This window comes from Caretta caretta, chromosome 1, assembly GCF_965140235.1.
Source record: "Caretta caretta isolate rCarCar2 chromosome 1, rCarCar1.hap1, whole genome shotgun sequence".
Taxonomy (NCBI): Eukaryota; Metazoa; Chordata; order Testudines; family Cheloniidae; genus Caretta; species Caretta caretta.
In genome coordinates this window covers 158,793,963-158,909,215 of record NC_134206.1, presented here as the reverse complement: position 1 = coordinate 158,909,215, position 115,253 = coordinate 158,793,963, and the positions used below count along the sequence as shown (strand labels likewise).

Here is a 115,253-nt window from a genome sequence, read left to right as displayed (position 1 = left end):
GAAGGGTTGCAGTGGTAAGGGAGGTGGGATGAGAGAAGGAGGACAAAAAACAGTGACAATACAACAAATGGGGTGGGAAGTTTGTTGTCATTCTGCAATATTGGAGGCTGCCAGCAGATGGCGCCATGGCTTGGGCACATTAAATTTAAGAAAGAACTTTCTATAGGAACACTCAAAAGAGAGTCAGAAGGAAAACTGCTCAGAGATGAGAAATAGCTAAAGCCAGTTTGTGCCAGGGCCCCTTAGTATAACCAGCGTAAGCAGGGTCTGAATGAGCTCTCTGCTGACATGTAGTGATGAGCTATGGAAGAAAACTTCAGGAGCTGATCTCGTTTGCATGGGCATGCCTACCCTGCCGAGGTGCTCAGCATGATGGGATTGCTTGCCCAAATGATGGCTTTTGCCTGGTGTTGGATCCCCAGTCTCCTTGTTATTGGGGCAGGAGTAATAAAGGGTTGTTGTTCTTGTTGTGTGAATTAAGGGCAGCAAAACTGTGCTTAACATAGCCTGAGTGAGGGACTCATCCTCAACAAAATGACACTTGCTAGGCAGGGGACATGGGTTCCAACTTCCAGTGAGTGGGGAGAGGGTGGGAACAGGTATTTGTACCTGGTGTTGTGGGCCCTAGACAGTATTTGACCCTTCCTTTCTTCCCTGTGTAATAACATAGCTGATTAAGACTCAATTGGGAATCTTGTTACACACCGCAGAGCTGAAATCACTGATATCTAGGTCTAAGCACTAGACCTGGGTCTCTGATACAAGATGCTGCCCAGTGTGCACCAGCAATGAGGCTCCCCCACTAACAGCCAGCTGAAATCAGCGAGAGCTGTGTTAAGCAGTGAGACCTGAAGACATCCTGGTGGATTGGTGATCGGGTGGCCAGCAGAGAAGACCAGAGTGGAGCCCTGCAGAGAGGTGTGGTAATGGATTGCAGGGTGGCCAGTGAACAGGAGGAGAGCACCGGTCGGCCAGCAGGGCAGCAGGCAAAGAGGAACAGCAAGCGAGTGCCTGGCAGCGGAGCGAGTAAGGTGCCTTCTTACTCCCCCGCCTCCCCGCACACCTCCACCCAGGTGGGAGGTGAACTGTGCAGAAGCACCTCTCAACTCTGGGTCTGCCCTGACCAAGGGCAACAACAGTGAGTGGGGTGCAGAGAAGGTACAGGACTTTTGGTTGCTGGACTGAAGAACCTGAGGGAGAAGGACACAGCCTAATTTACTTGTCAAGGGTGGTGGGTCTTTTGCTCATGGTTTAGGTTTATGAACCCTGTTTGCGGTGTTTTCCCAAATGAATGCTGGGTTACTTCCCTCCTTTTATTAAAAGTTTCTTTGCTACACTCAGACTCTGTGCTTGGGAGAGGGGAAATATTGCCTCTTAGAGGTGCTGGGGGGGGGGTATAATTGTCCCAGGTCACTGGGGTGGGGACTTGATCTGGTTTCATGTTGTACTGTTGAAAAGGAACTCCTAGATACTGAATCCAGCCCTTGTTGCTGCCAACTCTGACTAGCAGAATAGAGGCGTTAACCTCAGTGTCCTGGCCAACCCCAGCTTCGATTACACACTTTCCTCTTTAGTTTCAGTTGGGTACAATATTATTAACCTCCCCTCCTAAACTGTTCTCTAGAGCTTCGGTGTGCCATAAAACAGCTGCTGTTTTCCACTTCACTGGTCTTGGTGTGTATTTCAGCTTAAAATTATCAAGTGCTCTGGGGTCCTTTTGGGATGACAGATGGTATATTATAGCATGCATTTATATTAGTGATAATAAGCTCTAAATGCAATAGCATACACTCTGCTGAATAGTACAAGAGTAGACGTGCTCTACAATAAAATCTTCCACCCACACGCCATATCTGAAACCCTCAGCTTTGACCCCAATCTTGCAAACTCTTATTAGTGATCAGAGTGCTTACCCCAGTAAGTAGTCCCATTGTAGGCACTGTACTTGATGAGACTACTTGCAGCACTACTCCCTCTAGCAAGTGTTTGCAAAAGTGGGCCCCATAGACTTTGCTGGGACTTATCACATAAGAATGGCCCTACTGGGTCAGACCAAAAGGCAGTGCCAGGTGCCCCAGAGGGAATGAACAGAATAGATAATCATCCAATGATCCATCCCCTGTCACTCTCTCCCAGCTTCTGGCAAACAGAGGCTACGGACACCATCGCTGCCCATCCTGGCTAATAGCCATTGATGGACCTATCTTCCATGAACTTATCTAGTTCTTTTTTGAACCCTGTTATGGTCTTGGCCTTCACAACATCCTTTGGCAAGGAGTTCCACAGGTTGCGTGTGCGTTGTGTGAAGAAATATTTCCTTTTGTTTTAAACTTGCTGCCTATTAATTTCATTGGGTGACCCCTAGTCCTTGTGTTATGAGAAGTAGTAAACAACAATTCCTTATCTAATTTCTTGACACCAGTCATGATTTTATAGACCTCAATCATATCTCCCCTTAGCCATCTCTTTTCCAAGCTGAAAAGTCCCAGTTTTATTAATTTCTCCTAATATGGAAGCTGTTCTATACCCCTAATCATTTTTGTTGCCCTTTTCTGACCCTTTTCCAATTCCAATATATCTTTTTTGAGATGGGGTGACCACATCTGCACACAATATTCAAGATGTGGGAGTACCATGGATTTATATAGAGGCAACATGATATTTTCTGTCCTATTCTCTACCCCTTTCTTAATTATTCTTATCATTCTGTTCACTTTTTTGACTGCCACTGCACCTTGAGTGGATGTTTTCAGAGAACTATCCACAATGACTCCAAGATCTCTTTCTTGAGTGGTAACAGCTAATTTAGACCCCATCATTTTATATGTATAGTTGGGATTATGCTTTCCAATTTGCATTACTTTGCATTTATCAACATTAAATTTCATCTGCCATTTTGTTGCCCAGTCACCCAGTTTTGAGAGATCCCTTTGTAGCTCTTCGCAGTCTGCCTGGGTCTTAACTCTCTTTAGTAATTTTGTATCATCTGCAAATTTTGCCACCTCACTGTTTCCTCCTTTTTCCAGATCATTTATGAATATGTTGAATAGGACTGGTCCCAGAACGGACCCCTGGGGGACACCTCTATTTACGTCTCTTCATTCTGAAAACTGACCATTTATACCTACCCTTTGTTTCCTATCTTTTAACCAGTTACCAATCCATGAGCGCACCGTCCCTTTTATCCCGTGGCTGCTTACTTTCCATAAGAGCCTTTGGTGAGGGACCTTGTCAAAGGTTTTCTGAAAATCTAAGTACACTATATCCACTGGATCCCCTTGGTCTACATCCACATGACCCCCTCAAACAATTCTAGTAGATTCTTGAGGCATGATTTCCCATTACTAAAACCATGTTGACTGTTCCTCAACAAATTATGTTCATCTTTATGTCTCTGACAATATGGTTCATTATTATAGTTTCAATCAGTACTGAAGTCAGGCTTACAGGCCTGTAATTGCCAGTATCACCTCTGGAGCCCTTTTTAAAAATTGGCGTCACATTAGCTATCCTCCAGTCATCTGGTACAGAAGCTGATGTAAATGATAGGTTACAGACTACAGTTAGTAGTTCTGAAGAAACTCAAATGTGAAATTTCAGAACTCTTGGGTGAATACCATCTGGTCCTGATGACTTATTGCTGTTTAATTTATCAATTTGTTCCAAAACGTCCAATGACACCTCAATCTGGGACAGTTCCTCAGATCTGTCACCTAAAAAGAATGGCTCAGGTTTGGGAATCTCCCTCACTTCCTCAGCCGTGAACACTGATGAAAAGAATTCATTTAGTTTCTCCGTAATTACCTTATAGTCCTTGAGTGCTCCTTTAGCACCTCGATCATCCAGTGGCCCCGCTGTTTGTTTAGCAGGCGTCCTGCTTCTGATGTACTTAAAAAAAATTGCTATTACTTTTTGAGTCTTTGGCTAACTGTTCCTCAAGTTCTTTTGTGGCCTTCCGAATTGTATTTTTACACTTCATTTGCCCGTGTTTATGCTCCTTTCTATTTTCTTCATTAGGATTTAACTTCCACTTTTTAAAGGATGCCTTTTTGCCTCTCACTGCTTCTTTTACTTTGTTGTTTAGCCACAGTGGCTCCTTTTTGGTTCTCTTACTGTGTTTTTTAATTTGGGGGTATACATTTAAGTTGAGCCTCTATTATGGTGTCTTTAAAAAGTTTTCACACAGCTTGCGGAGATTTCACTTTTGGCACCGAACCTTTTAATTTCGGTTTAGCTAACCTCCTCATTTTTGTGTAGTTCCACTTTCTGAAATTAAATGCTACAGTGTTGGGCCACTATAGTGTTTTTCCTGCCACAGGGATATTAAATTTAATTCTATTATGGTCACTATTACCAAGCGGTCCAGCTACATTCACCTCTTGGACCAGATCCTGTGCTCCACTTAGGACTAAATCCTCTGGTGGGTTCCAGGACTAGCTGCTCCAAGAAGCAGTCATTTAAGGTGTCAAGAAACTTTATCTCTGCATCCCATCCTGAGATGACATGTACCCAGTCAATATGGGGATAATTGAGTTTTTTATGTTAATAGCTTCTCTAATCTGCCTAAGCATTTCACAGTCACAATCACCATCCTGGTCAGGTGGTCGGTAATATATCCCTACCACTGTATTCTTATTATTAGAGCATGGTATTTCTATCCATAGAGAGTCTATGGTACAGTTTGATTCATTTACGATTATTACTTCATTTGATTCTACACTTTCTTTCACATACAGTGCCACTCTCCCACCAGCACGACCTGTTCTGTCCTTCCGATATATTTTGTACCCTGGTATTACTGTATCCCATCGATTATCCTCATTCCACCAAGTTTCTGTGATGCCTATTATATCAATATCCTCATTTAATACAAGGCACTCTACTTCACCCATCTTATTATTTAGACTTCTAGCATTGGTATATAAGCACTTTAAAAACTTGTCTCCTTTTAGCTGTCTGCCATTACACGATGTAATTGAATGGGATTCTTTTTTATTTGACTGTTTCTCATCAGACCCTGCCTGTATTTTATCATCTTCCACCCTCTCCTCCTTACTAGGACAGAGAGATTCTCTATTAATAGATCCTCCCTTAAGGGATGTCCAAACCATGTGCTCCTCCGCAGCTGTCAGCTTTCCCCCAGCCCTTAACATTAAAAAGGTCGTAGAGTAGTTTTTAAATTAAGTGCCAGCAATCTGGTTCCATTTTGGTTTAGGTGGAGACCATCCTTCCTATATAGGCTCCCCCTTTCCCAAAAGTTTCCCCAGTTCCTAATAAATCTAAACCCCTCCTCCGTGTACCATCGTCTCAGCCACGCATTGAGACTCTGCAGTTCTGCCTGTCTGTGGAACTAGGAGCATCTCCGAGAATGCTACCATGGAGGACCTGGACTTCAATTTCTTACGTAGCAGCCTAAATTTGGCCTCCAGGACCTCTCTGCTATCCGTCCCTATGTCATTGGTACCTACATGTACCACTACCACCGGCTCCTCCCCAGCACTACACATAAGTCTATCTAGATGTCCTGAGAGATCCGCAACTTTGCACCAAAACAACAAGGAGTCCAGTGGCACCTTAAAGACTTAACAGATTTATTTGAGCATAAGCTTTCATAGGTAAAAACCCCACTTCTTCAGATGCATGGAGTAAAAGTTACAGATGCAGGCATTATTATATTGACACGTGAAGAGAAGGGAGTTACCTCACAAGTGGAGAACTAGTGCTGACAGGGCCAATTTGATCAGGGTGGATGTAATCTACTCCCAACAGTAGATAAGGAGGTGTCAATTCCAGGAGAGGCAAAGCTGCTTCTGTAACTTTGCACCAGGCAGGCAAGTCACCATGTGGTTCTCCCGGTCATTGCAAACCCAGCTATCTATGTTTCTAATGTTCGAATCGCCCATTACTAATACCTGTCTCTTCCTAATAACTGGAGTTCCCTCCCCCAGAGAAGTATCCTCAGTGTGAGAGGATACCACAACATCATCTGGAAGGAGGGTCCCAACTATGGGATTGTTTCCCTCTGCTCCAGTTAGATTCTCTCATGTGCAAGAACCCATTAATTGGCACCTGCCAGTCTTTGGTATGCTAGTGAAGTAGTAGTTCTAAAGGACAATGAAATGGTATTCAGGCATTACAGCTTTTAAATGATCATTATGTATTTATTTATGTTACAGTAGCATCTAGGAGCCCTGATCAAGAATCGGGGCCCCATTGTGCTAGGCTTTGAAAAGGGCAAGTATCAATACAGATAGTCAAAGCTCCAGAGAGCTAGCAAACTACAAGGTAGACAGCATACAACATGGAGTGGAGGTGGGGGATTTGGTAACAATACCACAGTTTACTATGAAAGGAGAACTCTCAGAATTTCACTTGCCAAACTAATGCCAGATGGTAGCAATTTGTAAGCATCACAACAGAGGCAGGTTTTAAAGAAGGATTTAAAGGAGCGCTGCACATTTTAACGGGTATTTTTCCCCCACACAGGGAGGGCTGGCTGGGGGGAACACACAAAGTTGCATAAGGGGGAAGCAGATGGAGGTGGTTATCACTGGTGGGGCAAAGGAGAGGGTTGATGTCTCAGGAAGTGGGTAGATCTCATCAACGGTGGGGGATTAAGTGATGAAGCACCTTCAAGGCCAAGATGAGGGGTTTGTGATGGAACAGGGAGAGCTAGTGGAGAGGGGCACAAAGAGGAGGGTGAGGAGGCCTAAGCAGGGAGCCGGGAAGATGATCCTGGCAGCAGCACTTTGAATGGATTTTGGGCAGGGAGGAGGAAATGTGGCTGGTGCCAATAGTAGAGGTGCCAAAGGATGAGGGCTTGAACAAGCACCTTGGCAACCTGCACAGACAGGTGCAATGATATCTTAGAAATGTTCTGTGATCATTGATTAAGCAGGATGTAATCAGCATCAAATGTGATTGTTTCCAGTGCTGGCTAGGGGGGAAATGGCAAAGGAATAAAAGAAATGGGAGGAGAGAAAGTATTAAGGGCTAGTCTACATGGGAAAGTTGTACTGGTATAAGCTAAGGTGTGAATTTAAAGGGGTTTAAGATAAACCAAAAAAACCCCCTCTTATTCCAGAATAAGAGTATCTACACGGGTGTGTGTTTGTGTGTGTGTGTGTGATACCCAATATAACCATCCCAGTATAATATGTAAAACTTTCCTGTGAAAACAAGCCCTAAAACAGATTTTTGGGGGGTGGAAATCTAGGAGTGAGGGTGAGAAACTGAGCGGGGAAAAACCCTAAAAAAGAGGTGAGTGAGAAAAACAGATTCAGAGAGAGATAACTGGGGGGGGGGGGCGGAGGGGAAGGACAGTCAGGGGAAAATTTTTGAGCTTCAGTGGCAGAGGAAATGAAGCATTAGAATAAATGAAAGAGTTAAAAACTGTGGAAGAGTAAAGCAGTAAGACAAGGCCCTGAGGGGAGCCGGTGAAAGTCAGACCTGAGAGAGGCGTATAGCAGAAGCTCGGAAATTGGGGAAAAGGATGCAGGTGAGGCAGAGGAAGCAAAATGGGAGGCAGAGATACAAAATAGACTAGAAAAATGTGTTTGATTTCTTTTTAATAACCTCCCTGTACTTTAGCCAGAGGGATGGCTACATGACCTAATCCCAAGAAATATTTCAGCTTCCTGAAACGGTTGGTTCAAATCATGCTAAGACCAGTGTCTGGCCCTTCATGCTTCTGAGGCAGATAATTACATTTCCATTTCCACTGGTCTGTGTATCTCTTTCAGATGAAGCTTTAAAAACTGCCATCCTGTCTTTCCCGTATAAACACTAGAGAACCCACAGTGCTTTCCGTAAGTACAGGGGTTTCCCCTTGGTGGCTTTGACGAAAGCCTCCTTTGCATCCCCTGCCAGGATTGCTGGCACAGTTCTAGTGCACTGGATGGTTGAACTCAGTGTCACACAGGTTTGAGGTCTGCACTAGAAAATTAAGTTGGCTTAACTATGTTGCTCAGGGATGTGAAAAATCCACACCCCTGAGCAGCATAGTTAAGCTGACCTAACACCCAGTGCAGACTGTTCTAAATTGATGAAGAATCCTTCCATCAACTGAGCTACTGCCTCTGACCTATGCCGATGGGAGAACCCCTCCTGTCGGCATGTGGAGTGTCTACACTCAAGCACTGCAGTGGTGCTACTGTAGCATTTTAAACGTAGACCAGCCCAAAGTCTTATTCTCAAAATTACTTCTAATTGTCTGGGTTAGGAATGCAGTCACAGGGATTTAAAACTGGCTGGAGGACAAAACACTGGTAAATGTAGAGTAGGGAATAAGATGCATGAGCAGGGAGCTGGATTAGATGGCTTTAGCGGTTCTTTAATTCTAGATCCACAAGAAAAGGGCAAGGGTACATGGCAATCCATCAAGTTGGAAGAGAGATCTATAGAGGTACAAAAGGGATTGGTGTTGGGTCCAGTCACACTTATCATAGATTCCAAGGCCAATATGGACCATGGTCGTCCTCTAGTCTGATCTACTCACATCTTCATTAATGTTCATGAAGAGAGAGTAAACAGCATGTTAAGGAAATTCACTAATGATGCCATGTCTGTGTGAAGACTGAGAGAGACAAAATATGGGCAGGAAATAACGAAACAAGGTTCAGCACTGAAAAATGCAAACTCCCTTACTTTTGTAGTGATAATCAAGATGGGCCATTTCCAGCAGTTGACAAGAACCTGTGAGAAACAGTGTGCGTGTGGGGGGGGAATAAACATGGGGAAATAGTTTTGCTTTGTGTGATGACACATCCACTCCCAGTCTTTATTCAAGCCTAATTTAATGGTGTCCAGTTATCCCTACAAAAGGTTTTTTTTTCTCTCCTGCTGGTAATAGCTCACCTTAACTGATCACTCTCGTTATAGTGTGCATGGTAACATCCATTGTTTCATGTTCTCTGTGTATATAAAATCGTCCTACTGTATTTTCCACTGCATGCATCCGATGAAGTGGGCTGTAGCCCACGAAAGCTTATGCTCAAATAAATTGGTTCGTCTCTAAGGTGCCACAAGTACTCCTGTTCTTCTTGCGGATACAGACTAACATGGCTGCTACTCTGAAACAATGCAAAACAAGACAGACATTGAGCAGATGGCATTTGGAGTTCACTTAGAATCAAAGAGCAAATGTATTGCTCCCTCCAGTTTTTAGACTGTTTTCAAATATGGTACACATTTCTCAGAGTACTTAACATTTCCCTACATTTCTTTTAAATGGAGGAATTGCATTTAGGACATTAGTCAATAGCAACAGGCAGGCTTTGTTTTCTTCAAACTTTATTACTGTAACTCTTTCTTGCCTGTCTTGTGTTCTATGCATTGATAACAAAGGTGGTATATAAATGAAACTGCTTCATTTTAGCTGGGTCAGTCCCAGCTCTGGCTACATGGTGTTTTTAAAATGGGTTGTGTCCGTGTTCAGTGTAGCTGGGAGTCTGTCACACTTCTTAAGATGTATAGAAAGGTAACTAAAAGGATAGATGTTAATGGATTATTCTGTTTCCATTTCACCATAAAAAAGAGTGACACTGACTGCAATCCAATCTAATGCAGAGGATTCTCCCAGTGATAAGTGGTACTTTGTCTTGTGTGTTGAAAGCAACTAATCAAGCCCTGCTCTCCAGTACAGCATTACGGATTGATTGCCCACAGGCTCCCAGCTCTGAAGTCAAAGGGGGTTGCTATGGGAATCGGGAGGGCACTTGAAGACAGGATCTGAAGCTTGTGTTTCCCTGTCCAAGGCAGCTGAAGTCAGAGAAAAGGGAAACTAAGAGGAGGTGGCACACACACTGCCACAGCAAAATGCATGCATGTTAGAGGAAGGATCTTCATAGCATGAGGCTGTGGCTTATAGAAAAGCAAAGACACTAAAGGATCTGGCAGTGGTGGCTCAGCATTGTTTGGCTAATCCCTTTTTCCTGCTATATAGCTGACAGTAAGAAAGTACAGTAAAAGTCCAACTGTAGCAAGATGGGATCCGGCTCCTCAACTTACCGGCCCAAGTGTATTTATTTGGATATTGATGGAAGAATTCAAAAGGTACTTTTCTTATGTTTCACAAACGGGTGTCTCTTTCAGTAAGCAGCAGCAATAATGATGGCAGGCTGTATTTATTTTGTGACCTATAAAATATAAAAGGTTGTTTATATTCAGCTCTGGTATGGATCTTGACTCTTTGTAAAATGCTCTTGAGTTACTTCTGTTTTGCGAATGAATATAGGGTTTTTTTTAAGTGCAGTTAGGACTCTCTGTGCTGCAGGGTGTGTGTGTGTGTGTGTTCCTGATTTAATAGTCTTCCAGGGTTGCTCTACAAGAGCAGCCCTTTACGTGTTTGCAAAGTTTTGCATGTGGAAAGGGGCTTTCCTGGTTTTCACCTGATCAATAGTAACTGGAAAAGAAGCTATGTTGCATTATTTTGAGATTGTTTAGCACGTGGATATTAACGGTAGGAAGACATTTTAAAATATACTCTAAATGGTGTATAGGAAGCTATTTCATTCGTTGTTATAATCTATTGTGTATTTGTATCAGCAGGTAGGGATCCCCAATAACATTGGCAAAGTTCTTCTTCCGTATCATTAAACTTTTATCAAAACTTCAGATATTGTGTGCTCCGTGCTATACAGAACATAGAGGAAGATGCAGTCCCTGCTCTGAGGAATGTTTAGTAACTAAAAAACAGACAGCTCAGAATATGTGAAGTATATTAGACATGCATTTTACACATAAACACCCTACGGTTTCTATTACTAATTTATCCTAGATCATCTTTCAGCTACAAATCAAGTGCCTTATCTTATACAGCAAATAGAAGACACTAAGCTATTAAAGAGTGATCTCAGTGTGGCTTGCAAAATTCAAAATAGCCATCTTTTAGGGTTCAAGCCTAAATTATTATTTTACCTAGCTTCAGCTTTTCCTTTGGAAAGAAATAGCATTATGCATTTCCCACATGTTTTAAATGACCTTATGAACACGTAATTTAGGATTAGCTGCCTAAAGTCATTAGCCTTTGCCTACGGTCTCTGCCTCCCCCCCCCCCCCCCCCCCACTGCTCTGGTCACCTAGAAGACTTAACCAATTCTCCTGCATAAGGCACGCTCACAGAAACATGCAAATAGAGAATCAGAAATGCAGTCAAAATAAGACCTTGAATAATGAAGAGCTGCACAAGTTTCCCCAGAGCAGAATATTATCACCTCATCATCAGTCTGGGGTCTTTGAGTTGAAGGTGAAATCTCTGTTGCTGTCAGCTCTTCGTCACTAGCAGAAAGGAGCATCCAAACTCTCTTAAACAGGAGGGAGGATTTATGTTTTGCCACGGTTTAGCAGAGCTAGTTGCCTAATAATCCAAGGAAACGACACTTGCAGTGTGAAGTTCCCCAGCACCTTCAAAAATAGAAAAACAAAGGTTTTAATTTTTATTTTAAAAAGATAGAGATCATTTACATCATATTTACTAAATAATACTTTTCACTTCCTCCTGCTAAAACTTGAGCATTTCCCAAGATTAGTCTCTGGAGAGTAATTGTATTGTAGAAGAACACACCAGAGGCATGACTGCATGAAATAGCAACGCAAACTCCAGCAATATAAATTTTGCTCAATAAACATTATCTGTTTCTTTTGTCAGATGTGAAATTCCATCTGTGCAATGTTTGGAAGGATTCCTGCAGTAAAAATACAGAGTAAACGCGGGTTCATTCAGGGGTAAGCAGAGCATATCGCAAAGCTTCATGCCTCCTAATTAGACAAAAGGAATCCATAATCTTCCAAGGAATGCAGTATTTGTGATTTCTAGAGGCAGCTCTTTAAACTAATGCTGAACTACTCCTTACTTGACCCAGTACTGAAATACGATCATTATAAAATTGTTTAGGCTAAATCCTTTCAGACTCAAAGTCTGGCTGAACTGATGAACATTTCAGAGTATTGTAATGGAGGTGGGCATCTCATGATAATTATAATAATAAATACTTTTGCTTTTACATGGCCTGATTCTGACCTCACACCGTTTTTGCACTGGCGTACACCATTGACTTCTGTGGAGTTACTCCTCATTTACATGAGTTTAAGTCAGAGGACAATCAGACTTATTGAGTATTATGCCTGAGGATCTGGTATGTAGCACATTGCAGTTGAGGATCTGTTAATGAAAACATTCAGATTTAATTAAGTATCACGTCCTAGCAGGTAAGGGTACTGTTAGGTAAACTGAGGCACAAAGCAGTTACATAGCCTGCCCAAAGAGACCTGACTCAGTCTAACTGCTAGACCAGGGGTCACAGTATGTTGAATTCCTGGTGATCTGCAGAATGAAAGTGTTTGAGACCCCAGCAGTAGAATCATAGTCCAGGAAGGAACCTCGCGAAATCATCTAGTCCAGTCCCCGTCAGGGTAATCCGTTGGCGGGCTGCGAAACAGTTTGTTTACATTGACCATCCGCAGGCACGACCACCCGCAGCTCCCAGTGGCCGCAGGTTGCCCACCACTGATCTAGATCATCCCTGACAGGTGTTTGTCTAACCTGCTCTTAAAAATCTCCAGTGATAGAGAGTCCACAACCTCCCTTGGCAATTTATTTCAGTGCTTAACCACCCTGACCCTTAGGAAGCTTTTTCTAATGTCCAACCTAAACCGCCCTTGCTGCAAGTTAAGCCCATTGCTTCTTGTTCTATCCTCAGCGGTTAAAGAAAACAATTTTTCTCCCTCCACCTTGTAACAACCTTTTATGTACTTGAAAACTGTTATCATGTCCTCTGTCTTCCTTTCCCCAGACTGAACACACCCAATTTTTTCAATTTTCCCTCATAGGTCATGTGTTCTAGACCTTTAGTCATCTTTGTTGCTCTTCTCTGGATTGTCTCCAATTTGTCCACATCTTTCCTGAAATGTGGCGCCCAGAACTGGACACAATACTCCAGTTGAGGCCTAATCAGCATGGAGTAGAGTGGAAGAATCACTTCTCATTTCTTGCTTACAATACTCCTGCTAATACATCCCAGAATGATGTTTGCTTTTTTTGCAACAGTATTACACTGTTGACTCATATTTAGCTGGGTTTGCAAAGGATTGCAAAGGATTCACTCTGACCCCCAGATCCCTTTCTGCAGTACTCCGGCCAACTTTCACATGCTCTTTATTCATATGAGTAGTCGTATATGAGTACCCATAGGATTACAGTTATGCAGTGGCTCCCAACCTTTCCAGACTACTGTATCCCTCTCAGAAATCTGATTTGTGTACCCCAGCTTTCACCTCAGTTAAAAATGACTTGCTTACAAAATCGGACAATAAAATACAGAAGTGTCACAGCACACTATTACTGACAAATTGCTTACTTTCTCCTTTTTACCATATAATTATAAAATAAATTATTTGGAATATAAATATTGTATTTACATTTCAGTGTATAGTGTTTATAGAGCAATATAAACAAGTCATTGGCTATGAAATTTTAGTTTGTACTGACTTCGCTAGTGCTTTTTATGTAGCCTGTTGTAAACCTAGGCAAATCTCTAGAAGAATTGATGTACCCCCTAGAAGACCTCTGTGTACCCACAGTGATACATGTACCCCTGGTTGAGAACCACTGCAGTTATGCATGGTAATAACTGTCTGCAGGATCAGGGTCATAGTTCTTGATGATAGACCGCTAAAGACAACAGCCTATGAAAAATAGTGCAGATCATGATTCATGTAATTTGTTTCAACTTACCCTGTGACTCATCACATTTCAGTGAATTCAAGGGAGCTGATAAAATAGTTTCTTGTTAGTTAGTAATGCAGCAAATTAAGCAATGGGCACTCTAAAACACCCTGTCATGTTAAACTATTTGTACAGTACAGTTTAGTGAATATTTTTAGAGTAAAAAATGGTTTAAAACAGACTGTTCGGAAATTTGGAAGAGGGGATCAATATCCATAGTTAATGCTCCTTTCTGCATTCCCTTTAAAAGGTGGTATCTCTATTTAGCTGGTTGGGTATCTTTGGCATACTTCTTAGAGCCCCAAGCATTCCTCCAAACGCTTCAAAGGCATAAGTTTATGGCCACCATCCTTCTGGCCAGAAGGACTGCACTGGATCCACGCTGAGCTCTCATCACTTCCTGTACCAGTCACTACATCACTAAAAAGCGCACAGCTTCTGCTGCACTCCTCCTTCCCAAGGCATTCCTGACCAGGAATCTAGCCTGGAGCTCTCATGTGCCAGTGCTTAATTTATTCCAGGGCTGAGCCCCGGCGCCTCTCGGCTTGGCAGTTCAGAGCCCCAGCACTGTTGGACTTGCCGTGTCAGTTATGAAAGTAAAAAAAAAAAAAAATGCTTGAACCCCAGCACCTAATTGCTTGAGCCCCGGCACCTCTTTAGTTACAAATTAAGCACTGACCAGTGCATATCACTGACCAGTATCGCACCATGTGCCCACCAGATAATTTCTCTTTACTGAGGGTTCCACCTGGAGATGTTTCTTCCAAAGCTCTCAGTTTGTGGATATTAAAAAATAGCAGAGGATAAAAAGTATGTTTGATCATACAGTCGTGTGTCTTGAAATCTCAATATGCAGGATCTTTCTGGTTTCTGAGCTTCATTTCAGAATCACATGCTGTCAGAAAAGTAATCACTTACTCTTCATCTGTGTACTGTGTTGAAGTGAATATCCTCAAAATATGCCAGTATTCTTGAGACAAGACTGGCCCATATAGATGTTAGATCTCTGGCCCCAACTGATCTAACATCCACCTCTCTGATACACAGGCAATGTGAAAAGCTAGTGGAGGGTTTAAGTTCTTGTATTGATGTTTCTCTCTCTTCCCCTGCCCCCAACTAGACTGCATAAACCAAGAATCAGGCATAACATTTTGCATAGACATTTAAAACTTTAGTAGGATAGTAGCAAACACAAAATGAGCATCCTATGTGTTGTATCCTAACCACGCTCCACAGAAAGTGAAATCATTTAGACAAGACTACCAATTATAATTATACCCAGCTCTTATTGTTTTTTAATCAGTAGGTCACAAAGCACTTTAGAAAAGAGGCAAGTATCATTACCCCACTTTATAGATGGACATCTTTATAGATGTCACTTCAGAGAGGTGAAGTTACTCAGCCAACTATTAATTAGGTTGGGAAATAAAGGAGAAACAACCTGATATTTTGGATAGGGATGGGCTCAAGTTATACTACTTGTATCTGAATTTCAAACACTCATAAACTCAGATGGTATTTAGAAGTGAGGTTTTAGATGGGGCTTATCTCTATGTTTGGGAAATATAACTGATAAGACAGGTAGTCTTATCAGTACTTTCTCAGCTTCTCAAGAACATTTGATTACAAAAATAGAAAAGAAAGTTTCTTCTTTCCCAGTGATTTCAACACAGTAGTATTTAAGTGCTCCTGTTTCACATTGATATAGCCATTTAAGATTGTTGGAGAGGAAAGGATAATCATGATGATAGAAACATCACATCAGACTTCTTATTCAGCAGTTCAAAATTCTTCTGAGAAAACTGTTGTTAAAGCAATTCAGTAACACTTTTCACAGCCTGGACAAGATACATTACACAATAAAGCATAATCGTATTGTGCCAGCTCCCTACCCTTTCTCTGAGCCGGACACAGGTGTTGGTAGATGTCCTAAGGTAGCATGACCTGAACATATTTCTCTTTGGTTTGGGCATAGACCCCCTTTGCTTACATGGATCCAGAGGCCCCGAACACAAAGACCCAATTTCACAGACGGGAATTCTGAGACCATTTGTATAAAGGAATATAAGCAAGGGAATGGGTACAGACCGATGGGCTGAAAAGGGATGGGTGACTGAAGGGAATTCAACAGCAACAGTGAAACAATAGGTACCATCCCTCCCCTTTCCGGCCCGCCCCCCACCCCCCCCAAGATACCCAAAACTATCTCACACACACACACACACACACATGGCCTCAGATCACACCAGTGGTGCACATAAAGCAGAAATGCGCTAGCTTGGTGGAGCGCGCTGCTTGGTGGCTGCTCAGTCTGGACCGCTGACCTGTTGGGGTACCTTGCTCCCTGGCTACTCAGCCTTCACCTGCCCTTGGGACACATGTGAGTCTGAATCCAAAGTGTCCACCACTAGTTGCAGTCTAGCAGTGTTCATCACAGGCTTGTTCCCTGGGCTCACAGACACCCACACTCAGCGCAACACAGTCCTCCTCCTTCTCCACCGAGGCGCTTCTCCCCTCTGTCTCTCCACCTACTCCTCCCAACTGTTCTGGAATCCTCCGGCTTCTTGCCCCTATTGGCGATTGATCCACCAAAACTTGGCTGCTTGCACTTAGGCACCATCTGCTGCCTTATTATGGTATGTTCTACGACACCAGCTATGCTGCAGTGTTATTCTACAGACACTAGTGTTTTACATACTTTTAAAAGGTCGCAAACCCCGTACAGTTTGACAGTGATCCTGCCTATTTTACTGACTGAAAAAATACATCACCTAAGGGCTACCGATGTCAGATCCAAGGGGTTGATACTACCATACAAAGGGCTGGAAGCCAAGCACAGGCTTACTTCGAAAGTATTTTTTGCACTACTCAATTAGGAATTTTACCAGGGAAAAAAAATTCAAATGTTTGTTGAAAAATTGGAACGAAATCCAATGATCAACAAAAATTGATAAGGGATAGAATTCTGGACATGTGGACGATGAGATACTCTGAAGCTAAATATAGACAGAATTTGGGTTAATACACTGTTTCCTACTCATGGTATCCATTTCCCAAAGTGAAATACAAAGTAATTAGTCTCAGCCCTACCAGTTTACAACTATGTGTAATCAGAGCGGTTATTGTATCTTTAATAATCGCTCCTGCTCAGCCTTGAGTATTAAAATATATTTTATTGAGTGGGAATATTGGGCAAGACACGGGTTATTAATCTCTAACCTCTCTGCAAAGTAACATGAGATCTTTGACGCACACCAGAGCTGTACAGAAGGGACTAAGATAGAAAGGACATTTGTCTAAAAAAGTTACAGAAATATTAACATTGTGGATATGACCCAAAGCCCAGTCAATAAGCATTAGCGCTGACTCAGTGGCCTATTTCACACTCTTTGCACACTTAATCTAACTATTATTTCCACTCCAGAAAGTCTCAGTCATCTCATTAGTCACTCTGCTTTCTTTCCTTGCTTCATGTTACCCTCAGAAGCAATCCGAGCATATCCTGTGCTTAAATCAAATGGCTACATGTTGGCTTTGTTGGAGGCTTATTAAAATGATTGTGCAAAATATTAAATGATGACCAGTTTCACTGACAGTTTCACTGTCCTTTTTTCTAAGCCTATTGGAAATTCCTCTAAAGACAAGGGGGCAACAGGGACTGAAATGTAGCAAATGTTAACCCTAAAACAGGGGAAGCAAACTATGTGCAGTTGCTATAATGTTTTTGAGGATTATATTCCTTCCATTGCTGTCTGGCACATGCATGAGGGAGAGGCAGTTAACTGGATTTATATATGGTTGGGGATCTTGAAGTTCGCAATCTGCAAATTCAGACTGAACCCTCTAGCACCCTCTCCCCCACCTTTAGAGTGTTGTTAAAAGAGAACCAGAATAAAAATGACTAAACTGAACTGGCTCTGATAGTTCAATAAAGAGAACTTTGAGACAGCATTTCTGCAGGGAACTGGACAGGGAAGGAAATAGCTGGTGAAATATAGAGCCTTCTCTCTCAAGGTGGCGAGTTCAAATCCAGTCCAAAATTGTAGTTACCAAAAGTTCCTACAACATGAGGTCTATTTGAAATTAACCTAGTGGCACCAGTCCAGTTCCCAGCAGATAAGAATCCACACAATCATGTCACCCTTGCCAGTGAAGTTAACAAAGAATGGCTATATTTCCTCAATCCACCATTAAACCCTAGATGTCAGTTCTCCAGGGCAAGCTGAAGTGTGTTGCTGGGGCAGTGTAGGGCAACCTGAATTTCCCCTGCCTGTGCTATATCTCTTCTATGGGTATGTAGAAGAATTCAGTCAGAGTGCCAGCACCCTTCACTACAGTCACATGATTTTGGTCATTCAAGTGATTGGCACCCAGGTTGGCCTAGCTGCAGTGTAAGTGCCCTCACTGCAAAGCCACAGTGGAATTGCTGCACCCACACTGATACTGTACTCGTGCCTGTAAGGCCGTAGAACTTCTGGGAGCACGTCCCATAGTTCTTAGTCCTACTCTAAGCTGCGCTGCTCTATGAATTATTATTTTGTGGAAGCGTATATTGGGACAACCTGGGCACCTGTGTGGACGTGGTCTTAGCCCACCAACTCAGTGAAGTACTTCTTGTTTGGCACTCTCTAGATTTCTGTCCAGGATGGACCTCCATCCCAATCTGTTGGTAACCATGTCTCCTACTCTGAGATGCTGGCATTAATGCAACTTAAGACGGATACAGGACATCAGACACAACAGAGGGCATTTCAGCAGCTGCTTGTCATCCTGAGAAAACGATGGCAGCAGGGCTTGCTAAGGAGATCATGCAGGCTGCATGGAGATATGGAGCAGTGGAGACAGCTGATGCAGCTTTTAATAGCTGTGGAATCCCAGTAAGCTGATTGGCAATTCTGGAGCAGGACCACAAGCACGGAGCGATGGGACTGCATTATCATGCAGACCTAGGATGACCGTCAGTGGTTCTAGAACTTCTGTATGAGGAAAGATGCCTTTCTGGAGTGTGTGATGAGCTTCCCTTGGCCCTCAAGTACTGGGACATGCAGTTGAGAGAGGCCAGAAGTGAGCTGCAGTTGCCATCTGGAAGCAGGTTACCACAGACTGTGACAGGTCAGTGGCTAATCATTTTCCCATTGGCAACTAGGGTGACCAGATGTCCCAATTGTATAAGGAAAGTCCCAATATTTGGGGCTTTGTCTTATATAGACGCCAATTATCCCCCACCCCCTGTCCTGATTTTTTCACACTTGCTATCTGGTCACCCTAGGTGGCAATGAATGTTTGCAAGCTAATATTGCTGTGGTTCACCCATAGATGGTGAAAATTGCTAATGTCTCTGGAATAAAAGCCAGCTCTGAGTGAATTGGCTTTTCAGACTTTGCTAGGGCTATAAATGGCACACACACATGCCCAAAGTCCACCCTCCCCCCCACAAGTTACACATAATGTAAAATAGAAAGGATACTATTAGCTCATTAATCGAGCCCTAAGGCAAAATAACTCACCGCCACAGTCTCAGAACAAAGGGCCCAACTCCTTTTCCCACTGAGAAATCACCAGGAAAACTCCCATTTACTTCATTGGGAGTAAGAATGTGCAGACAATCACAGAAACAATTGTATATTTGCTGGGAAATGATTGCTTGCTGGCTGACTGCTTTGTTTGAAAAGAGAAGGAAGCCAATCAGAAGAGCGCAGCAACTGACAAAGGAAAAGACCTTTTACAGCATAAAATCATTGGTTTAAAAGAAAACCTAAAGACAATCATTCAAATCTTGCTCTCCTTAGCAAAATGCAGCAAGTGATTTATGAATCAGTTTCTATCAAACTTTTAAAAGACCAAGAAAATTAGGAATCTAGCCCATAGTCCACTTAAATATAACCACAAAGGAATATCTTTATTGCCTAACTTTTCACTCTTTCATTATTATCTGGAACTTTTAAAAATTCATCCTGGCTTCATTGAAAGCCTTGTGTTTTCCTTCATGAAACGGGCTGGTTTTCTGATCTTTAGTGCTTCCTGAATATTTTTTTATCTTATCCCACTCTTATCCCAGTTTCTGGTCACTAATAATTGATTTCCAGAATCAGAACCCTGGACACCTGAAATAGCGCTCCCAGCATGTCACAAAAGTTCGTTCTAAGTTCAGCTACAATTGCCATCATCTCCTAAATTATTGCATTTGTCAGTTGTTTGTACAATAATGGGCTTGTGATATTGTGTCGGACAGTTTTAGTAGCTAGAACCTCTGAAAGATGCTGTGTTTTGCTAAGAGCAGGATTTCAGTCATATCTAAATCTGATTAAAATATATTTAAAACCTTGATTTACTGCTTTGATTGCAGCTGGACTGTAATAAACTAAGGTCCATCACTGTGGTGATTATCAAAATAGCCATATAGGGTAAATTGATGCCAGTTACTTTCCAAATAACATGTAATAACTGGTAATGATCTGTCTCAGGTTTTTAATGATCTAATTGTTCAATCCTGTACATTTAATCTAGATACCTGAATGAGTGGGGTCCAGGCAGTGAGGAGGAGGGTGCTGCAAAGACAAGAGCCAGACCTGAGGAAGAATAGATTAGAACAAGGAGCCTGAGTGGGGCTGCAGGCTGATGGTGGGTGGGGGGAGAGGGAGACTTGGGCAGGCTGGTCAAGGAGACTGCGACTGGATGAATAAAGAGACTGGGTTTATGAGCTAGGGAAGGCCATGGGGAGGGAGACATGGATCAGATCAGCAGTTAGGGCAGGAGGGAGACTAAGACTGGGAGCCAGGGAAGGTAATGGGGAGCAAGCCAGTAGGTGGGAGGATACTGGAACTGAGTGGGGGAAGAGTGAAGGAAGTGGCCGGGGAAGGGAGAGAGATCTGATGAGGAGCTGGGTGCAGAGGAGAAGTGGGACTGACTGGACAAAGAGAGTGGTTCAAAGAGCTGGGACGCAAGAGAGAACAGTGAAGTTGGATGAGGAGACTGGGAATGTGGGTGGAGGGGGCAACTGGAGGCCAGGGTTGGGGAGAGAGGCAGACTGGATGAGAAGCCAGGAGGGGAGAACTGGGACTGGCTGAGTAAGGAGGTTGGGACTGGGGTGAGAAGCCTGAGGCATGGAGACTAGGAGCTGCCAAGTGAAGAGAATGAGATTGGAAGAAGGAGCTAGGAGTAAGGAAGCAACAGAATTGGAACAGGCTAGAGAAGGGGTCATGCTTGGGGGGGGAATAAACAGAAGAATCCATGCCCAGTAGAGCACACTCCCCATTAGAGCCTGGAATGGAAAGCAAGATCCTTGAGTCTCACCATTCCTCTGCTGTAGGCAAATATGTGTGACACCCACTGGCAAAGCGTCCTGTCCCCCCTCTAGTGCTGGTCCACATACAGGAAGACAACCTACTACTGCTATCAGTTACTCGAACGGCAGAGGTCTGTGTGGTGAAAGGAATGAGGCAGGGGATTGCAGGAGGACCACGAGTGTGTCCTTTCTCTTCCTGCAATCCCCTTCCCCACATCTTCTAACTTCTGCAACAAATGAAGCAGGGGTCTGACAGACAACAGTCTTCTTTACAACACAATCATGCTTCATCTCCAGAGCAGGTCTATCCTGTGCACTGAAAGAGGCAGGGGTCCAATGGAAAAAATAGTATGTGATCATGTAATTAAAGACTGTATCATAATGCAAATGCACAAAGGGATGGCATGGAACACCTAATGCCAGCATTTCCTGACTTTTGGAGATTTTTAAACTGACATCTTTTAGGGTTGTCTTTGCAACCTTAATAGTGTTTTTTAACATAATTTTTTGTGTGTAAAAGGATAAAGGGCATTCTTTGGGGGTCAACAGCAGTTGGAAAAATTAATCTCAAGTGGATTCAACTGCTAACTTAATAGTACTGCAATAGTGCCATACATTACAGTGGGAAGTTTGGCTTCCTTGGAAAATATTACATTCCATCTAAATTACAGGACCGGATCCTCAGCTGATATAAATCAGTGCAGCACCGTTGACTTGAATTAACCAATGCAAATTGACACTGAGGATCTGACCCATTCTATAGATCATGATCATTCTCTAGATTAATGATAAAGTTTCTTTTGCTGTCATTTCAGATACCATATGCTAGATTTGTAGATAGTTCGGTTAGGATTCCAAAATCCCCTTTCCTGCTCTGCTTTCTCATTGAAAATAAATGAATTAGAAAAGGGGGAAGATAAGAAAGGGAGGAAAGAATTTCGATGCCCAGGGCAAATCAGATATTTTAAAAGCAAGAATGGTCATTTATGTAAAGCCAGTACATGAGGTCCATGTCCAATGGAATTTAACCGTACCTTCTCTTCTTTTTCTTGTTTTTCTTCACTGCTGCTGTTTTGCTTGGAAGGTGGTCTTCAGTAAATACTGCAATTCCAGAGATATTGTTGACCTCTTCTGCATTGCAACTGGGTTACCAAGGTAGGCATCACTTGATACATTTGACAAGGGCTAACACACCTTTCACCTTGGTTCCTTCCCTCTTCAGAACAATTCAGAGGTGGGCCCAAAATGGAACCTCACACCCAACAATCCCTTAGTTTTGGGAAGAGGAGAATATATTTCAAAATCTAGATCTGAACCCAGATTTGAATTTTGCATCTCAGGCATATCTCAAGTTACAGAATGTGAGAATCAGAAATTGGGGTAACAGTAATTCATGCATAATGAATAACAGAAGAGGGCTTAATGCACTATTGGAAGGTGCTCGGATATCACAATATTAGTCTGGTATAAGGAATAGAATAGAAGAGAGGGATGTTTTGAGAAATTGTGCACAGACAAGCCCAGTCAAGGATGCCAGTTTTACATTTGGGGCACTGTCAAATAGAACTATACCACTCTTGTTCAAGGTTCCTGGTATCCAAACAGAGTACCCACTAGAATTTTGCACAAATGGGACAAACAAACAAAAAATGTCACCGAGTCCCTTGTTCCAGGCCATGTTCTCCTTTAACTGGGTTATTTTTGTGAGGTGGGGGGCGGTCTAAAAATTCCATTAGTTTCCACTCCTGGAGTTTCTTGTTAATTGTTTCATTTGGGATAGAGTTTGGTGTACCTATCCTCCACAAAGAGAATTGGTTGGAGGTTTCACCCATGAATCTGGGGGAATCGGCCAGCAGCCCTTTGCCTATGCGCTGGAGTCCAGTTCCCACTGCTCCCTAGACATCACAGAACCCTCTAAAAGGGGTATGCAGAGAGGAGTATGATGTCCCTTAGATGTACACACCCACAGTACAAAACCCAAGAAAAACATTAAATCACAGGGTTATTGAGTGTGGTTAACTCTGTGGGCATCTGGAGAATCCTACTGACTATTATTTACATAAAACTCTGGGATTGAATCCAATAAGCTTTGCTGTTTACCCTTGCTATTACCCCTCCTTTGATATTGGAGAGCTCAACAACTGTCATTTGCCTGTGATGTCAAGCACTTCCACTGTCCCTCAGAAAACCTTGTTTAACAATGTAAGCCATTCATGGACAATAACAGGAGGGTTTCAGTTAAACAGGTTAGGTTATGGTTTGTTTTAAATAGGGCCATACAAAGGGCTGCTGAAGTTTCACTAATTTCAAACAAGCTTCTGGTGAGCACAGTTCAGTCTGTGGTGCCCAAACTAGCAAACTAATATTCAGAAAACATTGCCCTCTTTTCAATTGCAGTTGGTGTTTTGTTTTTGTTTGTTGTGAAGGAGTTTCTTTAACAATTTCAGAATTCCCTTTTGTAAAAGAAGTGGATAACAACACTGATAATCACTTGTGTAGCTTGGAGGGGGTTGGATTTTGTGTGTATTATCTCAAGGTAAGTATTTTTATTGATTTTTAACTCCGTCAATATATATCTGCCAAGTCAATAAATCACGATACCTCCTCAGTAGAAGTCAGTATCTGATTATTCAACAGCACAGCATATGTGATTTTATAGGGAGCAAAGTTCCCTCTGGGGAAAGACAAGACCACAATTGCATTTTAATCACAAATGTCTCTTGTGGTTATACTGTACAGAACATAGCCATTAAGGACCTAATTCTCCACTGCCTTGCCCCTGGTGTAGTCATCTACATCAGTGCAAAGTGGGTGAGATACAGTAGCTACTCAAAATAGGAGTGTTTTAAGCCCACTTAGCCAGTTATACCTGTGCAATGCAAGGTCTGAGGCAGCACAGAATCAGGACCGTCACTTTTGAGGTTAAATAAACCTCTCTGATTTGTGTCTTTCAGGAACACAACTATCTCACTTTTGACAGTTGATAATTGCATGGTATCCATCGATCCAACAATGCCAGCAAACTCAGAGAGGTAAGCCTGAGGAGGACGCGATATTGTAAAATAGCGTCAAGCCCAGGGAAGAGGGTTTGTTTAGCCATAAACACCTTTCCTGTGCAATGTGGCAGGAGAGCCTGTGCAGTGGGAAATAGCTGTCAGCAGAAGTTGGGCACAAGATTATAACACTAATGCCTCTTTGGTTTGTAATTTTACCTGCTATTAAAGTAGGCGGAGTTATCTGAGGAAAAACTACTGCACATAAGTATTTCATGTAGAACATCCGTTTACAACCCACTATGTTTACTCCAAAGGCTCCCAGCTCCCTTAATTCACAGTCTTTTTTATTTCTCTGTTAGAACTTAGGCATGTCATTATTTGGAAACGGGGGGTCCCCGGCTTTTATGAGGTGCTGCTCCAAGCCCAACTGCTCTGAACCCCATTTATTTTTGTTCCCTGGCTTCTCAGAGCTTGCTCTGCCTTGCTATTTTTTTTACCGTGGCCACTCTCATTATTATTTATTTATTTGTATTACCGCAGTGCCTAGGCCCCCACCCCAGTCATGGGCCAGGACCTCAGTATGCTAGGCACTGTACAAACAGAACAAAAAGTCTGTCCCTGCCCCAAGGAACTTTCTTCTTCCCAGTGACTGTTTCCTTGACACCTCTATTTCCAAGCTAACCTGACTCTCCCCAAAGGGGAGAGATTTCTGCTGTGCTTGTAGTGTGACCATGGTGTGTTCTGGTGGCACTAAAGCAGCCTGAACAAGTCCTTGACTACCAGTGCAGTGGCAAATTTGAAGGCGATAAATTCATAGAAAGTGCATGTTCTTTATTTCCATGGGTAAATTTTCAACCCACAAATTTCAAGCTGGCTCAGAATGCATTCATATACTTCCTCCCACTCTTCATGGCATGTACACCAGTCCTATACAGAAAACACAAAGTGTTTTATCAGTGTCATTGTAACCAGCCCTCTTTGATATTTTGCAGTACTCCATATAAAGTGAGACCTGTGGCCACTGGACAGTTATCAGGTAAGACACCTTTATTTTAGTCATATTTACTAAAACGCCTTTGACTGAGCTGGTAGTTTGGGATTAAAATAATCTGGAAAATGTATTACTTGTATGTTCTCTAGCTATACTGCAAAAAAAAAAAAAATTGATCTGACATGGCTGTGGCTATGCCATAATCAAGAACTGTGTAAAATATTTAACTCCCAAGTAAAAAGTGGTTAAATTCAAGTTGGAGACACATCTGTGAACATGTAGCATGGAATTTTCAAAAGGACTCACCACTGGTCTAACTCCACTCCCACTGAGGTCAATGCTAAAAGTCTCAGGGTATGTCTACACAGCAACTAGACACCCATGGTTGGCCTGTGCCAGCCCCTCTGGCTGTTGTGTAGATCTGTTGTGTAGATGTCTGGGTTCAGGCTGGAGCCTGGGATCTAGGATCCTGCAAGGTTGAAAAATCAGAAGTGTACAGAGCAATGAAACAGCCCTGCAGCCCAAGCCCTGTGAGCCCTAGTCAGCTGGCACAGGCCAGCCACGGGTGTCTAGCTGCTGTGTAGACATACCGTTCCCACTGAGATCAGTAAGGGTAAGGCTGTTGCTGATCACTTTTGAAAGTGTTTTGTAGTGTTTTGTTTTGTTTTTTACCTCTGCAAACATCTCCTCAAAGTTGGGCACAACATTTGTACCCTAGGTAGCACTAACAGGCTGAGGAAAGGGTGTCGTTCCTTCAAACATTTACTGGGCGCAGGTTCAGTAGCTCTAAATAAATGCGACATGACTGAAGAAGCTCTGGGTGGACAACAACATTGCATATACCATGTGGGCTTTCAGGGGCCTGTTCTCCAAAGCAGCTAAGTTGTTCCTTCTCCAAAGGAACAGAAATGGCACTTTCACTTCAGTCCGATCTGCTTCACGTTTTCTCTCTGCTTTTGAGCAACGTGCTTAGGCCAGCAGCTCCCAGAGTTTGGTGTGGCGAGCACAGGAGGTTCACAAGCACATTTTTGTGTTCAGCAGGGAGCCAGCTAGTCATGTGGTAGTGGCTGCTTCTGTCTACCTGGTTCTAGAGCAGTGGTTCTCAAGCTGTGGGTCTCCAGGGATGACGTTAGACTTGCTGGCCAAAGCCTAAACCCCACTACCCAGGACCAAAGCCGAAGCCCAAGGGCTTCAGCCCCGGGTGGCGGGCCTTAGGTTACAGGCCCCCAGCCTGGGGCTGAAGCCCTGGGGCTTTGGCTTTGTTCCCCCCGCTCGAGGTGGTGGGAGTCAGGTGGGCTCAGGCTACAGTCCCCACTCCTGGGGTTATGTAGTAATTTTTGTTGTCAGAAGGGGGTCGTGGTGCAATTAAGTTTGAGAACCCCTGTTCTAGAGGGATGCTGGCTTTGCACAGCAAAGAAGTGTGCAGAGGCCTGTAAAGGCAGCTAGAAACAAGGAAGAATAGCCTGGCCCTAGCTGCATCTGCTAGCTTCCATTGGAAGAGGAATATCCAGATGTCAAGGTTCCTCCCCCACTCTGAACTCTAGGGTACAGATGTGGGGACCTGCATGAAAAACCTCCTAAGCTTATCTTTACCAGCTTAGGTCAAAACTTCCCCAAGGTACAAAATATTACACCCGTTATCCTTGGAATGGCCGCTACCACCACCAAACTAATACTGGTTACTGGGGAAGAGCTGTTTGGACGCGTCTTTCCCCCCAAAATACTTCCCAAAACCTTGCACCCCACTTCCTGGACAAGGTTTGGTAAAAAGCCTCACCAATTTGCCTAGGTGACTACAGACCCAGACCCTTGGATCTTAAGAACAATGAACAATCCTCCCAACACTTGCACCCCCCCTTTCCTGGGAAATGTTGGATAAAAAGCCTCACCAATTTGCATAGGTGACCACAGACCCAAACCCTTGGATCTGAGAACAATGAAAAAGCATTCAGTTTCTTACAAGAAGACTTTTAATAAAATAGAAGTAAATAGAAATGAAGAAATCCCCCCTGTAAAATCAGGATGGTAGATATCTTACAGGGTAATTAGATTCAAAAACATAGAGAACCCCTCTAGGCAAAACCTTAAGTTACAAAAAAGATACACAGACAGAAATAGTTATTCTATTCAGCACAATTCTTTTCTCAGCCATTTAAAGAAATCATAATCTAACACATACCTAGCTAGATTACTTACTAAAAGTTCTAAGACTCCATTCCTGTTCTGTCCCTGGCAAAGAGCAGCACACAGACAGACCCTTTGTTCCTCTCCCTCCTCCCAGCTTTCGAAAGTATCTTGTCTCCTCATTGGTCATTTTGGTCAGGTGCCAGCGAGGTTACCTTTAGCTTCTTAACCCTTTACAGGTGAGAGGAGCTTTCCCCTGGCCAGGAGGGATTTCAAAGGGGTTTACCCTTCCCTTTATATTTAGGACACGCCCCCCAAATCTCAGCTAGGGTGAAACACTGGCTGGGATTTCTTCCTGGAGCTCTAGGAAAACAGAGTTAATAAGACACATGCATCTCTAAATATACTACCAAGTACATAAAGACTAACAATATTTTCCACATCTCAAGGACGATTTTAACCAGTTGATTCTGGGAAACTTTCACGGGAGAGTGCATCAGCCACTTTGTTAGAAGCTCCTGAGATGTGTTGGATGTCGAAATCAAAATCTTGGAGAGCTAAACTCCACCGAAGAAGTTTTTTGTTAGTTTCTTTGACGGTGTGAAGCCACTTCAGTGCAACATGGTCGGCTTGCAGGTGGAAACGCCGTCCCCAAACATATGGGCGTAGCTTTTCCAGAGCGTAGACAATGGCGTAACATTCTTTTTCAGTGACTGACCAGTTGCTTTCCCTCTCAGACAGTTTTTTGCTGAGAAACACTACAGGGTGGAATTCTTGATCAGGTCCTTTCTGCATTAAAACTGCTCCCACACCACGCTCAGATGCATCTGTGGTTACTAGGAACGGTTTGTCAAAGTCTGGGGCCCTTAGTACAGGGTCAGACATGAGTGTCGCTTTAAGCTTGTTAAAGGCCTTCTGACACTTTCCGGTCCACTGAACAGCATTTGGCTGTTTCTTTTTGGTTAGGTCTGTCAGTGGGGCAGCGATTTGGCTGTAGTGCGGTACAAATCGTCTGTAATAACCGGCCAAGCCTAAGAAGGATTGAACCTGTTTCTTTGACTTTGGGACAGGCCACTTTTGGATAGCATCCACTTTGGCCTGTAGGGGGCTGATAGTTCCTTGACCCACCTGGTGTCCAAGGTAAGTCACTCTGTTTAGGCCTATTTGACACTTCTTAGCCTTAACAGTTAGTCCTGCCTCCCTTATGCGCTCAAGGACTTTTTGTAGATGTTCCAGGTGGTCTGCCCAGGAATCCGAAAATATGGCCACATCGTCAAGGTAGGCGACTGCATATTCTCCTAATCCCGCTAGGAGACCATCTACAAGTCTTTGGAAAGTGGCGGGTGCATTTCGCAGCCCGAAAGGGAGTACATTAAATTCATACAGCCCGAGATGTGTGATGAAGGCTGACCTTTCCTTGGCAGATTCATCTAGCGGTATCTGCCAGTACCCCTTGGTTAAGTCCAAGGTAGAGATGAACTGGGCCCGTCCCAGTTTCTCTAATAGTTCATCTGTGCGTGGCATTGGATAGTTGTCTGAGCGAGTTACAGCATTTAGCTTACGGTAGTCCACGCAAAAACGTATTTCCCCATCTGGTTTGGGAACTAGAACCACTGGAGATGCCCATGCACTTTCAGAGGGGCGGATTACCCCCATCTGTAACATATCCTGGATCTCCCGTTCTATAGCAGTTTTAGCTTGAGGAGACACCCGGTAAGGTTGGACCCTAATTGGGTGAGCATTACCTGTGTCAATGGAGTGGTATGCCCGTTCAGTCAGTCCTGGGGTGGCTGAGAACGTTGGCGCGTAGCTAGTGCACAGCTCCTGGATCTGCTGTCGCTGCATACGCCCAAGGGTCATGGAGAGGTTCACCTCTTCCACACCACCAGCACATTTCCCTTCGTAGTAAACACCTTCAGGCCACTCAGCGTCGTCTCCTCCCTGGGCTGTAAACTGACAAACCTTTAATTCTCTGGAATAAAAGGGCTTTAGAGAATTAATATGGTACACCTTAGGTTTCCGGTTGGAGGTGGGGAATGCTATGAGATAATTAACAGCTCCCAGGCGCTCCTGGACCATGAATGGCCCTTCCCACGATGCTTCCATTTTATGGGCCTGGAGCGCCTTTAAGACCATGACCTGGTCTCCTACTTTGAAGGAACGCTCTCTGGCATGTTTATCATACCAGGCTTTTTGCTCTTTTTGAGCATCCTGTAAGTTTTCTCTAGCAAGGGCTAAAGAGGTTCGGAGGGTGTTTTGTAGGTTGGTTACAAAGTCCAGAATGTTAGTTCCTGGAGAAGGTGTAAATCCCTCCCATTGCTGCTTCACCAACTGCAATGGCCCCTTAACCTCACGGCCATATACAAGTTCAAATGGGGAAAACCCTAAACTGGGATGTGGTACAGCTCTGTAGGCAAAGAGCAACTGCTGCAACACTAGGTCCCAATCATTGGAGTGCTCATTTACGAATTTACGTATCATGGCCCCCAAAGTTCCATTAAACTTCTCCACCATGCCATTTGTTTGATGATGGTAAGGAGTGGCAACCAAGTGATTTACCCCATGAGCTTCCCAAAGGTTTTTCATAGTTCCTGCCAGGAAATTAGTCCCTGCATCGGTGAGGATGTCGGAGGGCCAACCTACCCTGGCAAAAATGTCTGCTAGTGCCTGGCACACACTTTTAGCCCTGGTGTTGCTTAGAGCTACTGCTTCCGGCCATCGGGTGGCAAAATCCATGAAAGTCAGTATGTACTGCTTTCCTCTGGGTGTCTTTTTCGGAAAAGGACCCAGAATATCCACAGCTACTCGCTGAAATGGAACTTCAATGATGGGGAGTGGCTGGAGAGGGGCTTTGACCTGGTCTTGGGGTTTTCCCACTCTTTGGCACACCTCACAAGACTGGACATAGGTAGAAACATCCTTGCCCATTCCCTCCCAGTGGAATGACCCCCCCAAACGGTCTTTGGTCCTGTTCACCCCAGCATGGCCACTAGGGTGATCATGGGCTAAGCTCAAGAGCTTGGCCCGGTATTTAGTTGGAACTACCAACTGTCTCTGAGGATGCCAGTCTTCCTGGTGTCCACCAGAAAGAGTTTCCTTGTATAAAAGTCCTCTTTCTACAACAAACCTGGATCGATTAGAAGAGCTGAGAGGCGGTGGGTTGCTCCGTGCCGCCGTCCAAGCTCTCTGGAGGCTTTCATCTGCTTCCTGTTCGGTCTGGAACTGTTCCCTTGATGCTGGAGACATCAGTTCCTCATGGGATTGTGGACCTAGGCTTGGTCCCTCTGGAAGCGATATAGGGGATGGAGCTGTTTCTGTTGACTGTGAACCGCTCTCCGCTGGTGCACTATGTTGGGATTCAGGCTCCGGCTGAGCCTCTTGGGTCGGGTTATCGGCTGCTGCCAGTTCAGGTTCGGTGGGGCCCTCTGTTGTTGAGGTTGCAAGTACTGGATTCAGTGCTGACACGGGGTCTGGTGTTGGTTGTTCGGCTGGTTCCGGTTCTGGGACTGGTTCCGTCTGGGTCTCTGGGACTGGATCCACTACTGCTGTTGCAGACATTGGCCTGGGGTCCAGGTCCATCACCTCTGACTGGGTCCTGATAGAAGTTTCCGGAACAGAGCTAGGCCTCACGGCTTGTTTAGCCTGGCTGCGGGTGACCATTCCCACCCTCTTGGCCTGCTTCACATGATTGGCCAAGTCTTCCCCCAACAGCATGGGGATGGGATAATCATCATAGACTGCAAAAGTCCACATTCCTGACCAGCCCTTGTACTGGACAGGCAACTTGGCTGTAGGCAAATTGAAAGAGTTGGACTTGAAGGGTTGAATCGTCACTTGGATCTCTGGGTTGATTAAATTGGGGTCCACTAAGGAAGCATGGATAGCTGACACTTGTGCTCCGGTGTCCCTCCACGCGGTGACCTTCTTCCCGCCCACACTCACAGTTTCCCTCCGCTCCAAGGGTATCTGGGAGGTATCTGGGCCTGTGGACCTCTAGTGTGATTCCGGTGTAATGAACTGTAATCTGTTGGGGTTCTTGGGGCAGTTGGCCTTTACATGCCCCAGCTCGTTACATTTAAAACATCGTCCAGCTGACGGGTCACTGGGGCGAGGAGGGCTGCTGGAGAACGGGGTGGTGGGACGATAAGGGGTCTGGAGGGCTCTTTGGGAGGTAGGTGGGGCTTTGGGCGGCCCCCGGTAATAGGGTGTGGTCTGGGGTGGTCCCTTCTGGTCTCCGCTCCAACTGCGACCAGTTTTCTTCTTCTCTGCCACCTCCACCCATCTGGCTCCAATCTCTCCTGCCTCAATTACAGTTTTGGGTTTCCCATCTAGGATGTATCTTTCTATTTCCTCAGGAACACCCTCTAAGAATTGTTCCATTTGCATTAGGAAGGGCAAATTTACTGGAGATTCAACACTTGCTCCTGATATCCAGGCATCCCAATGGTTCACAAGGTGGTAGGCATGTCGGGTAAATGACATGTCTGGTTTCCACCTTAGGGCTCTGAACCTCCGACGAGACTGCTCGGGTGTTATCCCCATTCTGACTCTCGCCTTGGATTTAAACAGTTCATACTTGTTCATGTGTTCTTTAGGCATTTCAGCTGCCACCTCAGCTAAGGGTCCACTGAGCTGCGGCCTCAGCTCTACCATGTATTGGTCAGTAGAGATGTTGTACCCAAGGCAGGCCCTTTCGAAGTTTTCTAGGAAGGCCTCAGTATCATCGCCTGCCTTGTAGGTGGGGAACTTTCTGGGATGGGAAGTGGTACTTGGAGAAGGATTACTAGGGTTTGTTGGGATATTCTGCTGAGCCTTTATCTTCTCCATCTCCTCCACATACTTCCTCTCTTTTTCCTTCTCCTCCAGTTCTTTGTCCCTTGCTTCCATAGCTCTCCTGTGAGCAGCCGCTTGGTGTTGTTCTGCTTCTCTCGCTGCCTCCCTTTCTTGTTCCTTCTTCAGCCGCATGAGTTCTATCTGTCTTTCATGTTCCCTTTGTCTTTCCTCAGCCTGAAATTTGGCTAATTCCAGCTGTAGTCGAGCTGAGGATTTGGTCATTCTAACCTCTCTGTTTTTAACTAACTTTACACCCAAGGTTTAGAAATAAACAAACAAAACTTGGCTGTAAAATTTTGCTGTGCTGCAATAGAATACCTATTCTCTGATAGTGATTGTCAGCCTACAGAAAAAGACAATTCCCTTGTCTCTGCTCTGGGCCCAAATTAAAGCAAAAAACCTCCAACTACTTGGAAACCTGCTTACCCAGCCCAAAGAAAAAGCAAATGGGTAGAACACACACCCCCTATTTACTTTTAGGAAGAAAAGAAAAAAAAACCTCTGGATTGGAAGATTTCCCTGCAGGAGTTAAGTACCCTGCCTCCAGGCAAAGAAAACCTGCAATTCACAAGATAATCCCCTTTTGTCTCTGCTTGGCCACAAAGGAGAGAGAAACCAAGCTGCTTTCAGTTTCAAAGCTGCTTTCTGGACTTCCTAAAAATTCCTTTTTAAAATCTGTATTTCTAGTTCAAAAAATCTCAACTGGATCTCAAAATGATTTCAGGTTAATCCCACCACTGTGCCACCATGTCAAGGTTCCTCCCCCACTCTGAACTCTAGGGTACAGATGTGGGGACCTGCATGAAAAACCTCCTAAGCTTATCTTTACCAGCTTAGGTCAAAACTTCCCCAAGGTACAAAATATTACACCCGTTATCCTTGGAATGGCCGCTACCACCACCAAACTAATACTGGTTACTGGGGAAGAGCTGTTTGGACGCGTCTTTCCCCCCAAAATACTTCCCAAAACCTTGCACCCCACTTCCTGGACAAGGTTTGGTAAAAAGCCTCACCAATTTGCCTAGGTGACTACAGACCCAGACCCTTGGATCTTAAGAACAATGAACAATCCTCCCAACACTTGCACCCCCCCTTTCCTGGGAAATGTTGGATAAAAAGCCTCACCAATTTGCATAGGTGACCACAGACCCAAACCCTTGGATCTGAGAACAATGAAAAAGCATTCAGTTTCTTACAAGAAGACTTTTAATAAAAATAGAAGTAAATAGAAATGAAGAAATCCCCCCTGTAAAATCAGGATGGTAGATATCTTACAGGGTAATTAGATTCAAAAACATAGAGAACCCCTCTAGGCAAAACCTTAAGTTACAAAAAAGATACACAGACAGAAATAGTTATTCTATTCAGCACAATTCTTTTCTCAGCCATTTAAAGAAATCATAATCTAACACATACCTAGCTAGATTACTTACTAAAAGTTCTAAGACTCCATTCCTGTTCTGTCCCTGGCAAAGAGCAGCACACAGACAGACCCTTTGTTCCTCTCCCTCCTCCCAGCTTTCGAAAGTATCTTGTCTCCTCATTGGTCATTTTGGTCAGGTGCCAGCGAGGTTACCTTTAGCTTCTTAACCCTTTACAGGTGAGAGGAGCTTTCCCCTGGCCAGGAGGGATTTCAAAGGGGTTTACCCTTCCCTTTATATTTATGACACCAGAGGAAAAGGAAATGAGGCAGCCTGGCAATATGTCCAGGGGAGGGCCAAGCAATTGGGAAGCATGTCAGGAGAGAGGGAACAGGTGACAGAGAAGCATGTGCAGGGGAGCAGGACAAGGGAGAGGAATAGAATGGATTGAAAAGGGGAAAAGATTTTATGACAGTAAAGAGACTTCACATAGCAGTGACTGCTGAAGACTGAGGAAGGCTATCCAAATGAGAGGAGAGGGGTCCATGTGATAGCAAATGGGAAGGGAGCAAGCCTGAGAAATATTCTTCTTATTAAAATGTGCTCCACACTGTAAAAGTGTCAGAACTCTTGGCCTAGGAGCTAAATACCTGCATTATCAAATGAGAAGGAAAGGGGTTTTAGGAGGTGTGCCCTTCCTTAAATTCCGACTAGTGTCATTGTTTGCTTGCCTCATCTACAAAAAGGGACAGATCCTCATTTGGTATGCGTAAGTGTGGCTCTGCAGTCGAGCTACACTGATTTACACTGGCTGAGAATCTCACCCGATGGCTCCAGGTAGTTTGGCTTTATTTACACGAAGCCCACTTTGTATTTTCCAAGAGCACATTTGCCTTTTCACACTTTCTGATAGTCCTGGTTTTTTGGTCAGCTGAGGGTGGGGGGAGGGGAGAATGCTTTGTGCAGAGTACGGCTCATCATTTTCATACTGTCTGTGGCTTCTTGCTTCATTTTACGAAGTAGGGATTCCCAAAGATCTAAGCTGGAAAGGGCTGGAAATTCCTGGTGGTATAGTAGCCGAAGCAGGCAAACATTTTCTGTTTTGGAAAAAGAGAAGCAAGTTGGACTGTATGCAAGGGAATTAATGTTTCTTTTGTTTCTGTTTCTCATTTACATTGGTTGCCATTAATTTTAAACATTCCTGACCTTTTTCAGGGGATAAAAAGAATTGAGAGTGGGAAAGTGTTCTTTTCTGTAAAAATGCTCAGTTCTAGTTCTTTCTTTTTAAACAACCCTGACTTCATGAAAGGAGGGTGCAATCACATTCTGCTTTCAGAAGCAACTAGCTGTTAGTCAAATAGATGCCAAAAAAGGCTCACAGCAGTTTCCATACGGGGTGTAGCTAGCACTGCTCTTTTCACTGCTCTCTGACACAGCTGGAAAACAGTGAAGTATGGGTAAATGGAGCAAAGAGGAGCATGAAAGATGAGATTGGAAAGTTTGACCCTTGGAAAGGAATATAAGCAGCAGCTTCACCACAGTGAGGCCTGGTCTACGCTACAAAGTTAGGTCGACGTAAGCCATTTTGCATTGACCTAGTTGTGCATGTGTCTACCCTGAAATTTGTCTCCCACCAATGTAAGCGCCTCGTTACAGCAACGCAGTTACACGTGCCTCCCCAAGCAGCATTGAGTCATGGTTGATGTACAGAGGTCAATGCTGTGCAAGCAAAGACACTGAGTTACCTGTGTTGACCCTAGCAGTCCTCCAGCAGCTGTCCCACAATCCCTACATTGACCACTCTGCTCTCAGTTGTGAACTTCACTGCCCAGGAGCACAGAGACCAGAAGGCCCCTCCTTCCTTTTAATGCCCCATGAATTTTGAAAATGCCTGTTCCTGATTGCCCAGCCTGGTGAGCACACCTGGAAGCTCTCCACTGTTGTGAACAACTGCCCAACAGACCATGCTGGCTACATGCTCCAGATGAGCTCCAGCTTGGCATAGACAGGAGATACTGGATCTCCTAGGCCTGTGGCGAGAAGAGGCTCTGCAAGCACAGCTATGGACCCACCATAGAAATGTGGCCATCTATGAGCAGATTGCATGGGGGTTGCAGGAGAAGGTGTATGACAGGGACCAGCAGCAGGGCTGCATGAAAGCAAAGGGCATGTCAGGCATACCTGAAGGCCAGGGAGACCAATAGTGATCCACAGGCCTGCTGTTTTCACAAAGAACTGCATGCCATACTTAGAGGAGAACCCACCACCGTGGATGCCTCCAGGGAGCCTGAGCCACAGTTCCCTGACCTGAACAGCAAGGAGGAGGAGGAAGATGGGAGACAAGCAACCAGGGGAGGGGTCCAGCTATGCCATTAGCCAGGAGCTGTTTGAGACTCCAATGCATCTAGTCAGTCCTGGCAATCAAGAACGAGTGAGCCCAATGGAAGGGAAGGATCTTGGGGTAAGTGTGTAAATTTATTTCCCATTACAGTGGTGGCACTCCCAACTTAACAGGACACATTTATCGATTTTGCATTATTTTACTTCTACTAGAAGAGGCAGCAGTACAAAAAAGAGAAGTAGTGTTGTTATATGCTTTTCATTCCCCTGTAGAGTTAGGCAAGGTGTGTACCATGAGGAGAAATTTGTTTATGTCCACAGGGATGTCCCTTGAATCCTTCTGAGAGATCTCGATGATACTTTCATAGAGGTATTTTGCAGTCCTTTCCAGAAGGTTTCTAGGGATGGCAGCCTTATTTCTTCCTGTGAGGTAAGACACTTTCCCATGCCAGTCAGCGGTAACTTCAGCAGGCCATTGCAGTACACAGGCTAGCAGCATACAGGCCTAGGCAACTTTGGGTCACCAGCAGCAGCTGTGATCTCTGTGCCTTTGTCACCCTCAGGAATGAGATATCAGCTAAAATCACCACAGTCTGTGGAAAATGGTGCCAGTATTCAGTGCCACTGCCCTAGTTTCATGCAACTGAGCAATTCCTGCCTCATTTCCCTCACCCCTAGCAAGACTTATTCATCACGGCTGGTGCTGAGTGGTGCCGTATACAAGCACTCCAAAGCAGAAGTGTCAATAGGCATGGCCTGTTTAAAACTTCGGGGGAGCGAGGGAAGTGAGTTCTGAACTTTAACTTTTGCTTTCTGTTGTGATTATACTGACAAGGGTACCTCTGTGTTTTATCTGTAACTGCTGAAGTTGCAGCCTTGAAGGGGTTCCCCCTTCACACCAGCAGAATACCTGAGCCAGATAAGGAGGAGAAAGAAGAGGACTTGGGACAACATGTTCAGTGAGATCCTGCAAGATAGTGCTACATGAGAATGGGAGCAGAGGGCCTGGAAGGTGAACATTGCAGACAGCCTGGAGAAGGAGAGTGTGGAGAGGAGAAAGGCCCAGGGTTCCCAGCAGGAAAAGGAGAGAGAGATGCATCAGGACATAATGGGGCTTTTCTTGCAGCAAACACAGATGCTACAGGCTCTTGTGGATCTACGGGTTCAACAATCCTGGGGTCTCCTCCCTTTGCAGTCCATGGCGAACTCCATTACAGCACTTCCCTGCAGCCACCCATCAACATTCCACATGGCACCAGGGTCCACAGCCCTACCACACAAGGGGACATTAAGGACCAACAGTGCTTCACTGACCTTATGAAAGCCACGGTAGCTGTATGTGTAGCACAAATGGATATGAATATTCTTTCCCCTTGATACATTTTGTTCTATTAATTTATTAAAGTTTTGAGTGTATTTGCTTTTAAATTGCACAGATTTTTCTCTGCACTGGTTTTGTTACTGAATAAAATTCAATTATTTGGAACATCTTCATCAGTTCATAACATACCTTGCAGAGTGCGTAGCAGTTCTGAAAGCACCCACTTACTTGTTCCTGCATAGTGTGACACAACTCACAGGATCAGTGACAAACCCACACAGTATAATAATCAAAATGTACAGCAAGCAGCACAAAATTAATAGGTACATTGACTGTTACATGCATAGATGTACACCAAGCACCATAAAATTCCTAACAGGCCCCCTCACAGCAGGGCCAGGTAGAGCACACCACACCACACCATATTACTGTGGCTCACTGATAAAGTGCCCTTTCAAAGCCTCCCTGAGCCATATAGCTCCTTGAGATCTTCTAATAGCCCATGTGTCTGGCTGTTTAAACTCAGCAGACAGCTGCTTCACCCTCCACTCCAGCAGCAACTTTTCCCCCTTTGCTTCACAGCTATAATGCAGGGCACAGCAGGCAGCTATAACTATTGGGATGTTTTTCTCACTGAAATCCAATCTTGTGAATAAACAACACCAGCGACCCCTCAATCTACCAAAAGCACATTCAGTTGTCATTCTGCACCTGATGAGCCAGTGGTTGTGCATCAATACAAGCACTCCTGGTGACTATCGCAAAGCGCCGATGCCAGGAGACAAGTGTGCACGCACAAGCGTATACTAACTGCAGCAGCTTTACTCTGACATAACTTGCATCAACCAAAGTTTGTACTGTAGACATAGCGTAAAGGTGTGATGCACAGGTGTACTGGTAAGAGGCCAGTCTTTGTCCTGGCCATAGTCACATAGGTCAGGATTGTGGAAGATTACCACAGTCACATGATAGGGGCATCCTCCGTTAACTCCAGTGAGTACTGTTATATCACAAGTAGCTTAGATTTCTGCAATGTGAAGACAGCGGTCTCATTCCTGAAGTTAAAATGGTCTTAGGACTCACAGATTCATGACAGTAGTGTTTTGGAACAACTAAAGTTCAAGCACTTCTTAATACGATAGATGCGAGTTAAATTATGCTGAAGATCAAATCCTACAGAATTCCAACCCTTAAGGAAAACAATAAAACTAAATTCCTCTCTAGCATTTTCTTTCTGAGGCCTTTGTCATCACTTAGATGCACCCAATTCACCTCTGAGCTTTTCCTAGCACCACTGTCACTAGCTCAGTCAGACAAGTCCTTGGGAAAAGTATAACAAAGTAACCTCATGACCAAATTTGGACTGCATATTGAAATGCAAAGAGATCAGTAGCCTCTTTGTCTTATCAACTGAGATGATATCTAGACAAACGCACAGGGCAATTAATGCCTTTACCACTTCTTTCTACAGAGCCTCAGCATTAGGAACAGTTACCAGTGCATTTCATATTCTGTTGGCCAGACAAAGAGCGAAGAATGCATCTCTGCCTCCAACTTCAGTTGCCCTTTATTTTCCTTGTCAATTAGCTTGTTATCAACCACTCATATGGAAGAAAGCCCATGATTCTTCCTCAGAGATACCAGCATGAATTGGAAGAGTTGGATCTACACAAATTAATGTAGCTGCCTGGTACGAGACCTGTGCGCAAATCTGTTTATATACCCGCCTTGCTGATTGATGAGCCCATTGATGATATATAAGTGAGACCCACAGATTTTTTTGAATGGTTATATTGTACCTATATGGCCTATTGTACCTATTCGTTATTTGTGAAATGACAGAAACTTGTCACCAATGCCTGAATCTACATATATGATGATCTATTTTCATTTAGGAGACAAGATAACTCTTAAAACTTATGCAAGAGTGTGACATGCTCATTCTAAACAATGTCTTCAGGGAAAAGGTCCCCATCCTGCAAAGCTGTTCCCTACATAACTTATTCACACAAGTAGCTCGTGGGCTGGACTCTGATCTCGGGTACGCCAGTGTAAATCCAACAGTAGCTACTGTAACTTGCAAAGAGAGTACTCACCTGAGTAAGGGTTTGCAAGTTTCAGCCCTAATTAACTTGTGGAGCAATCTTAGATGATGAGCTGCAATGGATTTGGGGTCAGAATTAGAGCTGGCTACAAAACAAGAATTCCGTTTTGTGAAAAATTTCAAGGTTTCAGAATTTGTTTTTGTTCTGCAGTGGAACAAAACCATGACCTTTAAAAAATTTTCAGGGGGGCAGAGCAAGAGACCCTTAGCAAGAGCAAGAGACTAGCCTAGTGGTTAAGGCCCTCTCCTGGAATGTAGGAGATGCAGGTTTAAGCCTGTCCTCTGCCTGAGCTCTCTGGTCCTGTGATTATTAATTATTTCTGCAAAGTCCAACAGGAGAAATTGAGACTGACTCTATAGTCCAGTGGGTAGGGCACTTAGCTGGAATGTGGGAGGCATGTCTGCCTGCTTCAGAATGGGCACTTGAACCTGGGTCTACCACATCCCAGGTGAGGGCCCTAATCAAATGACTATTGTGCGGAGGGTCTCTTCTGTTCCCAGAAATTCCAGCTTAGACCTCAGCAACATTTCCATCCAAATTTCCATGGAAAGCTTTGGTTTTGATGAATCGGCATTTTCCAATAAAAACACATTTTGTCAAAAAATTCCTAACCAGCTCTCATTGTGCCCATTTCTAAGGCTTTTGTTCTTCTGATCTTTTACATTTGAAAGGGCTATCATCCTTATCAAAACAAAATGCTTAGAGATAAATCCTGACTGCGAGCTGGACAGAGGAACAAGCTCGGGTAGGTGTGTTGAGGATGGGACCATGGGGCAGAAATTATCCAGCCTGATTCTGGTCCTTAGGCTGAGATTATCACAGGCCTTGCTTGGCCACCTAGGGAAGTGTGAGGTAAGCCACAACCTCCCCCCGCCCCACCACCTGCTTTGACCTGCTCAAAATGTAATTCTGACTGTTTTTCAGGGGAACAGGACCAAATTGCCTGCTACTCCCTGTGCCCCGTGAGCAACTCAGTGGGAAGTGGTAAGATCCCTGCTTCTGCCTCCCCATACTTGTAGGCTGCAATAGCTGTCTGGGGCCAGAGGTGAAGCAGGGGAGGGATTGTAACTCTGGCCATTCTAAATAAGGCACCGAGGGGTTATGGGATATGAGGCCACCTGTTTTAGTGTGTGTGTAACCTACTCAGCCCAGCATATACCTGTCCTACTCTAAATTTCTCCTGATTCTGGCAGGAAAAATCTGTGCATGGCAGCAGTCTGGCACAGTACACTTGACAAAGAAAGTGCTTTTACAGCATTGGTATGCACCTGTTTTCTGGCCAAACCTGAAGGCTGCTGGAATTTGGCCTTTAAAGAAAAAGGGCAAACTCCTCCTCTCTGATCCTATATTGCAGAGCTCATATCCAGGCTGTGGAAGCACTGCTGAATATCATGCCCTCATTTGGGGATCAGAGTAACAGCCGGGTTAGTCTGTGTTCGCAAAAAGAAAAGGAGTACTTGTTGCACGTTAGAGACTAACCAATTTATTTGAGCATAAGCTTTCATGAGCTACAGCTCACTTCATCGGATGCCCGATGAAGTGAGCTGTAGCTCACGAAAGCTTATGCTCAAATAAATTGGTTAGTCTCTAAGGTGCCACAAGTACTCCCTTTCATTTGGGGATGAATTTCCATTGTCGTCATACAAGAAACCTTGCCGAGAGCTCCACACAGAGCAAGTGCAGAATAGGTAACAGATAGCTGCAGAAAGAGTTGAATTTGGCCTGTAAACTGTGCAGCATTATTTTACTGCAATATCATTGGGTGGGTGTAAACCTTCTGATTTTCACTTGAAAAATGTTGGGGAGCAAAACTGAAGTCCTTTGCAAATTATGCAAAAACTCTTGTCTTGTAAAACCATATCCACTTTTGTAAATGTGAATTTCAGAATGAAGGTGACAATTACGTTGCATGTTTGCATTCCAGTAGGAGCTAGAGGCCCTAATGAGGCATTGTGCTATGCACTGTGCATACATGTAAGGTCAGATTGTGATATCCTGATGCACATTAAGTTACACAAGGAGTTGCAGTGAAATCAATGAGATTACTGATGGCATAAGGCAGTATTCAGCATGAGAGGGAGATTGCAATCTGGCCCATAGTAAGAGCCATTCCCTGCCCAAAAGAGCTAAATAGATACAACAGACAGAAGATAGGAGAATGGGAAGATTATTATTATCCTCATTTTACAGATGGGAAATTGAGGCACAGAAGTGCAGATCCTCAAAGGTTTTTAGGCAACTAACTCCCATTGATTTCAATGGGAGCTAGATGCCTTTGAGGATCTGAGCCAGAGAGATTAAATGGTGTCTGCATAATTCTTTTTTTTTTTTTTGTATAAGCAATTATATCATTCTTGATTAAAATGGTGAAAAGAAATGGTGCTTTGTCTCTTTAAGATGAGAGGAACTACCATTGTTAGTCATATATATTTATTGCACTCTACGGTTGTAAAAACACATTTTTGTTTTGAAAGTCATTTATTACATCCATAAACATCACATTGCAGTTGATTGTTCCCTGGATTAGAATGTCCTGGTACTTAGTGAGTTTTGACAGGCGGAAGGAGTGAAAGTAGAACATCTAGTTTTGTTACTAGGTTGGTTTTTAAAAGCAGCTTGTCACTCTCTTGTATGCTACAGCCATTGAGACAGATCTGAGAGGCATTGAATTCAGGGTACACAGGTTTCTGTGTTTATTCTTACTGCTGGACTCGTAGCATTCCAGGCATTGTATACGGTAAGCAGAGATGAAGCTTTCCTGGTATTTTAAATAAGAAGTATTATTTGTTTTGTTTCAGCTCTTTGATTTTCAACAGCAGTTTTAAAACCCTTTCTGAGATAACTGAAAACTATTCCCTGTAATGGAACAAATCTTTTTATTTGCTCTTCGGGTCACTGAACCCGGGAATCGAATAAAATAAAAACACAACAGAGCATGAATTAGATCCTAGACTTTCAGATTACTGTGTGCTTGTCCCATTTTAGAGTCACATTCATGTAATAATCAAATCATTTGGAAAATAAAAGCAAATGTTCCTGAGAAGTATTACTGATATCTCTCATAATTAACTGTAATATTTTGAAGAGTAGCCTAGTGATAATGGATGCTCTCAAAGGAAACAGAAGCTGTTTTAAAGAAATATATTTTATATGTTGGGTATCTATTTCTTACATGTGTATACAACTGATTCTTTTCCAAAATGTATTTTGCATTATGTATGTTATATTCATGATACATTTTGGTATATCAGAAAAGTACAAGAGGCAGCTGTTAGAAATGACAATATGTTGTTTAGAAATGACAATAAATGTGTGTGTGCCAATATATTAAAAATATATTTAAAACATAGGCGAGAATATCAAATGTTTAGCTTGCATTTCCAGAAGAGAGTGAGAGAAATATAGTATATTGTTACTGGACTTCATTTGTGGAGGACAGGGGATTATATTAGCACCATTTTCTCATTTTACTTTTTTAAACCTAACTAAAAGAACCTACTTCTTAAAATCTAGTATCTTGTTTAAGAAGCAGTTGCTGTTTCAAACACTAATTGCATGGTCTTGTGGATAATCTCAGCAAAGAGACTGGGGATTTACTAGATAGAGGAAACCTGAACTACTCTGCTGAGCAAGTTTAATGGACACAGCTGCTGGAGACAGAGAGCTGTCTACACTAGGACCTCCAATGTTGCAAACAACAGTGCAGCTGAACCAGTGCTGGCAATGGTGGGATTTTTACATTTTAATTCCCTACTGTAGACAAGGCTGTAGAGATGGGTTAGGTTTGATTTTCAGGGGAAAGTGCGTGGGAAGTTTGTACTGCAAATGCCAATGCTCTCCCTCTCCTATGGATACTCAGAGGACTCTGTTCTCCAGCGCAGTCAACCTGGCACTTCATATTAGCATTTTATGCACTTACATTTTTTAAAGGTTAGCAACTTTTTAAAGTATACTAAGAATTTTTTAAAGAAAGTCTGTTTTTTTTAAAAAATAAATCAATTAATATATTACCATATAATATAAATTTAGTGGTCTGATCCTGCCATCCTTACGCAGGCAAGATTCCCATTACTCTATTAGGACCTTTTCCCTGGGTAGAGACTACTCCTGGGGGAATTCTGCACCACTGCGGACATGCAGAATTCGTGTGCAGTACAGAATATTTTTTTCTCAGCAGAAAATACATTCTGCCAAGAAGTGCTGCAGTTATGCCTTTCACCCTCTAGGAGCCACTGTGTGCCGGAACAGAGAGCAGCCACTCTGGGGTGGGAGCTGCCCCAGCTGCAGATAGGGAAGAGAAGAGGCTGCGTTCCTCAAAGTGCCCTGCCCATGGGGCAAGGTCAGGAGGCAAGGGATATGGAGGGATGGATAGGGTGTGGCACATGGACCTGCTGGGGGGTCACAGATTGGGGTTCAGAAGGGCCAGTGGGAGGCACAGACTAGGGTAGGGGCTGAATAAGGATGGGGGTACAGGGACACATGGGGCAGAGGGAAGGGGCTGCAGAGACATATGGGGGGGCTGGCTGAGTGGGGATGCAGGGACACATGCGGACAGGGGCAGATGTGCCTGACTGAATGAGAGAGACTAAGGGTCAGCCAGGGTCTGCATGGGGAAGGCTCCCTAACAATCCTTTCCTGCACAAAAAAAAACCCTGTTCCATACTTCTCCCACCCATACCCAACAACCCTCCAAGTTCACACCCAGGATCCTCCAAAGCAATTACTTCCATCTCCCTCAGCTCCTCTGTTACCCTTGGCTCCCCCAAGCTTTTGCACTACTTCTGAGGAGCATAGGAAATACATTTCTGTATCACAGTTCAAATGAATTATTACTCCGATGTCTGTATTAATATGCCTAGTAATTAATCTATTTGTCAAAAAACCTTTCCTGAATCATTTTTGTTGTCTGTATTGTTACAGACATACTTGCTGACAGGTATTCTGAAATAAATTACCAAAATAATTGAAACTGGTGTGATTATATTGTGTTATTTTGACAAATAAAATATGCAGAATTTAAAAATGTTGTGTTCAGAATTTTTTATTTTTTGGCAAAGAATTCCCCCAGGAGTAAGACCTCAGGATTATGCACTTTTCTGCTTTATCCTAAGGATGTTTGTGTAGTACAAAGCAACTTTGCTGTCCTGCTGCATTATCAGTGGTTTAGAACAGAGCTCTGTAACTGGGATTTTACTTGGAAATACTGATACTATGGTTGGTCCTTGACTGGGGCTGTTGGGCACTATGATAATACAAGGATATTATCTTGTAGCATATTGGTAAAGCAGAATGTAGCCTGTAGCATATTGGTAAAGCAGAATGTACGGACTAGTGAGGTGGTCTCTACTGCAGGTGGGATGCATAGATGTTAATTCTCATTTAAGTCCATGCTTGAATGGGGAAGAAGGCATAAGCCATGTGCACAGAGGTAAAAATTAAAGCGTGAGTAGCAAAATCTAATGTAGAAGTAGGTTATCTCCCAAGCAATGTCAACAACAGATACATCTTCCATGTTTACTTTCTAGATTTACCTCATTTAGTCCAAAACTTTGGACACATTTATGTTTAATGTTATTTCAAATGCTCCATCTTACTTTAATTTGCATTCGTGCCACAGACTCTTGTCCAGTCAAAGTTATTTCTTTTTCATATATATTTACAGTTTTACTGAATGTCAGTAAATACAGCCTAAAAAACAAACCAAATGCCAGCAAAGGATATCAAGGCCAGTGAGGATCATAACATTTCAGACAAAAGAGTTAAGGGGTACCATTTTTAATAGTACCTAAGTTACTTTTGAAAATAATGCTTAGGTGTGGAAGTTATTTAAATGCTTTAAAATTTTTTACCCAAGATTTCCTTTTAGAATTATAGGCCTGTTCCACTTTAAAATGTCTATTGCTGATTCCTTCTCTATTGGTTACATTACATTTGGATAAATAGCGCAAAACAAAGAGTTTGGGACAGATCCTCAATTGGTGTAAACTGTCATAGGTCCATTGATTTCTATGGAGCTATGACACTTTATATCAGCTGAGGATTGCCCTTAGACATTTATATATTGTGTGTGAGTGTACATATAGATGATAGAGATAAATGATAGCTCTGTGTGTGTAGATATAGGTGATGGATATAGCTTCTGCAGCTATACTGGGGAGGATATAATCTGGCTGTCGTGTTTCATGCTTCAGGGCATAAGCATAAATAAAAAATCATGTCCCTATAGTATGGCATTTCATAACTAGAGCAGTTACCCACTGTCAGGAATAGAAAGGATACTAGACAAGTTGGATCAAGGGTCTTCCCTAGTATGGTACATCTTAGTTTTTATTGCAAGAATTATTTACTGGAGATTGTCAAAGGCAAGTATATCCTGAATGCCTTTCATTTTGTCAAACATCAGCGTTCTGGAAAGTTGCTCCTTATTTATCTGTCTTAAGGTTTGCTAACATGCCAACTACTGCAGTACTAAGCATTGTAAAGCCAAGATATAGCATAAACCTTTCCTATGTGTCTAAAGTGTACTTGCTGTAGTTGTGTTGTCATAAAGAACAGTAAAGAGCTAGAATTCTCTCCTGCAGTAAGCATTGGTCTCAATGTTTGGTGTATTGCTTTTCCTCCCATTGAAGAATTAGCAATGTTTTACTTGTGAACATGGACACCACTTCTGTAGGTTTTAGGCTGTTTTTTAATATGTACAAAATCAAGAAATTTTACTTGCTGTTTTCTAGCTACCTGGTTAAATCACTCAGTGCTGTCTAGGGCAGTGGTTCTCAAAGCCGGTCTGCTGCTTGTTCAGGGAAAGCCCCTGGCGGGCCAGACCGGTTTGTTTACCTGCCATGTCCACAGGTTCAGCCAATCGCGGCTCCCACTGGCTGCGGTTCACCACTCCAGGCCAATGGGAGCTGCGGGAAGGGTGGCCAGCACGTCCCTTGGCCCGCGCCACTTCCCGCAGCCCCCATTGGCCTGGAGCGGCGAACCGCGGCCAGTGGGAGCCGCAATTGGCCGAACCTGCGGACGTAGCAGATAAACAAACTGGTCCGGCCTGCCAGGGGCTTTCCCTGAACAAGCGGCAGACCAGCTTTGAGAACCACTGGTCTAGGGTTGCCAACTTTCTAATGGCACAAAACCAAACACCCTAGCCCCAGTCCTTCCCTGAGGCCCCGCCACTGCTCATTACATTCCCCCTTCCTCAGTGGCTCACTCTCCTCCACCCTCACTCACTTTCACTGGGCTGGGGCAGGGGATTGGGGTGCGGGAGGTGGTGAGGGCTCTGGCTGGGAGTGCGGGCTGTGGGGTGGGGCCAGGGATGAGGGGTTTGGGATGAAGGAGAGGGCTCCAGTCTGGGGGGTAGGGTCAAGGGATTTGGAATGTGGGAGGGGGCTCCGGGTTGAGGCAATGGGTTGGGGTGCAGAAGGGGGTGCGGGCTCCAGCTGGGGGTGTGGGTTTTGGGGTGGGGCCATGGATGAGGGGTTCAGGGAGTGGGAGTGGGCTCTGGGCTGGAGAAGGGAGTTGGGGGGCAGGGGGGTGAGGGCTCTGGCAGGGGGTGCAGGCTCTGGGGTAGTGCTGAGGATGTGGGGTTTGGGGTGCAGGAGAAGGCTCTGGATTTGGGCGGGCTCAGGGCTGGGGCAGGAGGTTGGGGCTCGGAGTTGGGGTCACGGGCTTACCTCAGGGGTCTCCCAGTCAGCGGCATAGCAGGGCTAAGGTAGGCTTCCTGCCTGTCCTGGCTCCATGTTGCGCTGTGCCCCAGAAGTGGCCATCAGATCCGGCTCCTAAGCGGGGGGGCCAGGAGGCTCCACGCGCTGCTCTCACCCGCAGGCACCGCCCCTGCAGCTCCCATTGGCCATGGATCCCAGCCAATGGGATTGTGGAGCTGGTGCTCAGGGCGGGGGCAGCACACTGAGACCCCTGGCCCTCCCGCCTAGGAGCCGGACCTGCTGGCCGCCTCCAGGGCACAGCACGGAGCCAGGACAGGTAGGGACTAGACTGCCTTAGCCCTGCAGCACCACTGACAGGACTTTTAATGGCCCGGTTGGCAGTGCTGACTGGAGCCGCCAGGGTCCCTTTTCGACCAGGCTTTCCAGTCAAAAACGGGACGCCTGGCAACCCTAGTGCTGTCCTATCATTTATAGCTTGACTTCCTTTTCAATTTCATGTGTTGGGCCCTCTAGAAAATTAAAATGGGATTCATGCTAAAGCTAATAGAGCAAGTTAATACACAGACTGGCCTTTCTTGTTTGGGGACCTGAATTTTAATCCTAGTTTGGATTACAAAGGAAAATGAATATGGTGGTCTCCTCTCCTCCTGCAGACAAGTTTAAAAACAAAATCGCAGAACTGGCAGTCTCTGGGGAAGTAAGTAAAAGACATTTGCAGGTCAGGCATGAGGTACATTTACTGTGTTGTGTGGGAGAAACTTTCACAACATCTGCTTGCACACTACCTGATTTATGATCATGCTACTAGTCTCTAACTTTCATGAGCACTAAATTCACCTGAAATTTTTTAAGTTAAAAACAAACAAACTAGAGGATCTAGTGGTTTCCTAGGTCTCCAGAAAGGTCAAAATTTTATATTTCCTGTAATGCAGTTTATTTCCACATTGTAGTTACTCACAATGGAGGACAGGGAGTAGGCCAATATCTGGAGTGTGTTTTTGCAGGCAATGGCTGAAACGCACTACAGACTCCACAGTCAACCAGCCAGCTCCGACTCTGCAAAATCACCTTATTTAGCAATGGTGTGTTATGCCCTTGTAAAGAAGACACTTCTGATACTATTACCTACCCTAGAATACAACATGGTTATGGAATGACACTTCCTAGATTTAAGAAGTTACTGAACTTTTCTGCTTTTTACAGTCAGTGCCAAAGATAGGACTAAAGCGTGATCCCAAGCTGTGCTTTAGCTACGTTGAGGCATTAACATGTTGTTACTGGGTTCTTCAGACAGTGTGTTTATAGTGTAAATGCAACCTGTGTGAGCCAGAAAGAGGAAAGTGGGCCAAGATTTTCAAAAGCTATTAGTGATTTTGGGTGCCTCCAGTTTTGGGTGTCCACCCTGAGACACCTGAAAGGGGCCTAATTGTCAGAGGATAGGAGTAGAATTCTTTCTGGAAATCAGATATTTTTCAGATATCTCAAGTTGGGCGTCCAAAATGACCAGCCTCTTTTGAAAACCTTGGCTGTAATCTGTAGCCAGAGGATATGAGACTGTGGTAGAACCAAGGAAGTAGCAAGTCCAGTGGAAGGGGAAAGGTACCATCACTGGCATATCTACATTCCAAACGAATGGTTACATTCAAGGCACCAGAATAGCTGCTTTGCTTTATATGTTTCTTTGATGCGGACCCACTGCGAAAACAGGACAGACACGTGGATGGATTTTAAGCCAAAAGCTACAAATCTTATTAAACTTTAACACAGCGGAGGGACCCTACCTACAATCACCCCTGCTCATCTGTACCAGGTATTTAGTTGGTTCCAGTGCAAGACTTCCAGAGCTCCTACCACATCACTCATAACTCAGTGTAGGCACTCCTCAGCCTACCCCCTGGTACTCTGCTCATTCTGAGTGGCAGCACAATGTACCCTCTCAAGGGGAACAAAGGGTGCAGCAGAATGGGCACTCTGCCCGTGAGGGCCCTAACATCTCACTTTGTCCCAAAAACCCAAGGCCCATCACCAAAATCCTAGGTTGGAAACTGTTTGTTTTATCCCTTTAACTGTGCTGGAACCAGCTGCAAATTGTGACAAATCAACAACTCAATCAAAGTACCCCCGTTAGGTACCAAACGCATTCCTACTTAACCCACTGTGGCTTGAAGGTGCTGCGAAGAAGGCAAAAAACTCTCTGGTCCTCTGCTACTTGGCCCAGGGGGGAAAAAGAATCTTTCCTGACGCCCCTAATCAGACGATGAGCTAGGTCTGCAGCCTCTGTCAGGCCAGGTTCCCATTCCTAGTTCAGTGTGGGTAGGGTGGGGCTGCAGGAATAAAGTCCAAAGAGGCTCCACATGGCTCCCTATTCCAGGTTAAATCCTGGGAGCTGGATTGCTAGCCAATCAGCACCCTTTTCCCCTCCAGCTGGCCAATGAGTGCCAGAGACTCCAAGGGAGAGGTCCTTCAGTGAGTAGCTCCTTACCTCACTGCTGGGACTGTCCCCCTTCACTGATGGCTCCATCAAGTTCCCCGACCTGTTGCAGCAGGTGGGTGGCATTTGCCAGGCCCTAAAGTTGAAGTAATGCATACAGTGTCAGACTTCACTGTCTTCTCTTTCTGTGTCGTGTACTATGTTTTCCCATTGTTTTGTTTTTTAGAGAAAGAGGAATTGTTCCAGAGTGTACTGACCCAGGTTGCTGAACAATTCTCAAGGTAAAAACTTTACATCGTTGTTATGAATGCAAAGTTCTATTTCTTTTATTGACCCCGGCTGAGGCTTTCAAAGGGGGCTAAAGAAGTGAGGCACCCAACTTCCACTGGAATTCAAAGGGAGTTGGGCACCTCATGACCTTAGAACTCTTGACAATTCCAGCCTTACTGCCAGACTCAGCCCATACAACTCCCATTGACTGCAACGAGGAGATGCACAAGGCTTAGGCCAAGATGGAATTTGGACGGTATTTCCAGAAGAAAGGAAAGGTTAATTGATTTAATTGTGCTTCCATCATCTTATTGGCGGCAAAAAAAAGTGCTGCTTTGTTTAGTTTTGTAGGCTCAGCATCGGTTTATCAATTTTCATGTGCACATTTTTCTTCCCTCAGATAATAATTCTGAATGTTTTTCGAATGCTTGTTTTATCCTCACTGGCTTCAGTAGGAGGGATCAATTCTGCTACATCTCTGCAAGCCACCAATCTGATTGAAAGAAAAAAGAGCTTCAAAGTGTACAAATACCTGTATGCTGGTCTTGAAGCACTATCAATTTAGTTTTGCTTCCCTAAGGGGCATGATAACAAGTATCTGCTGGAAGATGGGGTGATGACTTCATTTTCTTAGAGCCATAACTATAACATTCTCTTTTAATTTTCATGGACTCTCCATCGCCTTTGAATGTGCACATATCTTTCTTCAAGGTTGTACATTCAGCACAGATTTTGCTGTTCTTTACTTGCCGTTAAATGTCATTCCTTAGTCCACCCTTTGAAACTGGTGTGTGGTTTCTAGCAGAAAATCTTTTCTTTCTTGTGTACATATAGATATAAATGTATATTTCAGATCTGAATTTGTTTCCCAGGGTGTTTAAAATCAATGAACTGAAAACTGAAGTAGCAAATCACTTGGCAATGCTGGAGAAAAAAGTTGAACGTAAGTGCCCTTTATTTTTTAACACAATTAGGAATTACTATACATAAAATCGATATCTGTTTAATTATAATACAAGGGACTGGTAGCATTGCCTATTATTAAAGTCTCCTGACACTTCTTATTATATCACTCTGTTTTCAGTTACTTATGACTTTTACCAGACTTTAGACATTTGGGCTGAAATTTTCCATGCTGGGTCTTTGCTTGAGGCTGAATTGTTCTGGAAATTTTCAGCCAAAAAAGTTAAGTCATTTCCAAGAAGCTAGGGGAAAATATGGTGTTTTGTCCATGTTAAAACAATTCTGGTGACCTTTTCATTGACAAGCTCTAGCGCCCCTATGCTTTGGAGAAGGGACTTGAAAGTTGGGAAGGGAGGTGGTCTTTATGTCAGGATGTGCCTTTTTCTGTCCCTATGAATATTTGCCCAAATTTGGACAAGTAATAAGCCTTTGAAAAATCACAGTTTACACATGCTCAGTAGAGACTGCTTCAATTTTAGCTGCTAAATTCCCCAAATATTCCATCTGTACTGAGCACACTCCAGTCCAGTGATTAGCAGGATTTTCTGCACAATTGTAGTTCTGAGCTGCCATGGGCCAGAGCAGGGCCAGACATTGAAACTGAGGGCAGACAGCCTGTCTCTCCACGCCCTTCTGCTGCTGATGACAAGGTAGCGTGTAGGAAGAAGCTGCCTAATTTGAATGCAGAGGGAACAAGAGCCTCACCTGCAGGGGAGGCAGAGGGAGCAGATGGTGACAAGGAGCCTGTGGGAAGACTGGGACTGGAGACTGGCAGGGGGAAGAGGGAAACGGAGACTGGAAGTTGAGGGCGGGGGGGACTGAAAGCTAGGGAGGGAAACAGGAGGGGACTGGGAGCCAATAGATTTAGGGGCTGCTGAGAATGGAAGAGAAGGTGGGGGGGACTGGGACTGGATGGACAAGGAGACTGGAACTGAGAACCAGGGTAAGGAGATGTGGGAGGAGGGGAGACAGATCTGACAAAGAGCTAGGGTATGGAGGAGAACTGGGAGGGGCCCTGGGATTGGGGGAGAGACTGGTACAGAGAGTCCAAAGAGTTGAGACTTGGAGTCGCTAGGTAAGGAGACTGGGCCTGGGAGGAGAAGCTGAAGGAGTGGAGGCTGGGATGGGAATGAGGAACAAGGGATGGGGAAGAGAGGGCTGGGACAGGGACATGTTGGAGGGGATGGGGTTGAAGGGGTCATGTTTATGGGGGACAGACACTACAATACACTCCCATCCAGAGCCTGACATGGAACGAAGGATTCCTGAGTCTCACCTTTCCTCTGCTGTCAGCAAATATCTGTGAAACCCATTGTCAAAGTGTCCTGTCCCGTCCCCCTCTTCTGCTGGTCCACATGGAAGATGACCACATGACAACCTACTACTGTCGGTTACTCTATCAACTCAAGTGGCAGAGTTCTGTGAGGTGGATCTAAAGGTTCCAATCCTGCTAATGACCCATGCTGGTGACAATAAGTTGCCACATGATGGAATTTCTGTTTTTTCGGTTGGCTTTTTAAAAAACCTAGGAAATTATACACATACAATACTGTGTTAACAGAACAATATAAGGTTGCAAAGTCAAGCACTCAAAAGTTAGGAAATGCCAGAATTAAGGTGGCTTGTGCTACCTTAATTCAGCCCCCTTGTGTGTATGCATGCATTATGATACAGTCCTTAATTACATGATCACATTTAATTTTTTTTCTTCAGGACCTCTGCCTCATTTAGTACACAGGATAGAGCTGCTCTGGAGAGGAATCAGGGCTGTGTAGTAAAAGAAAATGTTGTCCGAGGGACTTCTGCTTTATTTGCTATAGAAGTTGGAAGGTGTGCAGTGAATAAGGCACGGGACTGCAGGAAGAGGAAGGATAGTTTCATGGTTACAGTAGTTGAATGCTGGCTTGGAGAATTAGATTCTGTCCCTGCCTCTGCCACAGAGATCCTATGAGATGCTGAGCAAGTCACTTAAACCACACTTTTCAAAGGTGGTCACCAATAGTATGTCCGTCCTTTTCTGGATTCCTGATTTGAGACCTTGGCATCTGGTTTACAGAAATGCTGAGAATTCAGAGCTGCAACGGCAGTCAGTGGGAGGTGGAAGGTGAACATATAAAGTGGTATAGAATGCTAAGCACTCTGAAAAATGAGGTCCTAGGCATCTCAAATTGGGCACCGAAACTTAGTGGACCGTAATTAAAATTTTTACCCTAATCTTGCTGTGCTTCCATTCTCCATCTGTAAAATGGAGATAATAGGGATTGGGAAGATAAAGTAATGTTTGTTAAGCACTCAGATAACCTAGTGATTAGCGTGAAAACCAATGAGGAAATTAATAATTGTATATTCAGAGCAGGGTTTGAATAGTGTGCAGTAAATCAGGCCTGGGGCCACATATTGAACAATGAAAAGAAAACAAAATATCAAATAGCTGCTCATTAAATGAGCACTGCCCATCCTGTGCACTAAATGAGGAAGAGCGCCTGTGGAAAAAACAGTATGTGATCGTGTAATTGAAGACTGTATGATAACGCATGCACACAAGGGAGCAGAATTAATTCTGGAATTTCCGATCTTTTAATGCTTGACTGTTCAACCTTAATACTGTACTTTTAAAATACGTTGGGTGTGTGGATGTGATATATATATTTATAGTGCTGTTTTCACTTTTATGTGAAGTACAACTCCAAAGGATAAGTGCCTACACTCAATAAAGTGTAGTCCTGTAAAATATAGTCTCATTCCTTGAATTTTTTAGTGCTTTTTAAAAATTAATTAAACGATGATAATGTAGCTAGCTTCTTCCATTTTATGTGGTTATGCTGGATATCTGTACAAATCAGAACCCTTGTTAGTCATTTACACTCCCTTCCCTTACAGTCAACTTCTTTCATTAATACATTTACCATATATTAAAGAGAATACCATTGAATACCTTCTTCTCATTGAATACTTTAAACTTCCCATTATTAGCATTAGGTTTTTAAGGTATTTCCAATATATGTGAAAATATCTCACTTTCTTTTTCCCTTTCTGTACTCTCACACTGGATGAAATCTGGATCTCACTGAAGTCAAAGGGAAAAGCCCCATTCAGATCAATGCAGGTTTTCACCTGCTGTGGTTTCTATTCTAGCTGCAGCACACACACTGATTCTGAATATGTAATGTAAGTAAAATGTAAAATACTATACTGTCCACACCAATAAATATACTGCACATATAAAATAGACTACATCTATTTCGTGTGACTTCACATAGTTTAGGCAACAAAGGCTACCTGTGCTCTTTATTAAAGAGGCAGAGGCTTTAAATTACCTTGGCCGAAACTGGAATTGTAAACACAGAACACCCACGCCTTTCGTCCCCTGTTTCCTGGTTGCAGATTAAAACACTGCAAGGCTCTATTATTGTTTCTATTCTTCCTTATTGTTTTAACAGTAAAATGATTGTTCTTAGTTACTCTGCAGCACGAAAGTAAAGTTCAAAGCAGCATTTTTCTATATACAATCTGATTTTTATTTTTTCAGCCTGTGTAGTGCATAAAATAGACCTATGGAAGAGAGGGCAACAGGACACATAAAGCACTGTCATACAGCACAGTTTCGACATGGTCAAGTTCTCATTTATATGCTCCATGGGCATAGGCACATTTAAGACAGAAATTGAGAGAACCTTCTGCCGCACCGCAGCTGCAGCAATGCCTCTTCACTCTAGGCTAGTACGAGCAGCTTGCCAGAATCCATGGACCAGAGCAGGTGAGGCCAACACTTCTGTGGGGCTCCCCGTCAAACGGGTATACAGAGCAGGCACCAGAGAGAGTGCTCTGTCAAACTATGCCAGCCAGCCAAATGCTTCCTTCTTCCACTGGCTCTCTCCCTGGTGGCTTACTAAACCCTAGCTGCAGATCATAGAATCATAGAATCATAGAATATAAGGGTTGGAAGGGACCCCAGAAGGTCATCTAGTCCAACCCCCTGCTCAAAGCAGGTCCAATTCCCAGTTAAATCATCCCAGCCAGGGCTTTGTCAAGCCTGACCTTAAAAACCTCTAAGGAAGGAGATTCTACCACCTCCCTAGGTAACGCATTCCAGTGTTTCACCACCCTCATAGTGAAAAAGTTTTTCCTAATATCCAATCTAAACCTCCCCCACTGTAACTTGAGACCATTACTCCTCGTTCTGTCATCTGATACCATTGAGAACAGTCTAGAGCCATCCTCTTTGGAACCCCCTTTCAGGTAGTTGAAAACAGCTATCAAATCCCCCCTCATTCTTCTCTTCTGCAGGCTAAACAATCCCAGCTCCCTCAGCCTCTCCTCATAACTCATGTGTTCCAGTCCCCTAATCATTTTTGTTGCCCTTCGCTGGACTCTCTCCAATTTATCCACATCCTTCTTGAAGTGTGGGGCCCAAAACTGGACACAGTACTCCAGATGAGGCCTCACCAATGTCGAATAGAGGGGAACGATCACGTCCCTCGATCTGCTCGCTATGCCCCTACTTATACATCCCAAAATGCCATTGGCCTTCTTGGCAACAAGGGCACACTGCTGACTCATATCCAGCTTCTCGTCCACTGTCACCCCTAGGTCCTTTTCCGCAGAACTGCTGCCTAGCCATTCGGTCCCTAGTCTGTAGCTGTGCATTGGGTTCTTCCGTCCTAAGTGCAGGACCCTGCACTTATCCTTATTGAACCTCATCAGATTTCTTTTGGCCCAATCCTCCAATTTGTCTAGGTCCTTCTGTATCCTATCCCTCCCCTCCAGCGTATCTACCACTCCTCCCAGTTTAGTATCATCCGCAAATTTGCTGAGAGTGCAATCCACACCATCCTCCAGATCATTTATGAAGATATTGAACAAAACCGGCCCCAGGACCGACCCTTGGGGCACACCACTTGATACCGGCTGCCAACTAGACATGGAGCCATTGATCACTACCCGTTGAGCCCGACAATCTAGCCAGCTTTCTACCCACCTTGTAGTGCATTCATCCAGCCCATACTTCCTTAACTTGCTGACAAGAATACTGTGGGAGACCGTGTCAAAAGCTTTGCTAAAGTCAAGAAACAATACATCCACTGCTTTCCCTTCATCCACAGAACCAGTAATCTCATCATAGAAGGCGATTAGATTAGTCAGGCATGACCTTCCCTTGGTGAATCCATGCTGGCTGTTCCTGATCACTTTCCTCTCATGCAAGTGCTTCAGGATTGATTCTTTGAGGACCTGCTCCATGATTTTTCCAGGGACTGAAGTGAGGCTGACTGGCCTGTAGTTCCCAGGATCCTCCTTCTTCCCTTTTTTAAAGATTGGCACTACATTAGCCTTTTTCCAGTCATCCGGGACTTCCCCGGTTCGCCACGAGTTTTCAAAGATAATGGCCAATGGCTCTGCAATCACAGCCGCCAGTTCCTTCAGCACTCTCGGATGCAACTCGTCCGGCCCCATGGACTTGTGCACGTCCAGCTTTTCTAAAAAGTCCCTAACCACCTCTATCTCCACAGAGGGCTGGCCATCTCTTCCCCATTTTGTGATGCCCAGCGTAGCAGTCTGGGAGCTGACCTTGTTAGTGAAAACAGAGGCAAAAAAAGCATTGAGTACATTAGCTTTTTCCACATCCTCTGTCACTAGTTTGCCTCCCTCATTCAGTAAGGGGCCCACACATTCCTTGGCTTTCTTCTTGTTGCCAACATACCTGAAGAAACCCTTCTTGTTACTCTTGACATCTCTGGCTAGCTGCAGCTCCAGGTGCGATTTGGCCCTCCTGATAACATTCCTACATGCCCTAGCAATATTTTTATACTCTTCCCTGGTCATATGTCCAACCTTCCACTTCTTGTAAGCTTCTTTTTTATGTTTAAGATCCGCTAAGATTTCACCATTAAGCCAAGCTGGTCGCCTGCCATATTTACTATTCTTTCGACTCATCGGGATGGTTTGTCCCTGTAACCTCAACAGGGATTCCTTGAAATACAGCCAGCTCTCCTGGACTCCTTTCCCCTTCAAGTTAGTCCCCCAGGGGATCCTGGCCATCCGTTCCCTGAGGGAGTCGAAGTCTGCTTTCCTGAAGTCCAGGGTCCGTATCGTGCTGCTTACCTTTCTTCCCTGTGTCAGGATCCTGAACTCAACCAACTCATGGTCACTGCCCCCCAGATTCCCATCCACTTTTGCTTCCCCCACTAATTTTACCCGGTTTGTGAGCAGCAGGTCAAGAAAAGCGCCCCCCCTAGTTGGCTCCTCGAGCACTTGCGCCAGGAAATTGTCCCCTACGCTTTCCAAAAACTTCCTGGATTGTCTATGCACCGCTGTATTGCTCTCCCAGCAGATATCAGGAAAATTAAAGTCACCCATGAGAATCAGGGCATGCGATCCAGTAGCTTCCGTGAGCTGCCGGAAGAAAGCCTCATCTACCTCATCCCCCTGGTCTGGTGGTCTATAGCAGACTCCCACCACTACATCACTCTTGTTGCACACACTTCTAAACTTAATCCAGAGACACTCAGGTTTTTCTGCAGTTTCGTACCGGAGCTCTGAGCAGTCATACTGCTCCCTTACATACAGTGCTACTCCCCCACCTTTTCTGCCCTGCCTGTCCTTCCTGAACAGTTTATAACCATCCATGACAGTACTCCAGTCATGTGAGTTATCCCACCAAGTCTCTGTTATTCCAATCACGTCATAGTTCCTTGACATCACCAGGACCTCCAGTTCTCCCTGCTTGTTTCCAAGGCTTTGTGCATTTGTATATAAGCACTTGAGATAACCTGTTGATCGCCCCTCATTCACAGTATGAGGCAGGAGCCCTCCCCTCACAGACATTCCTGCCTGATGCACCTGCTAGATGCACCTGCTAAACCCCAGTTACAGATGCACTCTGCATGCACAGCCTTTTAGCACAGGCAGGCCAGCTGGAATGGGAGGAGATAAAGAAAGGTTGCTGTCCCATGGTTCAGGGTTCAATCCAGACCAGTGCGGGGTTATGTCACCACTGGCCCTGCCACACTGGGTTCCTTACAGTGCTTTGCTGCTGTAGCTTCTAGCCTGGAATGCTCAAAAGCAGCCTACAAGCATGCAGGTCACTCCCTGAAGTGTTTGTGTGCTAGACAGCCCTGGTTCAGCAGCTCTGACCCCAGCACCCTGTCTACAGCCCCACTCTAGCTTCCTCCAGCCTTGTTTCCACAAAACTGTGTGCTCTGCAATATCCATCCTTTCCTGGACAGTTCAGAGAAATGCTAAGGGTTCTGTGTTCTTCTAAAGACACAAAAGCACATCACAGCTTATTAATTTAACTAGGGTAAATGCACTCTTCCATTTAAACACAGCTTTGAGTTGGTTTATAGCTAAAAATAAATCAACTTTGTTAACAACAGGACATAGGTTGAGTGATGCCAAGTAAAAGGAATAAAGTTAGAAAGGGTTACAAGCAAATAAAAGTGAAAACTCATCTAGAAGTTCTAAAACTTAATCTAGCAACGTACAGGCTGTGTTCAAGATGGTTTCTCTCACCAGACATTTTTCTCCCAGCCATGGCTGATTTTCCCTCAGTCAGGACCTTCCACAAAAGTACAAGATGCTGGCTTCCCTTGTCTTCCTAGGTAAAACATCTTTGCCTAAGCAGGTTTCTAACCTATATTCAGTTTCCAGAGACTTCAAACCCGCCATCTTGGTTGAAGGACCCATCTTTCTCAGCTTGCAAGAGCTCTGGTTTCTTTTGTCTGTCTAGTGATGAGTGCCAAAGATGACTTCTGTCTTTGCTTATATCTTGCAAAGTTCAGTTATTTTGTTTCAAGAGGCAGGATGTCTTCATGCTGGTTCTTCCCTTCCCGTGGGCCTCCCATCCCTCTGTATGTATATGGGGCTTCAGTTGTTTTGATTCCACCTTGCTTAATTTACATAGGAGACAGGAAAATAGCTACCTTCTTTCCTGTCCGGAGGGGAGTACCTGTTTCTTCCTGTTTGGCCACAGATTTGTAAAGCATAATATCATAAAATATCCACATTTCCTCATATATTGTAAATATATACATTTCACAATATTAATCACCAGTGTCATTAGCTTTCAGAAAAGACCTTACTCTATAAACTTTTATAATAAAGTAATATTCTATATAATCAGTTGATTCAATTGCTTATCACTTGAGGTTCAGCCCTCCTGTCTTTATAGACAAGTAAACCTTTACAATGTGTTCTTTGAAAAGTAAAACCCAGACCCAGCTTCTCTCTCCTGGGGCATAGACACCATCCTATCTCCTCACCCATTTTTTGGCTCGATAGCCTTGTTTACCTAATATGTAACAACGGACTTTCACTGTCTGCTTGAAGACCTGTCTGGTCAGAGAATCAAATATGTATTCCTTTTTCGGAGGCAGACTGTGCTTATGCATTACTTACCAAACACCTGGTATTGACCAATGGGAAATCTTGGTAAGTGATCACAATAAGTGGCGCCATTGTCTCCATCAGGGTATCAAAGTCTATGACAGAAACTGGCTCCTACAGCTTGAAGAGAAAAGAGCCCATAGGAAGCAAGCAGCTCCCAACCAAGATACATACATTTTCAATAACTGCCAAAGATCATGCAAATCTCGGATTGGACTATTCAGACACATGAGACATTGCAAACCGTCTACAATGTAGGCTACAATTCCCACCATCTCTCGCAGACGAAAGGATGCCAACACACACCAAACACATGTCAAGAATATAATTCTAGCACATACTCATGAGTTTTTGTCCGCACCCTTTGCATACACCTTGACAGAATATTAACGATCAGTGAGTTATTAGTTTTCCAGTCACGTATTGCATGATACCTTTTAGATACAGATTATAACCATAGTGAGTTAGGGCACACTGAATTGGTTGGGTCAGCTGAAACTCATTACCTGATACCAGCAAGTCCCTTTCCCTCTGGCACTGGGATGCTTTTAGGGTCACAGTTGCAAACTGTCTTATTTCAGCTACATGGTGAAATAAATTATGTATCTGCAGTACATGGGACTTGGTAGTTGGATTTGGGAAGCCAGCATTCACAGAGCTGACAAATTTTCCCCAAACAAGGCTCCTCCTTAAACTGGGTTTCACTACTGATAGAAATAACAACAGATGTGGCTATCCAGGGCTATTTCTGCCTGAATGGATCAGATCGCATCTCCAATAGCCAGTGCTGGTGAAGAGGTGCTCCTTTTTTCCTGTCTACGAGTGCACACATCTGCTCAGAATTTGACCTCAAGATCTTGCAACTGTGCCAAGTATGCAACATTTTGAAATAATTCCAGGTCTTCGTGTTTTAAATGTATAAGTGCAATGAGCTGGATCCTGAACTCCTTACTTAGGCAAACTCCCACTGAGTTCAATAAGAGTTATGATCCAGTGCAGAATTCAGGATTTGCCTTTTTAAACTACAGGGTCTTTTAAAAATGTATTTGTTGCTGCAAATTAATGTAAAGGGCCTTGATCTGTGTGCATAAACAAGGCAGTTTATCATATATAAGTAGTGTAAAGCAAATAACGCTTTTTTCAGCTGCTTCCTTTGCTCTTGACTTCTGCAATGGAGACCAGGTGCTGGCATACATGGGATGTGAAAAGTATAAATGGGTGCCAAGTGGACACCTACAGGGTGTAACTGACTGAAGTATGTAAGGCCTTGTCTACACAGGAAAATTTTCTCAGTATAATCCAATGTATTTATACTTGGGCAACCCTCACTGGGACATTCTTATTCTGGTATAAGAGTGACTTTTCCTTTTCTTACATTGCTTGGGAAGGGTTTACAGCTAAACCCCCTCCCGCCCAAAAAAGCCATTTTTATGCTGAAATAAAAGTGGGGAGTAATATCTCTAAAACGATACCTGTAAAATTTCCCCATGTAGATAAACGCGTAGTTAAGACAGCAAAGCATCCTGCAGTAGAATAAATGGCCTTAAACGAGGGGTGTAACAAGGGTGCAACTGTGAATCCCAAAGGAGCATGACTCAGGTTGCACCTGAACAAAATACACAACCACATTGTGCCAGGAGGAAGAAAAATGACCCTTTTGTCAATGTCCTCCTCCCCGGCTCAAAGATCTATCACGTCACAGTAGTTATTAGATAGGTCAGCAACCATAGCTGAAATTCATTATCTGAAAAGGACACCTAAAGGAATGACATCTAAGGCCATGAGTGAGCTCAAACCACTTTATCTATCTATCTTTCATTGGTGCATCGTTGATGGCATTACATTTAATGACCACAAAATATTTCACAAATGTAAAGTGAGGGCAGAATCTGGCCCTGCCTCTCAATTTAAACTGCTGTTACATGTGATTGTACAATGCTAACAACATTAATTTCATGACCACAAATTAATTTCATGACCGTTTCCGGCCTGCCCAAAAGCTATGTAAGGAAGGAGAAGAACACTTAATTTTTTTTAATTTTAAAAACACCCTTTTAAAAAATAATTATATTAGTTTTCTTTTCCCGTGTTGATGGTGAGCAGGTTTGAGGAAAGCTGAAGCGCAATTGTGACCGGAGTCCCAGGGGAGCCACCTGAGGTCACTCAATTAGGGTGAACTGCAAAGAATGGGGCAGACAAACCCCAAAGCTGGTGAATATTCCAATACTTACTTTACCGAGCCAACACAAAACAGCTTCTATAGTACCTCACTGGTTGCCCAGAAGCCGACAACACAGTTCCCTTATAGTAACCCAGCCTCAGGCCTCCACCCAGATACCCAAGTCAAATATGATGAGGATTACTGAAAATCTTATTCATCATATAAAAACGTTCTACCAATCCCAAAGGATCGGACACATGACCTCCCAAATTAATGAATATTCCAGATCTTACCCAGATACACGCTTACAGCCAATTCTTATTAATTAAACTAAAATTTATTTAAAAAGAAAAGAGAGAGAGTATTGGTTAAAAGATCAGTATACATACAGACATGAGTACAATTCTTGAGATTCAGATTCATAGCAGAGATGGTGAGCTTTGTAGTTGCAAAGAGTTTCTTTCAGAAGTAGTTCACAGGTTATAATCCAGTTTATATTCAGGGCTGTCCAGTCAGAACTGGGATCTCAGTCCTTATGGGGTTAGGCTTCTCCTGCATGAAGCCTCAAGCAGATCTGAAATAAAACGGATTGGGACCCAAATATCTTCATATAGTTTCAGGACTTCTTTTAACAGCTCGGAATCCTTAGGCGAACAGTAGGCACTCATGTGGACTTTGAAGTGGACCCAGTTCCTAAGCATCCCCGGTAATTATCCACGCAGATTAACATAAGGCGATTTCCTGTTTTTCCGCCATTCGCAGATGGGTTGCTATACATTGCAAAGAAAGATGAATACAGCGATATCGTATGTTTACAGTTCATTTAAATGTTAAGATGTCCTTTTGATCTCTGAATTAAAAGAATACACATAGACAGGGACTGTTTGATTACATTGTTGACGTCTACCAATATATATGTAAAAACACAAAACCACAAACATTATCTCCCCTTATGTTGTTAAGGGTTGAATTTGAGTAATTTATCCTGCCGGATGCTTAACTCTTTCTGGTCATGCATCATAGAGGTCATCGTACCAGTGTATGAGACAGGAAGTGCAACTGACTACCAACAAAGCAGTAAAATTGAGCATACACCAAGTGCTGTCAAAAGCACACCAAACAAACACTGAATAAATAAACCTTTTTTCTCTCGTCCCTTTCAGCTCTAATCATCTTAAGGGTTACTCCTAAAAATATTAAGTACAAAATGTTCCGATGGAAATGTGCTTTCCAAGTCCCTTTCGTCAAACATGAATTATTTTCAGAACCCTCTCCTTTTCCTCTTCTCATATGTAATAATCTGGATTGAGCTTGTGTATCCCTTGTGTTTTTCCCCTTCCCATACCCAAAAGCAGTAACTGTTGATACTAGCAATTAGATGAAATCTGAGTTCTCCGCTATCTACAGAGTTATGTCCGTCCCAAGCAATTTTTCATCACTTGTATGTTATGCTATGGGTGGGTAGGATGATGACTATTTTAAGAGAGAGTGAATGAATACTGATCCAACAGTTAAAAGTTCCCTTGAGTTTCCTGCACATCAGCTTGTCTACGTAAGCAGTGAGTACAGTAAACAAATGAGCTGTGGCATGATCACACTGTGAATGATATGCGCTTAATAAATGGTTTGGTATTATGTCCTTGAGTATGTTGGTAGCCTGAGAGTGAGAAGGGAGGGAGATCCACGCATTGGACCTGTGTGAGGCTCTCAAGGCTGCAGGGAATGAAACGAGCTGCAACATAAACACAGACTCTCTGCCTTGTGGCACTTATAATACATAGAGATGAGAGGATAGTATTTCCTGTTCTGTATGCAACAATGACCCTGGATTGCACAACAATTTATCCGCAAGGAATCATGACATATTTTAGGTAATTAACTGAAATAAAATGATTTCTAAGCACCAAGACATTTTTAAAATGTCTATTTTTGGTTTCTCTGTATTCAGGCATGCCTCTCAAAGTCTCTTATTGCTCCTGGGGGAACTTTTTAAATTAAAACCTTTTATCTTAATGAAGAATTTGAATTCTAGCAGGACACTTTTGCCAGACTGTACAGTCACAATCTTATCACATTACTGGAGCAGTTCTTTGCCAACTAATTCCTTTGATTAGTGTTCTAAGGAAGAGGGGGTGAAAAAGGTAACAGAGCAGTAGACTGTTGCTAACTGCTCTGAAAAGATTAGATGCTATAGCCATTTTGTGAATTAAAACACGAGGTAATTTCAAAAATTGGCAACAGAAAATTCCTAAGGATTTTAAAGCTACATGGTGTCAGTAACTCCTGCAGGTATGGGAACTGGTGCAGCATGTAAGAACCTGTTGACTCACTGGATAACCCCACTGTTACAACCCTTTTGAAATTCTGCACAATTAATGAAATAAGATCCTTCATGTTTCTCCATGGTAACACCCCTGTTGTTTTGCTTTGTTGACAGTGGAAGGACTGAAAGTAGTAGAGATCGAGAAATGCAAGAGTGACATTAAAAAGATGAGGGAGGAAATGGCAGCAAGAAGCACCAGGTAAGTTCTGCTTTAGTTGCCACTGGGGAAAAGAAAAATCCAGCTGGATTTCTGTATTCAAACTCTGGTGAAGTAATTCCATTGAATTTAGTCATTCTGGTTTTTTAAACACAGAAGCAAATCAGCAGCTCAGTGCTGTGCAGGGCATTGGCTTCATTTGCAAAGACTGTGGTTTCATTTAAGAATTTATGGAAATTCAGTCGTTAAAAAAGCTTGTTCCAGATGACTGAAAGAAAAATCTTCTTGCAGACAGAGATTAATGTCTTGTTTTTTCTGTGTTCAGCCATCCAGTCATAGGAATTTTGCACCAAGTTTTATGCAGAGAGAGAAACTTCTGTCAAAGAAAACATTTATTTTGTAAGAGGCTAGTGTTCTAATTAGCTCCACTAAGATTTAAAATGGAAGTTGGGAAAATATCACATAAATACATAACAGTTCTTCTAATTATGATCTCACACTTCTGCAGAATTGACTTCCAGTTTCAACTAGCAATGAGGGATTTCATTCTAAATTCAAGGAGTCACCCTACCGATCAGCTATTACCAAGTTTAGACTTGCTGTAATTAAAAAAACAGCAGAGGGAATTGTATCTTGTTGTGATACACTGCATCAGCTGGAGTGTTGGACCTTTAGGTCTCCAAAATACATCATTAAGATAAACATATCGGTAACTAAGAGATTATTAACACTGCTGGTACGGTTATTAAGGAGAAATACACCAGGCAATTCAGACTCTTGCTAAAAAGGGCGTCTCCTAAGCGAAGTTAACTGTGTGTGTTGTCTTGAAAGCCTTTCACTTTTGTTCTATATTTTGGGTCACACTTTTTGGTCCTTAAGCAGACAAATCTTTCACTGAAGTAGATGGGAGATTTGTTCAAATATAATAATTTGGTTTTATAATTTTATGATTATCCAGATGAATGTGATGCAAGAGTTCAAAAAACACATTTGTATTAGATACCGTCTTAGAGCCAAATTCTGCTCTGTCATTCTGGTGTAAATCTGGAGTAACACATTAACCTCAATGGAACTGCTCCAGATTTACAGCAAGCAGCGTGACAGACACAAATTTGCCCTGCTGACTACATAGGCACTTGTTAAGGCATCTGAGGGAATTTCATTATCATGGCTAGGAATGAATTTGGCAGCAAAATCAATAGGATCAATAGGAAAATTGAAAGGTGGATAAGGAATTGGTTAAAGGGGAGACTACAATGGGTCCTACCGAAAGGTGAACTGTCAGGCTGGAGGGAGGTTACCAGTGGAGTTCCTCAAGGATCAGTTTTGGGACCAGTCTTATTTAATCTTTTTATTACTGACCTTGGCACAAAAAGTGGGAGTGTGCTAATAAAGTTTGCGGATGATACAAAGCTGGGAGGTATTGCCAATTTAGAGAAGGACAGGGATATCCTACAGGAGGATCTGGATGACCTTGTAAACTGGAGTAATAGTAATAGGATGAAATTTAATAGTGAGAAGTGTAAGGTCATGCATTTAGGGATTAATAACAATTTTAGTTATAAGCTAGGGACGCATCAATTAGAAGTAACGGAGAGGAAAAGGACCTTGGAGTATTGGCTGATCATATGATGACTATGAGCTGCCAATGTAATGTGACCGTGAAAAAAGCTAATGCGGTCTTGGGATGCATCAGGAGAGGTATTTCCAGTAGGGATAAGGAGGTTTTAGTACCGTTATACAAGGCACTGGTGAGACCTCATCTGGAATACTGTGTGCCTTTCTGGTGTCCCATGTTTAAGAAGGATGAATTCAAACTGGAACAGGTACAGAGAAGGGCTACTAGGATGATCCGAGGAATGGAAAACTTGTCTTATGAAAGGAGACTCAAGGAGCTTGGCTTGTTTAGCCTAACTAAAAGAAGGTTGAGGGGAGATATGATTGCTATCTATAAATGTATCAGAGGAATGAATACTGGAGAGGGAGAGGAATTATTTAAGCTCAGTACCAATGTGGACACAAGAACAAATGGATATAAACTGGCCACTAGGAAATTTAGACTAGAAATTAGACGAAGGTTTCTAACCATCAGAGGAGTGAAGTTTTGAAATAGCCTTCCAAGGGGGGCAGTGGGGGCAAAAGATCTATCTGGCTTTAAGATTAAACTCGATGAGTTTATGGAGGAGATGGTATGATGGGATAACATGCTTTTGGTAATTAAATATTCATGGTAAATAGGCCCAATGGCCTGTGATGGGATATTAGATGGGGTGGGATCCGAGTTACCCAGGAAAGAATTTTCTGTAGTATCTGGCTGATGAATCTTGCCTATATGCTCAGGGTTTAGGTGATCACCATATTTGGGGTCGGGAAGGAATTTTCCTCCAGGGCAGATTGGAAGAGGCCCTAGAGGTTTTTCGCCTTCCTCTATAGCATGGGGCACGGGTCACTTGCTGGAGGATTCTCTGTCCTTGAAGTCTTTAAACTATGATTTGAGGACTTCAGTAGCACAGATATAGGTGTGAGGTTTTTTGCAGGAGTGGTGGGTGAAATTCTGTGGCCTGCGTTGTGCAGGAGGTCAGACTAGATGATCATAATGGTCCCTTCTGACCTAAATATCTATGAATCTATGAAAAAAAAATTGTGTTCTAATATATGTTAGATTCAATTTGCATACGGGGGGGGGGAGCAGGAGAGGCGGTTTGATTCCTGACTTTTTGTGGAGTATGTGAGTGTGTGCATGCAGGCATGCAGAGAGAGACAGAACAAAAAATTACGTTAATGCTACATTAAGGTTGCACAGTGAATATCACACCAAAATTAGGAAATGCAAAACTTATTGTTCTAACCTCAGTCTTGACTCGTTTGTGCTGCACATCCTGTTGTTTTGTGGTCTGTATTTTGTAATATGAGCAGCAATAGAGTAAGCTGTCCATTTAACCAGAAAATCAGAAATAGAAAATACTACATACATTCAATGTAGTCAAGTTAACATTGCTGTGGGACCGAAATGTTGTATTTTTGTGGTTTTAACTGGGCAGTCATAATGCTGATTTAACACAGGTTTTTTGCATTTAAGTAAGTAGGCTTTAAAAGAAAGAATGAACTTGCCTGTTCTTAATAATGTGATGATTTAAATGCATGCAATTAGAATGTTGAGTTCACACCTCCTCTAAGTCAGTGGTGCACTGGAGAAGTGAGATCCCATCTTTGCTGTTGCGGTTGTTCTACAAGGCTGCAGATCTGTAACATCTGCATCTTTGCAGTAGAAAAAGATAGAAACTTGGGGCCTGCCTCACCATGGCAAAATTCTAGTTTTATGTTGATGTGATGCCATTGAAATCAATGTGTTAAAGAGTATGAAAGGTGAAAAAAATAAAATAAAATTGGTTTTTTTCATTTACTGTTGATTGATGGTGGTTGGTCAAGGCACCCTGGTTCCCCTAAGGTCAGAGGGACCTGTGCCAGCAGGGGCCACTGTTCAGAGGTAGTGGTAACTATAGTCAGCGACTGTTGCTCTTCTTGAGTTCTTTTTGGCCGATCTTGGGCTAACCCCAGTTGATTCTTTTCTCTCCCTTTATTCCCAGCGAGGTGTAGGGAGCAGCTTTAATTACCTAGTTACTGTCAAATCACAGTTACATTTAACCTTGAAGCCCTCTGCTTCAAAAGCATGGGCTCCTAGCCAATTCACTACACTGTTTCCCCATTTTACAGATGAGGAAGACGAGGTTGAGAGACAATCTGACGGGATCATGTAGTAAATCTGGGTATGTCTACACAGCAAAGAAAAAACCGTGGCTGGTCCATGCAGGGCTAGGGCTGCAGTGCTGGTTCATTGCTGTATTGACTGCCGGGCTCTGGCTGGAGCCCGGGATCTAGGACCCTCCCACCTCTCAGGGTTCTAGAGCCAGACCACAGCCCGAGCCTGGAAGCCTCTGCAGCAATGAAACAGCCCCACAGCCTGAGCCCTGAAAGCCGAAATTGGCTGGCACGGGACAGCCACGGGTTTTTCTTTGCAGTGTAGACATACCCCCAGTGGCAGGGCCAGGATTAGAATCCAGGTCTCCTGATTCTCCATCATATACTTTAATCACAAGATCATCCTTCCTACCATAATACTTACTTAACTTACATGAGTATTACGAGACTTGATGAGTGGAGTTGACCACTTTGACATCTTCAGGAGAAAAACACTGTAAAAGTGCAAAATTAATTATTTGTATTAATTAATTGCTTTTACTTTAATTGAGACCACTTACATCTCAGATTCTCCATTAAACGTATGGAAGGAAGCAAGGAATCCCACAAACACACATACTCCCTCTCCCACATCATCAAAATAAAAGAAAAGTATCAGCTTACTCATTCTTATTTTTAGAAGGAAGACTGAGGTCCAAGCCGAATGACCTAAAAGCGTGCATAATAAGCCACCCACTGTAGTCATCAGCCTAAACAGAAAAGGAGTACTTGTGGCACCTTAGAGACTAACCAATTTATTTGAGCATGAGCTTTCGTGAGCTACAGCTCACTTCATCGGATGCATACAGTTTCCACGGTATGCATCTGATGAAGTGAGCTGTAGCTCACGAAAGCTCATGCTCAAATAAATTGGTTAGTCTCTAAGGTGCCACAAGTACTCCTTTTCTTTTTGCGAATACAGACTAACACGGCTGTTACTCTGAAGCCTAAACAGATGGCTCTTGCATCAGCAGCTGGACCTGAGCTGGACCAGAATATAATCAAAGATCCCAGTGAATTGCTTTGGTTTTCTAAGGCAAGGAAAGTCTGCTCCTTGTGTGGCATTGTCCTGAAGAAGGACCCCCACTGAAGTTGTTGAGTAATTACAAGTAGCTACCAGTTTCCCTAGCAACCATGGCTCAGCTGGAGCAGTGACATGAAGAAGTGTTGACTCAGTGCAAGAGGAGCTTCATCCTTGAGTTGCTAAGCAAACAAGCACTCCCCACGGCATGAGGGGTCTAAAAAAGACATCCAAGAGCAACATAGTGGTTTTCTTTGCACTTCATCCAGCCTTCGTACCACAGTATTTCATTCACTACACAGTTTATTAAAATGTATATAGACAAAGTCATATTTTAATGGTATAGAATAGAATAGTAATGCTCAACGTACATGTTTTTAAAATGCCCCTCCTGGAGTGTCATCACATACAGATAGAAGCACATCAGCTTCTTCAAAAAAGAGGAGCAAAGCTCCCTTCCCCTTACCCACACATTAAGGGTCAGATTGTTAATGCAGGCCCCTATTTTTTGCACCTGCAGCTTGTAGAGGCTAATAACATGAGGGTTCTTGTGGGGTATAATTTAGGTAATGCATATACATAAGTGCTTGATTATGTCCTGGCACTGGTGCAAGTTACAGCAACATGAAGGCTGCTCCATGCTGCTCTGCCCTCCGCCCCCAGTAGCTACTTTCAGCCAGGTGCAGGGATGGCGGGACCACACCACCTTTTCTCCTATCATACCCCTAGCACAGGGGCTTGGAGGAGTGTGGCTTATGAGCCATTAATGTGCCTGTCCTCCACCTGGGGATCCCCCCTACACTAGACAGGAGAAACTGACTGGTTAATCTGAGTTTACAGAGTTTAGTACCCCCTCAAACTGCACAAATCAGCTGTGGGCTAATGATGAATCCGGCCCAGAGGTTCCCATTTCTATAGCAGGCTCTGATAATGAGGAAGGCCGTTCTTGTGGTTAATGCATTGGACTGCATCTCAAGAGATGTGGGTTCAGCTCCACGTTCTGCCACAGGCTTTCTCTGTGACCTTGGGCAAGTCACTTAAGGTTAGATCCACAAAGGGATTTATGTACCTAACTGCTACTTCAGGTGCTTAAGGCCAAAATTTAGATCCTCAAAACCCGCACTCAGCTACTGCTTAACCCTATAGGTACCTCAGTTTCTGAGGTGCCTAAAAATCTGGCAGCAGGCATGTGCACAGCTGCTGAAGTTCTGACACGTCACTCACACTTAAACTCTGATGGGATCTTCAAACCAGGTGTTTCCCACTATCTCGCCTGTGGAGCCCAACCCCGTAGGTGTGCTCAGATGGAGCCTTGGAGCAGGCCTACCATAGAATCATAAAATCATAGAAGATTAGGGTTGGAAGAGACCTCAGGAGGTCATCTAGTCTAATCCCCTGTTCAAAGCAGGACCAACCCCAACTAAATCATCCTAGCCAGGGTTTTGTCAAGCACTGAGCACCCCTGGGGCCTGGAGGAAGCCAGCACCTGTGGGAGCAGGATCACAGTTGTGAATTCCAAATGGATATAGGTACCAACCTCTGGGCCAGAGTTAGGCGCCTAAGTCCCTGAGAGGGGTAGGGCTGAGGCCAAATCCCTCTCCTTGGTATTTCCTATTGGCTAGTTTAGGCCGCTCCCTATTCAATGTGCTGGCTTTTGTAGATCCCATTTCTGGGCACCTAACTGTCCTCATGCATTGTATAGGGAGCCTGAGCATCTGACTCGGAGCTGTGGGCTCAAGTGGGAGGCAGAGCACCTGAAGTTAGGAGATGCAATGCTAAGCCTAAATCCCCTTTGTGGATCTAGCCATTGGTTTCTCTGCACCTCAGCACCCTGCCGGTAAAACTGGAATAATAGTTCCTTTCTTCTGTACTTTGTCCGTCTTGTGTATTTAGATTGTAAATTCTTTGGAGCAAGGACTGTCTTATTCAGTGTTCATACAATGCCATCACCATGGAGTCCCAATCTCAGCTGGGACCTCTAGGAGCTACTACAATACAAAGAGTAATACTATTAATGTTCATGAACTGATTGATTTCTTAGGACTGTTTTGGACAATCTCTGACCTCACCAGTGATACTGCTAATGCATAAAGCCCTTGTTAGATGGTATTCAGTACTGATCACCATCAACCAAAAGCCAAAATTGCTTTGCAAAGAATACAAAATACAGCAACAGAGATGATAGCAAACATCAAAGTTACAAGGAAGAAGTTAGAGGATTGGGATATTCACACTGGAATAGAGGAAACGTTGTGACATAATAGAAATTTCCAAAATTATGAAAAGAAGAAACAAAGTTGATAGGTTGTTTTGATTTTTTTGGCTTTTGGTTTTTTAGTTTTTTGGATTTGGGTTTTTTTTAGTTTTCTTTGTTTTTTGCTTTTTGTTTTACTATTGAGTGTTTTTAAAATAAAAAGGGATAATATAAACATTAGGAATCTAGGAGTGAAAGCTAAACTCAAGCAGAACTATTTTACACAAAAGATAATAAAGATATTGAATCGGTTGAATTGAAAGGTTTTTCGCCTTCCTCTGCAGCATGGGGCACGGGTCATTTGCTGGAGGATTCTCTGCACCTTGAAGTCTTTAAACCATGACTTGAGGACTTCAATAGCTCAGACATAGGTCAGGGGTTTGTTACAGGAGTGGGTGGATGAGATTCTGTGGCCTGCGTTGTGCAGGAGGTCAGACTAGACGATCATAATGGTCCCTTCTTAAAGATCTTAAAGTCTATGATTCTATTAAAGATGATTAAATTAAAGAGTATGAATGAATTTCATATACACCTACATTTGTTTCCAGAGAGTTTCTTGGTTATTATGGTGGCCTCAATTATATATTACCTCATACATAGGCAAGAATGACTTGGCCCTGATTCTTTCTTATGATTAGAGAAAATGAGATTGTTAGGTGAGATTGGGAAGCAGTGTAACTCTAAGGATATGTCCACACTGCATTGTAAAGCCAGGTCTGTGGGACCTTGGCTTGTGGGTTTGGTGTTTCCAAACCTACACTTCAGCTTCCGCACTGTGTTGTAAACCTGGGTTTACATCCATATGGCACCACACAGATCTTCTGACTTGTGTCTGCAGCTTGAGCTTCATCCACGTTGCAAAATCACAGGGCTTGGACCTCAGTCACAGCAGAACTTGGGCTCGGAGCCACCCTCTAGCTGGTCCTAAGATCCAGTCCCTGAGTGCTCGCTGACCTGAGTTAAACTGATTTGTGTGTGAATGGAAGTGGGGCTTGGGCTCAAACCTGAGTTAGTACCCAGGCTTAAGATGCAGTGTAGACATACCCTCTATGTGACCACATACCAAGATATTTTATTATATTCAGTGCTACTCAAGAGAATGCACCTGCTGTTGTCCCAATGTTGAGTGCTGAATTTTTCATTTGCAGGACCAGCTGTCCCTGTAAGCACAGCTTCTTAGATGAAAACAAGAAGTTGGCACCCCGAAGGGACGTACCATCCTATCCAAAGGTACCAAAAGATGTACTTTGTTATCAGGATGTTAATTAAAAGAGCATGCCTTCCTATGAGAAGCTGGAATACAATGCATGACTTCACATCACTCTATAGCTTAATTGTTTAGATCAGTGATTCTCAAACTTTTTCCCATCAAGGACCCTTTGGCATCTGACTAACTAACTGTCCGGGACCCCTTTCATATCCTGTACTATTGGAACACCCCCACCAGTGTGGGAACACCCCTGCCAGCGTGACCTGTCACGCACTGTGTGCGAAAGGTCACACTGTGCTGAGGATGTCATTTTGAGAACAAAATGGCATCCTCCATGCAGCAAAAATACCAGAATGCTGTTTCAGCATGTTCCGGCCCTGGCTTAAGGGTGGGACTCCCATGTGACCCACAGAAAATCCCCCAGAGTCCGGGAACACCACTTTGGGAACCACTGGTGTAGATCAAGGGCCTAATCCAAAGACCCTGGAAGCCAAGAGAAAGACTCCCATTGATTTCAATGGGTTTGAAATCCGACCCTCAATATTTGGAATCTCATTAAAGCTGAAAATGTTACTGAATTCCTGAAATTTGTCGAACATTTCGTGTTCTGTTTTATCTAATGATACTTAGTCTGCAGGCTCAGAACAAGATTTATTTTAGTCTATAACTTTATTCCCTATTCTGTAATGGCGCCTCTACCTTTTTCCCTCTCAGTGAATTATTTTTCAGTTAAAGTAATTTATGTAGTCCTGGCATCTGTCTCTTGAAAATGGATTTAATGAGCTGTAAAATGTCATTTCCATTTTGGCTTTGCTTAAATTTATGTGTGTTGTTGACACTACTAACACATGCTTTCTCAAACTGCTCTACATTCCTTTGTTCCATGATATGTAGACGGAAACTATACCTTAACCTTTTACCCACTGCTAGAATGCTTGGCTTCTGAGATTAACTATTACTGTAGAGAGTTGCACTAACTGAACACAGTGGTAAACTGTTGTTCCTTTCTGCCTCGAACCCAAGGCTTTTAATTGCTTGGTTTTAGGAGAAGTTTAGGTTTTGTTTGCTCTGTGTGTGACATTCGTTATGGCTTTAAATACTGGATTTGTGTGACCTCAGGCATGTTAGGAGGTGGCAGTTCACTTGAAAAAGATTTGGTAATTACAATGCAGTTATTAATGAATACATCAGTATTGCTAATTTACAGTTGTCTAGCAAAACTCTATACTACAAATAAAGTATAATGCAAATGCAAGATTACTTCCTTCCAGAGATGAAGAATTAATCCTCAAATGTAATTCTTGCTTGAATTAAATAACAATGGAGTGGTGCAGATCATTTCATTTATATTCTCAGTATAGTATACCAAAACTAATTATAGCCAACTATGGTAAGTGGACCAATTAAGATACTAGATTTACGTATTCCAAGAATATTTTGATCATGTTGTCTCAAAAACACAGTTCAATAGTGGTTAGATACCTTCAACATCTTCTGACACTCTAGAATTTTTTACAAATTGCCAGCCATTGTTACCAACACAGTAACAACCCAGAACACTGGGGGCCAATGCTTAAAGTGCTGTGAAAAAAGTGGCGGGGGGGGAGAGGTCTGTCATCCTCTCCACATCTGCCCATCTCCTGCCCACAAAGTCCAAATCAATCCTGTCTCCCCAGCCCGACCACCAGCTCGGAGCTGCTGGTCTCTTTCTACTCCCTCCTCCCTTTCCCCTTCTGTGAGAACGGTGTCAGCTCCTGAGGGGAGGGAGAAAGAGCCTTACCTGTTTCCTGCAGCAGCTCTGCTTGGCTGCACTTCCCCAGGATGTGGGCAAGCAGGAAAAGCAAGCAATCAGAGGGGCTTTTCCCCTGGGGGTACTAAAAATGTGTACCCTAGGTGACCCAGCTTGCCTTTTAGAAATGTTATTTCCAGGGTTTGTGTTCTGTGCCAGCCCAGCACACTTTAAGTCCTGCTGGAGGCTGACTTGGATTTTGTTTTGGAGCTCTGAGTACACAATAAACACATGCATAAACTTTGCTGCCTGGCACCTGATTGAAATGTGGGAACCCTTGAGAAAAACAACTGTTCAAAATAACAATATAAATCACCTGCAGTTAAATATTTCATTCCCCAAAATATGAAGAACTTAAGATTAAAACCAACAAGAGACAATGCATTTTACCCAGCCACGGCTGAGGCACTAAATTTTGGAAAATTAATTAATGGCATGCTGGAGAACTTCTGATGAGGGCAGAACGCAGCTCCCACAAAGACATGAGGGGAACTCAGTACTGTAGTAGTTAATAATAGACTCTGTCTTTTTGTCTACAGTACATACTGTCTCAAGAAACCATAGAAGCACTTCGGAAACCAACGTTTGATGTCTGGCTGTGGGAGCCCAATGAGGTAATGAGGCAAGGAGTAAACAAGTTGTTGGTACTTGTGGCTTATCCCATGACCGCACTGAGATGGTCAGGAAAGCCGTCTTTAGTATCTAACAATGGAAGCCTAACGAAGGCAATGCAGAACAAAGACCTGGCCTACACTCAGGAATACCCTTTGTTCATCGACTGGCCACCAGAAGTCAATGAGACCACATGGGCGCTGACCCCAAAGTGTAGAAATGAACATGCAAGGAGTTGCACTGCCTGAGCTCATCGTGCTTTACCCCACGTACAAGTAGGGGTGCGCCTCATTCCCTCCGTCGAACAAACCCCTGCATGCCCTTCTCTACACTGAGGCTACACCTTCACTGCTTAAAAGGGGGTTTTTTTACCTGGAGATAGCTAACTCGAGCTAGCTATAATCCTAGTGGAGACAAGGCACCATAGTTCTTACCTTGATGCAGTTAGTCAAGATAAACCCCTGGTGGAAGGCATAGGGATGACCTCATCTAGCTAGACAGAGGTAAACAGTGCCTGTGCCTTCACTCCACTCACATTTTACAGTGAGATAAACATACCTTTTTTGCAATGAAGACACTGCCTTTGAGCATGTCTACACTGCAATTAAAAACCCAGGGTTGGCCCATGCCAGCTGACTCAGGCTCACGGGGCTCAGGCTCAGGGACTGTTTAATTGTGGTGTAGACATTCAGTCTCGGGCATGAGCCCAGGCTTTAGGACCCTGCGAGGTGGGAGGGTCCCAGAGCTCAAGCTCCAGCCCTAGCCCAAATGTCTATACCGCAATTAAACAGCCCCTGAGCCTGAGCCCCGTGAACCCAAGTGAACTGGCACTGGGCAGCCATAAGCACCTAATTGCAGTGTAGACATTATCCTTAGAGATCAGCACCTGAGGGAGTACACCAATTGCTGGATCAGTGCTATTCCCAAAGGTACACGAGGCCAAAAATATCCACTCAAGAAAGTTTTGTTTTTTCCTTTTCAGATCCCCTTACCTAATATATATTTTCATGACTCCTCAGCTTTTAAGTTGAAATTTGCTGTTTTAAACACAGAATTGGTGGATCCAGGTAATATGCCTGAAATCTAATTCTTTACTGAGTGAATCATTCTGGAGTGCAATAATTTTTGTTCCCTAAAGGTGCCAAATAGATTGTCCTTATTATACAACTCCTTGTTTATTTCTTCATAGTCCAAATATTGGTAATGTCATTCAAGGACAAGTGCAACAAAGTTAATGCCAGCCTGTGTTCTTTCATGCCCTCTAGTATAAGTGAGTCTATCCCTGTTCAGCAAAGCACTTAAGCACATGCTTAACTTTAAGTAAGTGACCAATCCCACTGAAATCAATGGTTTCAGAGTAACAGCCGTGTTAGTCTGTATTCGCAAAAAGAAAAGGAGTATTTGTGGCACCTTAGAGACTAACCAATTAGTCTCTAAGGTGCCACAAGTACTCCTTTTCTTGTTACAGTGTGTATGGTTTCAGAGTAACAGCCTTGTTAGTCTGTATTCGCAAAAAGAAAAGGAGTACTTGTGGCACCTTAGAGACTAACCAATTAGTCTCTAAGGTGCCACAAGTACTCCTTTTCTTGTTACAGTGTGTATGGTTTCAGAGTAACAGCCTTGTTAGTCTGTATTCGCAAAAAGAAAAGGAGTACTTGTGGCACCTTAGAGACTAACCAATTTATTTGAGCATGAGCTTTCGTGAGCTACAGCTCACTTCATCAGATGTCTCTAAGGTGCCACAAGTACTCCTTTTCTTTTTACTGAAATCAATGACACTACTTTCCTGCACAATATTAAACAAGTATTTAGGTGCTTTGCTGAATCAGGGCCTGGGGGCAGACATTGATTTGTATGCTCCTGTACAGGGATGTTGGTGTGCAATACATTCAGAGGAGATGCAAATCTAAGTGCACAGCATATTATTATTATTTATTAATCATCATCATCTGTGTTATGGAAGCTCCCAGGGGGCCCATTGTGCCAGCTACTGTAGAAACACAAAGGAAGAGGATGCCCCTTTTGTGGAAAGTTATAATGTGAAACAAGATTCAACAAATGGATGTAACAAACGATAGCCCGGAAAGGGAGAAGAAGGACGTAACTAGATCAGTACAATAGCAACAACAAAAAAGGAGAGTGGAGTTGCAAACTAGCAGCACAAATCAATCCTCAAAGAAGTGTTATGCGAACAGGAGCCATTCTGCTTCAGAATCGCTAGATGAACATATTCTATGACGAAGCAAATTTCCAAAGATTAAAAAAATCCCAACATAAATAATGACAGGTTTCAGAGTAGCAGCCGTGTTAGTTTGTATACACAAAAAGAACAGGAGGACTTGTGGCACCTTAGAGACTAACCAATTTATTTGAGCATAAGCTTTCGTGAGCTACAGCATCCGATGAAGTGAGCTGTAGCTCACAAAAGCTTATGCTCAAATAAATTGGTTAGTCTCTAAGGTGCCACAAGTCCTCCTTTTCTTTTAACATGAATAATGTTCTTCATTCAGTTTCTTTGTTAACATACTTCCAGCTGGTAGGAGTAACAGGAGGACTTTTATGTGGGTTCAGAGTTCAGTCTCCTGTTGGTTGTTAGAATATATAGCCATGCACGTTCACATGGAAGGTAACCGCATTTTCACCGCACACTTCTTGCCAGTTTGAGGGAGATTCTTTATGGTTATTTTTTTTCCAGGCACCTGTAGTTAAGCATCAAAGTCATTTACTTGTCAGGCAAAACGATTTACCCACCATCTTAAAGATATCTAGCCTGTGGTGTTTTTACTGCCCTAAGAATTACAGCATGCCAGGTAGATCATAAAAATGTTGGCAGATTGTTTAGCAGATCATTAATAAAGAGTAGGACTAGGGAAAAAAGCATTATCCATGGATTTCTGTACACTGAGGCACAGTATTTTAACAGCGTAACTCATTCATTGTAATGGGAACCATTACATTGTGGCATGCACACTGATAGCATGAGGGTATGGAGATTAGGAACATACCATATGTGGGACTTAGGCTCAGAAACAATCACACAAACCACTGTGGGCACAATACCATATGGTAATGTCTGTTGACATTTTCACCCTTTTGACTCTGTTTTATGTTTACATGAATCATTTCAATTATGTTAACGCTTACTTAACAGTAAGTGGTGGTTTATGTGGCTGATTTTGAGCAAGTGGGTTGTAAATCACCATGCTAGAGTGTAACCAGTGTGTAAGGCAATAACGTAATAGTTTGCTCTATTTCATCAACCCACCTGGAGAATCTCTTGCTCCCTGAGGAATGTATGACAATATAATCATATTTTGCCCACTGGGGCTAAAACCTAACCTTCTCTTATGCAGTAGTAACTGGGGTGTTAGTCCCTTGTTCCCTTCTAAAGCAGCTTACCTGATCAGTCCTGAGGACTGTCGAGCTATATGCAGAAGGAGGACAAAGAAACGAGGTGACCGTTTTCTGTTTGGATTTATGGAGCTGCTCAGGAGATAAGGCACACTCATATATTGACGTCCTGCCCCACTTTATCCTCACACTGAGTATCTCTGTGAATTTGTTGTCCCACCTCTCCCCAGACAGGGCTAGCAGACTATCAGAAGTTATTGCAGCCATGGGGCTTCAAATACCTCACAAGGAGCTTCCCCATGGAGATTGAGAGGAATCAGAATGGCTCCTCGCTCCAAGCCTTTAATGGGTGCCCGTGTCTTTGTAGAGGGGTACCATGCTGCATATATATTTTTAACCCATGTTATTCCTTACATCCTTGAACTGGTCCATAAAGGTCAGTACCTTTTTCAAATCCCTCCTCAAAAGCCACCTCTTCCACAGTGCTTACAATGTATCTGCCAACAGATGATGCCTAAGCTCAGCCCTGAAGGGAAAGGAAGGAAAGAAGCTTACCATATACCTGTACATTAACAAATCATATGTGAAAATTGTATATATTTTCAGTGTTGCCAACCCCAAATGTTCAAAAATCATAAGGCCCTCCCAAATCATGAGATTTTTAAATTAATAAATGGGGGGTGGGGGGGTTCTTTTCCTTCTGGCTTAACTCCCCTCCCCAAGATTCTCATGTTTTCTCCTGATTCCAGGAGCTGGAGCTTTAAGAAAAACTCCAAATATTGTGAGACTCACAATAAATCACAAAGTGTAGTCAACACTGTATTTTAGTGTTTCCTTCTGCCCCACCTTTTGTCTGCCACTTGTCTTCTTTGATCCCAATCCTGCAAGATATTCCTTGCTGGCAAACCACTGTGCCCAATGACTTCAATGGGGCTCTGTGTCAGCATCAGTGTGTCCCTTCTGCTCCCACCTCCACCCCCATTTACCAGCTAGCAGAATCAGGGCTTTAGACTGTAAACTCTGCAGGACAAGGTGTGTGTCTACATCTGTGTTTGTACAGTGCCTTGTACAGTGGAGCTCTGATCCATATTTGGCCTATGGGTGCTATCATAATATGAGTAATTGAACATAAATAATGTGCCAGCTTTTCAAAAGTACTCAGCATCCAGCAGCTCCTCGAGGGAGCTTGTCATTAACCTTAATGGGAGCGACTGGGTGTACATTTGCAGAACTGGCCACTTCATTTAGGTGCCTTAATTGAAGCTGAGCACTTGAAAATCTGGCCCAATTATATAACCTGTAAATTGGCAAATTGGTTAGGCAGGGGTGTGGACAGGTTGTGTTGCATCTCCATAATGTCATCATCCAGGGCAAAAATGAGACAGACAGACATAAAATATAGAATAGATGTGCAGTATTTATAAATTAAAATTTTTCTGTCTGTACTAAAAGTTTGAATTTTCTGAATTTTGTGTCTGCAGAATGTTAACCCTATTGTCATTTTGCATTATATTTCCCTTATTTTAATATTATTCATACAAAATAGAAAAGGAAATATAAGAAAAAATTAAGGAGATCCTTTACTGAACCAAGACATTTAATTTGCCAAGATCCAAATATATGCCTGCTGGATAATTGCACTAGATGCAGTTCAATCATTAAGGAAAATGAAGCTCAGCAAATGTGAAGTCTGCTGCTTGTTTCATTAGCAAAGAGTGAAGTGGAATGCAGGTCAAGTTGAATAAATGGAACTTTATTAAACCTTGTGCCCTGCCCTGTCCATGTGGCTGATTAGCTTCCAACCAACCTCCCTGCATTGTCTGTTCTACTGGTGTCTCATCTAAAACAGGCCCTCCTGGGCACATGGGCCCTCTGACTCCAGTTCCACTCATAATGATGCCCTGCTTTCAATTTCTTAAGAACATAAGAACGGCCATACTGGGTCAGACCAAACGTCCATCTAACCCAGTATCCTGTCTTCCAACCGTGGCCAATGCCAGGTGCCCCAGAGGGAATTAACAGAACAGGTAATCGTCAAGTGATCCATCCCCTGTCGCCCGTTCCCAGCTTCTGGCAAACTATCCTGGCTAATGGCCATTGGTGGGCCTATCCTTCATTAACTTATCTAGTTCTTTTTTTAACCCTGTTATAGTCTTGACCTTCACAACATCCTCTCATCTTCACATAAAATGTTCTACCTTGTTAACTAAAATCCTAGCATGGATGCAGTCATATTGATGATTTATACTGGTATAGCTATACCAGTATGGGAAGGGAAATAAGCTGCACTGGCATTTTGTACCATTATAACTGCATGCACACGAGCAGCTGTACAGATAGAACTGTTTTGGTAATAAATCACAACCCTAACTGACAAAATTATACCAGTACAACTTTTCAGTGTAGACCAGGCCTAAATCTTTGTTTCAGTAACAGGGTTTGTTTTGTCTGTTTGTTTTTTAATGTATCAAACAATATGTTCTGGCCTTGGGTACCAGGGAACCAAGCATGATGCTGTAAAGCAAAATTGTGATGGTCTTATCTGAGTATCCATCAGTCTTCTGAGATTTTTCTTGCAGTTTTGTGAGAAAACCTTTTAAATTCACATTTGAATGACCCAAAGCCAGCCGTAATGGAATTCTACTAAACATGATATTAAATTAAATATGAGCTGACAAACATAGGAAATTTCACTAAGGGAAGAAATTTTTCTGGGACGCTATGAGTGCCCAAAAAATAGGGGTTTAAAATTCAAATATCTCCTAGGGCATATTTATAACACTATTCCAATGTTACTATAATTGAGATGCAAAAACTGGGTCAGCCACTCTTAAACCAAGACCTAAGTAGCATATAAATAAGTTATTTTCTATAATATTTCCAGACACAACAAAATCTAGACTTGGAATGGCATAGCTGAGCTAGTTGTGTTCTGTTCTGAAAACACGAATGAATGTCATATGCTGTTGTCTTAAACAATGTTTTGCCTTTGTGTTTTGGTATTCATAGATTCATAGATACACAGTTATGGGAGGGAATATGCACAAACCTGCTGTAATTTTACAGTCTGAGGGGTTTTTTTTGTCTGTTTAGTCTATTGAGGATACTTGATTTTTTAAAAATTCCAGGAAGTCACACATGAATTAGATGTGCCCAGTTATCTGGACTGCACTCTACCTCCAGCCACTCTTATCTTCTGCTGTCGTGTTTCTATGCACTTGAGTCCTAATACAATGTCCATTGAAGTCAATGAAAAGGCCACCATTGACTTCAACTGGGCTTTGAATCAGGCCCATAAACCGGTTCCATTAGCAAAATCAAATTACTTCTTCAAGAGGTGATATAGTGTTGATTTTCATGAGCAATGATCACTGTGACGCTCTGGGATGAATTAGGGCCCAATCCAAAACATATTGAAGTCAACAGAAGTTTTTATTTTGTCTTCAGTGGGCTTTGGATCAGGTCCTTAGTGAACTGGTTTTGATCTTGCAATCTTTGAACAGCTTTGTTTCATGATTAACAATAGGGCTCCATTAGACATCAGTGCTTGTAATGTGAAGATTTACATTACATTGTACTTTGTGCTTTATAAACAACAGTGATTAAAACAATATCCTGTCTATTCATCATTACAGATGCTGAGTTGTTTGGAACATATGTACCATGATCTCGGATTGGTTAAAGGCTTTAATATCAACCCCATCACGCTGAAGAGGTGGTTGGTAAGTATTTCTTTAAAATTCCCAGTATTTGTGATTTTTAAAATACAGCTCCAAATCCTGCAAACACTTCCTCATGACATTAACTTTATTCATATGAGTAATCCCACTAAAGGCGGTGAAACTACTCACATGTTTAAAGTTAAGCACCTGTGCCAATGTTTGCATGATCGGGGTCACAGATGACATGTTTTGGAATAGGTCTGTATTTGTTTACTTAAATCTTGATTCTGAGCTTTCTGTGGACTCACTATGGCCAAATTTATTCCTAGAGTAACTCAATTGTTAACATGGAAAAAACAGGTTAACACAGGGTGCTTTAAGGCTAGATACTACGTACAGTGTTTAATATTAATGATCTGAAAAGGGAAGCGAGTAGTGAGGTGGCAAAATTTGCAGATGAGACAAAGTTATATAGATTAGTCGGGACTGGGTAGACTGAAGAACTTCAGAGAGACCTAAATAAATGAGTTGGCAAATGAAATTCAGTGTCAATAAATTCAAAGTAATACACACTGGAGGCAAAAAATTAGGCAACTAGTACACCTTAAAAGGTTCTAAATTAGATGTGTCACCTTAGAAAAATGTCCTGGGTGTTATTGCAGACAGCTCAATGAAGACCTCTGCAAAATGTGCTGCTGTGGTCAAAAAAGCCAACAAGACATTAGAATTCCTAAGGATTGGGATGGAAAATAACACAGAAAATAGTATGATGCCGTTATGTGAATCAATGATGTGACCTCATTTGGAATACCTTGTGTCGTACTGGTCACTATCTCTCAAAAAGGATATTGCAGAATTAGAGAGGTTTCAGAGAAGGGCCACCAGAATGATTAGGGTAATGGAAAAACTCACATGAATTAAAATTGGGATTGGTTTGCTTAGAAAGGAGATGAATAAGAGGGATCTTGATAAAAGTATATAAAATAATGAATAATATAGAGAATGGAGATCAGGAATGTCAGTTCTCCCTGTCTTGAAACACAAGAACAAAGAGACATTCAGTGAAATTAAAAGGTGGTAAATTCAAAATAGAAAATGCAATGCATAATTAGACTCTGGAATTCAGTGCCACAGGAAGGTGTTGAGACCAAGAATTTAACAAGATTAGACACTTATATAGATATCAAGAATACCCAGAGTTATCACGATAAATGCTAATAATTCTTTTTGGAAGAGACATTAAATCTCATGTTTCGGGGCTTAACCCAATCTCTAACTATTATAGATGAGGTAGACGTAATGTGGTGGGGGGACAGATTATCCCACATTTCCCTGTGGGGTTCTTACATTTTCCTCTGAAGCATCTGGTACTGGCCATGTCAAAAACAGGAGCTTGGACTAGATGGACGTTGGGTTTGATCCAGTATCAGTGGTGCTTGAACAGTTTTTGGAGTGGAGGTGATGAGCTGCACCCCTCTTTCCCCTGTCTGCGCCCCTCACCGCCCCCTAGAGCTGGGGCCGAGAGCAGGGCCATGGCTCCAAGAGGTGGGGACACGGACAGAGGTAAGGCAGCAGAGGCTGGGGCCACAGCTAGGGGCGGGGGTGGGGGCAGGGCCGGCGGCCGGAACCCCACATGCGGGGCTGGTGGCCAGGACCCTGGGCTGGCAGCAGCCCCCGCACTCCTACTTCCCACGCCTATGTCCAGTATATTATACATTGGTTTAGCCTGAAATTACTAGTACTGGACATGATGTGACTCTCAATACTTCTGCGTGTAGGTTGTTAGACTGTTTTTCATAAACATGGCATGTCTCTGCACTTCTATGCACAGCAGAAAATGTACTGTCTTTTAAGTGTATGTCACCTAGCATGTTGCTCTGCAGGATTATATCATTTTTGTCTGGTGGATGCAATGAAAACTATTTGATTGCTTTTTCTCTGGCCAAAAGTAGCAAATGTCAGTAAAATGGCATTGCTACAAAAATGATTCAAGGACTGGAAAACATGCTTCACTGTGAGAGACTTAAGGAGATGAATTTAGTTATCTCACTGGTAAAAAAAATCAAGAGGTGACTTGAGTGTTATCTCTAAAAATCTAAACAGGGAGAAGATTTTTGGTAGTAGGTGGGTCTTTAAACTATTAGAGAAAAACATAACAAGATCCTGCGGCTGAAAGGTGAAGCTAGAAGTTCAAACTGGAAATAAGGTGCAGATTTTTAAGAGTGAGGGTATTTAACCGTTGGAACAACTTTCCTAGGAATGTGGTAGATCCTCCATCACTTGGAATCTTTAAGTCAGGATTGGCTGTCTTTTTAAAAGATATGCTCTTGTTCAACCACAAATTGGGCAAAATTCAGGAATTATGGGGTGACATTCTATGGCCTGTGTGGTACAGGAGGTCAGACTGGATTATCACGATGGTCCCTTTTGACATTAAAAACTATGAATCTGTGCCACCTACAATATGTGTAGAGATGCTTTCACATCAGTTCAAATTTCCCTGAGTAATTCAATGTGCTACTATTAATAGTTAATACAATCTCATTCTGAACCATGTGTGCGGCTCCTTATTTATTCTATAAAAATGTGAGTGTTACAAAAATTACTTCGCAAATATCGGCTTTGCAAAAAGGGATGATAAAAAGAGACCCACAGTCCCTAATTCCAGGTGGTGATATTTCCCCAAAGCCTATAGTGTGCTTAGGGTTGAACTCAGGTGGACGAGAAAGAGCTACCTCACTTTACTTGAACGTTTCCTTTCTCAGTCCCACATTCACCTGCCTTTAAAATACCACCGAGAAACTGAGGAACAGGATGACTAATGCAACCAAATATTTTTAATAGCTCAGCATGCAGGGCTGATACAGCTTCTGAATCAGGAATCACATTTAGTGTTCTGACTTCCGCTGATGGATGCATGCATTACAATCATATTACCTTGCACAATGAATGTGTATGACCCACATTTCAGTACAGAAGTTGTATGAGATGATGTTTATAACATTTGAGGAGATCATCAACATAGAATTTTTAAAGTTACTTTCAAAAGTCCTTCTCTACTGAAATAGAAGCCAAACAATACAGGCCTGGTTTTTCAGAAGTGCTGAGCTTTCCCAGCTCCCATTGACTCCAGCTGGAGGTTTGGGATGCTTAGAACATCAAGCCCAAGAACAAGCGGCTTGATCCTGCAGGGCGCGGAGGACTCTGGTCCTGATCCGGCAATGCACTTATGCTCAGTTTAACTTTAAGAATGTATGTAATCCCACATATGGCAATGGGGCTAGTCCCATGCTTAAAGTTAAGCACGTGCTGGAGGCCAGAGTGCTGAGCACCTTGCAAAATCAAGCCCTAAGTGTGTGGAGCTCAGTAGTGCTGGGGAAGATTAGCGATCTGATAAGATGTCTTCAGTGTATATTTGTAAATTAAATAACTATTACATTCTTGCCTTTGAAGACCTCAAGAGTTGACATTCAAATTATGTCAGAAATGAGTTTTGTGGCCTCTGTATATTCCTAAGTGGGCCTTTGTCCCCAGCACAGTTTGGCAGACTTGGTGGTGTCTGCTGAGGAGATATGCAAGACCAGAGCACATGTTGTGCATCAGGACTGGGAAATCTTGCTATTGCCTGCCTATACTACTGGGTGAGGCAGATAACAAAGAGAGGGACTACTGACAATCCCTGGCCTCATATTGCTATCCCTCGTGTAGCTGGGGAAGGAATGCCACCTGGTACTTTTCAGTGACTCCATTGGATGGTTCACAGATTCTGTTAATAAAATCTTCATAGGGAGCCATATCTAGTTCTACTCAGCCAGAAAGAGGAGGGTGGTGTTGCAGGGCTGCATGTTGTGATTTTTGAAGGGGCAAAAGTGGAGAATGATTTGGGATCCATATGTCTCACATGGCAACATGCAGTGCCTCGAGGGAGAGCGGGAAGTGCATGGACTCAGATCTTTCCATTCTGAAACATCTCTACAGTCATTAACTGTTTTACTCCTTCTTTTTGTAGCTGTGTATTCATGACAATTACAGAAACAACCCATTCCATAATTTCCGGCACTGCTTCTGTGTGACTCAGATGATGTACAGTATGATCTCACTCTGCAATCTCCAGGTGTGTCTCTGGTTTGTCCACATACCTATCTGTATTTCTGCTTCTATCACCAGACAAATATTCATCCACTAAGAGTCATAAAACCCAGGACATTTTCCTTCCAAAAAGGACCATCATTTTGTTTGTACATGACTCATTAATTTATTGAAAGCAAACAAGAAAACTTTAGGAAACCTAACTATAATTAGTTATAGTGGAAAAAAAGGCTGTTCAAGGTTGGGCAACTAGCCTAGGGCTTGGGAGACCTGGGTTCAAGTTCATGTTCTGCCACAGATTTCCTGTCTGACCTTGAGCAAGTCACTTACCCTCTCTATGCCTCAGTTCTCCACCTGTAAGATGGAGATAATAGCACTGCCCTACCTCAAAGGGGTGTTTGTGAAGATAAATACATTAAGATTGTGAGATGATCAAATATGACAGTAATGGGGCTATGTAAGTACCTAAGATAGGTAGGATGGGTCTCAAAAGTTTAGATAAGTATCCATAAGCACAAGAGCTTTACCAGAAATGACTTAAAGTTCTGGAAACTCAAACTTGGGTAGTTCGCTGCTGGCTCCCTCCCTATGAAACAACTCCCTCAAAAAGCCCCAGCTCTTCTATCTTTGCTGATCAATGCTCCTTCCTCTTTGCTATGCTTCAGGGGAAGAGGACTTCTCCACTCCTCCGGTGTGGTACTCTCTTCAGTGGAAAGCCATGCAGCAGCCGTCCCCTCTCTCTCCCTTTCTCCAGAAGCAGCAGCTGGGAACAGGACCCAGTAGTGTCTCCGCTGAGTGCTCCTTCACACTCCACCCATTCTGGCTCTTCCCCAGTACTTGGGTCCCAGACTACACCATCACCTTCTGAAGCCCCTGAGCCAATTAAACCATGTGCCTGCCTGTGTTCCAGTAGGGCATTCTGGGGAGCATGTATCAGGGGAACTCTAGACTCTCTGGAAGGTTGACAAGAGCTGCAGCAGCAATGGCTAGTACAGAGGCTAAACTGCCACCCAAGGAAGGAAGGAGTTTTACAGTCTTCCTCAAAAGAGGATCTGCCACTGTAGATAAGTGGTTGGGCTGGTCACGGGACATAGTGAAGAGACTCATCGAACAGATCCAGCCATGAAAAGGAGGTTGTGTTTTGTTCTGAAATAAAAAATGTTTCCAGTGGGTTCTTATTTTACCCCAATTGGTTCATCTATGTCTAATTATAATGAGAACTTATTGCCCTGGATTATATGAAAAGTAATTATTTAAATCACGGAATAAAATGCTCAGTCATTTCAGAGACTCTTTCATTTAGTCATCTAGGCCTGAATCAGCAAAGCACTTAAGCAAAAGCTTAACATTAGGAAAATGACAGAGTAATCCCATGGAGACAAGGGGTCGTCCAAGATGCTGCACCCCTATAGCTCTCACTAACTTCTTTGGGATTTGTGAGTACTCAACACCTCTGAAAATCCACAAGACAGCTGGCTGACTGGCATGCCCTGTGGAATGAATTAAGCTTTAGTTATAATACAATAGAATCCTACAAATAGGAAGACTAGAAAACATCTCCTTCTATCATCCTGTCAAAGATATCAGTGATCCAGAGACGTAGTAAAAATCCAGATTTCCAGACAGTAGTTGTGACTGAAGTATATCTGACCTTCAACAGCCCAAGGACTGGCCTCTTTGATTTTAATCTCAAATTTAGGTGTCCCTCTTTAAATTGACCAAAAAGTAGAAAGAACCATCATTCAAGCTAAAGTTGTCTCTTCCTTGTCACTACTTCCCCAGAAGACCCCCAAATCAGGCTGCAGCTCAAAGAAAGAGCGCTTATTAAAGCTGGAAGAACCATTCACAATGTATTAATTTAACCCTTTCTCTGGATGCAGGTAGTCTGACGTTTGTATGAATTTGGGGCCGGTCAAAATCCCAGTGAAGTGACTTTCATGGTCTATGAATTGGGACTTCATTCACTATATAAAATATTTCAGCAAATGTTTTCTGCAAACTAGATTCAGCCTACGGGTTGTTCACGAACCGCTCACTGAAAATATTGCTTTGCATGTTCTATGTTCACGATTCATATTTATTCTGTATGGTCACCTTTGCCAGGTGTATTTTTCCCTCACTGGATGACCTAACATTTCTAAACTGCTTTCACTTCCACACAAAACAAATTTAATTTCATCACAAACCACATTTTGTTCCATGGTAAAATGAATCCCAGATACTGACAAGAATTTGTGTTCTTGTGGATATACATATGAGCAAAACCGCTTCCACGAATATTCATCCTGTTTGGAAGTTGCTGAAATGTTTGTGAAAAATTTTCCTCACTCTCTTCCCATCTCTAGTTAGTGTGAAAGATAATAGTATGTAAATTGTCTTCCAACCGTCCCTCAGCTAGTGTAGACACTGGAATGATTTCTAAAGGCCTGAGTATTAACAACTCTGTGCTTTAAAACATAATATGAATAACTCTCAGACAAAATTCTACTGGCCTCCTCCAAACTGCTTCTATTTAATGCATCAAAGCCGAATCTGAGTCATTTGTTGCTGCAGTGAACAGTGAAATCTTCTTTCTTATCTGCAGTAAATTTAATTAACGAATTATGGTTAATTTTACCCGGGTGACTTGTTTTTCTGAAATGTGAATGTATTGGGGGGAAAAAGTATAGAAATTGTTAGACACTACATTATTATGTTTTTCTTTTGCAGGAGAAATTTCCCCAAATTGATATCTTAATTCTGATGACTGCTGCAGTTTGCCATGATTTGGATCATCCAGGATATAACAACACGTATGTGTGCCCTTTATTTTTTGTTCCTTTCAAATATATCTGGAAAACAATGCAGATCAGCATTTTCTTCTCATGTCCAGAGCAGAGAGTAGGGCAGCTAAGTAGGAATCTACCCACAATGCTCTGCTATTATGGTCAAACACTGACAAGGACAGAGCCACCACTGGTTAGGTTATATGCAACGCTAGCCATTAGCTTACTCAGTCCTGAGCTGAGGCTGCTAACTGTGCTAAACTCTGAAAGGAAAATGGCTCCCTCTTCAATTTTCTCATAAAACTTAGTATTTTCCATTAGAGGAAATTGGCAGCTAGAAAACATCTCAGGTCAAATTCTTTTGTTAATTATGCTATGTAGTAGAAGAATGGTCATATGGTTGAGGCTCAATTACACGGGAAGAGTTTCTGGTTCTTTTCCCAGCTCTGCCAAAGACCTTAAACAAAGCACTTAACCACTGTCTATCTCCATTTGCCCATCTATACAATGGAGCTAGATGGCAGGGATGATCTGAAGGTTACTTCATAAATGTCTGTAAAGCATGGTGTGAGCCTCAGATGGAAAGTGCTAGAAGTGCTAAGCATTATTACTTCTGTGAACTACATATAAACTCTAATTTACTTGTATTCAGCTATTAAATAAGGGCCTGATCCAATTTGCATTGAGCTCCATGAGCATCTTTCCACTGACTTTACTGGGAGTTAGTGGGAGTCAAGCCTGTGAGCTAAAAAGAAGAAGAGTCCCCTCTATCCTTCCCCCATATGTTTTTAAGTTATAGAAATTCAGTAATAACAAGTAAATAAAGAGAGTCTTTGAAACGATGTGGAAGTATGATCATTTTCTCAAAAAAATATTTGGATTTAATATTAACTGTTGCAATAATTTATTATTAATTAATTAGGTATTCACAACAATATACATAAAAATAACCAATGTCTAATGTGTAATGTATGTTTTTAAGTATCGGGTGTAGGCAACGTGTGAGACCTCACTATTTTCCTTCACATCAGCTACCAGATTAATGCCCGAACAGAGCTTGCCGTGCGCTACAATGACATGTCCCCACTGGAGAACCATCACTGTGCTGTGGCTTTCCAGATCATTGCCCAGCCAGAATGCAACATTTTCTCCAATGCTACCCAGGAACAATTCAAACGGATAAGACAGGTATGAATGTTGATCCAGAAGGGAGGTATGACATGCAAACCGCTCTTGAAGTTTCAGTGTGCACAAATCTACCTTCTGAACAGTCCAACAGAATAATTCCATCAAGAGGTTGGAACTGAATAATCTCAAACTTGAAGTAACACAGAGAGATTCCTGGGCTATTTCTCTAGCAACTCTCGTTGGACAGTTGAGCTGACCTTCCTTGGGGTACCAATGAGCAAAGTTTGACTCTTAAACTTATCCTCTTCTGTGTAGAAACTTACATTATGAAAAGAGTTGTTAGGATGTGACTGTAACTAGGCCAACTTGCTCATATGGTAACAACTTAACCATTAGGAGAACATTATGCTGAACTTAAACAGGGAGTTCAAACTGGAGACAATTTGTAAAGACATAAACAAATATTCACCTCCTACACATTTTATCATCTTTTTTTTCCCCATTTTTCATCAGTATTAAAAATATTTGTGTTTGCACAAAAGCTTCAACCTGTGGAGCCCATCTCTTTTTCTGTTGCGTGAGGCAGTGAAGTCATAAGAATAAATTCACAATATTTTCCGTGACCACAAACTAAGATGTAATTCGCATAGTATTATGGGCCAAATTCCGCCCTCAGATTCATGGATGCAACTCTCCCATCCATTTTAAATGAAAATGCAGAAATGCAAAACTGCCATTGACTTCTGTGGGACCAAGCTTGGGCCTCAGCATGTAGAATTGAGCTTTTAGTTTATTTCTTTGTGCACTTTGCATTCATACTAAAAATCAAACAAAGCTCAGAACAAGAAGCAGTAGTTTCTCCAGCATATAATTATACAAAACCAATTACATAGTTAGTCATTCTCTTATGTCACTGTGAATTCTTTAAATTAATGGTCTACTTTGTCAAGTGGCCTCAAGTATGAAAGTTCCTCTTTCAATGGTGCTGATGTGATACATCTGTTCTTCTTGTCTGTGTTCTATCATAAGGTATTTGTGTTAATTTAAGCACATTTCTTTACACAGCAATAGCTATGCCTTGTGAGACGTTAAATCAATGTATTATTATTATTTGTTTTGATAGGGGATAATTACATTAATCCTGGCAACAGACATGGCAAGACATGCAGAAATACTGGACTCTTTCAAAGAAAAAATGGATAATTTTGATTACTCAAATGAGGAACATGTCACCTGTGTAAGGAGATTACATGTTTATCATTTTTCAGTGCCTACCATGGTTCGCAGTGATACTGCTACATTCTAAACTTTGGTTTTGGCCTAATCATGCAAGATGTTGAGTAGAAGTAGTCAGAATTTTTCTGTCAAAATGGGTTTTTTCAACAGAAAATGCAGTTTCTGCAAACTTGAAATTTTCTGTGTGGGGAAAAGATTTTGACAAGAAAAAAATCCAAATGAAATAGTTTGTTTTGGGTTGGATCAATCTGAATTGAATACTTGGATAGCTCCCCTCAGTGTAGCATATAAGTGCCTCCAACACCCCTCTGAGGTAGAGAAGTACTACTTTTACAGCTGGAGAAGTGAGACCCAGAGAGACTAAGTGACTTGCCCCAGGTCTCACAGGAAATCCTTGGCAGAGCAAGGTATTGGCCGAGCTCTCCCTAATCCCAGCCTAGCTACCTAACTATGGAACCATCCTTCCTACCCTTTTGGGGTGTCACTGTGAGTGGGTACCAAGTGCAGGGAAATGTGTGCCTAAAAACAACCGTTTGCACTGTAACGTTAAAAGAAACGTCAAAGTATTTCTGTAGATTTTTATAAAAGCTTTTTCCCCAAAAAACAATGAGAAGTCTGGGGTCACTTGATACAAAGAAAGTCTAGATTTCTCTTTCAGATTTTGAAATCTTAGAGTCATCTGAGCAAGAAATAATTACTGTATCTGTCTGGATATAAATTCTTAGTTTCATTCTAGTCTCCATTACATCCATCATAACAATACTTTGCTCTAGCCCTAATCTAATTCCCATTGAACTCAGTGGGAATCTTTCCACTGACATTAATGAGGGTGGGATCAGGCCCCTATAGTGTCTTCCCTCCAGGAATGTCAAAGCCCTTTACAGTCATTCATGGATTAAGCCTCCCATGGAGTAGGTAACCATTATCCCCCTTTCACAGAAAGGAAAACTGAGACACAGAGGGGTTAAGTGACTTGCCAAAGATCATACAGGAAATATGTGGCAGGCAGAACCAGGAATCAAATCTCTCTAGGTAGAAGGAAGAGAAACCAGATCAGTCTTGTGCCTTAGCCATAAGACTATCCTTCTTGTCTGAGATCATTTCCCTCTGCCTCTCTAAAAATGAAGGACTCATAGCTTCTATGGCTTCTGTAAAGGCAAAGAGGCAGGCTTCTATATTACCAGAGTGTTAAAGTATTTTTCCTTCTTCAGTTGAAGATGGTTCTGATAAAATGTTGTGATATCTCAAATGAAGTCCGCCCGATGGAAGTAGCGGAACCGTGGGTAGACTGCTTATTAGAGGAGTATTTTATGCAGGTAAGAATGAGAGACAGAGACACAGATACACAATCATCATCATCATAATAGTAATTCCTATTTTAACTATAGCTGACAGCTGACTGGTACTACTGTATGACAATCCAGTGCCACAAGGATGAGGAGGTTTCTTTTGCATAAGGTGACAGAAGTGTGGCATAAGACAGTATAAAGAAAAGGAGTACTTGTAGCACCTTAGAGACTAACCAATTTATTTGAGCATGAGCTTTCGTGAGCTACAGCTCACTTCATCAGATATGTTCAGAATAAAAGTTACTGTGATTGACTGCAATTTGTAAGATTAATGACAATAATGTAGAAATGCTAATGTCATTGGACTGCAGCTTGTTCTCACTAATAGGGCTGTCTTGTGAGTTTTTTGGCATGTAAACCCTTGTCAAGCCAAAAGGGCAAGAAGCGTGAGTATAGAAAAAGTCAATTAAATGTGCAGTATTAAATGGTCCAAGTTTAAATTATATCCGTGATGATTTGAAATGCCCAAGGCTGCATAGGATGAACATTTGCTTTAAAAATGAAAACATTCTGATTATTTCCAAAGGACACCATCAACTTCATTAGTCCTGAAAAGTCAGCTTATGCTCCCAAAACAGTTGCTTCTTTCTGGATTCCCATCCCTCTCTAGTGTGGCTTCTTGTAGTATAAAGCAACATTAAAACTAACAGTAATCCTCTGCTCTCTCCTACCCAAGCCAAGCTGTCTGTGAAGTAGCTGGGAGCATGCAAAGCTTTATCGTGATTGGAGGAACAAGATGCCAGAGTTTTCTTCTATTTTTTTTAACATTTTCCCTGTGCTGAAGGAATCAATTTGACAAAGAAATGACATTAGACGTATCCAAAGGGGAAGGCTTGACAATAGGGAATCTTAATGACAATTAGCTCATTGTCTCTGCAATATTTTTATGCAAAATAAAATGATCTGTCTCTGCACTTTATTGTCTTCCTCACCCTAATATCTGACCCAAAGTACTACTGTACACACATTATTAAAGCAAGTCTGACAGATGAGAGTAAATTCTGGCAATGAAGTTAAAGGGGTGTCAATTTTTGGCGTATTCTGTGCCCTTCTTACTAACTATGCGCTTATAGGACAGTCCAATCACCATAGACCCATTTAAGTCAATGGAGCTACGCTGATTTATACTAGCTAAGGATCCAGCCCATTATTTGTAAAGATCTTTCCAAAGTTTGGCACACAGAGATACATCCCTCCCTGAATCTATATGTACTAGGAGCCACTTGATAGACTAGAAACACTCAACCATTTTTGATCATGGTTGGCTAGTTGTAGCCTAATACCCAAAAGAATAATTCTCCAGAGGAGAAGGAAGTCAAGGTCCCTTTCCCTCTTATGTAGAATGGCTAAGGGCTAGATTCTGTTACCTTGTCTCACACTGAGTAGTGCTTTACTCCACAAGAAGTCCCATGGATTTTGGGATTTGTATGCCTCTGAGTATCTCCCTCTTACGGTATGTCTATACTGTAGCAGGGAGCAAGTGCAACCCATGCCTGCTTGGTGTGGCACTCTGTCCCCCTCTAGTGGCAGCTAGAGATTGATGAGTCTGCTATAGCCTGGGCTAAGAGGCATGTCTTTTAGCTCATGCAGTAGAGGCTCATGCATTAAGCTCCAGAGGTCCCAGGTTTGATCCTGGCCGACAACGACCGGGGTCTGTTGGTGTTACACAAGCTTCTTAAGCCAGGCAGGCAGACTTGTGCTAGTGGGCTTACACTAAATATAGCTGTGTGGACATTGCACTAGCAGAGGCTTGAGCTAGCCACCTGAGCTCAAGCCCACCCTGCCTCCTGGGTTCGAGGTGAGGTGGCTAGCCTCCTCCAATGCCAAAACAGCCACACAGCTATTTTTAGCACTCTAGCTCGAGTCCCACTAGAGTTAATCAGTCTACATGGGCTGTGAGGCTCGCTCCTGACTGCATACATACCCTTATGGCCTTGTTATAATAGGATACGTTTCTGTACATGCAGCATTTGTGAAAAACCAAAAGAAACAACAATACAAAGGTTATTAAAACAATAAGAGTCAGCTTCTAAAATGTATGACACACAGTTTCCCTTTCATTTGCTGTTGTCACATACACCATTGAGGCATGTGTATAGGATATCAGTGATCTAGTTACTGGTCTGCAAACAGTTTGTGTTTTGCTGCCCTCACAGTCTCCCTGTTGATAATAATCTTTGTTAACTATTGAATCTGTCCTAGAGTGACCGAGAAAAGTCTGAGGGACTTCCAGTGGCACCTTTCATGGACCGAGATAAAGTGACCAAACCAACAGCACAGATCGGGTTCCTTAAGTTTGTCCTGATCCCAATGTTTGAAACAGTAACAAAGGTACGTTATTAAGGTTCTAAGATGCCTGCAGGAACTGAGAACATTTCAGCTTTGGTTTTGCTAAACATTTAGTCAGCCAGTGACACCTCCTCTTACTCCATTTTTATCATTTACAGGTAAATAAATATTTAAAGAAATGATAGTTTGACTCTTCTCACTTTTGTTTAGCTTTTTCCAGAAGTTGACGAAGTGATGCTCCAACCTCTTTGGGAATCCAGGGACCGCTACGAGGAATTAAAACAACTAGATGATACTATGAAAGAGGCAAGCTATACATACCTAGAACTGGGTGACATATTTCAGTCAAATCTTAAATTTGCTCAAAAATTCAGTGAGAAGTGACCAAAACTGTTTGTGAATATGGCTTGACTTCAGCAAATAGTTTTCGCCGAATACATTTTTTTTTAAGTTGAAAAAGTCTAAATGGTTTATTTTGGGTTTTTAAAGGCAAAATGTTTTGACTTTTCATGTCAAAACAACATTTCTTTTTGAAATCTAGCTCCATTTGTTCAAATTTTTATTTAAAAGGGTAAAAACACCTGAAAACGTAACAAAATAAAAACAGTTGTTTCACTCAAATTACATATTTTGCTCAAGCCAAAGTGATTTTTTTCAGTCTTTTTGTTTCATCAAGAAAAAACAAACAAAAAAATCTGTTTCAATTCCAAACAAACTGATTTTGTGGATTTGAACTGAAAAATTGATTATTCTCTCAGCTCTGTACATACACTCTGGGTGGTACTAAGAAGTGAAACAGACAGTTCAAGTTCTTCAGTTTGATGATATTTATTGCTTTTGATTATATCTATGGTCACTTTTTCTTCCTATATATTTGTAAAGCACCAGGCATACCTATGCCACAAGATCATTAATAATAATTATAAACAGAAAGAGCAAGAGAAGCAGCCATGATACCTTACCACAGAAAAGAAAATGGCAAAAAAATTCTGGGTGCACAGAATGAGTCATTCAAAAGAGCCTGCCGAGATATCACCAGATGTCACTGGCATTATACCAGGAATTGCTCTTTCTCTCTCTTATACTGCACACACACCTGCACAAACACACATACCATACAATACAATTAAACAAACGGCCACATTAATTCATTTTATGGCCCAGGTTAAACTATCTATCAATGGTATTTACCAGATGTCTCTCCCGTTGGCATGTAAGACCTCGGAGAGCTTTGATGATATTTGTAACCAGGTGCCAGGTCTTTCGGCTCTCTCTGACCTGGGCCAAATCCTCTTCAGCACTGGGCAAGCAGGGGAATCACAGTGCTGTCATGCTTGGTCCTGCTCCCATTGAAGTCAATGACAGAGCCACCATTGACTTCAGTGATACAGAATGATGCCCTTAGTGCTCAGACTGTGACCTCTGCTCCTGAGTCCTCTCCCTCTGAGGTCAGAGTTTAGGTTTCTTTTCCTCTTGTCATGATGCCCAACAGCAGGTAACCCCAAATTCACTACATCCAAATCCAGTTACATTACACAAAAGCAGAGTTTATGGGCACAGGAGAGAAAACAGAAAAATCCGAAAATAAATTAGGATTGTGAATAAGCTCATCTAGGTGGATGCTCTGATAAAAGCACTGATCGAGGGGCACAAAGCTGGCACTACAAAGTATGGAAATAGGAGGACTTGTGGCACCTTAGAGACTTAACAAATTTATTTGAGCATAAGCTTTCGTGAGCTACAGCTCACTTCATCGGATGCGTGCAGTGGAAAATACAGTGGGGAGATTTATATACACAGAGAACATGAAACAATGGGTGTTACCATACACACTGTAACAAGAGTGATCAAGTAAGATGAAGTGAGCTGTAGCTCACGAAAGCTTATGCTCAAATAAATGTGTTAGTCTCTAAGGTGCCACAAGTACTCCTTTTCTCTTTGTGAATACAGACTAACATGGCTGCTACTCTGAAACAGGTAAGGTGAGTTATTATCAGCAGGAGAGCCGGTGGGGGGGGGGGAACCTTTTGTAGTGATAATCAAGGTGGGCCATTTCCAGCAGTTAACAAGAACATCTGAGGAACAGCGTGAGGGGGAGGGGGGAAATAAACATGGGGAAATAGTTTTACTTTGTCTAATGACCCATCCACTCCCAGTCTTTATTCAAGCCTAAGTTAATTGTATCCAGTTTGCAAATTAATTCCAATTCAGCAGTCTCTCATTGGAGTCTGTTTCTGAAATTTTTTTGTTGAAGAATTGCCACTTTTAGGTCTGTAATCGAGTGACCAAAGAGATTGAAATGTTCTCCAACTGGTTTTTGAATGTTATAATTCTTGACATCTGATTTGTGTCCATTTATTCTTTTACGTAGAGACTGTCCAGTTTGGCCAATGTACATGGCAGAGGGGCATTGCTTGCACATGATGGCATATATCACATTGGTAGATGTGCAGGTGAACAAGCCTCTGATAGTGTGGCTGATGTGATTAGGCCCTATGATGGTGTCCCCTGAATAGGTATGTGGACAGAGTTGGCAACGGGCTTTGTTGCAAGGATAGATTCCTGGGTTAGTGGTTCTGTTGTGTGGTGTGTGGTTGCTGGTGAGTATTTGCTTCAGGTTGGGGGGCTGTGTGTAAGCAAGGACTGGCCTGTCTCCCAAGATCTGTGAGAGTGATGGGACATCCTTCAGGATAGGTTGTAGATCCTTGATGATGCATGGGAGTGCATGGGTCATTACACAAAGTAAAACTATTTCCCCATGTTTATTTCCCTCCCCCGCCCTGCGCGTTCCCCCCTTCCCCCTCCCACTATTCCTCAGACGTTCTTGTTAACTGCTGGAAATGGCCCACCTTGATTATCACTACCAAAGGTTCACACACACACACACCCGCTCTCCTGCTGGTAATGGCTCACCTTACCTGATCACTTTTGTTACAGTGTGTATGGTAACACCCATTGTTTCATTTTCTCTGTGTATATAAAATCTCCCCACTGTATTTTCTACTGCATGCATCTGATGAAGTGAGCTGTAGCTCACGAAAGCTTATGCTCTTAATAAATTGGTTAGTCTCTAAGGTGCAACAAGTCCTCCGTTTCTTTTTTTTTAGGAAGGACAGTTCCTTCTCCAAGGAGCTCAGATTCTAATTCTGATTAAGAGTGGAGAGGAACAGAACACAGGTCTTGTGGGGAGAGTTATATAAGGGCAAATAAAATCTTGTGGAAATTCTCAAGTCTACAACAGAAACATGAAACATTCCTTAAAAAAACTAAAAATAAGTTCAAGGTGATAGTGAGGGCTTTGAGAAGTTTTGAGAAGTTTCAAGCTGAAGTGAATTTCTATACCTGAAATGTAAAGCTGTCAAAAACAGAGTTTCTATGGAAACTGATAGAGCCTTAATTACAGTATATCGGCACAAGGAGTGCTGGTATAATGAGAACTGTGTAAACTCAGAAATGCCATCAAACAAATAGCAGGTAACGAACAATCTCAGAAATTAAGTCAACAGATAATGAGAAATACTGAGGTGCACTTTCTCCAGTCAAGTACCATAGTTATTTTGGATTCAATGGGGCCCGTGATGCACCAAATTGGTGTATACTATTGCATTAGAGATTCAGCTGATATCTTATTGAGGATTAGTGATCAGCTAGCTGTAGCAGTCTGTCTGGGATGTGCCAGTGGTGATATTTGTTCTGTTTTGCTCTTTATTCTAGTTGCAAAAGAAGAAAAGTGCAAGTTTGACAACTGAGAGCACACAGAAGTGAAAAGAAAAACACTCTTAGCTACACAAAAGTCACAAGGTGAGTGAGTTTGTTTTTAAAATATTTTAAAAGTAGACACACATGGACAGAAGATGGTGCAGCTCAACTGACTTCAGTGAACCTGTCCCTTCTTGTGCCCCTAGAGAATTTGGCCAGGAGTCCATCCACATAAGATGAAGTTTTAGCAACCACCCTTTTCTGGAAAATGATTCACAGAAGTCAACAACAACAACAAAAAAGTCTTTCTGATTCATGCACTAAATACCTGTAGGCAGCCATATGACAATTACAGCATTATCTAACTAATCTTTGTATCCTAATATTTATGAGTCAGTGGGTGTAGCATGCTGCACATGCTTTGTTTAGAATCATAGAATATCAGGGTTGGAAGGGACCTCAGGAGGTCATATAGTCCAACCCCCTGCTCAAAGCAGGACCGATCCCCAACTAAATCATCCCAGCCAGGCCTTTGTCAAGCCTGACCTTAAAAACCTCTAAGGAAGGAGATTCCACCACCTCTCTAGGTAACCATTCCAGTGTTTCACCACCCTCTTAGTGAAAAAGGTTTTCCTAATATCCAACTTAAACCTCCCCCACTGCAACTTGACACCATTACTCCTTGTTCTGTCATCAGCTACCACTGAGAACAGTCTAGATCCATCCTCTTTGGAACCCCCTTTCAGGTAATTGAAAGCAGCTATTAAATCCCCGCTCATTCTTCTCTTCCGCAGACTAAACAATCCCAGTTCCCTCAGCCTCTCCTCATAACTCATATGTTCCAGTCCCCTAATCATTTTTGTTGCCCTCCGCTGGACATTTTCCAATTTTTCCACATCCTTCTTGTAGTGTGGGGCCCAAAACTGGACACAGTACTCCAGATGAGGCCTCACCAATGTCGAATAGAGGGGAACGATCACGTCCTTCGATCTACTGGCAATGCCCCTTCGTATACATCCCAAAATGCCATTGGCCTTCTTGGCAACAAGGGCACACTGCTGACTCATATGCAGCTTCTCGTCCACTGTAACCCCTAGGTCCTTTTCTGCAGAACTGCTGCCGAGCCATTCGGTCCCTAGTCTGTAGCAGTGCATGGGGTTCTTCCGTCCTAAGTGCAGGACTCTGCACTTGTCCTTGTTGAACCTCATCAGATTTCTTTTGGCCCAATCCTCTAATTTGTCTAGGTCCCTCTGTATCCTATCCCTACCCTCCAGCGTATCTACCTCTCCTCCCAGTTTAGTGTCATCTGCAAACTTGCTGAGGGTGCAATCCACACCATCTTCCAGATCATTTATGAAGATATTGAACAAAACCTGCCCGAGGACCGACCCTTGGGGCACTCCACTTGATACTGGCTGCCAACTAGACATGGAGCCATTGATCACTACCCGTTGAGCCCGACAATCTAGCCAACTTTCTATCCACCTTATAGTCCATTCATCCAGCCCATACTTCTTTAACTTGCTGGCAAGAATACTGTGGGAGACCATGTCAAAAGCTTTGCTAAAGTCAAGGAACAACACGTCCACCGCTTTCCCCTCATCCACAGAGCCAGTTATCTCGTCATAGAAGGCAATTAGATTAGTCAGGCATGACTTGCCCTTGGTGAATCCATGCTGACTGTTCCTGATCACTTTCCTGTCCTCTAAGTGGTTCAGAATTGATTCCTTGAGGACCTGCTCCATGATCTTTCCAGGGACTGAGGTGAGGCTGACAGGCCTGTAGTTCCCAGGATCCTCTTTCTTCCCTTTTTTTTTTCTGCCCTGCCTGTCCTTCCTGAACAGTTTATATCCATCCATGACAGTACTCCAGTCATGTGAGTTATCCCACCAAGTCTCTATTCCAATCACATCATAATTCCTTGACTGTGCCAGGACTTCCAGTTCTCCCTGCTTGTTTCCCAGGCTTCTTGCATTTGTGTATAGGCACTTGAGATAACTCGCTGACCGTCCCTCTTTCTCAGTACGAGGCAGGAGCCCTGCCCTCTCGTGCGCTTCTGCTTCCTCCTGGTATCCCACGTCCCCACTTACCTGAGGGCTTTGGTTTCCTTCTCCCAGTGAACCTAGTTTAAACCCTCCTCACTAGGTTAGCCAGCCTACTTGCGAAGATGCTCTTCCCTCTCTTCGTTAGGTGGAGCCCGTCTCTGCCTAGCACTCCTCCTTCTTGGAACACCATCCCATGGTCAAAGAATCCAAAGCCTTCTCTCCGACACCACCTGTGTAGCCATTCGTTGACTTCCACGATTCGACGGTCCTTACCCCGGCCTTTTCTTTCCACGGGGAGGATGGACGAGAAGACCACTTGCGCCTCAAACTCCTTTATCCTTCTTCCCAGAGCCACGTAGTCCGCAGTGATCTGCTCAAGGTCATTCTTGGCAGTATCATTGGTGCCCACGTGGAGAAGCAGGAAGGGGTAGCGATCTGAGGGCTTGATGAGTCTCGACAGTCTCTCCGTCACATCGTGAACCCTAGCTCCTAACAAGCAGCAGACTTCTCGGTTTACCTAGCAATATTCCAGAGATTATGACCTAACAGTGTATTTATCTATATAATCTTCTGAATTGTATTATGTTTAGTTGACATTTAATATATTTGATCTGAATTTCCCTTCTGTACCAGAACAGAATTGTTGAGACCTTAAAGGTCTGTTGTGTTTGTTCACGGAGTGGACTGATGCAGCTAAGTATCATGGGATCCTTCAGCCCAGAGGAAAGATGGTAGAAAGCTGCCGAGACCACGTCAAGAACGTATTTTCTAAGAACTGTTGCTATCTTCATGGACACAAAAAAAGGAAACTTTGATGTATAGAATTTTTTTATTTTTCAACTGCTCTTCTAAATAAAATATTCTTATACAAACCTGGGTGGTGTAATTATTTCCTTTCATAGATGTGTATATAAAGAACTGCTCCTGTTCCCAAAGAAAAATGTTTTCATATGTACATGGAGGAAAGGAATGGGTGTTGGACCTTTTAGAGGAGCCATTTTATAAACATTTGTGTGTGGTATAGTGTGTGTCATAACAATAAGAACAGAAAAATGCTTTATTATTCATGTATGGTTATGTAAATATTAGGAGCCAAATCCTGCCACAGGACACTAACCCTCACATGAAGAAAAGGAGGACTTGTGGCACCTTAGAGACTAACCAATTTATTTGAGCATAAGCTTTCGCGAGCTACAGCTCACTTCATCGGATGCATGCAGTGGAAAATACAGTGGGGAGATTTATATACACCGAGAACATGAAACAATGGGTGTTACCATACACATTGTAAGGAGAGTGATCAGGTAGGTTAGCTATTACCAGCAGGAGAGCCGGGGGGTGGGGGAACCTTTTGTAGGGATAATCAAAGGAAAGAGAGAAAAAAGTTTGACTCTGGTGGTCTAGGGGTGTTGATATGCACTGACATGTGGGAGAGGCAGGTTTATTTACTAGGCCTAGTCCCTCCCGCCCCTGCCAGCCTACTGAGGGCCAGATTGTAATTGATCCCTGTGCAAGAGCACAAGGAGGGGAGGAGGAGGAGGGGTAAGGAGCCGTTGTTTCTTGTGCCCCCATTGCAGGGGTTAGCCGCAATTTTAGTCCCGGAGCAACCCTGAGTGCAGGAACTGGTCCCTGCTAGCACCGGCTGGGACACTAGCTGCCAGAGTTGGCCAGCTGCACAGCAGAGTCCCCCCGCTGGGCGGTATCCAGGGGTGTGCTCTGTCTGTGTGACAGCTGCCCTCTTGGCTGACACACGGGGAACTGGACAGGAGATGTCCAAAGCTAAAAACATGAGCTGCTACAGCTTGCGCTAAACAGCCAAAGCTCTGGAGTTCGGGACTGCAACAAACTCCTATCCTCTGTATCTTGACACAGAGGGGCAGATGTAGCCCGTGTTCACCCAGGGTTACATCTGCACGCAAGGGAATTCCTAGCAGCATGCACAGTAGTGTCAGTGCTGGAGTGGTGCTCCTCCATTCCACCCCCAAGGAAGGTTCATGGCTAGTAGCCACAACAGAGCCTGGAACGGGCTTCCACACGTATTACCGAGGGCAGAATTTGGCCCTTGGTTTTTAAATCTTCACATGACAGAAGCGTAAGAAGTATTGCACTGTAGCTTTCACATAGGTATGTTTTTAATCAGACTCTTGTGGTGGAAGAAAACAGGCTGCCTTTTCTGTGCTTTGTCTCCTAGGTTATTCTGTGGTTGCGCTATAAATATGCAGAGTAGCACATAAGGAAGGCCTGGTGCCCACGAATGCTCGTGTTTCTCTTTGAAGGGCACACACACTGAAGCCATATGTCTGCAAGCTCCAAAGCTGCAAGCTCATTTTAAAAAGAAAGAAGAAGGTGGGTGGCTAGTCCTTCTTCCTCGTGACACAGGCAACACTTTGGGAATCTCAGGCTTTCCTTTCTAGGAGTACCAAGTGACTAACACTCACTCTTTTCAGCATCGAATAATAATCCTTACATCCTTTTTGTACAGTGCTCTGGCATTTCAAAGCCTTTATTCTCCTCTAGTTTGTGTTCGTTAATTCTCAGCTTCACATTGTTTCTCACGTGGTGGATATCCCAGTATTGTAATCTGCTCTCCAGACCTCCACAGACTGGACAGCTCCTTGAAATCTTTGCCCTCTTCCTGCTTGGCTACCCCAGTGGCAGAACCACAGTGGGTAGAGCTGACTTTTTCTGTTGTACATTGCATGGTAGCCAGAACCAAAGCCTGGATTTTAGCACCCAGACAAGGAAAGGTTCTAAACCCAGATTCAGATGCAAGTTATACAAATACCTTTATAATACAATGATCCAAATACACCTGAACTCTGTGATGTTTGAGAATTGAATCTGAATTTTGCGGCTACCTGTCTCTAGTAAATATTATACTCCAGAGTTCATGATGAACCAGATTCATTTTGCTGTGGAGTTCCTGGTTTCTTTTCACAAGGGAATCAAATTTACCATCTCCAGTTAAGTGGATTTCCTCCACAAATCAGCCCCCAAAGCAGATGTGCTGTGTAGTAATTACAAACAATTGCTTTAGGATATACCAAGTCCCGCATTCAACGAGAGCATTACATGAGAAAATCTCTGGTAATAAGACCACCTCACCCCACTCATAATAAAGATTTTTGAGTGTTTATTATTATGTTGTGTTACCTCGTAGGTTTCATTTCAACTGAAAGGCTCTTCAGCAAACCAAAGCTCTGATTCTCCAAGCATTTGCTTAACTTTACACACATGATAGTCTCATAGACATTAATGGAACTCCACACCTGCATAAAGTTAAGCATGTGCATAAGCGTGTTCAGGATCAGGGCTCATCATGAGCTTGAGCCTTCTCCCATTGAAATCAATGAGAGTTTTGTTATTGACTTCAGTGGGACCAAGCTAATTCCCCATCATGTTTAAGGGTAGCCTGAAATCTCTGATTTACTTCTGAAGGGAGATTACTATAAAGGACACTGATGCAACCCTTCTGGCTTTAATGGAGGTGCATCAGTATTACTGAGGAGAATTTGGCTCTTACGTACTCAAGCATATGCTAATACCTGTCAGGCTCTTGTAACATATACTGCAGTTTACTAAAGGAACATGCAAAGTGCAAGCAGCTGTTTAGACAAAATGAAAACAAGACCCCTTATTTTATTAACCAGCTACTGATATATTTTGCCCCCTCTGTATTTGTAGTGTTTTCCAAGCAGTCCCTGTCCAATTTATGTTTAAACATGGGGATTGGAAGGCATCCTCTCTTTATTCTAGGTTTCACCTGTCTTTCCATAATATTGGATATTGTGATTTATATGTAAATGAATGGATTTGATAAATCCTGGCAATCAGCCCTTTCAATTGTCATGTATTTTCAGTCTGACATTTGAAATCTATACTTGGCATAAAAATGGAGCTTTTGGAGACATCCAGACAGGCATCTGAAGTGTGATTTAATAATTATTTTCTAACCCAGTCAAGTATATATCTATGAATGTTATATTGTAATATTATTTTGACTCTGTGATATGTGCCTTACAAAATGTTACACTCTCTGCTCTTCATATCCTTTGAGCATCATTATTATCCTGAATGCATTCCAGCCCGGTATTTTTACCATTATCCTTAGAATCACAGGCAAATACAAAAGAGTTTATATCTGTTCCACATTTTTGGCTTGGGAAACCAAGCTAGGGCTCTGTTTTGTTTTTAAATAGAGCGATGTCCCCCGAGTCCTGTACACACTTCACTCTTGCGCAGAGCATTTCTAATCAGATCAAAGTAAGGTCATATATCATAACTACGTAGCTGGGAAAGAGACAGCTTTAAAAACTTGACTACTCCACAGCAGCCAATTTTAAAGGAAAGTTTAGTGCATGTTAAATACATGGACTATGTAATGCCAAATAAATATCTGTACGTGGAAATTGTTGATAACAGAGTTGCCTCTGCGGTGTAATAATAATAGCATCTGTTCCCTATGGCAGTGAAGCACAATACTTGGTACTGAGGATGAACCCATCATGAAAAGAAATGTCAGACAGTATTTAATTTTTCCTTTTACATCATGGGCTATTGTTCCAACCTGCCTCTCTGCTCCAGAAACATTGGAAGCTAGAGAAAGTCTTTGTGCCTGAGTTGTAATATTAAAAATTCATACACTTTTTTTTACGATCCTAATCTCATTGTTTTGTTATAATAATTATAATAATTAATAAATAATAAAAAAATAAAAGATTTCAGGAGAAATACACTAATTCTGGAACAAATTTTCCACAGAGTTGGGCAAAATCTTCCCTACCTTACTTATACCCCATGTCATCTCATTGACTTCATTGGAGTTGGATGGGGGGTGGGGGGTAAGATGGGGCAGAATGAAGCTGGCTCCCACTGATTCCCTGGTGTAACATTAGAGGCACTTAACACAAGGCTGGAGGGAGACTGCAAGAATTATACACCTCTGATCCTGGGGTCCTTGTGTGCGGACTGGTCCTCAAAATAAACACTAGTTTCTAGAGGCCCCCAGGGGCTGTCTGTGCAGCTGGGAATCGGGCAGGAATAAGGTAACCTTGGCCATGCCATGTACCCCCTCCCCCACTGTCCCCCCGTTCTCTGGCCACGTCGAGAAAGGGTGGCATACAAGGCTCTGTATCACCTAAAGATTCCCTGGTGCATGGGGAATACTCCAGTGTCTAGATCTGCTGGGTAGGGCTGCTTTTTTGCTGGCAAAGTCTTCTCCACATGCTGGCGAATCAAGGCCTGCTGTGTTTAAAACATTGTTAATGTTTTCCCAGGCAACAAAAAAGTGGGCGGGAAGGTCTGTTCTCAATCCCACAGGAAAGCGCAGGGTAAAAGTTAGTGACTGGGCTCTGCAGAACTGCACTAGAAAGCAGGCAATAAGTGCACCTATCACAGGAGAAAGGCCAACAGCCATAAACATGTGCCCTCCCCTTCCTTGAAATATAGTTACATTCATAACATTCCTCCGCACCCCTCATTTAACAAAAATAAAAAGCTTACCCAGAACCTTCAAAAATCAGAGCTGCAAAAGCGTCAGTATAGCTTCCTGTCACATTGCGTTCTGCCCCTACTAAACTGAATGCAAGAAACAGGGGTTGGCATGTGGTGCAGTTATGCACAGGAGTCTGACTTACGTTCTCACCTCACTGTCTTTCCCAGTGGTTTTGTTGGCATGGGAGTGAAATTCTTCCCAGCTAGTATCCAATAAGTGTCACGTGCTTAGGGCTCAATTGTTCTGGTAAGTCAAAGTCCTGATCCTCTACCCCAGGGGAGCTGTGGGACGGAGACCCAGCCACACAGGGACAGTGGATGATGCACTGTCCCTTCAGCATGCTCAAGTCACCTTGTCCAGTCAGCTCAGCAGGCCAGTACACTGGGAGTGAAGGGAGGAGACCATGCTCCGATCTCCTCCTGGCATTTCTGGGATGTCTTGTGGCTCCAGGGTCAGACCCTGTACTTCCCTAGCATCTTGTCCTTGTTGAGAACCCCAGGTGAGTTATATGGTCCGTGAAAATATATTCCCTTTGCTGCCTTTCAGTTTCATTGATTGGCCCCTCATTCTTGTAGCATGATGAAGGGTAAACAGCAATGCCTGGTTTACCATTTTTATGCCCGTTGTTATCTTGTCTAACCTATGTCATGCCTTGTTTTATTTGTGTTCCTTCTAATTATATACACTCACATTAATATTAATAATATTTATACATACATGATATGATATATTAATACATTCATGTATGTATATATCCTATTTATAATTAAGACTAGCCTGCTAATCCTATTACATATCTTGAAAAAAATATATAAAGTTTGAGTGAAAAGGCATAATCCCTAGATGGGAGGCTTGAGGTTCTAGTTGGGGGCTGGATAGTTTATATTTCCAGCTGGACCTGTGATGCTTGTACTGGCATGTGTACAGGCCTCACACACACATGTGCTATCTGTAGATGTTTTTATAATGCTGAACTTTCTCTGTTACAAGGGAAACTTAGAATCGGGAGGGTTTGGCAAATATGAACTGATTCTGTCTCAGCCAAAGCTCACTATAATCCTTCTTTTGAGGAAAAATCTTTCCCTTCCAAATTTTGTTGCTCCATGTTCCCTGCCCTATATGATAGACGGCAGATCTTCCCCAGAGGGGAGCTGCTAAATAGTAGGAATTTGGAATAGCTATATTTCTTTCTCAAATAAATCAATTTGCTGTCAGACCATCAGTGGTAATTCTGCTATTAAGATAGCTGGGGCATTTCTGCAGTCAGCAAAAATAAAATCAAAGTAAAATATATGTACCCTAGTCTGTGTGCTCAGAGCACAGCTGCTAACAACAGAATACTTTCCCAGGCAAGCAGTCCATTATGGGGTCAGCTGCTCCAGCCATATTGCTCCACACTGTAGTGCTCATTCCAGCAGAGACCTGCAAAGCCTGCCAGCCACAGCAGCGGAGTGACGGGTGCTTTCAAGGTGCCCTTAACTAATGCTGAGCCAAGGTGCCCTGTTAGACACACATCCTCCACCTGACAGGCTGACCCACTGCAAACCACAGGTTTTTGGGCTCTGGATAGTTCACAACCAGGCACACTGGCCAACTGTTCATCTGCTGTTAGCCTGTCTAACATTTCCTGTTTGGACTTAACTAACATTAGCTAGCGAGCAGTTAAAAAGTCCCACATGATGAAAAGTGACATGGGGATATATAATAAATGCCTGATGGCCCAAGTTCAGGTCACTCTGGCTGGAGTGCTCAGCAGTCACTAGAAGGGTCACTAGTCGTATCACTAAGCTGAATAGCAGTCCCTAGAAGGGTTCTAAGCACATGCAAATAAATTGCCAAGTCAATGCAACGGGAAAGCTGCTAACATTTCCCTTTCCCACCTTGGGTCTTAAACTGGTTTGCTCATTCCAATGTTTCCAATTCTTTTGTGGTGTTTTGCAACGAATTTCCAGCTGGCTATGGAAAGAGTTCAATCTGCTTTTCAAATCAGCAGGCTGACAATCTAGTCTAGTGGCAGTGTTTGGATCCTGCTATCGTTAGCGCTGGCGGGTCTATCTGCCTTTCCATTGTCAAAAGCCTTGTAGTTGGGGCTTTGTAACTCAGGCTGTGGAAAGGATCACTTAAGGTTGCAATTCTTTCTTAAAATTAAATTTTGAATGCAATTAACCTGAAACCCTTCGCGTTAATCGCTTTTTAAAAAAATCAAATTTCTCTCCTACACAGCCCCCCTCACTCCTTACTTCCCATCCATTCGCTTCTCCTGCTCACTCCTTGTGCACTCCTTGTTCAGCCTGTCTCACACACGTAGGCTTTGCCATCTCCATAGCTGCAATTCTTCACCATTGCAGCTCTGCCGGCACTAGGAATGGTGGAAGCTGTTGTGTCAGCAAGACTCGGGCATTTTTATTTCTGTGTCATCTGACCCTGATCAGCTGATACATGCTGCTTCCCCTTTTGGTTATCTGATCTTTTTGGCTGCTTATTGCTAATCAGGCTTATTCTACTGGATTGTGTGGTTCTAGACTGATGTTTGGAAATTTCACCAAAGTGTCCTCGCCAAGTGAAAGAAACCTTTGACACTGAAGAAGAGGTAAGGAAAAAAAGGTCTGGAGGTGGCCCCACTAAGGATGCGTGGTAAAAGGAGCATGCACGAAAGGGTCCTCTCCGACCAGGGCTATTGTAGGGATAGCTGTGGGCCTCTGGATGCACAAGAAACATCTGATGACTGAGGTCCAGATTTGTAAAGGTGTTTAGATGTTGCAGCACTCAACATTGCAACACCTAACTGATGTACATGCCTAAATCACATTTTCAAAAGGGATTTAGGCACTTATGAGCCAAAATGCCCCGGACAGTCAGTACATAAATCCATTTTGAAAACGAGATTGAGACTTTGAAATCGCTGCCACGCTGAGCATCTCAATGCCAAAATGCCTTTGAAAATCTGGGCCTGAGAGTTTGGTCTTGCTCCCACTGAAGTCAACGGCAAAACTCCCATTAACTTCCAGAGTGTCGGATCAAGCCTCTGAGGAACAAGGTTTAACAATTATAAGGTAACAGTCCTCAAGGGATATTGTTATTTGTTTAGCACAGTTCAATTACTGTAAACTGGCATGCACACTTACCGTATAGTGCTACTGAACTAACAAATAAAAATCTAGTAGCCAGGAAAGTGGTGATTAACAGCTTTGGCTTGAACAGGGCATAGCATGAGCAGCTGTTGTGCAAGCTTTCCCACACAGCTCTGCCTCTGCTCCTTAATCTCACCCAATACCCCTCTGCTACTCAAGTCCTAAACCTACCAATTTAATTCCCATGTAAATGGGTCCTGCTAACTTCCAGTGACATGAGCAACTTTCTAGGGCAGCTGTCCATGGATCCTGCCTTGATGAGCACGTCCACTGTACCACCTTTAGAGTTGTGGTTCTTACACTACCAACATTTTCTTGCACTGGCTCACAACAGATGTCGCTGCGTCTGCCTCTCTTGGGTTGTTGACAAGCTCAGGAAGCCCAACAGGATGGTTAGACTAATAAGGGGGAGGGCAGCAGAGTTAAGACTTTTATAAATTAATGGGAAAAAATCAGCAGCGGTCCCATGAGAATGAGCTACGTCTATTCCCCTCAGAGTGCTCTGCACTGGAGCTGCCTCTAGATCTGGCTCTAAGGGCCTGATTTTCAGAGAAGCTGAGTTGAAGTCAGTAGGAGCTGAGGGTACTCAGCACCTCTGAAAATTGTGTCTATATTATCACCTAGTAAGATTTGCTCAGGATGGCTAAATTGGGTCCTGATCTTGCAAACCCTCTGTGTTCAGAACTCCCATTGCTTTCAGTCGGAGTTCAGCTCACAGAAGACTGGCAAGATCTGGCCTTTGATCTCTGAGCCATTTGTTCAGCTCAGTGGAAGGAATGGCTTATTCTTCACTTCCTGAAGGAGGCTCAGGAAGTTGCAAGAGTCAGCATGAAGGTTCAGCTGAAGTTGCAACAGTCTTTTCCCGAAGCCAAGGCAATAACTACTTTGTATTTTCATGGGTGATTTGACTGTTGAGAAGTTAAGACCTTGCTGTGATGAAGTGTGTATTGCTGTGCGCTGACAGGTATTTATACAGTATGTTCCAGTTAAGAATGACCACGTAAAACTAATCTCTGATTTAATTTTCTCCCAATGATTTACAATTCTGTTTATTGTGTCATCCTTCACACACATACTTTGCCCTTATACAGCCCTTTCCATCTCCGGATCTCAGAGGGCTCTACAAACATTCAGTAAAACTCACAATACCCTGTGAGTTAGGGAAAGATTATCCCCTCTCTTTTACAGACTGGTAAACTGATGCACAGAAAAATTAAGGGACTTCCCCAAGGCAGCATAGCCATTCAAATACCAGGAATAGAAGCCAGGAGCCTTAGCTCTCCGTTCCTTGCTCTAGCCATTATAGAGGATACTTGACCCTGACAATCCTCATCAATCTTCTCTCTTCTTAATCCTCTTCTCTCCTTAGGCCCATGGTTTCCTTTTGATTCTACTCATGTAGTCCCTTAACTAGCCACCAGAGCTAAGAGGATCATGGCGACTCTGCAACCTTTTGCTCAGATCTCCCCCATGGGGGTAGCTTCAGTGTTAGGCCCGCCCACTCAGGTTGCTAGAACAATTACTACCGTGGTGTATAAGGTTAACCAAGGTGGAGAAACAGTGCTAGATAAGAGCACCTTTATGAGCGTACATGTTTTGTACCTGCTCCATGAGGCAATGAGAGTCCAATGTAACCCATCCAGAGCTAGAGAAATAAATTTCTAGAGCATATAAGACAAAAAGTCTAAAACACTAAGTACCTGCAGGAGGGTCATTAGGTTTATAGGCACATGTTGTAAATTAAAATATTACTTCTTCCAGGCTGTTTTTAAGGACTTTGTGCTTCCTAGTCATAGTTGTTATTCCCTATACAGTAAGGGGCAGATCCTCAGTGGGTATAGGCCCAACTCTGTTGTCTTCAATGCATATAAACTGATTTACGTTTGCTGACGATCAGGCCCGTTGATTTTTTTTTCAAGATAATTCATTTGACAAAATGAAAAGCTTTCCTTTTTTAAAAATATTTCTCTCCCCATTTCCCCCCATCTCCTCCTTTTTCAGTGGCCAAATGGAAAAAGGACAAAGGGGGGACAAAAAATTGTTGGTTAAAAAAATCATGAAAAATGAAGGAAACAAACAAAAAGAGTTGTTCCTCTTTTTTTTAATTAACAGGTACAGTAGCTGTGTGAAGCTCCCACATGCTGCCCCTTCATTCTGCCATAACTGACACATAAGCAGCTCTAGTGGGTGTGAAAGGCTATTTTGTTCACCATGCCTATTCAGTCTGGTCCTCTCAGCTGAGACGGTCAAACAAGGTGACAATTGTGTGGTGAGGATATTTTTTGTGATACGGACCTGTGTTCACGTTAGGATTTGAACCAAGCTCACCAGCTCAATTTAACATATAAACTGACAGTGCCGAGTTGTTCTGAACAAATGTAGCAGAGTTTCAGATAAGTTAGGGTTTGCCTTCACAGCTTTTGTCAAGGAAGGAATCTGAAAGTGGGACTGGATTGAGGGAGAACCCCCGTTTGCAGCACACATTTTAGTAAGCTGAAAAGTTCAGGCATTCCCCCTTGTTTATTCTTTTGCACTTTATGCAACCAGTCAGTTTATTTCTTAATCACTTAATTAATCCTTTAATTTTGTGGGAGAAATGTTGCGCCCTCAAATAATGCCCCCCTCCATTTTGCACCTTCAATGAATTGTAGGCATTTGTATATCTGCACTGAGTCCCTTTACAGCAATCAGGCCCAGTGTATGTCCCAGACCTAAATACATGCAACTAAAGTAAATGCTACAAACACATTAAAAATGTATTAAAATTTGATTGAAATAAATTCTATTTTATTCCTTTCCCTTTGTACCAAACAACAATCATCAAAGGAGACCTCAACGAGCTTACTTTTTTCCTTCTTCTTCTTTTATAAATTAAGTTAAATATATTATTCACACTGTAATAAGCTTATAACACCTCCGAACTTATCTCTGGGACAAAGGTCTCTTCTCATCCCTGGTTGTTAAAGTTTAACTGGACAGATAGTAGTTTTCTTTGAAGACATATTGCACAGGGAAGGGAATTCTGTGGAATGACTTGTAAGAAGAATTCAGCATTTGCCGAGTAAGAATGGACTTTACAGGCTGTAAAGCGAATAACAACCGACTGCACATCGTTACAAAAGAGGGAGAATTCTTCATAGTGTTACAGGAGATGATTCACTCTCCATGTTGTGGAGGTCAAGTTCTAAGCCTGTGTGTTAGAAGAAGCTTGCTTGCTGTATTAATTTGACCCCTGTGTCATTTTAGGGTTCTGTAAAACGTAAAACTATCACCAATAAAAACAACACAGAAATTAGCCCACTTGGTTGCAAAGACAGACTTTGCAGTATGAACTAATGCAATGTAATCTTCCTGAGACAACAGACAGACATTTTGAACCAATCACCCTAAAGAGTGGGTGACTTGGCCCCATTCATTTCAGTTCATTACATTGGCTCTGAAGCCTAATGGTAATGTTATAAATGTCAACAATGATAACTGTTTAACTGGTGATTATTTTAACAGAAACACCCATCTAATGTGCTTAGCTCCATGGCGCCATCTTTCCTGTCCCAGTCTCTCAGACCAAGATCCTCAAAGGTATTCAGGCACCTAACTCCCACTGAAGTTAGGCACCTAAAAAACTTTGAGGATCTGAGCCTTAATGCCTGTGCCTTCCTTCTGACTCAGTCCCCATCAAGAGGATTGAGCGGGGGGGAAGAAAAATCAACTACTGCTGGACTTCCCCACTCCCTGTTCAGAAGAAGGGAAAGAATAAAAATAACATTTTTCTCCTGTACTTCTGCCCCTCTCCCCCCTGTCAGTAATGTCATTATCTGTTTCTGAGTCACTGATAACTCAGAATAAATTGATCTTGAATGTTTATAGATCAGTGCCCTGACATATAAAGCACAAGATCCGGTATTAGTTGGTGCCTGGTATCGACCACCAACTAACACTAGGGAACAGGATGACTGATTTCTATACTTGGTACTTTAAAAGGATCAGTTTCACAAAGCTGTAAACAATTATGGGCAGAGTCAGCTGAGGGGAAGAATTTAATTAGAAAAATGTGAATCATAATTAAAAATCATTTAAGAGCATCTTACTAGATGCCCAAAAATCCACAGTCCCACAACTGAGGAAGAAGGCTATGCTGGTTAAAAAAACAACTTGGTTTAGAAGGAAAGTGAAGGCAGTTATTAAAAAAATAACAAAATAATATATAATAAATGGAAGAAAGGGGAAGTTGAGAGTAATGAATATAAATCAGAAGTTAGAAATTATAGAAAATTGACAAGGGAAGCAAAGGAACATCAGGAGACATCTATGGCTGGCAGAGTTAAGGACAATAAGAAGAGGGTTTTTAAAAAAAAAAAATTATAACAAAAAGAATCCTGACAATGATATTTGTCCAATACTAGTTGGAAATGATATAAGTATCAGTAATAATGCAGAAAAGGCAGAAGAGTTCAATAAATATTTCTGTTGTGTATTTGGAGGGGAAACAGATTATATAGTCGTATCATATGGTGATGATAATGCTTTTTCCATGCCATTAATATCACTAGAGGATGTTAAAGAACAGCTACTAAAGTTGAACTTTTTAAAATCAGAGGGTCCAGATAACTTGCATCCAGGAGCTTCAGAACAGCTGGCTGAGCAGCTCGCTGGACCATTAATGTTTTTTTTCAATAAGTATTGGAACACTGGGGAAGTTCCAGAAGACTGGAAGAAAGCTAATGTTATGCCAATTTTTAAAAGGGGTAAATGGGATGATCCATATAATTATTGGCCTGTCAGCCAGATATCGCTCTCAGGCAAGATCATGGAGCAGCTGATATGGGACTCAATTCATAAAGAATTAAAGGAAGATAATTTAGTTAATGCAAATCAACATGGGTTTACAGAAAATAGTTCCTGTCAAACTAACTTGATATATTTTTTGATGAGATTACAAATTTGGTTGATAAAGGTAATAGCATTGCATTAATATACTTGGACTTCTATAAGGCATTTGACTTGGTACGGCATGACACTTCAATTAAAAAATGATAATGATATAGAATTAACATGGCACACATTAAATGGATTAAAAACTGGCTCACTCACAGGTGTCAAATTGTAATTGTAAATGGGAAATTGTCATTGAGTGGCTGCATTTCCAGTAGGATCCACAGGGATCCGTTCTTGTCTCTAAGCTCTTTAACATGCTTCTCAGTGACCTGGAAGAAAACATAAAATCATCACTGATAAAGTTTGCAGATGAGTCAAAAATTTGGGTAGTGGTAAATAATGAAGATGGCAGGTTACTGACACAACGCGATCTGGATTGCTTTGTAAACTGGGCACAAGCAAACAATGTGCATTTTAATTCTGCTAAATGTAAATGTATACAGCTAGGAACAAGGAATGTAGGCCATTTTTACCGGGTCGGGGACTCTATCCTGAGAAGCAGTGACTCTGACAAAGATTTCAGGGTTTTGGTGGATAATCAGTTGAACATGAGTTCCCAGTGACTCTGTGGCCAAAAGGGCTAATGCAATCCTGGGATGCATAAACAGGGGAATCTCGAGTAGGAGTAGAGAGGTTATTTTACTTCTGTATTTGGCACTGTGCAACCTCTGCTGGAATACTGTGTCTGTTCTGGAGCCCACAATTCAAGAAGGAGGTTGATAAATTGGAGAGGGTTCAGAGAAGAGCCACGAGAATGGTTAAAGGATTAGAAAAATGTCTTATAGTGAGAAATTCAAGAAGCTCAGTCTATTTAGCTTAACAAAGAGTAGGTTAAGCGCTGGTCATCTGTCATCTGCAACCAGTCTCTGAAGACTTGATCACATTCTATAAATATCTACATGAAACACAAATATGTAATAATGGGCTCTTCAATCTAGCTGAGAAAGGTATGACATGTTCCAATGGCTGGAAATTGAAGCTAGACAAATTCAGCCTGGATATAAGGCATAAATTTTTGACAATGAGGATAATTAACCACTGGAACAATTTACCATGGGTTGTGGTGGTTTCTTCATCACTGACAATTTTTAAATCAAGATTGGCTGTTTTCCTAAAAGCTATTCTGAATTAATTACTTTGGAGAAGTTCTGTGGCTGTGTTACACAGGAGGTCAGACTGGATTATTACAATTGTCCCTTCTGGCCTTGGAATCTGTGAATCCCTGAAGTCTGCTGGTGCAGCTGTCTCTAAATCACCTCCCTTTTAAATGCTCCACCTGTCAGTGCTCTAAGAGAGGTGGAGGAGAAGAAAAGTATTCATTATGGTAGAGCCACCACAGAGTCTGGGCAGCTCTCCATTGAAGATTTCCCACTGGAGTCTGCACTGAGGTGAGATTGGGGAGGAGAACTCTTCCTTGGCCCCTTTTGGGTAGTTAGCACCCACAAGATGATAGTAGGGTGTAGTGCTGGTGTGCCTAGAGGGATTATACCCAGAAGCTTCTTGCACCTTCTCAATTGAGCACCCACTCAGAACCCACTGTACAACAAGTATAGTAACTATGTAAAGGTCACATTCTACCCTCAGTCTTTGTGCAAAGTTCCCATTGACATCAGTGAGTTCTGGTGTTCTGGGAGTCATATCATGTGCTAAACTTGTAGCTATGGTGCTAGCCCCCTCTTCAAAATGAAATATGGACCGCCCATAGACTGTGTCTGATGCCCCTGCCCTGCAATTTGTCACACCGAGGATACTAAAGCCCTACAGAATTAAGGTGACCTGCTGGGCAAGGTCAAAAGAGCCTACACTGTCTACATGCTGCCGTGTAGGTGGCGGAGGCCTGTTTTCCACAGCTGTGCCCCAGGAAAGGGAGGTGTGAGTGAGTCATGCCCATGCACTCTGTAACTTGCAATAATGTTGCAACGGGATATCAGCTTTCTGAAGTGTTACTGTGTGTCCAAATGGAAGTTTGTGCAGCTGTACATACCCCTCCCTGTTCAGAATTAATTGAGTCCCTTGTAGACAGGGAGTGAAA

The 115,253-nt window shown here is 42.9% G+C and overlaps 1 protein-coding gene across 3 annotated transcripts; it reads left to right on the top strand.

The window, feature by feature from the left end:
* Positions 1-9,618: 9,618 nt before the first annotated feature.
* On the top strand, positions 9,619-100,533 carry PDE9A (phosphodiesterase 9A). Of its 3 annotated transcripts, none has more exons than XM_048865477.2 (20): positions 9,619-10,053; positions 22,093-22,163; positions 23,963-24,040; positions 24,997-25,040; positions 40,004-40,063; positions 49,395-49,449; positions 50,311-50,381; positions 63,382-63,466; positions 71,586-71,667; positions 73,976-74,050; positions 81,035-81,121; positions 85,071-85,175; positions 87,860-87,942; positions 88,947-89,103; positions 90,167-90,280; positions 91,491-91,595; positions 93,831-93,959; positions 94,128-94,223; positions 97,632-97,718; positions 100,300-100,533. In XM_048865477.2, exons 1-19 carry the CDS (start codon positions 9,985-9,987, stop codon positions 97,680-97,682), a joined length of 1,617 nt encoding a protein of 538 aa, XP_048721434.1. In that variant the 5' UTR covers positions 9,619-9,984; the 3' UTR covers positions 97,683-97,718; positions 100,300-100,533. The 3 variants fall into 3 exon arrangements, with proteins under 3 accessions (XP_048721434.1, XP_048721425.1, XP_048721442.1); XM_048865468.2 differs by having other exon boundaries at positions 100,295-100,533; XM_048865485.2 differs by lacking the exon at positions 40,004-40,063 and having other exon boundaries at positions 9,620-10,053; positions 100,295-100,533.
* Positions 100,534-115,253: the final 14,720 nt, after the last annotated feature.

Bases quoted from the DNA above. Each gene is read 5' to 3' on its own strand.
- PDE9A (XM_048865477.2), top strand. From the start codon at position 9,985: ATGGGATCCGGCTCCTCAACTTACCGGCCCAAGTGTATTTATTTGGAT. The intron at 40,064-49,394 runs GTAAGATCCCTG...TTTGTTTTTTAG, and splicing joins GAGCAACTCAGTGGGAAGTG to AGAAAGAGGAATTGTTCCAG. The intron at 71,668-73,975 runs GTACCAAAAGAT...TTTTGTCTACAG, and splicing joins ACGTACCATCCTATCCAAAG to TACATACTGTCTCAAGAAAC.